At 41.9% G+C, this 113,826-nt stretch overlaps 6 protein-coding genes across 8 annotated transcripts; 3 read left to right on the top strand and 3 right to left on the bottom strand.

Annotated features, from left to right (window-relative positions):
* The first annotated feature begins 5,025 nt into the window (after positions 1 to 5,025).
* Positions 5,026 to 20,326, top strand: LOC133975558 (ras-GEF domain-containing family member 1B-B-like). The gene is made up of 14 exons (XM_062413538.1): positions 5,026 to 5,245; positions 12,283 to 12,873; positions 13,282 to 13,404; positions 13,822 to 13,959; positions 14,471 to 14,686; positions 15,031 to 15,105; positions 16,347 to 16,439; positions 16,628 to 16,730; positions 17,125 to 17,204; positions 17,330 to 17,425; positions 17,524 to 17,619; positions 18,127 to 18,250; positions 18,345 to 18,417; positions 18,541 to 20,326. The coding sequence occupies exons 2-14, from the start codon at positions 12,289 to 12,291 to the stop codon at positions 18,572 to 18,574; spliced, it is 1,836 nt and encodes a 611-aa protein (XP_062269522.1). The 5' UTR covers positions 5,026 to 5,245; positions 12,283 to 12,288; the 3' UTR covers positions 18,575 to 20,326.
* Positions 20,228 to 29,128, bottom strand: LOC133975559 (anthrax toxin receptor 2-like). Its single transcript, XM_062413539.1, has 17 exons — positions 28,825 to 29,128; positions 27,951 to 28,022; positions 27,304 to 27,375; positions 27,108 to 27,189; positions 26,853 to 26,957; positions 26,316 to 26,384; positions 24,700 to 24,780; positions 24,561 to 24,621; positions 24,242 to 24,337; positions 23,444 to 23,513; positions 22,479 to 22,557; positions 22,286 to 22,381; positions 22,066 to 22,116; positions 21,183 to 21,278; positions 20,882 to 21,055; positions 20,665 to 20,745; positions 20,228 to 20,375 (listed from the first exon to the last, which is right to left on the bottom strand). The coding sequence occupies exons 1-17, from the start codon at positions 28,947 to 28,949 to the stop codon at positions 20,337 to 20,339; spliced, it is 1,449 nt and encodes a 482-aa protein (XP_062269523.1). The 5' UTR covers positions 28,950 to 29,128; the 3' UTR covers positions 20,228 to 20,336.
* Positions 29,129 to 31,282: 2,154 nt separating this feature from the next.
* Positions 31,283 to 36,765, top strand: LOC133975560 (progestin and adipoQ receptor family member 3-like). 2 transcript variants are annotated; one of them, XM_062413540.1, is made up of 7 exons: positions 31,283 to 31,538; positions 31,832 to 32,078; positions 32,303 to 32,465; positions 33,214 to 33,369; positions 33,548 to 33,745; positions 33,899 to 33,989; positions 34,641 to 36,765. In XM_062413540.1, exons 1-7 carry the CDS (start codon positions 31,499 to 31,501, stop codon positions 34,781 to 34,783), a joined length of 1,038 nt encoding a protein of 345 aa, XP_062269524.1. In that variant the 5' UTR covers positions 31,283 to 31,498; the 3' UTR covers positions 34,784 to 36,765. The 2 variants fall into 2 exon arrangements, with proteins under 2 accessions (XP_062269524.1, XP_062269525.1); XM_062413541.1 differs by having other exon boundaries at positions 31,283 to 31,448.
* Positions 36,766 to 38,883: 2,118 nt separating this feature from the next.
* slc26a1 (solute carrier family 26 member 1) lies at positions 38,884 to 47,593 on the bottom strand. 2 transcript variants are annotated; one of them, XM_062413444.1, is made up of 8 exons: positions 47,475 to 47,593; positions 42,640 to 43,123; positions 42,346 to 42,549; positions 42,005 to 42,251; positions 41,629 to 41,860; positions 41,336 to 41,519; positions 40,779 to 41,066; positions 38,884 to 40,387 (listed from the first exon to the last, which is right to left on the bottom strand). In XM_062413444.1, the coding sequence occupies exons 1-8, from the start codon at positions 47,537 to 47,539 to the stop codon at positions 39,809 to 39,811; spliced, it is 2,283 nt and encodes a 760-aa protein (XP_062269428.1). In that variant the 5' UTR covers positions 47,540 to 47,593; the 3' UTR covers positions 38,884 to 39,808. The 2 variants fall into 2 exon arrangements, with proteins under 2 accessions (XP_062269428.1, XP_062269429.1); XM_062413445.1 differs by lacking the exon at positions 47,475 to 47,593 and adding an exon at positions 45,179 to 45,481.
* A 5,111-nt stretch (positions 47,594 to 52,704) lies between these two features.
* si:dkey-247m21.3 (5-hydroxytryptamine receptor 4) lies at positions 52,705 to 82,798 on the bottom strand. The gene is made up of 7 exons (XM_062412300.1): positions 82,681 to 82,798; positions 71,363 to 71,444; positions 70,828 to 70,998; positions 70,272 to 70,472; positions 69,982 to 70,135; positions 68,421 to 69,085; positions 52,705 to 53,918 (listed from the first exon to the last, which is right to left on the bottom strand). The coding sequence occupies exons 2-7, from the start codon at positions 71,383 to 71,385 to the stop codon at positions 53,825 to 53,827; spliced, it is 1,308 nt and encodes a 435-aa protein (XP_062268284.1). The 5' UTR covers positions 71,386 to 71,444; positions 82,681 to 82,798; the 3' UTR covers positions 52,705 to 53,824.
* An 862-nt stretch (positions 82,799 to 83,660) lies between these two features.
* Positions 83,661 to 100,104, top strand: LOC133975029 (putative cytochrome P450 120). Its single transcript, XM_062412877.1, has 11 exons — positions 83,661 to 84,071; positions 85,118 to 85,195; positions 85,381 to 85,465; positions 85,694 to 85,729; positions 85,866 to 86,005; positions 86,185 to 86,308; positions 86,591 to 86,735; positions 86,995 to 87,105; positions 89,457 to 89,584; positions 95,560 to 95,647; positions 98,768 to 100,104. The coding sequence occupies exons 1-11, from the start codon at positions 83,882 to 83,884 to the stop codon at positions 98,963 to 98,965; spliced, it is 1,323 nt and encodes a 440-aa protein (XP_062268861.1). The 5' UTR covers positions 83,661 to 83,881; the 3' UTR covers positions 98,966 to 100,104.
* The last annotated feature ends 13,722 nt before the right edge of the window (positions 100,105 to 113,826 follow it).

Raw genomic sequence — 113,826 nt, forward strand, 5'->3', positions numbered from 1 at the left:
TCTGTTTACTTCCTCTTTTAATTTGGGTTACGTAACCAGGGAACAGCGCGGGTCCTCCTCCTCATGAACTGTGCAGGGTTATAGGGGTGAAAACATTTTGAACAGCAAGAATAGAACACAACAAACTACTGATGAATATTTGGGAGGGTTGTGGGGCGGCATAGGGCTGCAGTGGTTTCGCACTGATGCCTCACAGCATGAAGGTTGTATTTGACCATGTGATGTGCTGGTGGCCTGTCCAGAGCATTGAATGTAAATAAAGATGGACGACAATGCTGCTCTCCAAAAGTGAAGCCAAAGTGTCTGGCAGCAGATTGGGCCGCTTCCTCCATGTTAGTGGATTGCACACGGACCAAACCAAAACACTAAAGTACAGTCAAATTATTTGTTTTATCAAAGATGGTCTCAAACATTATTGGAAGTTCTGATTTGCAAACTTTCCCCAGTAAGTTGAATGCGTCAATCAACAGGATGTCTTATGTGGACATTATATTTATGTGGGTGTAGGACAATCATGTGGCCGAACACCTGCATTTACCCTTTTGTTTCCCCCACGTAAAAAGCCAAGAATAAACATGGTCAACAGCAAAGAAGAAGCATTTTCTGTGCTTCAAAGGTTATCATACATCCACAGACGACCTGTCGGCAGGCCTGACTCATAATGGAGCCTCTGATCGTCGCTGTCTGTGTCATTACCCGTCACTGTGGGTGAGAACAATCTCCTTTCTCCCGTCTGAGCGTCGCTAATGGAACCCATCGCTATGGGGTGATGAGGTTTAAAAGGAACACAGATCTCTTATAGGAATCAGAGGAGTGTGAGTGACTGATTGAAACAATGAGCACATTAATGGGGGCCTTGGATCCACGGACAAGTGACAATAAGGGTCCACCAGCGTGTGAGTCATGCAAGTGTCTTTAAAACTGATCCGAGGAGCTTTGTTGGCGCCTGCTGGGAAAACAGGATGACGTGAATCTGCTCAAATCTGTCCAAGCGTCTTTTATTTCTCGTGTCTCTGATGACAGATAGAGACAAATCTGTTTACTGTGCATCATTCAAACTCTGATGACCAGTGAGAGATTTCACTCGAGTCCAGAAACATAAAAGATCGGACAGCTGTTGTTTGGCCGTCGTATTCCCTTGCTGATGAAACTTGTTGTTCCATAGTTTGTGACCTTTGGGGTCTGTTTTCACCAGCGAAGTGAAAAGCACAGATTATTCCCCACATATTGTCTCCAGACGGGGTCGGGGGGGCTTCCAGTGTCTGAGTCAGGCCTCTTACTGGAAGCCCGTGAGTCACCCTTCACTTCTTCCCCCACCCAAATCCTGCCGGTCCTCTCCCCTGATCCCCCTCCCTCCTCATGCACCCCACATATCTACTATCCTAAGGCTTGTTTTCTCACTTCAGGTCTTCCATGCATGTAGAAACAAATCAAAGGGGACTCGTGGTGCATGACGGCGTTTTCGCTCTCATGCAGCTGGATTTATTTTTCTTTCTTTCATTTGCTGAACTCTTTTATTTGACGTTTCTCCAACATACGGGCGCATGCATTCCTCAGAGGAAAGAATGTCACTATAAACGCGTCCCACCCCTTTACCCCAACCCATTATACCCCGTCCCCCTCCCCCCTTTCTGGGGCTCTCCCCCCCCCCCCCCCTCCAGCCCCCTCCTTCCTGCACTGTAATGATCTCACCCAGCTGTCACTGTGTAATCCCACCCACACTCGTACACCACAGCGCCCGGACCTGCTGCTGCTGCTGCTGCTGCTGATGGTGGTGGTGGTGGCTGACATCATTTGTTTAGTCCCTGTCACCATTTCCCTGAAATCCTCAACACAGAGCCTGTCAGAAGCGTCTGGACATCTTGGTTTAATCCCAAACACTGTGCACATTGTAAAATAAAATGTTAAGACTTTATTTATTTTGCTATAGAAGGAAAAAAAAACAGGTTTATATTGTGCCACCTGGAGTGCAAACTCTTCTCAAGCTTCACATGCTTGTTGCTAACTTTGTCTAGTGTTTGGAGTTAAGAAAGTAAGGTCAGAATTTAGCAGGGCTTAGCATTTGGAGATTTTTTGCTATAATAGCTGCCGGCTGTTACCCAAGAAATAATGCGATGAGAGCCGAGAGAGTCAATCAAAACAATGAAGCCGCGTCCCACAAACCAGAACAAAGAGTTGAAAAGATGCTCGTAAAGTTTAAAGGACCTACAGAGCTCTCTGTGTGTCCATCACCACAAGTGAGAACCTTTCACACACAAGTAGTTATATGAACCGTTGTTGATATTGAAAAAGTGTTTATATCCTATAACTGGTGAATCGCAAATTGCACTGAACAACTAATGAACTTCAACTTATCTCATTGCAATTAAAAACCACTGCACAAAACTCTACAATATGTTACAGTTGATATTTATTAAATTTGTACCAACTGCTTATTTCACCTTTCCCCCAATGTTGTCTACATTTAATACATGACTAACAGCTTCAAGTGGGGCACACAAATAAAGGTCAGCCACTTAAACTTATCAGTTCAAGCCTCACATATACAAAAGGACGTGTGTCTCTCGAGTGTATTTTTCCCGACCATCATGCATCAGGACAATGTGGGTGGACCTTTTCATTAAACAATTTGCGGCTGCAGTTTGGTTCCTGCACGATGTTCCCATCTTGTGTCTCCATGATTACATTCTGTCCTGTTAAGATAATTAAGTAATCAAACGACAGTGCATGGCCAGTGCTCTGTTTCGTTACGCTTCGTTTTCGTGCTCCCATGGGATGATTGGAAAGGTGTGATGTGTTTAAGAAAACATGTTCTCTCTCTTCAACAGTTTGTCCTCATGTGAAGATTTCAAGAGACATGAGACGTTATGGCAGACGGAGGGATAACGTGTAACAAGCATCTGAGGAGGGGATTCAAGTTGACAAATGTAACAGTAGAATGAATTCATGAGAACAAAACAATTTACATCCATAAAACAAAGTTATGGGCCACAGTGGGCAGGATGGTTTCTGCATGCTGGACACCAGTTGAGCTAGGATTGAAATGATTTCATCTGCCTGACAAGAAGTCATCCTCAACTCTCTGGATGTCAAGCAGTCAATCGAAAAGCCGTCATCGAGTGCCGCCATGGTCGAGCACCACCGGAAGCAGGGGCATATTATGTATATGCAGATGCATGTGCATGGCGTACTTTGATTCCTGTGCAGTTGACGTCCACGCAGCCGGAAGCTGAGCACTCGGGTGCTTGGTGTAGGAGTCGGGTTATTGAGATGAGAAAACCCTGCAGCCTGAAAGACTCAGAGATCAGCTATTCTCGCCCCAATGCTGATGTGTCACAATGTAAGAGGCGTCAGTGAGCAAAAAAAGGAGCGCCGCCCACAGGCTCAGGGCCCGGCTGTACTGTAAGTGTAACGCTGTGTTTATGTAATTGGATGTTTACGCAATGAAAAGGACAGGACTGGGCTGAGGTGGATGGCAGCAGTGCAGTGGTACTTGAATGGTGGGTATGGCGTACACCCACCTGGATTTAATTACCATATTTAAGGGGAGATTAGACTGTTGGATGGAGATAGGCATATAAATGTAGAGCATATTCTAAATATTTAGAAAAAGAGATTTGGTAAAGAGAAGGTGTGTGTTTATACACAGACAAGGTAAAAAACAAACCAGTCTGTTTTAACCCTGCTGGCGCCTATAACAAGACTGAAACAGATGACCTCACTGTAAATATTCCTATTGTTACATTAAAACCTTTTGATAATCCTCATGTTTTCACTTCAATTTAAGGATAACCTCGTGTTATGGGCAGAGAACCTGTAAAGTCCTTTTAAAGTCCTTTCGGGTATCAAGAAAATCGTTGTAATAAAGATGTTTCTAATTCCTGGAAAAAAGTTTATTGAACAACGTGCAATTAATGCATCTCCTGCAAATAAAGAAAATCTCAGTAAATTACTATTTTGAACAGTGTACACATTAGAGTCTATATCTGTGTTGAAAGATTAACTAAAAATCAGGATCAGTTGCAGATCTAGTTTCCTCATGAATGGCTACAAACAAGTATATTTACCTAGTAAACAGTTTGTATTTAACTTGTTGTGCATTAATCCCTGTAGAATTTATATGAAGATGGAATATGCATCACCATTTCCTCCCACTATAAAGAAATGGAGCCAAAATATCCTGGACAAGTAAGCAGCCATCTTGAGGCGAAGACATCATCTGGAGTCTGCACAATTTGTCGTACACATAGTACTGTCCAAATACTAACATGTTCACCATAACAACTTAAAGGTTCAGTGTGTAGAATTTAGTGACATCTAGTGGTGAAGTTGCACGTTTCAGCTGAATACCCCTCACCTCCCCCTCCCCTTCCGAAGTTTCTTAAAAGATTTTCAGTCAAGTTTAGGGTACTCTAAAAAACATGGTGGCCTCCGAAGAGAGGACCCGCTCCTGATGTAAATATAAAGTATTTAAATATAAAGGGTTCATTCTCGGGTAAAGAAAACAACAATTCATACATTTAACATGAAACACCAATGAATCCCTTTCACCTAAATCTCCCACACTGGACCTGTAATAAAGTGATAATATGTCAGATATGACTTGGGTTTTGTTGTGGAGCTTTTAAACCAACAAAATGCAAATTTCAAGGCAGGTAAGAAAAAAGTGAATTTTAAGAAGTAGGGATGAATGTTTAGTGATCACATATATATAAAAGTGTATAACTTAAATCATTATTCTGGCCTTAAATCGTCAGACACACAGAAACAAGCCTCACCACAAGTGAGGGGCTGCGGTTAAAAAAAAAAAAAAAAAAAAAAAGAAAGAACGAGAAGAAAGGAGAACTCTCACCAGCCAATCAGATCCGTTGACGATTTCGATTTTCCGACTCCTCCGCCGCGATTGGCCGCAGCCCCTCCCCGGAGGCGCCCGCCCCCGCGCCGCGATTGGTGGGTTTTCCCGGCTGTGTGCGAGTCATTTGAATACGTCCCTCGCTTTGTGGCTCGCTCACTTCAAATCGTCTCCAACATGAAGGAGAGGGGACGAACAATGGAGCTGAGCGCAGCGCGAACACACTGACACACACGTCTGCGTGGTTCTCTGATTCCCACTGGGCAGCTTCGTTCTGCAGCGGACACACAACTCCAGCCCCGGACATATCACACCTCTGGAGAAGCAGTTTTTTGTGTGTGTTTGTTTCTTGTTTGTGTTGCATTTTGGATCCTGAGCTGCATCGCATCAGAGGTGAGTTCATCGTGATGTGGATCAGTGCGAGCTGAGATCAGGCTTCATGGTCAGAGAATACGTTTTTACTCGGTAGGAATATGTTATGTAACTCCAGATGTGTAATGAGGTCATAACAATAAACTTTACAGAACTCAAAAAATCATATTTATCTCGTTTAAGATTCTTTATTATCAAGCTTTTGCACATTCAATGTCTCTCTAAATGCTACTTTAAAGTCATTCAATCGCATGAAATCATAATAATAAACTTCGGAGACCTAAAAATGATGTATATTTCTTATAATCTAGGTGTTAAGGTTCTTTATACTCAAGCTTTTGCAAACTTAATCTCCTAAAATCCAATTTTAAAGTCATTCAATCACATTAAGTCATGATAATAAACTGTTGAGGACTCAAAATTATGTTTTTTCCATACAATTTAGGTGTTTAGATTCTTTATAATCAAGCTATTGCACATTTAATCTATTTAAATGGTATTTTAAAGTCATTTAATCACATGAATGAACTGTACAGAACTCAAAATGATGTTTATCTCTTTTCAATTAAGTGCTTAGATTCTTACCGGATAAGCTTTTGAACATTTAACCTATTTAAATGCTATTTTAATGTCATTAAATCACATGGAGGCATTATAATAAACTGTACAGAAGTCAAAATGCTGTTTATTCCATATAATTGAGGTGTTGAGATTCTTCATAATTAAGCTTTTGCGCACTTGATTTGTTTTCATGATCTTTCAAAGTCATGGATCTCAAACGCTCGTGTTCATTCTTTGACAAACCGATGCAAAAAATATCCTCCGTCTGTCCCTCCTGTCTTTTTTATCTTTCCACATGGCAACATTTGTTGTTGTTATTGTTTACCACCCATGTGAGTTATAATTAGTCTGGCTGTCATCCACAAACAAACATGACTCACCAGCACCTGCGATGGGACTGTGGTTTGCACAGCATGGCTTTCTCACAGTCAGCTTTTACTTTTTACTGGGTTCTGAGTCAGTTTGGAGGCTCATAATGTAGACCAGGCATGGTGTGTGTAAGAGAGAGAGAGAGGGTGTGTGTGTGTGTGTGTGTGTGTGTGTGTGTGTGTGTGTGTGTGTGTGTGTGTGTGTTTGTGTGTGCTTGAGAGAGAATAACAGATTGTGTGCGTGTCTGTAGGGGAAAGAAAAAAGAATGAGAGACATTCTGTGTGTACTTCTGCCCAAACAGGCTTTGAGAAAAAAAGGCTTGAATCCTCTCTTTGTTTGTCCACCTTCTCTCTCCTCCTCTCTTTTAAAAATAAACCTGCTTCCTTCAACTTGCTGGAACACACGCCCCAGTTCGCCTCACCAGTCAGGCTGCTTGAATTAAAGTCAAATTAAATGGTTAAACTCATTTAATAATTAACACAAACGCAGTCAGGGATGGCACAAGCAACGATTTGGGACCTGAGCTGCTCTGAGAACATCCAAATCCACTTGTTCTCTGGCTCAAATCGACTGAGTCCAGCTTAATTTTCAGTATGAATTTGAACTGTGTGACATACAGATGTGTGATCTGTGGGTTTATAGATATAAAAATGTGTGTGTGGGCGAAAGAGAGAGGGAGAGAAAAGCCCCTGCACAAGCTTAGGTTTATAATATCCCCACAGCAGAGGAGATAATTTGTCTTTATCCTTTCTGTCACTGGGTTAATACTGTACTAGCCTACCAGATCATAGCAGGGACAGGTGTGTGTGTCTGTGTGTGTCTGTGTGTGTGTGTGTGTCTACTGGTTTTTGTTTCCTCTTCAGGATCTTTTCCGGCATAAACACTGACCTTTTCAGAACCAGTCGACCTCATGGGGACCAAAAACCTGCTCCTAATAAGTCAAAATGTCATTTCAGAGGTTAAGGTTAGGTGTAATGTGTCCGTGTGTGTCTGTGTGTGTGTGTGTGCGCGCGCGCCTATCTGCACTTACAACCCTGCTTTTGTAAAGCCTGCACTCACACTTGAATGCAGTGTGTGTTTGTTTGGGGTGGGGGAGGCCCGGCAGTGGATGTGAATTGTATCCCTCAAATCTCTCCCTTCCATCTGAGTCAGGTGTTTGTCAGTATCCGGCTCTGTTTGCCCGTTTATCAGATTGAGGTGCAGGTGCAGTGGAGGGGGGGGGGGGGGGGGGGTTACGCTGATCATCGGGTCCCCAGGGGCGTCTGGTGTCTGGCCTTATCTGACCCGTACGATTACTGAAGCGCGACCCCGGATCAGTTCACTGGAGCCCTGTGATGTCTCCTCGCACTGCGGTGTGGGCCCGTTTGATCAGGTGACCGCGGCACTGGAAGTCTGGTGATTCCCTGTTGCAGAGAGGATGGGAACTGTGGTGATAGTTTGGGAAGGGGGGAAAACAATTCTCCCAACATTGTGGATTATGGGTGTAACATGGTGGAAGGAGCTTTTCATGCTTGGACAGCCAAGTAGAACAAAATAACATCTGGACTGATGCTCGTTTTTCGGGCTGTTTGTTCATAGATATATAACCAGTATGAACACAACCAGTATGAACACAACTGAAGAAGATATGTCCAATGTGAGATTTGTTGGTTCTGCTTCAAAAATTAAAAGAAAGGAAAAACCAAACATGAGCACATCCTGGCTTAGACATCTGAAATATTCTACATCCTTCTCATGACCCTTGATTTTGTACATAAACATTCTTTATACTGGAATTTGTCTTGCATAGACCATTTGAACAGATCTGGATCGGATTCTCTGGCAGATCCAGGGACAGCATGGAAAAGGGATCAGAAAGGGTTAATGCAGCGGGGAGGCCAGAGTGACATTTCCTCTTAGAAGAGCAGGGGTGGGTCTTCTGGCTTTTCCTCAGCATGGATTTGAATTTGGAACTGCATCAAAAAGCTTTTCTGTGAGTGCTGGGTAATGCAGGTGCATTTGGTTTGCAGCCTGTTTCCAGTTTGCTAATTCAGTCCCAGTTTACGTAGCAGTTCTTTATTTAAAATTTAGGGGTTTGCTCTATTTTCACAATTTTCTTTCCTGTTTCCAGATATTTGAGGGAGAGTCTCATAGTTTTATTCTAAGCAAGACTCCAATGAAAATATTGTTCATGCTTTGGAGGGCCTTGCTATTTAATGAAGAGGAAATGTGATAAAGTGAAGATAGAAGCCAGCGAGCTGTGAGGTTGCTCTCTTTAAAGAGTTCACCTCTGTACGTGTAAGACTGTTTAATTTGGAGCTTCGACAAAACCACGAGTAAGTGATACTCGTACAGCCCGGACTTTAACCTCGTATATTGTCAGGAATTAGTCTCCCACTCGCACGCTTCCTCTCACTGACACTCCTTACCTGCTGGATCTTATTAGTGTCAAAGTGCGTCAGGTATAAAGATAGCACGGACTTGCATTGGCCCTTTAATGACACTGAAATATTTTTACAGGTGCAGGGTTTACACGTGATGAGTTTCTATCTGAACATTGCACCAGTGGCCTCCTCGTTGATTGTGGCACGTATTGGGAGCCTCGTTGGAACTGGTTAAAGTTCATCTGGGCGAAAATCTTCAAACCGAATCAGTCAAACAAGTGCTAAGTGCTTCACAGCTACTTTGCTGCATAATGAAAAGACAACAACACAGAAATATGCTCTAAACTCTCCCCGCTTTAAGTCTTCAAATTTGTTTAGGCGAAACAGAAAAGGAAGCTCAGCCAACAAATCTTCTCCTGTTGCTCTCTAAAGTGTAATGTGGCAGCTGCTGCCCTTGAGCCGTGTGCAGTAACTTCTGCTTGTGTCAATATGTGAGTTTCGACGTATGCATGGCATGCTCCTTTTTTCCAAAGACGTCCGCTGCACTTGTTAAGAAGTAAAAAACAAAAGCAGGGTTAGATTCATGACGCCCGCGCTGACGCTGGAGCTATAATGAGAGCTCATACCTCACAGGAACAAAACGAGAAAGTCTGCTCTTCTGGTTTGACTGATGTGAAAATGATCCCGGCCCTCGGTTCACGCCGAGTCAAGGCGTCACACGGAAAAAAAAGCGAGTGTGTGAAAGCTGCTGTGTGTGTGTCTGATCTGCTGTGATCTGCTCTGATCTCTTCCTGGGGGTCTTTGTGCGGTTGTTAATGCCATGACAGGATAGATAATACCTCCATTGTTGAAGACCTCCCCCCCTCGCTCGCACCCCCCTCCTGTTGTAACTAGCCTCAGAAAGGCCTCGGTGCACCTTTAACAACCACATTGTGCGACTCAGAGAAAGAGTCTAAAGTCGTAGCCTTGAGGGTGAGAAGCTCGGGAACGAGGTTGGTCTTCTGGAAACCTGCAGGGATCCGACATGGGAGCAACTGCAAAACGAATGGATGAACACCAGCACTGCCCCCAATGAATTTATTCTTGTGGGATTGAGAATAATAATAAAAAAAAAAAAAGCCTCTAAAGGAGCCTGCAAATTTGTCATTATGCACTAAAACAAAGGCTGCATTCATTTGCAGTAGGACATTTGAAAACTGTCACCTTTGAAAACCAGACTGTGTCGTCTGTTTGGTGCAGTTTGGACAAAACTCACTGGTTTACACCCCATGATATTTGCCTGCAGCTCCATTAGCCTCAACCTCTTGATGAACCTGGCTGTGACATGTAGGACTAACACAAACACACACACACACACACTTCAGTCTGTGCCTTTGGTTAACACAGGATAACACTATCTGTTGTGTTGCATCGACACGGATGTAGCGTCAAGGGGAAAGTGTGCGTTGTTCCTGTTTTATTGTTTTAAAAAGTTCAAACCCTTGCACACGTGAAACTTTATCCATGTGGAGTTTATTGCGACGTTAAAAAACAAAACCGTACACTTCTCTTCCTCTTCCTCTTCCACATCAAACCTCTCCACGGGGCTCCGATCGGCCAAAGTTTACAAACAAGAGAATGTAAACAATGCGTTCAATATGAAATTATGCTCCCAACGTCATCATTAAGCCGCCCGCAGCGAGTCCAACCTATGATTTTAGAAAGAGTACAATTTCAGTGGTGCGGCTTGGAAGAACCACAGCTATCCTTGAGGGTCAACTTTTCAGGAAGTGCAGTCTGGGGAAAAAACCGAGGCTGGGTTTTGTATTTCCAGACGTGTGTTCCTCTTGTGAAAGGTCACCTCTGACTGCAAACACAGGCAAAACAGAGTCCGCCCAATCTATCGCTGAGTTGATCCTTATGGACTTGACCACCAGAGCTGCGCTTTTGCCAGATTACAAATCGTAAAAACTCTAGGAAGCTAAAGCCACAGTAATCTGTTTCTTTCTTAACCGAGTTAGAGGCAGAGCAGCAGGCGGAGATCACGGAGTTCAGACGACGGGCGGGCACCGGCCTGGCTTACACTGGCACCACGCCATGTGCTGTGGTGTGCAAGGGTGTGCGAGTGTGTGTCGCTCAAACCAACATTTGTTTATGTGTGACGTGTGTGTGCGTGTGTTTGGATTATACCTTCGCGGGGCCAGGCGCCATGGTGGACAAGGGTGTGTGTGTGTGTGTAAGATGTTGGCTCAGGCAGACACTCCTCTGTTGGTGCTGTGACGGACACACAAAAGTCTGCCGGATTCCTGCAGGGTTTCGTTTTCTGGCACAGTGTAACGTGCATGTGCATACGTCGCTGTGTGAGGCATTTGCATGTGCGTGAGTGTGTGTGTGTGTGTGTGTGTGAGGCTAGATTTACACTGGCATGTGGTTGCAAGGCAGACAACAGTAGCAGGATAACGATGGCTCCAGCGTTAAAGCACGCCTTGGTGGGGCTCTGGGATCAGCTTACCAACCTCAGATCCAATTATCTTAACCATTAAGACAAAGAATCATTGGCGTCCTGAGATCATCCATCTGTCGGCCTTGTTGGTTTCCCCCCCCCCACCTTCCTTATTGCCGCCGTTTTCCAACAAGTTCGCTTCAAGAATGTGGCAAAAGATGCAATAAAGCAGAACATGCTGGAAAAACGGAATCCCCCAGTGAATAGCTTTTTTATTTTTTAGGGGGGGGGGGGGGGGGAGAGAAAGTGAATTTCACGGAGGTATATTACAACAGATCGAAGCAGAAACAGTAAACATAGGAGGGGTAACATTATGTGATTAAGTGTGGTTATTTTTCGCAGACATCTCTAAGTCTCTGCTTTGCGTGATGGAGGGCGGAGCCGACTGAGTCACACGCACACACGACTACACTACAAACACAGTAGTAAAACTGTTGAGACGTCTCTACTCTGGACTTTTTTGATCAACAACCGTCGAAGTGCAGCAGAGTGATTTGCAATGTTGACTAAAACACAGTGAGTCAGCAGAAGCTCCTTCCACAGCAGTGAATATTGACGTTTCACTGTTATTGCACTTTAATTAAAGCTCATAGTGATGTCCTGTCATTTATCAGGATTATTTGCTTGTTTTCACCATATTCATCGTGTGGATTTGCATCTTTTTAAGTTTAAATTCATAAATTTGGGTTTTGGACTTTATTGATTGATTATCCACCAAACCATCATCAAATAATTGATCAGAAAGGAATATAAACTATAGTCATCACTTATCTCCTCCAGGAGGGGACCTGATTATACCTCCTCTGAGACCTTGTGAATTTGTTAATTCTTCTTCTCCTCCCTCTTCTTCATCTTCGTCTTCTTAGGCTTTGTTTTCTTCTTACTGGACTTATTCACCTTATTTGTCGTCTTCTTCTTCTCCTCCTTCTCCTCCTTCTCCTCCTTCTCCTCCTTCTCCTTCTCTTGCTGCATATGATCAGTGGTTAATAACTTGTGGGCCGACACCACCTCAACAGCACTTACGAGAGGAATCAGGGGGTTCAAGACTCAGAAATGATGGATAGACGATCGCAAAACAGGAAACAAAAAACAAAAATATGTTCTGCTTTTTATGAAATATAAAAAATACTCATTTTAGGGACACATATCAAAAAAGTGCATAACTACACTTGTTATTTGACTTTTGTACTTTTTGGATAAATAATTATGCCATGATTGCTATATATAGTTTCTCAGAATCATGATACAAAATAACCTCGCCCCCCTTGTGTGTATTTCTCCAGCTCACCATGCCTCCCACGACTCCGTATGCGGGTAAGTTCAGCTCATGTGCGCTGTACAGCAACAACAACAACAACCCGCAGCCTCACAGCCCGTACCGCAACGGCACCGCCTCCAAACCCGCCAAGGAGAACATCTGCAACAGCGCCTACTCGGGCTCAGAAAACCCCTACGACATCCCCCAGCCTCACGGATGCTACCGCAGCTCCTCCGTCACCTCCGTGAAGGCGAAGGAGCATCACTACACCAGTAACTACGCGGTCTCGGAGAACCCGTACTCCCCGCCGCAGCCTCGCAGCCCTCGGCAGCACAGCAGCTCCTGTCCGGGCCGCGCATACCGCCACACCACCACCAGTACCGGCAGTGGCAGCGGCAGTGGCAGCGGAAGTGGCAGTGGCAGTGGCAGTGGTGGCAGCAGCAGCGAGCAGTCCTGTCGTATCAACAAGAATGTCGCGGCAGGGAAAGCCAGACTTCACGGACATGGCATCACCGCTAGCTACGGGGAGATGTGTTATCATGATAACAGTTTGGTGTCAGCATCTCTTGAGGCTCTGATTCAGCATCTGGTTCCCACAGTGGACTACTACCCTGATGTAAGTACCAGTAAATAAACTCTCTGTCCCATGACCTTTTCCTAGAGTTTGTAAACTGATTTGTAATCTGATCGGGCGGCTGTGGCTGAGGGGTAGAGTGGTCGTCCTCCAACCTGAAGGTCGGTGGTTCGATCCCCAGTCTGAACAATCTGCATGCCGAAGTGTCCTTGGGGAAGATGCTGAACCCTGAATGGCCCCCATAGAATAACAAAGTGCTGGGATAGATGCACTGTATGAATGTGTGTGTGATTGGGTGAATGTGAAACTGTAGTGTAAAGCGCTTTGAGTGGTCATCAAGACTAGAAAAGCTCTAGATAAATACAAATCCATTTACCAAATCCATTAAATCAAATATGTCCGCCGTCCTGACCTTTGTGGCCCTGTGTTCTTCTGTCTCCTCCTCATTAGAGATCATATGTGTTCACCTTCCTGCTGAGTTCACGCCTCTTCCTGCATCCGTTCGAGCTCATGACGCGGGTTTGTCACCTGTGTGTGGAGCAGCAGCGGTCCGGAGACGCCCTGCTGGACAAGGTGGGAGGATTACTCACTCGCAATGGTTTATAATTATTTCTCCACATTTCACTCTGTCTCACCCACGTAAACTCACACCCACTGTAACAGTGTCACACTCTCACCCACACAAGCCTTTGTCAGCCCTTCTCTGGGAGGAGGTATTTATCGACCGTTTCATAAGCAGAGCCGGTCCAGAGACGGACAGATGGGACTCAAACTGACACCGGGGAAATAAAAGTGAAAGGAACACATTTAATGGGAACAATAAAGTAAACAAATTGACAAATCAAAGCAGCTATTTTACTCACAGAGACAAACAGTGAGGTCGAGAAGAGTTTGTCCCAAGACAGATTGCGTCCATAAATTCTCTAAACTGATTTAACGTGTTCCTCCTTCACCCTTAACGTTCCGTCTTATGATCCTTTTCTGTTTTAGATCCGTTTCCGTGAGGTGGCGCCCAAGCTGGTGCAGCTGCTGACCGAGTGGACGGAGACGTTTCCGTACGACTTCAGGGACGAGAGGATGATGCGCTGCCTGAAGGACATGACGCACCACGTGGCTCGAGGGGACGAGGTGAGTGTCCTGTGAACACTAAATGTCGTGACGCACATCTTGGGCCATTTGCTCTGATTAAGACGAACACAGATGACTGTAGTGGCCCCTTGTAGTTGCGATGAACCCACCTACGCACAGTGGCCCTTTACCCATCTTGAAAGCCCCTTCAAACACGGCCGACAAATGCGTCCTTCCATTCCTGAGCAACAAAGGATCAAGTGGGCGGATTCATTGTGCGCTGGTGACAAAGCTAACGAGCTAGCTACGCGGGTGGCTGAACTGCAGTCAGTGCAGCCATTCAAACCAGTTAAGAGTGAGAAATCCCCCATAGACCAGACCATCCCATTCAGATTCCTCAGTCTACACAGGCTGCAGCCACTGAATTGAGCCACAGCTTTTGTCTTGTTTACTTTCTATGGCTGCCGAGCGTCTAGGTGTTGGAAACAGGAAATCTGATTGACAGATGACTCAGAAGTGTTCAGTCTCCTTATGCTTCGTGTTGTTAACTCATGTTGTGTCGTGCTTCCAGTACTCCTGGCGAGCGATGCAGCAGATGACCCAGCGGCTGATCAAACGCCTGTCAGCGCTCGGCCAGTACGAGGAGGCCGTGGCTGCGCTCAACGCCGTGGCCCTGGAGCGCCCCGCCTCCCTGAAGAGCAAACAGGCTTCGGGTCAGAAGAGCGACGTGATGAGCGTGTGTGATGACCCCTTCATCCTCGCCCAGCAGCTCACACACATCGAACTGGTGAGAGCCTGGTCCTATCCTAATTATGATACTTTTGTGAATCAAAGAAACAATAAAGTTTCTTAGTTTTGTCTTTTTCCTCCTTGTTAATGTCATAAACTCTCTGTTTTCTCCCTGTTTTTAGATCTTAGTTTTCATTATGTTTTTTCATTTGCTGATGAAATTAGAAAGTTGACATCCTTGAAATAACAATGTTATTTTATACATGAGTAAGGATAAATGTCTTTTAGTGTCCCTTCCTTCCTGATCTCCATCCTCCCTCGTCCTCTCCGTCCTGCTCTTTATCTCGTTTATGACTGTTTCTGTTGTCCTGATTGTTTTCTGCTCCTGTCCTCTGCCTCCAGGACAGACTGAGTTTTATCGGTCCTGAGGAGTTCATCCAGACGTTCGCCATGAAGGATCCTCTAGAGAACCATAAGGTACAATTCAGGCAGAATGCACAGACACCAATTATCGGCTCTATCCGCTTGTTCTTGGAAGCTGCAACTCAGCGATATTTATCTCTTGCACAATCACAACCCTGCGAATAGACTCGACTCTCGTTTTTTTGTTTGCTTTATTCCGTCTAGAATCGTACGCTGCTGACTAATAGGTTTTCTAAACGATTAAAGCTTTCTTTCAAACTATAAAGTTAATTTCATTATGTATTGAAAATTAAATGAACTAATCAGGGTAATAAATTAGCAGATGAAGCTAACCACACAGACACAGCTCGCCACATATAAGCTACATATATAGTTTTTATGTGTAAAGTCGGCTAAGGACCATTGGATTCGTGATCTGTTTCCAATTATCTGCAGTAAAGGGAGGATACAGTCAGTCTTTATTATTTTGATCAAGTGTCTTTCATTTTTTGGCTTGGCTTTGAGCATCGTTTGCGGTCTCTTTCACTTTAACTTAATTTGCCTGAGAAACCACATGAACGATCCCTCTGGCAGATACAATGTGAATTTGTTCAGTGTTTTTGATTCTTTTTTGAAAATGCAGCTTTTGAAAATGCATCAAACGCAGCATGAAAGAGCCATTCTGCGTCCGTCTAAGTGTATCTGAAGGGCACTCTGCCTCCTAAGTGGCCCAGTGAGTCAGCTGAAGGGTTGATTTCAATCAGCAAGCTGAGAATAGGCTTTCAGCCGGAGTTTGTGACCGAGCTCCATCTCCGGCTCTCACCGGTGCTGCGCCGGTTATGTAAGCCCCGGTTTTGTATGAAAGAGCGGTTGAGTCAGCGTAAGGGGTCCTGAAGTGTAGAAGGGAAGTTTGAGTGGAGTGGGCTGCTGTTGTGTAAGCATTTAACAGAGCCATGAATCTTCTGGATTACGTCATAACGGCCAGGTCAAGATTATTTATACAGAGCTCTTATGTTCATTTATGAGGAGAAAAATAGTGCCTCCGGCAAATAGGTCTACCGCAGAGTGTCTCAGAGAAAAGACCCAGAGCCGGATGTAAATTAGATGAAAATAACAACTGACACGTCACAGACGCAGGTCCAGAGGCTGAAGATGCATCCGCAAAGGAAATTACTCAATTGCACCAAACTGTTCACCTCATATTTATATTTTTTAAAACATTGGTTATAAGACTGTTAAGACAATTACAATCCATAATTATGTTTTCATAAAAATCCCAAAACAACCTGATCATGTTTTTCTTTTCTCTTTTCCAGGGTTTCTTTCGGAAGCGTAAAACCAGTAACCTGGAGGCCTACGTCAACTGGTTCAACAGACTGAGTTACCTGGTGGCCACTGAGATCTGTATGGTATGTAGTCATTTTTTTTGTCATTCAAATTAAGATGTAGGTTTGACTTTCTTCAACTATTCTTCCATTTTACCATATCTTCTATCTGTTCGTCAAAGTTTTGTATTTCCCTTTGAACTGAACCTGAAATATAACAACATGTGAGACGACAGCTCTGATTGACTTCCTGTCATGTGCTCTCATCACAGCCAGTGAAGAAGAAACACCGAGCGCGGATCATCGAGTTCTTCATCGACGTGGCTCAGGAGTGTTTCAACATCGGCAACTTCAACTCCCTCATGGCCATCATCAGTGAGTACACAAAAAACAACACATAATTAAAGGCAGACAACGCAACAGAGTTTGAATGACAGGTGGTTTCTGGGAGATGCAGTGTAGAGTTTATCAATTTCACATTAAATTAAGTAAAAAGGTAGAAATCCTGAAGGATCTCACACAGATCCCATGGAACTCAACCAGTTTGTCACAGCTTGTTGTTGAGCAGAGGCCAGTGTTAAACTGCAGCTCCCATCACTTCCTTGTTGAGTAGCCAATAAATCAGAATGAATGACGCCAATAAACACACGGTGCCAGCTGCAGTTTAATCTGGTAGAGATACCGAATGCTTGGAGCAGCTCTGCTCAGTTTCTCAGGTTTGTCTCTATAAATATTTCACTCACTCATCTCATCTCATCTCATCTCTCAGCTGGGATGAACATGAGTCCCATTGCCAGACTGAAGAAAACCTGGGGTAAAGTCAACATGGACAAATTTGAAATCCTGGAGGTGAGTCCAAAAAACCTGCATGTTTACATCTGTGGTTGTAGAGAGGTTTTATAAACCGTCCATATCAGTGCCTGTGTCCAAGTGCTTGTGTTTGCTGAACGTCTCCTCTGTCTGTCCTCATTCAGCATCAGATGGACCCGTCCAGTAACTTCACCAACTACCGCACTGCGCTCCGCGGCGCCACCCAGAGGTCGGAGACGGCTCACAGCAGCCAGGAGAAGGTGAGCGAGCACACAGGCTTGATCCATGAAGTAAAGATGAAACGTACCAAAATGCAAAAAGACAAATCTAAAAACGGGTGTTTTCCTGTTTCCTCCAGATCGTGATTCCTTTCTTCAGTCTGCTCATTAAAGACATCTACTTCCTGAACGAAGGCTGTGCCAGCCGCCTCACCAACGGACACATCAACTTTGAGGTCAGCTCACAGTTTGATTATTTGTTCCTAAATGGTAATTAATTAAATCGGTTGCTGGATCAAATACAGGAAGGAACAAAGCAGTAGTTAAAGCTCATTTAAACCCAGTAATATTTGATTCATTCACAGTAAAATTGTGAAAAGAGGCCTTTACATGTAATGCAAATCGGTTGCTGGATCAAATACAGGAAGGAACAAAGCAGTAGTTAAAGCTCATTTAAACCCAGTAATATTTGATTCATTCACAGTAAAATTGTGAAAAGAGGCCTTTACATGTAATGCAGTGATGCCCCCTGGTGGACCATGAGTCTGGTGTCAATCATTGTTATTTATATATCTTATATATTGATTTTCACAAGTCTCAAAATCTGTATCTTTAATAGATGTTATACATCCTGTGTTTTATCACTTGTAAATCACATTGATTAGTTTGAAAGGCACAATATTAATAAAGTTTGATTGAATGATTGAATATTAATGAAGTCTGTCATTGTCGTGTCTCAACAGAAACTGTGGGAGCTGGCGAAGCAGGTGAGCGAGTTCCTGGTTTGGCGTCAGGTGGTTTGTCCGTTCGACAGAGACCGGCGGATCCTCCAGTACCTCGTCACCACGCCGGTCTTCAGTGAAGACGGTGAGTGTCCAGTCTTCTCCTCGTACATGCATCACTCAGCTGTCTGGCGAAGTCTGACGGTTTAAACTCACTTTGTCTTGTTTCCTTGCTGCAGAGCTGCATCTGGCCTCGTATGAGAGCGAAGGACCGGAGAACCACATGGAGAAGGACAGCCGCAGGTCTCTCAGGTGAGTGTAGACACTTGATCACATCGAAGCCATCACACCCCTTTGAACACAGCTTTAAATTAAAAAACTAAAAAATTAAATGAATCAACATTTAATGCTGGTTATTTGTGTTCTATTTTCCAGATCTTCTCTTTCGCACCGTGAGAACCGGTCCTAGGAGAAGGATCTCATGTTCACTACAGACTGTAAATAACGAGGATTTTATTTTTAAAGCTACATATTCCTCCATGCATCTTACGGACACGACAGTGCAGGACAAATAAATGCAGCCGGGCCCATAATCCTATCGATGAACAGACCATTATCTGGGCTTTGAGATCACAAGGAGCTTAAATGAGTTGTGAACATTTTTTGGGTGTTTCGGAGCCAAAGGACCTCAGTGCTGCGGTTATTATTACAACCATCTGTCCTGTGAAACTATTGATTCCCCAGAAGAGCTCAGATTACTGATGTGGCTCACCCACCGTGCTTCTTCCTCCTCCTCCTCCTCCTCTTCATCCTCATCAGCTCCGTGTGAGGCACTTACAGGACATCAGGTGACTCCTGAGGTCATGAAACAGACTCCGATTTTTTTTTAGTCTTTAGCCGGACTCCATCTTGGAGCCTCACGGGAGTTCTTGAACCACATCAGCTACAACATTAGCACTGCTTCTCTGTGGAAGTGGCTGGAGCTTGGTCGGAAACCACAGAGAGGAGAGAGATTCATCCGGATCATGTGTATTATAAACAACTCGCTGAAAGTGTTGTTGCTGCTTGTTTTCTTGTCGAGTGCTTGATTTTGATGCATATCGAGCACACGACACAGGTTTACAGCTGGTTCTCATGTAACTCAACTATTTCCATCTAATTTGAACACATAATGCAAGACAATACATCAATTTACTATAAATACGTATAAATATAATGAAACCACAAATACAACCAAATATATGGAGCTTGAATGAAGTAAAATAGACATAAGTGCTTCTTTTCTGCATTTATATTATTCGTAAAATAAAAGTTTTCATATTTTCACATAAACACAAATATCCACGAGTCTGTTTAAGGCTCATGTCGGCTAGTTTCTGTCTTTCAGGCTCTAAACTCCAGATTTGCTGTTTTTAATATTTTGTGATGTGGGCACTTTTACTCCATGTCGGTGATGCAAAGTTGTGACGGCAACATCGTGATAATCATGCAACTTAAATCAAATGCACTTCAGTGTGGTCCTGTGTGTTGTATTATAGGATTTGGTGACCCCTGTTTCGAGGCGTCGCTCTTTACAGTATTACGTTGTATTTTGTATAAGAAGGTTTTTCTCTTCACGTATTTTCTCTGAGATGTCACTGTGAGCTTGTTGCTGGTTGGCTGGCTCCATGTGGCTAAGCTATTTTTGTTAATATCACAAGTTCATGTTTGGCGTAGAAGCGTTCTGGGTCTGAAACTGATATTTGTGTGTGTGAGTGTGTGTGTGGGTGTGTGTGTAGCTTGAATACTAGAAGCTCATCCTCCACTTCATCTCATCTGTGATCATGTGTGTGTGTTTTTTAAAAATTGGCCTGTGAGTGAAAGTGATGCTACAGTACAAATATTTTTACGTAAAAAAAAAAAAAGCTCTTTTATGTGTCGTATATTTTATAAAGTGTTTCTCATGTATGCTTTTTTCAATCTTGTTATTTTTTCGTTCATGTATGATCTGTGTCGCCCGGTCAGGGTTCTTGTACTGAAGGCCTTTGTGAAAAAAGAATTCTATTTTTTCTTTCAAATAAACAAAATACCTGAAAAAAAACCAACATGATATTGTTTGAACTGATACACAAACACAAGTAGGTACAGAATATAAGTAAAAGTGTTTATTTACAATATACATCCCAAGCATGTTGGTCATCCTCAAACAAAACTGGAATAAAGTGAAAAGTGTTGATCGTCATGTTTGAACATCAGTGACTCTGAACTCTGGTGAAGTTAATGCAGCGACCCTGCAGACGACAACGAGCAATTCAGTCAAATTCAAACACAATGACCAGACATTTTATTTGTAAATTCAAATGTCTGGTTTTGAGGGGGGGGGTTTAAATCAGAAAATTACACAAAATAACAAGCAAACAAGAGCTGATGCATGTTATGCTTTGATTTATCTGGATTAGTATTAATAAAAAGCATTATCTGTCAATGTCATTTGTCAATTAAGAAAATAGCAGCTTTCTCAGTTAAGCTTTTAATATGAAAGAACATGAATAAGGTAAGTATCTGCAGATATTTGTTTACCTTGTCCTGATGTGTCGGCCTCATGATCGCCACTCTGTCGTACTGTCTTCTCATTAACGCCCGCAGCGCATCAAATCGCCCCTGAAAGTCAAACAAGGTGTTGAGACAATCAAAAACACAATGTAAAGATACAGATATTGAACATTACTTATTTTTTACAGTTGTACAGTGAGATGTAATCCACAGACAGGCTCTTTATAATAAAGACCGGTCTCACCTTGATGGGAGTGTACCACTTGGACTGTGGTGGGGGTCTGAACACTGGTGGGGGTCTTGGCGGGGGTCGGGGTAGGATGGGCTCATCCACATCCTCAGGCATGGTGACCACAGCGTTTTTGGCTTTCTCCAGCCGGGACCCCTCCTCTGTGGACCCCATCTGTCCCCAGCGCACCTACAGGAAGAACATGAGCACAAGGGACAGATGTCATAGATACGTCAGATTATAAAACACAGACTTTATCTCCTAAATAACCAGTTTGGATGTTTTGTATGATTATTGTGTCTGTATTTGTATTTACCTCCATGCGTGTGATTCCTCCAGGACCCCGGCCTCCGTAGTATGAAGCGTCCACTGTGGGCCACTTATGTTTTGGTGAGTAATCGTCTTCCAGCTCCTTAAAAACAATAAAGGTTGGTTCAAGTTGTGACACAATATCAACACTATAATTTTGCACAATTGCCATGACAAACGATTGTAAATGAATGCGCACAAAACAGAAGCCAATTCTTAATGGATGCAATACAGTTAATGGCCACTGGGGATGATATCGCTCATATGAAAACAAAAGTTTGCCATAATTAGGATCCAAGGTGCTAATTTCAATTGTTCTATTTACTTGTAAACAAAATAATCAGATAGAGAAGATTAAACAGAAACATGTTGTGGACCTTCACTTGATCAACATCTGTATCTACCTTTCAGACACAGATGTTGTTGGTTTGATTACATACATCAGCTTTACTTCACAGTGCAAACAAAACGTTTCTGGTTTTATTTTGAAACACCTCTTGCTGTATTTCCTGTCTTTGCTCTTTCTCCCGCCCATGTGATCGTGTGTAACTGTACTAATGTGTTTCACCTGCAGTGTTCAATGAGCCAGCTGCTTCCCTCCAGTATGTAATCCCTGTGTTTCCCCTTGTATTCGTCAATCTGTCTGTTTGCACATGGAGTTTATCCTCCTGTTTCAATTCTGTTTTCTTTAATTCACCTTCATCATTCTAAGCTTTCGTGCCAGAATTGGGTCCTTCTAGTGAAACATTACACTCAAGACTTCTTCCCATCCTTCATGCACCTTGGAGGTCGACCAAGTTGATAGTGAGTCAAAAAACCTCCAGCTCAAAATGCCGTTTAGAAAGTGACGTAAAGGAAAAAGCTTTTTAAACAGTTATTGGTCTACTCACAAAGACAGGAGGAGGAGGAGGGGGGCGATCTGGGGGTGGGTCTCTGATCACCTGTAAGGAAAAGTGGGAATATTACTACGAAAAACAAAATGGGACGCTTAAAGAAAAACTCTTGAAAATGTTTTAAATACTTACTCAAATAACAACCGCACTGAATTGTAAAAGTGTAGGCTTCCACAAGGCCTGAATCTGAGTAATACAGATCTATATGTAAACTCACCACAGTGCAGCAGAGAGGCCAGAACCACCAGATCAATACCAGAGCCAGCAACAGCAGCAGAGCCAACAGCAACCAGAGCACCCAGATCCCATCGGACTGCAGAAAACACACAAGTCATATTACAAATTCATTATTTGATTCTTTGATTCAAACCTAAAACAATGATTTTTAAAAAGTGCTATGTGATACTTACACATGTTGTGGCATAAATGGTGATGGGACTGGAGATGAAAGATTCGCCGTTGTTCAGACTAACAAGCACTTCTATGGATCTGGAATCATCACAGAAATAATCAATACAAATTACTACAAGAGAATCTAACTTCATAACGTTGAGAAAAATCATGTCAAAGAAGTTAATGTTATTCATACTCTTGTCCTATTTCAACCCCCTTCCCTTGTTTTCCAGTAAACTTACAATGTTTGTTTTTAACCAGCGAGGCTCAACTCGGATGATATTTGATTCGGCTCCGTCTCTGAGAAAAGCTCAAACTCTGCGTGAGTGTTTCAGTGCGGAGGGAGTGTGAGAGAGAGTGGGTGAGATATGGTGGAAAGAGAGGACTGATACAGAGAGAGAGAGAGAGAGAGAGAGAGAGAGGGAGCTGTTTGAAGTTGAATCAGCTTTGGCTCACGCTCTAAATGCCACTGAGATATTCTGGTCCGACTCGCTGCAGCTCGTCCAAAACTTGAAGCCGAACAGATTTTCACTGTAAACACTTTTCTCTCTCACAGCAGAAACACTTTTCTAATTTCAACCCCGAGGGCGAGTAGAGAGATGTTGATACTATAGAGTGAAACGTGTTAATGTAAAGGTGCTTTTCTTTTACATTACAAAGAAAGTATTTATTTGATTTGAGTGAGTGTTCTCCTGCTGTCACTACCTCCCTTCTTTTCTCTTCTGGGTGAAGTTGCTGCTGAAATACCAGAGTAATGATGTTATAAAATGATATCATGGTAATAACCTCCCAGGACTGGACTGTTCTTTTCTACTATGCAGTAGTGTAATTTGTTGCCACACTTTTAATCAGACCTAAATCAAATATTAGCCATGGTCTAAGTAACGTGTGTGTGTGTATGTGTGTGTGCGTGTGTGTGTTTGTGTGTGTGTGTGTGTGTGTGTGTGTGTGTGTGTGCGTGTGCGTGTGTGTGTTGACTCACTCTCCAGCCTCGTGCAGAGCAGGAGCTGGACACAGCAGATAGCCGTCTCTAACGACGCTTGGCTTCTGGTCTAAGAAGAAGAATTGGAAAGACACAAAGAAATAATACGATGAATAAAAATAAACAAACTTAATTCAATAGTGAATGAAAAATAAAGACACATCACTTGGTTTTGAGACCAATACGAACACTGACTGGCCGACTGACTTCTGATGGTGATCATAATATTAAACATGTATAACAAAAAAAAACTAAAATAAATAACTTTTACTGTTCTGTGTTAAATGCCATTCATTTGGAATGGATATTCATATTTAATTTGAGAGGAAGTCTTCTTGCATTTTTCCATCATTAGAATATTTTCAATAGTTAAAAGCTAAATATCACATCCAGGTTAAAATACAAATACAAACCAAAGCGACAGAGCAAAAGGAAAAGTTTTCGGACGATTGAGGATAAGATTAAGGAAGATATGAAGCGATACAGTCACATGTTATCTCAACATTTCCTCTTACATTGCCCCCCCCCCCCATTGATCCATTAATAGACCAACCACACGTACACCATGTCCTCCCTCCTCCTGCTCAGCCTCATAATGTCTCCTCTGTTCTCCGACAAGAAGCAGCCACTGTTTGTCCCTGGATGTTGTGACTCTGACTTTCCACTGCACCACAGACATCATCAAAAACACTGCGATACACTTCATAGATGATAGTAGACACAAAGCTGCACAACTAGACAAACCAGTTACTAGCTGTAACGTTGTGATTGGTGTAGATGATCGTGTCGTGTACTCACTGTATGTGTTCTGATTGACGGTGAGGACGCAGAGGACATTGTCCGTCCTCCTGGTTCCACTGAAGCCGCTGCCTCTCAGCACCACGTTGAAAGACTCTAGAAGACATTGAACACATCACGCAACTATGACACTGCACTTACATTTCAACAGAAACAACATGCATCCATAATAATTAGCAACATTAAACTAAATATGAGATTACTGTGAAAACTAAGCCTGCTAGTATACAGCCATCAAGTGTAAAGAATAAATCATTTAAGCGGTTCAATGTCATCAGGCCTCTTTAAACCAGATGAGTTCTCTCTCTTACTAACTCACCGTTCACACAGACACTCGACGGCTCTATCGTGAACACATCTGTGCACGTCTGCTTCAGGATCTGTGTGGAGAAACCGCCAGAGTCAGACGTCTGTATTCACCTCTTATCAAGTACACGTTACGTGAGATGTGACCTCACCGAGTTCACGATGTCTTTGAGGGCGTGAAACCCGGACAAAACTGGGAAGACTTGTTCGGTGCTATCTGCTATTACAGCAAGCTGGAAGAGAAAATTAATAACAAGTGCAATTTACCCATCTTGAAAAGTTGTGAACTTGGGTATGAATAGCGCTGACATGTAATGTACACAACGTCCAGCACAATAAAGAGTGACAGTATTTTGTAGAACTGTTGGATCGTTTACTAATGATGAGGAATAATTCTGAAGTAGCTCCAGAGCACCACCACAGAAGAAGAAGAAAACAGCTGGTTCCAAACAGGCAGGTATAGAATGAGCACTGCTCAAGTTAATCTACTTTCAAGATCCTGCTGCTGGTTTCGGTTCATTGCCTCATTATCATTTCGGTTTGCAGGAGATGAAAGTTCGGGTCAGCAGGCTGCAGCTTTCATCTCCTGCTTTAATGACAGCAGAACAGGAAGCTTGGCCGGCATTATTTAATTAGAGAGTGATGTAATTACTTCCTCCTCAGACCTCAGTGTACGTTCAGACAGGAACGGGGCAGGAGATCACTTGAACCCGTCGACTTCCGAGGACTCTCTGGTCAACAGCTTCAAAGCCATTTACAGTAGATGTGCTTAATATTAAAGCAAAATGCAGTGATGGAGGACAGGGTCGGCACTATTACATTTCTCAGCACATGCAATTAAAGCTTTTCCTTTGCTCTGCAAATGTTATTAAGGAGAATTTATAACTGTAGGGAAGATCAAATATCATAAATTCTGCAATTGTTCTTAATGGTTTTGAGGTAATGAGGTTATGGAAACTATGTTGTATTCATGTTACACAGCAAAGGGCAGTGAAAAACTGTATTCTATTACGAGTGACCAACACAAACAAGGAAAACTGAGCAGACTGTCTTAGTGTCCTTCATTAACGATGTTTCCCTTTGAAGTTATAGCAGAGACAAGCAGAGCCACAGAGGATATGTTGAAATTAAAGACGATCAAAATGAATCATCCGTTACCTTGAAGGAAATTGTGGATTTCAATGGGTATCAGCATTGTTGGAAACATTTTGGATAAATAAATCAATAAAGTATACGACATAGGTCATGACATTTTAATGTAGAATTAGACGTTATATCTTTAGGGGCTGTTAGGCCTTGGGAGCGATTATATATTTATTGTGAGCCACAACACTCGCACACAGAAAACACTTGCATTTGTAGTTTTACATTGACGCACATTTGGTCTCATCCTTCAGTGTTTTCATTCCTTACACAATGCACGCTCCCTTTCAACAACCTGATATCTGCAAAGAAAGAAATGACCAAGTATTCCCTGTTCTTTTGCATAAACCTCATGCAGCGTAGATCATAAACTAGAAATCTCCCCCAGCCGCCTGCTGCTCTGAAGGTCAAGGCGTGTAAATAAATCAGGCCCAAACACAACAGCCCAGTGGAAGTTCTGACCACAACCTCACACACGCTGACACAAACACACACACACAGAAATGAAACTGCAGTGTTTACACAGCCAACAGTATCGGTTACACTGAGATTGTGCTATTTTCTCAGAGAGCTTCATGACAGAAACCAACAAAGTAAAGAGAGAAGAGTCAAAACATTCCCCTACCTGCTTGTGGTCAAAGTCCATGACACCTACACAGTAAACTCTGGCTCCAAACCCTCGGGCTTTGTCGGCCTGGGAAGCATCACACAGGGAGAGAAGTGAGTGAAGTGCAACTGCTGGTTACAAACACTAAAAGTAATTAAATTAGAAGTGATAAATAACAGTCTATTAGCTTATAATAGGCAATTAATGTAAATCAAATTCTATACATTTTAAATTGCAGCCTATACAATTTACAATAAATGGTTTAGAAAGATGCATGTGTTCTGTTTCAGTTGATGCAACATGATACAAAAGTCAACAGGTCCACCCCTGAATCTTTTATGACTGTGTCGTAACTTGGTAAAACAAGTGGTTGGAGAAGTTTGTGCATGTGTCAGTGTGTTTGCTTTATCAACCACTGAGAATCACAGCGTTTGTAAACTGTACTCTCTAAAGTTTTACACAATGCTTGTCACTATGTTGGAGCCAATCCACATCTATCTTCTTCACTTCTGTGTGTGTGTGTGTGTGTGTGTGTTTGCAGAGAAAGAGAGATACCTCCTGTACAGTCAGTTCATAGGGGTAGACCTCCAGCTTGCCATCAGTGAGGATGATGATGATGGTGGACGACGGTGAAGTTTGTGCCTTCATCTGCTCCATCACCTGACGAGGGAACGTTGGCAAAATATAGTAAACTGCAAAAACCGCAGCACCTGACAAAGATCTGAAATCTTCTAAAATCAAATATATGAACTTGTTTGACATCTGTGTAATAAATGTGGTTCCTGTCTCTCTTCTCATGAGCGCACCTACCGCTGTCATGCCCTCGTGCATGTACGTTTCCCCTGCAGGTTTGATTTGGCTCAGCTTCTTCAAACCCTCGTCTATTTCCGACCTTTGCAGCCAGATCACAAAACAGGGTCAGAGCAGTTTGGATAAAAAAATGGAAAAGAGACACGTTACTGTATGATCGGTGATGTGTTTGAAGTTTTAAAATTCAGCCCCTCACCTGTCTCCTGTCAGTGGGAGTATCACAACTGCTTTGGCTGAAAAGACGATGTAGGAAACCCTCATCCTGGGACTGAAACACACACACATATGTAAAACATGTGAATCTTACAGTTAAAAATCCAACTCACAAGGTCAAATATTGTAAATGGATTTGGGTGTGGCAACAAAAAGGATTCTGTTAAGTGCTTCAGCATGTCCATTAGCTTTTGATTGAAGAGGGAAATATAATAGCCCACTAGGGCGTAAACACAAATGGGAAAAGGACCAAATGGAATACGATGATATCACGTGATATATACAATGCACTGAAACATGACATATATACTTTTGAGACAATTAAACCTAAAGATATATCACTTACACACACACACACACATACACACACACACCCTGCACCATTACTGAGAGGGGTGTTGGGGCAGTTGTTGGCCAAAAATACTCATTCCCTACCTACTACCCACTACTACTTTTTGTAATGTAATTCAAAGACCCAATATATATATATATATATATATATATATATATACTCCTCGCTATGTAAATACTCTTTGGTTCATGTGTTTATTATGCCAGGCTTTTTATAGTAAAGAAATAAACCCTGAGGTGGAGAGGAGTGGGGGGGGGGGGGGGGGGGGGCTCACGTACCTGACAAACCTGTTGGTGAGCTGCTCCGCGAATCCATAGATCTCGTCCCAGTGTCCGTGCACGCTGCCCGACCTGCAAACACAGGTGGTGAAAATAAAACACACCTACAAACTCAAGACTTTAAAGTTAATCACCATCAATGTAGAGCGTTTTCTAAAGCCTTCTTTTTTCTGTATGAGATGCACATATTATCAGTGCCGTTCTCACTCAGAAGCAGCCAGACACAAAACAAATATTCATATAAAGAATGAGAGAATAGAGTCAGAATGGCTGCTGGTCAGTTTATTCTGTTGTTATCAGTCATGTTGAACCTGAACAATCAGATAACACTGAAGTAACTCAGGTTTCTTTCTGTTATAGTGTTGTAAAGTCTGTTAAGAGCCTTTTGACAGACATATTGTTATATTGGCATTTATGTTTTCTGATATGAAAACTTTTATTCTACTTTCATTTCACAGAATATGCTGAAAAGCTCTGTATATTTAGTTATATTTGTGGTTTATTTTTATAAAGAGTTATTCATAATACTGTGTATGATGAACTGTAAAATATCAAGCCTTGATTACATTTCTTCCACATTAGGGTTAAATAATGATATCTTATGAATACATTTTCAAAGTTATTTACTGTTTAAATATCTTATCAGCTTATGTTATTGGTATCGGTTATAATATTGCTGTCAGAAATTCTTCACCCTCAAATCTGTATGTTTTGGGGTCCTCTGTTAAAAGCACAACACTCTGAGAGGAACTTCAAAAGTTGCAGTGCAGCCACCGAGGGACGGTGTAAAATAAACACAGCCTTACATGGAGAAGACTGGATCCAACATTCTCTGCACTGAGGAAACAAAGATCTGATTTATTCCACCACTCACCTGTCCAACACAAAATAAATATCAAAGGCTCCATCGCAGGAGGCCTCGTCTTCACCCTGCAGCGACCAGTCCACCAACACACAGACACAAAGTAAGATCCTCCAACATGTCCATGTCACATCCATAATCCATGTGTTTCATATCCACACATAGTTTGTATTGAAAATATAGGAAATGTCCTCAGCTCAGCTCAGAGTCCTTCATCCTCACAGCAGCAGGCAGCAGCTCACATGTCCATGTCACTGTAACAGTGTGGGTGTGTGAGTGTGTGTCTGTGTTTAGTGACAGCAGCAGACTGATGATGGAACAAACTGGGCAGGGCTCACAGCTGCTGCACAAACCTCTGTCAATAAATCTGCAATAACCATAGAGCTATACTTCCTGCAGGGTCCTTCAAAATAAAGAATACAACAAAATATATTAAATATTTATATCCATATAGTGCAATGAGAAATATAGCATATCAGTAAATGTTAAACATTCATTTTGTTGAATTTGTTCAACAAAATGAATGTTTGTTTTGTGGCATTTTGCATAATTTCACATTGCCCTACGTTGTTTTGCTTTGTGCTTTTACTTTGAAGGCAGATGCTCTCCCTGCTGCTTGTGACACATTAGACTTGACGTCTGTAGCAGAGCAGTTGGCAGAAGGATGTGAATAGTGACTGACTGACCTCGGAAAAAATACAAAGAATTTCAGATCATGCAGCTAAAAATATGACCTGTAACTATTCCTGTATTTGTTATAATAGATGTGAGGGCCGCTGCTTTCCTTCAATAACAAGATGAATCCCTGAGGGAGCTTAAGTGCTTTTAAATTCAATTTGCTGAATGAAGTTAGTCTGTCGCTCATCGATCAGTACAGTGCACGTCTGCCTCATGAATCCTCCTCTCATACTGTTGCCTGGAGTCGGTTTTCTCCTCTCAGGACAAACAAGTGCATTATGTATCAGTAAATGTGTTGCAGATGGAAATCAGAGTCAAACACAACGCCCTCGGTACAGTGGTTTTCTCTCTCTGCATGATTGTGATCCTGATGTTAATCCTCCTCCTTTGTCTCAGGAGAAACACACAGTGCGAAATTAATTTATTTAAGATTCTTCAAAACATGTCTGTAAGATCATCAATCTGAGACATGTAAACCCTCCAGGAGTCTCTGTGTGAGTGCTGAGGAGCTGTAACAACACATTTCATTGTGCCGTCTGAAGGAAGAGAAAGCACTGGCTGCCTGTGGATGAGGTCATGACACAAACAATCCAAATAATCACATACCACAGTCAGTGTGTCAGCACATGGCTTCTCTTCTGTTAAATCTTGTGGGATCACACTCGGATACTTCATACATATGTGTCATGTCTCATGTATCACTGATTTAGTTGAGGGTGTAGTTGGACTAGAGGACGAGGATTCTGCTCTCATGTCCCCTTCAAATTATCAAATCAATCTTTCCTTTATTCTGCTGAAGATAAAAAGCTTTTCAGCCCCTGACACCAAGATGAACTGGGCCAGAATCATTCATTAAAAAAGATAACTGTCATAACAATAATCTGTCATAATCGGGAGTCAGATAAATCTGTGAGAGTGAGAAATGATCCCAAAGTTTACAGTAGACTATGTTTGGCTGACCTTTGTGTTTTAAATGATGGTCTGAGTGCATTAAAAGCTTTTAGTTAATGTAAACATTGTATAGCTTGAATTAAGAACAGGCGCAAGGTGATCAATAATATGTTACTGTCAAACAAGGAAACTTTTCACAGTCAAAAACCACTTAAAGTGAAACTTGAAGTTGAGGATTTGATTTAAAATGTTTAAAAATGCTTGTCTGTTTACCAGTAGAAGGACTTGAAGTATTTCATCCAGGCTACAGGAGCAGATGACAATGCCGCTGTCTTCCAGATGTGATACACATGTACGCTCTGATTTAAATACAGTGGGACACGTTTGAACAGTGTGTGACCCGCAGATCCTCCCTCAACATAAAAATGAAATTCATCTGCAAGGCTGTGGTTATTATTTAATACAAACGACCACTGTCAGCAAACCAGTTGCTCTATAATTAAAACCATGGGCGTCGATGTTTACGTTTCAGTTTTGAGTTAGTGTCGTATTATGTCACATTGGTAACAATCACAACTATACCACAATACAGGACACACAAAACATGTAATTTATAGAGAGACGATAGCACAATAATAACACATTCTTCACATTCTTTACACGTCTAATTCTAAATCCTTCTAAAGGTATATGCTAAATTTACAAGAACCCTTGAAATGAGAAAATATCTAATATATATTTAGATTGAACGGAATAATACAATAATAATACGGTAGTGTAATAAATTGTATATAGGGTAGTGTTATAAATATTGCATCAATAATTGTATTGTTTATATTATTATCATGCTTTTAGAAAAGTTTACATTTGACCAGTAGGTGGCGGTAACGTACCATTTTTAATGTCGCCACAGCCAACGCAGGAGAAGAAGACAGGTTTTGCAGCTGTTATGTTGTAAAACCTGTTTTTGACTGGAATGTGGTTTTAACTACATGTTAGCGAACTAACCGGCCGGACATGGACCAGCTGCCCGAACAAGGACGTCGACGGTCGGCCTGCGACTGATGGTGAGCGTCGTGACCCTGTTTCCATCGGTCTGTAGCTGGAAGTCCCACCGATGCCTGTCAGGGCTCGCGAGCAGCGCCAGCTAGCTGCAGGTTAGCATGTTAGCTTTGCTCCACCACCCCTTGAAACACAGTGTTTTCTGAGTCAATGTGTCTGTGGTGGTGTTTTTAGGGGTTTGATCTCACAGCCAGAGAGTTGAGGGTGTTACGTAGTGAGGATGAAGGGCAGGAACACGTGTAGAAACATCTGGATGCTACATCTCACATCTGGATTGTGCTGTAAAAAAAAGCTACTGTCCCATCATGTTAGTGTTAACACTTATAAACGTGCTTCTGCCTCACACCGACCTATTTAACCTTCTGTCCATCTCTCCAAACTCCCTCAGCCTTAGCTTCCCCCACCTCTTGCACCTGGACCAGAGGAGCCGAGAACAAGATGCTGCTGAAGATGCCCCAGAAGCTGCTGAAGTCGGCCAACTACATCGAGCTGGGCAGCTACCAGCACTGGCCCGTGCTGATTCCCCAGAATATTCGACTGTACACCTACGAGCAGGTGCCCCTCTTCCTCAAGGAGAACCCCTTCATCACTGATGGATACCGGGCCCACCTGCCCTCAAAGCTCTGCCTGAGGAGGTGAGGAAGTATTCTACATTTCTATCCAACAGTCCCCTAACAAGACCACTTTTAAATGATCTGGATTTGTGTTTGATCCACAGCAAATTACACATACGCCCTCAGGTGTATCCTGCTGAATATCAGGGACAGGAAAAACCAACGTTTTGTCGTCTTTTTTTTTATGCACAAAGTTATATTTTTGGCTCACGTGTAAATTTGTTGTATCTTCTTGTCCGTTGCAGTATTTTCATGATGTCCAATGAGACGGTGAATATCTGGAGCCACCTGCTCGGCTTCCTCCTCTTCTTCTATCTGGGCGTCAATGACGTCACCTCGACCCTTCCAGCCTCTGGAGCCAAGAGAGAGGACTACGTCATCTACGCCATAGGGCTGTTCTGCTTCCAGGTAATGGTTTTATCTGACTATATTTCTTTCTTATCTGTTGCTTTTGTTATTTTGGTTTTAAGTGTGCTTCAAACTTAAAGAAATTACCTTAATGTACCTCTCCCAGAGACGTTACTCACAAGAAGAATAAACATTATCTCATCTAAATATATGTGTTTAGGATTCTAGTACAGAACCTACCACAGAGCTGTTTGCTCTACGCTCTGATTTACATTACATTCCTGTGGGTTAACTGGTTCATTGAGGTTTTAAATTCCTTGCCACAGGTGCCTTCAGGCCCCCCCCACCTGCTCAGGTGTGTAAACTATTGTACGGGTAGTGGAAAAATGCAGCAATCTCAATGTACACCACAACACTGTGTGTTGACACAGCTACACCACAACACTGTGTGTAGTGGTGTAGCTGTGTCGCGCCTGTATTGTAGGTTGTGTAGCAGCTGATAATGAAAAAGGAAACTTGTTGATATAGTTGTGTAGTCTCTGTTCTCCTCTCACCTTCCTCCTATAATCACATTAACTGTCCACATATACGTACGTTATGCGTATCTGGAATATCCTTATAAATCATTATTTATTGAGGTATGTTCCTGTGTGATATTGGTCAGAACATGACTTTGTTAACTTATAATAAAAAAGCTAAACTTAAATTAAGACTTACTTGATGAAACCAACAATGGCTTCTATACAAGGTGGTTTAAACATGATGGGTTGGATGTTGTATGTAACATTACTGTGTGTTTTCCTCCCAGGTGTGCATGTTGTGCTCAGTGGGTTATCACCTGTTTGCCTGCCACCGATCAGAGAAGACGTCCCGTCGCTGGCTGGCACTTGACTACGCGGGCATCTCCGTTGGCATCTTGGGCTGCTACGTCCCCGGGATCTTCTACGCTTTCTACTGTAACGCTGTAGGTGTGAATACTCAAGGCGACAATTTCTACCTCGGTGATGTAATATTGGCCTTTATAAATGTGTCACAACTATTACAGCTCTTTAAGATAAGGCTGGTAAATGATCTAAACCTGATAGTGCTCTGATGGCTGTGATTTGAATGTAAATATTCTCTTTTTGTTTCCCGTCTGGCAGTTTTGGCGACAGCTCTACCTGCTGACCGTGCTCTCCCTGATCCTCGCCGTGTTCTGCGCCCAGGTCCACCCCCGCTATCTCAGCAACGACTGGCGACACATACGTGTGGCCATCTTCTGCTCCGTGGCTGGCATCAGTGTGATTCCCGCCTGCCACTGGGTCGGGGTCAACGGAGGGTTCACCTGTGAGGTTGTACAGGTGAGGAAATGGGTCATGTTGTTTTTTATTATCGCTATCATTTGACCGGACCGGATGCTGATTTTCCATGCAGTTGATTTCACTGTAGATGATTCACTCCCCTGACCTGAATGTTCAGTCACACAGATCCTGTTTTTGTTGTTGTATGTGCAGCTGTTCCTGCCTCGTGTGATAGTGATGTACCTGATTGCTGGATCTGCGTTCCTGTTCTACGTCACCAAAATCCCTGAACGCTATTTCCCTGGTGAGTCGTTCATTAAACCAAGTGAGAAAAGATCAACTTTGAACTTCATCTAAACTATTGACAGAGCAACGGCCTTCGTTGCTCTGTCAATAGTTTAGATGCAGTTCAAAGTTTAACGTGTAGTTATATAGTTGAGCTGTTAAGAACAAAATCAACAAATGCCCTCTGTGGTTTATTCTCCACCTTGTTGCTCTGTCCTGAACGAATCCCCTCAACGCCACTAGAGGTCTTCGCATCAGAGAAACTGTAGCAGAGAAATCTGAAGGTTTGAGGTCAAAAGAAAGTCAGGGCAGATTTCTCCTCAGCGATTTAAGGCAACATTATCTCAAGTGAACTGTGCCAATACATTCAAAATGTTAAAAAATAATAATACAGAAAGAAGTTCTTCAAGTTTCATCTCGGTCAAAAAACACATACTTCCAGAAACTGTAGTGGATAAGACTCATGATGTGTTAATGAAAGCGTATCTGTTTAACACATTATCGATTCTACAGTTGAATAAGAAGACACAGGACATAATATAAGAACAGATAAAAAACTTTAATAGGATCATTTTATTTTAAACAGTTAATGTGGTGATTTATAACTTGTTTATGAATTTTTTTTTGTAAGATAGCTCTCAACTCAAGGTCCTTTTATCCTCTCCTATAGGCCAGCTGAACTACCTTGGCGCCAGTCACCAGGTGTGGCACATACTGGTTGTGGTGATGTTTTACTGGTGGCACCAGACGGCCGTGCACATGATGCAGTTCAGACACAGTCAGCCCTGCCCGGCCCTCACCAGCAGCAGCTAAGTGAAAACGCATCAGGAAAAGTGTTGTTTTCAAAGATTGTAGGTAAACAACCAATTCAACCAATTCAACTAACAATGTAAATATCAAGAAGCGTCTAACCAGTGAAAGCACAGGTTTGTCAACCACTAAGCAGAGGCCCTGAGACTGGGACAGTACTGGGGCACCATTAGCTTTCACTCCAATCAGCCAACTTTGGCCAGGTGACTTTACTTATCCTAACAAATGTGTAAAATATCAAAATCATCAAACCTTATGACTTGTGAAATCGGCATAAAAGTTGTCGGATTCTGCTGCACCACAAAGTTTCTCCCTAATTATATATATAAATATATATATAGCAACCGCTGGTGTTGCATTGTAGCCATTAGATCAATGCATGATGTGGGAATTTGTATTTATCTCTTGAAACAAACTGAGCTTTGATGTTTTTCTAGACCATCATAATCCACTAGATGGTTTCAACTGTGATTTTTACAATTACGTTTTACAAATCATTAAGGCCTCTGTGAACAATGACTGCTGCCTATGACTTTGGTTTATCTATCATTTCGATTAGATTATGTGAAACGTCTGGATAAAAGGTGGAAAGCACTGAAAATATCATAACTACTGGATATTCAGCATTTGAAGCTTGTGAACAAATAGTTAAAGGGCGGAAGAGAATCACTCTGCCACAACTGACAAGGTTCAGAACTGACAAACTCTTGGAACCTTTTGTCTTTTGAACAAATAAGCCGTCAGTTAAGGACAAAAATAAAACTGAAGTACTCATTTGGACAGAAGGTGGTTTAAAGAAACTGCTCAATTAAAAACATATCACTCTGCGATTAACGTTCTGCTCTGTGAAAGGACCTTTGATTGAGCCCGGGGTTCATGGAAGTCACGTTTTTGCTGACATGTCAGTGAGCAGGCGAACGGCCACATGTCAGCTCGGTTATTGGCACAATCCTGAATCAGCTGTAGTTTTTGTCACACCTGAGGTTCATCTGCCATAAACTCCTCATAAAGACTGAGTGTGAGGAAAATGATCATCTACTTGATGCCTATGTTTAAATAAGGCCTGCGTTAAGTTGTTGAGGTAACGCATTACACTTCCATATTTTTATATTTCATGGAGCCCGACCGATGTGGGTTTTTAGTGGTCAATGCTGACATTCCGATGCGATTTATTGGCTGATAAAGGTTTAAAAAATTTTCAATTATTTTTTAAATGTCACTATCAAACCCTTATGACAGAGGTTTTGATATTTTATAGTTTAACCATAATCTTTATTTTAACTAGTAACAACGATACAAACAAAGGTATTATATGAATTTTACTTTTAGGTGAAAAGTAAACATAAATTCAAATCTTTTCTGCATTGTTTCTTCTACAAAATTAACGTTTTCACACCGACAAACAAATGTTGACACTGATATGTCTGTGAAAGGCTCCTATCGGCGAAACAACAAACCGGTTGGGCTCTAATATTCAATGTCATGTTTTGTATCTGTTTCCATCTAGTTTTTGCCGTGTCTGTGAATCATTTGCCTTATACTGTTTTGAGTATTTTTACTGTATACACGCTCCTACAATCTGTGTTTGATCAAGAACATAATCCAGAACAAAATGATCAGAATCCTCTTTCCTGTTACCCAAGGCCAGTATGTGTTTTATTCCTTCCCAGTGAGATTTAATCCTAAGCGATGAATATCAGGACGACTCCACTTATTGCTGGAAAATGCAGCGAACATGCAGGTGCTGAGAGAAGTGACTTTAATTTGCCTTCTTTATATTTTGTGTGTGTATATTTTATTTTGACGTGGCCGCCTGATGATCACAAGCTGCTCGATCTTTTACGTGAATGAACCTTTTGATTGTTTTATTTTTGCTTGTGTGTGTTGCGGCGCTGACTTAACGAGATGTATGATATTTATTTCAGTGCCTCTTTGAAAATATATTTTTTAAATATTTCACATGAATAAAGAATGCTGGAAAATAATTTACTAGTGAGTTTGTTTTCTGATAACTTGAACCACTCACCTGCATTTAAAGATGGACGACATGACGACGCCCCCAAAATGGAAGCCAAACCATCTTGATCGCCCCCAGGTGGCTTGCTACGTTATACGTCATACATTTTAGTACAACGTCTACTTAACCTGCACAACATGTTTATCAGGTTAATCTAAGATTCCCTGTTTGGCCCTTTGCATATTCGTGTGTGCATATAACCACTGTTGAAGAGATGAGTACACACTCACACATCCAATGAACATTCAGCGTGCTCCACTTCGTCGTCTCTTCTTTCTCTTGTCATGAGTCACTAAACAGAAATCACTCACAAAAGGGTCTATTATCGTTTATTATTATTATATAAATCGATTTCTACTTCTATACTAAAATTTTAACATGGAAAAAAAACGTTTTATATAAATTTTTCTAAATAGTTTTTTTTCTTATCATGGATTCATATGATAAGTCAAACATGAATGTTATACATTTTCCTTGCTCGCCTGCTGCACTAATTCCACAGACAGGAGGGAAAGAACCGTCCCCAGCAGAGAGACAGAGGCACACAGCTGTGAACAGCTGTTTCTACAAGCCTCCTCCTCCTGCTGATGTTAAGTAATTATTGTGGGTACATTGAAAGTTACATGTAAATATACACAGCTTTGTTTATAATTCAGTTATGAAAACTTTCAGTTCAACTAAACGCTGCTGTCAACTTTCACACAGTTCTATATACGATGGTGTGGAACTGCTGTTTGAGTTTGGCTGCTGGTGACAGAACACTGGACTGAAAACAGTAACAGAGGATGTGTAATCATTATGCAGCAATTTCAGGTTAAACGTGCAAAAGTTTAGGTTTAAAAAAAACAAACTTGTATTTTTGCTTTGTGGAACGTTTTCTGTTCAGTCAACTTAAATAATAATTGTTGTAAGTTACATGGTTTTTGAACTCAGCGGCCTCCTGATGACTCAACACATTGAAGGCAAAACCAAATGCTCATCAAAACCTCCTCTTTTCCTCTTCTCTATTGTGGATAATGCTCATGTCAGCTTTATTTAAGTGGGGCAAAACAATTATGATTTAATTTCTATCATTTAGAGTCTCTGCCATCTTATTTGGTTCCTGAAATATGATAATTATGTCAGAAAATGATAAACCATCTCCTCGTGTGATAATGAATGTTCATGTGCTGCATATACTGCAATAGGCTATACTAACTTTTAATAATATTTCATTATTGAACTAATCTCGTCATCCTGTCGTCATGTATACCATGTGCTTACAGATAAATGGCTCTTCTAAATAAGCTGTAAGTCCTTTCTATAGTCTTATTGGTTGTAAGAGCTAACACAGTACTACACAATATAAAAGTACTTTACGTGACTTCATAGCTACATCATGATGTTGTTGTCGGAAACTGTTTTCAGACCATTATCTTATCTTTGAGCTACCGTCGCCAAAAGTTAATCATCTACAGACCCTTCAGTTTAATATTCTCTCTGTGACTTGTAAAAATTCAGAAAAGAACATACCCTGCTTGCACAGCTGTTAGCCATTTATTGTAGTCGTGATTCAAGCGTGACACTATCGCACATGTTAACTTATTTAATCATTGATAATCTGGGTTGAGACAAACATTTCACTCTCAATGTTTACAGTTAATAAGTTAAACGAGGGGCCAGTGAAATAAGCTAAAATACAACCTGCTGCAGTGCTGTAATTTAAAACCACTCAACTTGTATAAAGCCGACAGTCAGGGTTTTAAATTATGAGGATTGTGTCTGTACATAATGTCTGTGATTACATCACAGACCAACACATGTAGTTGTGTGGAGCCTGACGCAGCAGAACAGGGATGCCTGGTGAAGCTGCTCAGGTTCTCTACACTAATCCTCATTCTGGCAAACAGTTGGCCGTCTTTAACGACTTGAGTTTAACTATGTTGTCTGCGTTAACTCAGGCTCCTAACGTGGAAGATGGCAGCATCATATCCAGAATATTTTGGCTTAATTTCTGGTTTGTGGGAGGAAGTGGAGACACGTCGTCCATTTTTATATCCAGTAACTTACCCTTACCCTGAACAAAATGAAGTCAAAGACACAAGTGGTTCATTAAAAATGTTCTCAGTTTAATTCAAGTACTGAACATGAAGGCAGTTTTGTTGAAATTCAAACACTTTGTTTGAATTAATACACAGAAATGTATGACGAGAGAACAACTGTATGAAATTACAAAATGTTAATCTTCAAAAGTTACAAACAAGAATATCCACATCTTGTTACGATGCCACTTGACCTGCTCGTCTTTTGGACGATCAAAGTTAAAAACTAATCCTTTAAATTCAACTGCTTAAATCTCCATTTTATACATCACATTAAAACGGCAGATGAAAAGTGTTGAACAGAGAAAATGTCTCAATCAGCTGCTTCCTTTTGTCAACTCAGCAAAAATCGACATATCATGAAGCACCAGTCGTTCTCCTCCAGCATCTGACACTCGCTCCCAGACGTATATAAATCCCAGATATTTATATAACAGATCATAAAACTGTGAAACAGGGCCAGAGTACAAGTGTGTTGTAAAGAAACACAGTTTGAAAACAAAGCTCCGTCGGTGTCAGACTGGAGATGAAGAATCACATCGTAGCACAAAGAAATGCTTCTTCTCCAAAAGTTGAATTAGTCTTTTAGAAAGTATTGAGGCCCATATTGGGACTTAAAGAGATTAAAGGGCCTCTGCACTCCACCACCAGGGTGACTGATATTGTTCACTGGGTGATGAACCCTTCTCCAGTCGGTGCCAGCTTGATGCTACCGGCCCAGAGGTGACTCTCGATCTGAAGACAAGTTAACATGTTGTTAGCTTGAATCAGAGAAGCTGGATGAAAAGCAAGATTTTATACAAAATAATTCCATACAAAGTCAGACTAAATGAGAAACTCTAACAAAGTCAGTACAAGTTTAAATTCGACACTTTCCACCTCTGAACATTAGACGGTTAATTCAGGAACATGTCCATCACTGCACTGTCATTATGAATCAGCCTCAATGGCACTATTGCCTAGGAGCTTTCCACTGTTTGCATAAAGAACTGCAGTGTGAACTGTATGAAACAGCGAGCTGCTCATGTCTTTGTCATCCTTTCCAAAGAACTGTCCCTTCCTCAGGGTATCAATGACGGAGGTGTTACAGCAGGCGAGCAGCAAGCTCACCCCGATCTCTTTATATTCCTTAACTAGCCCTTTGTACGCGGCCAGCCCTGCTGAGTCTATGAAAGGGACGGCAGAGCAGTCTAAAACTATCGTGTGGAACTCCAGTTCTCTCTGGACGAGTCCAATAACCACATCTCCGTTGGATTTATCCCCGTTTGCTTTGGCCTCCTTCAAGAAAACCTCCTTGGCTTTTCTCTCTGCCTTGCTCCTCCTGGTCACCTCCAGGAAAGGCTCGACTCCGACAGCTTTGTAGAGCGACTTGAGAAAAGAGTCCTTGTTGGCGTAGTACAGAGGAGCTTGGAAGCAGAAGACCTGAACCCCCGCTGGTGGCAGGAGGTCCTTGTACTCGAGCACATCCTCGTAAAGATCAGTGTCGCTGGCCCGGCCCATCAGAGAGACCTGTCAAAGGACATCAGATTAGATTAGAAGAGTTTACGGATATTAGTCTTTCACTGAACTCCACACATTTCCCTCAAAAATGTTCCAGTGGGGCTTTATGTGAGAATAGCAAATGTCAGAGTCAGTTGCTCTGGAAAATGAGAGGACGAATAATGTTCTAACCCTAACCCTGCCCTCCACAATGTTCTGCTGAGATCTTTATGTGTGAAAGGCTTACTCCAGAGAGTTTCCCAGAGTTCATGTCTGAATACAGCTTAAGTAATTGATATCAACAAATCATTTCTGATGTGGTGGAAGTTCTAGTGTGCAAGATCTACAATTCATTCTCAATACTTTCTACTATTTACTGTCATTGGTATTAGTTTTCAAAAACCAGGCTTTAGTTTCTCACCTTTGGTTTCTGGGTCTTATAGATGATGCACATCATGGAGAAGACGACGCCAACCAGGAGGCCCAGCTCCACACTGATCAGAGCGGTGCTCGACATGGCGACCAGCCACACAATCGCATCCCCCCTGCTGGCGCGCCACTTAGCCGGGACGTCCTTGAACTTCCTTAGTGCCCCCCGAAGGCTGACAATGATGATGCAAGCGAGGACACATTTCTGTAGGGCGTAGAAAAAAGGTGCGAAGAAGAGGAGGACAAGAAGGACGACCAGGGCGCTGATCAGGCTTGATACCTGATGAAGGTGCAGAGAAATGGGGAGAGACGAACATAGAGGGAAATGGAGGAGAGAAAGATTTAATGATGAGCACCTTCCACAGTTTAAATACAGTAGGTTTTGCTGCTCTGATTGTTGAGACGGCACAAGTGGCTTCAAAGAAGACCGAACCCGTCCTCTTTGCACAGGAAAGCTAGAACATGCTGTCAACTAAAGGATCTTCAGGAAATTATTACATTTGCAGCTTTAACCACTTGGATATGACCATTTTTCACATCTTCATTCACCTGTGTCTGGCAGCCCGTTGAATCCTTCACCATGGTTTTTGCCAGTGCTGCACTGGTGGTGAAGCAGTGGAAGAAGGAGGGGATGATGTTACAGAAGCTGATGGCCAGCATCTCCTGGTTGGGACGGACCGTGTAGCCGTTTTTCTTTGCGAACATTTCAGACAGCGACACGGTGAAGGCAAAACTAGAAGATAAAACGTTTTTGTTTCCATTTCAGGATTTTTCCAAGAATTTAAAACATCAACATTTAAGACATCATATTGCAACTTGAGTTTTAATCAGTGCTGCAGTACCTAATGACAGCCAGAGGAATGGCATCGAGGGCCACCCGTGGCATCAGAGTAAAGCTGGGCACCTGGGGAGGGACGAACCCTGTGGGGATGTGACCGGAAACGCTGGAGCCATAACGGCTGTTGAGATCACCAAAATGGCTGGCCAGTGTAGCTCCTGCCACGACCACCAGCTCAGTCGGCAGAGGGATCTTTAAACGATCCTTGTAGCGCTCCTGGATCTCTTTAGCTCCCACTAGGAATCAAAATATGTAGTGTTATTCCATATTCAAGAAATGTACAAACTTCCCAGGTTATTTTTGGAAATAGAATCATTAATGAAAGGAGATAAAGTGACTGAGAATCTGGTGGGAAATTTTTAAAATAGAGAGTCAGTTACCCATTACGAAGATACAGATGACACTGGTGATGAGGTCACACAGGTTGGTCTTGTGGATGTTGCTGAGGATGTTGATCCAGGTGACGACGACCGTGCCGTAGCCTTGGTACCGTGGAATCTTGAGACCCAGCAGGTATTTAGCCTGAACGGTCAGAATGGTGAAGGAAGCTCCTGTGGCAAACCCGTCGAGCATGGGGGCCGAAAGGTAGACAGAGACGAAGCCTAGCCGAAACACGGCCATCAGGAGCTGGTGAGGGGATGTAAAGACTAAGAATCTGAAGTGCTTTGAGATGCCTTTAAATACCAGTTTCTTTGACAGTAAAATCGAGATTCAACTTTACCTGGTAGACGCCTGCTATGAATGTGACGGCAGCAGCGATACTGATGGCGTAACACTCCTTCCCGCACTGCAGGCCCATTAACTCCACAGTGTGCACACCCGCCGTGAGGTTAACGCCCATTGAGCCGTTCAACACATCAGGACCCGGAGGTTTGGAATCCTCACTGAGGTCGAAACCTGCCAGGAACACCTCCCGATACACCACCTGCAGACAAACACCAATGATCAACAGATGCTGCTTATTCCCCTTCGACATTTCATTCATCAGGTTTTCACTTAGGTCTGATCCCTTTACCTGTCCGACCATGAGGCTCATGAGGCTGAAAATCCCCACAGAAACATGTCTGGACGTCCCCATGAGGAAGTAGATGATGTTGGCGTAAAATGAGGTGTATAAGCCGTAGATGGGCTCCACCCCTGCCAGCAGGCAGTAGGCGATGGCCTGCGGTACCAAGATGATACCCACAATCAGCCCGGACATGACATCGCCCCAGACATACTCTCTGAGTTTGTACTTAGGCAGCCAGCGCACCACAGGGAAGAACCCGGTCAGGGTGGACCGGACCCTGGGCACGGAGCAGGTCAGGCCCTTCTTCAGGTTGGATTTGAGGAGTGAAACTGCGGAGGGTCGCTGGCGGACCCGCCGCTCCAGGAGAGGTGGCCAGGCCTGTGTGGTTTCTGGGACCTTGGTGACGTCCTCCATGGTCTTTAGCAGGAAGAGGAGGCAGCAAGGAGATGGGAGGGGGAAGAGGAGGTGGACAAAGTTGTCAGCTGTGCTCCTAGAAGGCAAAAAAGACAGAAAAAGGCAATGGAAAGGAATTATTAGTGGAGATGCCTTCAGGCTGTTAACTCCTGTCGGGTCACTTTTATATTTGCTTCTTAACGGTTTTGTTATTCCTCTGAACGGCTAGCTTGCCTTGCTAGCTAGTATGTTCTTTCCATGCTTTCAAGGGTGCTTTTCTGTGCTTTCTACTGCAGAAAATTGGGAACCTTTGAAATTATGAAATGTATATAAAGATGGACGACACAGCAGCTTCCCTAAAGTGAAGGCAATTCAGGGGCTGTTTTAAACATCATCAAAAAACCCACTCTCTCATGGTGAATTCTCTGGGCAATATTCTGCATTCTCACTAAGTGGCTTGCGGCAAATTCTAGAGAACACATCCCTGGGGGTTATCCGGAGTTCAGTGAATATCTGCAAACAGCTCATGTTAGTGGCTGGGACATGACAACTTAAAACAAACTGTATTTTTCACACAGGAACACAGTGTTTTATAAAGGTCTAAGTTCTGTTTTCCACAGATGATGACACCATGAACATGATGAGTTGGTGTTTAAAACCCATAACAGACACTACGTCACTAAATGAAAGCATGTGAGCAACGCCTCCGTGTCACAGCTGTGTCTAACGTGACATAACCACGTTAAATGATATGTTATCATCCTCGACCATCACTACAACACAGACGGGCTGATTTACACTTCCTGTGGCAGCCCTGAAAACTCTCCCTGACTGATGTGTCAGAGGGATAAAGAGAAATTATGTAAACCTCAATCAGATCAGCTGTAAATATGTTTCATCGTCCTTCTGTGTTTTTTATTCACTACAGAAATAAAGACTCCGGCAGTTTCTTTGTTCACTAATCATTCACTGTGCATAGAAACAAGCCCTTAGAAGAAATTAAAACAGAGTCTGTGTTCATGTGGGTGTTATAAATCCCAACCTGACTTTATAACCGATGGAATCCACAGGTGACAAACAATGAGCCTGTGCAGCTTCGAGCCGTAAAGCACAAAATCAAAGAACTTCTGCAAGAGCACAATAACTACATTGTTTTTGTGTTCAACACAAACAGATAGAATTGGCGCGACTACACAAGGTTTTCTCTCAATAGAAGAAGAGAAATTACATCTGATTAACGGACAAACACAACAGGAGTTACACTTAGGACCACTCTGCACCAAAGCCTTTAATTTACACATGTGTCGGGCGTGGACAGCAGTGAATTGATTAAAGCTGCATCTCTGATCTGTTTCAAATCAATGTCCTGCTTTTAATCCTGTGATAGAAAAGCTCCTCACCGTGTCTAACAAACGACCTGAAGTTACAAGGGGCACCTTAATATGTAAATGTTTCTATGGCGTCATCGTAAAAACACATCTTGTGACTGGAAGCTGACTAATCCTGAGCTCCTATAATAACATTTATATCATCATTATTTAGGGTAATTTTTTTTTAAAACAAAAGTGATTTAAAATCTTTCATTTCACAGCAGTAGCTTCTTTTCTTTTTCTTTATCAACTACAATTTTAGTTTATAATATATAAAGTAAAAATGATTCATACATTCATTCATTAAGTTTTCCACATGCTGAATCTGTGAAATCAAACTGAAGTCACTATTCCACATAGGAAAAAAATAAAATAAAGATATAATATAAAAAATCTGTAATATATTCATGTTTTATCAGTGATTCAAAAATATATTTTTTATACGCTTCTGTATTTGAATCATTTGTTTCATTTTAGTGATGCACTTTGTTCTCGGTTGAAACACAAATAATGAAATGTGACAATAAATGTGATAATTATTGATCCAATGATGTGATTTTTTTAAATTTTGATATAATAAATACTGCGATCTGTCCAGCTCCATGTTGTAGACATCTGTTCACCTGCAGCAAATCCCTGTCATCAACACAACAACTTTTAAACTTTCCTTTTGATGAATTTTAAAATTTCCAGTGGCCACAGAAACCAACATCAGCCACAGATCAATCCAAACTGTAACAACACACATTGTCCCAGTGAGTAAAGTGTGATGACGCACTCACCTGCAGAGACACACCACAGAGACAATGCAAAGTCTCTGATGTGTCAAGTTAAAGAAATCAGTTAAAAAAGAAAACGTCCTCTCCCTCTCTGACTCTCTCCCTCCTTCTTTTCCTCTCCCTCTCCCTCTTTCTCTCACGTCCCTCAGACAGCAGCAGATATGAATGGGATCCCTGAAGGATAATTAGTGAGATAAGAGCAGCCCTTCGCTTCTCTCACCCTCACACTGCTTCCTATTGGCTCGCTCACCGGCAGTGGGTGGGACCTGCCTGTGATCATGTTTACAGAGTGGAAATGAGCACAGACTTGAATGTTCAGCATCTTATACTCTTTAAATACTTCCTGTTGACAGAGTGAGCTACAAGGCAAACAGAAGATAAGACTTGTGTCTGTGGTGCAACTAGTGAAGACATTTCTATGTAATCTGTGTGAAGTGCAGGGAAACGACCCAAATCTAGACCCCACATCAGATGGGACCTAGAGGGAGAGTTCATCCAAAAGTGAAAACTCACTCATTATCTACTCACCACTATCCCACAGGGTTTTTTATGTTTGAAAAAGTGGCCACCATTCAATTGTATTTCATTTGGCTGGAATGCTGTTTTACCCCTGAAACTCCTTTATGGACTCCAACACTTAACCCACCACCTCCATCGGCGTAGTGGTGAGGTGATAATGAGGGAACTTTAATTTTGGGGGTGAACTATCACTTTCAAGTGTTTAGTTCTATACCTAATGTGGACATACAAAATATTTGTGACTTGAAAAAGATTAAAACACGTCCAGGTAAAATGTTTGCAGAAAGGTTTCTTATAAGTTTCTAAGAAGGAAATTCCGAAGTCCAACCTAATAATCTCTTAATATAGAGCGATAAGAAACTTTACAGTACTCTCACATGTGTAGAACTTTTCAACGTGTATTTTCACATTTCTACTTTTGTCGTTCAACCACAGTTATTTTGCAACATCAATACACATTTAATCAAAATTTAACTCTTAGATTATGCCTTAGAGTTGACAAAATAAATGTCAATGAGCATAGTTGGGTTTAAAAATATATTGTTATCTAATGTGTAGATACAGTGATCATAGTAAAATAAAGCATATAAAACCATGCTGAATATAACATGATCTTTATAATAAATAGTGTCTGTTTCACGTAGGAAAATGAATTTAACAATGTGAAAATCTGCAGCATGATAGAAACAACCTGTGAATCTCAGTAAATATTATTAATTCTGATAAGAACTCAGTGAGTCTGTGACGTTAACTCAGAGCAAACAAAGGATTTTAGGTGTTGGGGTCGAGTGTGTGTGTGTGTGTGTGTGTGTGTGTGTGTGTGAGTGAATCTTTAACACAAAACCTTCAAAAGTGAACCGACTGCACTGAATCACTATAATCCCCAAGCGACTTCGGAGCTTTTTATTGCCGGAGCTCCTCTGATAGCTTCACTATCAGCTCAGGTGTACGGCTGATCAGACCTCAGAGGAATGTTTGTATAGACCTGATGTTCACTAAGCCCAATTTATTACTCAGCATAAACAGGTAGTCAGGAAACTCAATGTTTATGAACAGTGATGCGTTCACTTACTCCTTTATGACATGATCATGGTATAGTAATTTATAATTTGCCCTCTATTGGTGGCTGCAGTCAGGTACATAGGTACGAACAAATTATAAATAAAGTGCTATCTGTTTATTTTAGTAAAATATATATAGTTTATTATCTTTATGTTCATTTTATTAAAAATGTAAGGCTCAGACAAGATGCATGTGTCGGAAATGTTTTTGTGTAATATAAACATACAAATGAGCTGGTTTTGTATGACAGTCTCACCGAGAGTGTTTGTGTGTGTTTGTGTGTGTGTGTGTGTGTGTGTGTGTGTTTGTATGTGTTTTTGTGTGTGTCCTTGTGTGTATTATTTTAGACTGAATGGTGTTATTGTCGGTGTTGGTGTGAACTTGTGACCGTTAACGTCTTTATCTCCCTCTGATACACTCACTTAAGATTGGATTGTGAGGTGGCGGTGGACGTGACCTCATCAAAGCACTATAAGATCACAGACACCTCCTGCTGATCAAAAACTTATCACGTGACCTTATTGGTTTCTGTCCGGCCTATCACCTTGTTTGATCCCTCGCTCACTCATCCTGCTCCATCTGAGGGAGGGGGGGGGGGGGGGGGGGGGATTACTGCTCTGCCCCTTTAAATCCACCGGCTGCCTCCATCTGTCTGCTCCATAAAACTCCATCCATCAGTTTCCTGGTTTCAAAGCACGTCAGATGGTGGAGAACTCACCCGGAGAGGAGGAGCAGCCTGAACAGGCAACGTCGGCCATCGCTCCCTGACTGGTGCGTCCTCATCCACCTCCAGTGTGTTGCGTTCCTCCTCACCACTGTGCTCCACTGTGCACACTGTCTGCATCTTGCTTCTTCCTGCTTCCTTCTGCAAAGCATGATGGGAGCCGCCCCCCCTCTCCCTCTCGCTCATTCTTTTTTGTATTTGTGCAGATTGGAGCCAAGCGGAGGGGGAGGGGAGAGAGGAGAAGAGATGGATGGAGGGAGGGAGGGAGGGAGGGAGGTGGGGCAATGGCTGTGGATGATGGTTGCTATGGGGATTTTACTCCTGCTAGTGTGTGTGTATGTGTGTGTGTGTGTGTGTGTGTGTGTGTGTGTGTGTGTGTGTGTGTGTGTGTGCGTGTGCGCAGAGATTATGTCTCAGGTCACATTTTCCAAAATCCACTGTCACTCTGCCCCGCTGCTCCCTCTGTGGTTGGTGGAGAACAAAATAGAGCAACGAAAGAAAAGGAAATGTCAGGAAATCTGAAAATGAATAGACTTGAATTTGTCAGTAGACGTCAATATGCTTCAGACATATTAATATACTATTATAGTAATATATTCTAGATGTTAGATGCACAATTTTGTACCTGTCTGCTAACATGTGGGTGTCATCAAAAGATATGTCACGACATTTTGTTCCTGCTGCAGTTCGATTCCATAATTTCATGTTGTTCGTTTGTGTATTTAACCACCAGTCAAACTTCACTACTTAGAAAACGTGTTCCGCAAAACGTATGGATAAAAAGTCAAAAAGAGATCAGTCTGAATCTAAATTAAGATTTAAACATGAGGAGCTCTGATGAGAATTGTCATCCAGCACCTTTTCCCTTTTGAAGTGATTTTAACCTGATTACAGTTCAACCTGGTGCCCATATTAAGATCTGATCAATCTGTTTTTAGCATATTTTAAAGTTTTTCATATGATATATTAAATAGGCCAAGAAAGAAGAAAGAATCAACCCTCATACTTGTTTTTGTTCCTCAGACCTTCGCCAACACAGCTTTGTCTTTTGAAACCCAAAGTTACGTCTCAATAACCTTCACTTTCAACCTCTCTCAGGGATTTCAAGGAGTCTGTCCAAAACACGGTGTCCCCAGGGGCCCGTCTTTGACTTAATAACTCACTTAGTTGACGGTAAATCTCTTTGCCTGTCAAGGAGCGTAAATGTTTAAGGCAGATTACAAAACACACATCCTGCCCAGGTTGTTGTTTTTCGTCACACGGATCCTGAAAGGTGAAGATGTGGTTGAAGAGTTGTTAGTGAGGTTAGGTATGAAGAGATCCTCCTGTTGACTCAAGTGCACAAATCAGTGACAGATCCAGTTTTTCAGAACGTGTCCCACGTCAACTGATCATTAGGTTTTTTGTTAAATTATAATCAGAAGCACAAACATCTTATATAGAGTCTGTGTCATGCAGGTACATTTTAAAAGAATAGAAAAACAGGATTGATCTTGAACACTGACAAATACATTCAAACAAAAAATTAGGTCAGGAAATTCGTGTTTATTTTTATTTATCAGTTCCATTTTATTTGAGCTCTTGTCTTATTTCGCTTGCAGAATTTTTGATTTAAAGTTCAAATGTTAAATATTCTTCATTATCATTTCACTGTTTTTTACTTTGGCATTTTTTCCTCCTTACAAACAGAAACAGTTCCTTTGAAATCCTTTCAGCTGAATGGAACTCAGCCATTAGTCAGTCATTAAGCTTTTATGAGCTATAACTGTGGCTTTAATAATAATTAACATAATATGCCTCATTGACTGTTAATGCAGTGAACCCTTGATATACAGAAAGAGATAGTATAGTATTACAATATTTACAGTCATAGGTCGGACTCTTTGGGTCTTCCACATGTATTTTAAATCCAGTTTTGCTGCAATAATAAAAAAAAGACCAAACTGCTCTTCAGTGACATCTTGTGGCAGAAGTGTTTCATCACCAAGAAGAGAAAACCCGAGGGGAAGACGAGGAGGAGCTGTTCTGTCCAATCTCAAGGTTTTTGCCGAATCCTTTGTCCAGATGGGAAAACGACAACATTGTGTATTTAGGGTTGTCGACTGCTGGGGTTAATGGAGAGAAGGAATCTGTTATATAGAGATGATGGGTGGTCAGTGATGCTCTGGGGGATTGTTGGGCTCCTATTTCCTTTTCCTTGATGTTCTTTATTATTTGTACTTTTTGAGTATTTGTATATTTTTTTTGTGAGTGTGTTTTTTCTTTCATGGAGAATGAGAAAAACATTTGCTCTTTTGAGTCAAAGACTTTGGCGTAGTAATGCACGCATGGACTTTCAAAAGTTCACTCACTTGAACAAACAACATAAAGGTTCAGCTTGTTCTCTATCGATTCTGTTTTTCACAAGAGAAAGAAGTTAGTTGTTGATTTGGTAAATCTACATCTGATCAACCCTTTCAGTTCCAATAAAACTCAAGTTTTTCCATGATCACCATCTAACATGTCCAGACTGATGTTAACGTCAAACCTTCACAAGGAGACAAGTCATAAATCCTCTGGAATCACATTTTTCAATCCTTAACTAAGTTGTTTTTACAACTCATGAGCTGATTACACTGGAATCACGCTGTCAGATGACTGACTGATTTCCAGCAGCCCATAGAAGGATTTTAAAACCACTGGATCTGCGGCTGGTGGAGTTTAAAAATAATTAGATGCTAACTCCAGATGAATCTAAGGCCAAGATGCTTTTAGAAAACCCGCATCCAGCTCTGACACTGAGGCAGAGCTGGTAAGATCTTCATGCTCAGTGTTGGAGCTGGTGAGTTTTCAAAGGGTTCGCATAGTAATGAATTCCTCCTGTGGGATTCCCCCTGATTGGTTAATGGCCCACAGACTCAGGGTCAGTGCCAATCAAACCAGCAAATGAGCTCAAAGTTATTTTTCAGCCAAGGGAGAGATGACGGGGATAATCATGTTTGCTGTCACCAAATTGGCTTCCTGATGAGGGGCTTGGTGTGTAACCGCCACCTGCCACCGGCAACAATAAGAAAGGCTTGATAAAAATGGTGCTTAGGCCCACACAGCGTAATAAATCCAATCACCTAAAATGGCGAGATTGTTTTTTGATTTATTGATTTTTATTATTGTGTCATGCACATTATGTGGCCGACGTAAAACAGGTTATCAAGACATTAATAGCAGCATCAATAACCATCTAAACTATTAAACCTTCCTGAAATTGTATCCAAGATTAGGAAACAAAGGTAGAAACTTATACGCATTGAAATTAAACCTATTCAATATGACATGAAGTCAGCAAGATGGCCACACATTTTATTTTGGGGGATCACTGCTTTCACAGTGTAAATTAATTGACATTTCTCTCTTTAATTTAAAGATGTGTTTATTTATTAATTTACTTGGAATTTGTTCCAAAAGTCTTGTCATATTTTAATTTAATTCTTCTCTCAGTTTCCTCTGAACGGTAGAAACTCAAACTCCAAAAATGTCCACATGATCCAGAAATCAATCCATTTACAGCGTTCTGAGTCAAATGCTCTGTTTATTCATCATCTCCATCACACACAGCAAACACATGACTTTGGTGAATTATTCAAAGTTGTCACATGTTGTAAGAAGACATTCAGTTATCTCTTCATCTCTGAAGCAGGGTATCGAGGCTCCGTCAGAAGAACGTTAGTCGTCTCTTGTTCTCTGAGGCCGAGGTGTCGACAGACGCTGAGATAAAGCTGCAGATCTCGGTGAGGACAGAGTGGGTTGGTTGGTTTCACGCCTTCGATGTTGTGACAGAGAGTGAGACCAACACGGTCGGATGCTCAGCGCTTCTTGGCTCATCTCTCCCAGGATGCATCTCTTCATCTCCTCAGACACATCGATCTGCATCCGCCCACCATGTTTCACCTGTTTCCTATTTCCGTCACCGGAAATTCCCGGCCCACTCACATATATCTGTATAATGTATATAAACCCGCCACTGTCCCCAGCTCCTTATGGGATCATGTGCTTATCTTCCTGTGTGGTTTCCTGTGTGACTGCCACCGGAACACAGAGGATGTCAATCAATCTGCCTGTAAGTCTGTTTTTATTATCAAGTCTGTCATTGCATCTACATTTGGATCCACGCGTCGTCTGTTAGAGATAACTCTGATCTGTAAACTGAGATTTAAATCTATCCTTTAACTCTTTTTGGATAAAAAGTATATTTAATAATGTTAAGTGTCACCATTGCAGTTATTTATTCAGGTGTTGGAGACATAATGAAATATTAAAGCTGAGTGAATTTAGCATTTTCCTCCCACATGGTCTAAATCCACTTTAGTCACATGTCAGTGCAACAGTGAGTTTGATTTGAGCTTTACTGTCCCCTAGTGGGCACAAATCAATGCATATTCATATATTATTACATTATATTTATATGGTTGTGGAAAATTCCTCATTTTAGAATTTGTGTTTTGTTTAAACTAGGAAATGAGCATGCACAGGAATGCAGATGAAGTATGAGGTTTATATTCCTCCAATATAAAGTTATTATGTAATATCAATGGGATATTTTAGGAGGGAACTCTTAAAGTTTGTTGTCAAAGTGAAATAATTGCAAAATAACTTGAGTCTCATTCTCCAAATTCATGTGTGATGTTTTTTTTTATTTCGTAAACCTCAGGTGGTGTCAAAAAATGTTTTTCTTATCAAAAAACTGACTGGGAAGAGTCAGTGTTTAAAGCCGTAAATCGGCATTACTGTCCTATGAAGCACATCAGTCAGTTCATAATGATGAATATGATTCATTGTTATTGATTTGATGCTGTAAAGTCACTGGTGCAGCTGGGAATGGTCCCAAACATTGACTCAGCTTCCTTTGAGTTTTGGAAAAAAGGAAATATAGTTACGTCAGAAAGCTTCATGATGGACAAAAGTATTTTTGATTTTGATCTTTTCATTGGAAGTGTAATAAATAAGAGGAATATAGAACATCGTTGGCCTCATCATCTTAACTTATTTACTCAGATTCACGAGAAATGAGAAAAAAGTAGGGTTAGGGTTAGTTTTTTTTTTATCAATTTCCAGATGTATTTATTTTTGGTATTAACAACACAAATGACAAAATTCTTCACATTAATATCGTATTATCTTCCAATACATTATACTGAAATTGTGACTTAAAAAATGTACAGTAACATTTATCCCCCCCCCCCCCCGAGACCCGATGAAGCTGACCAGTATTTGAATGTTAAAAACTCTAAATAAATAAGTTAAATAAATAGCTTTATTTCAATGCTTAAGAATAAATGTAAAATATGAATTACAATACAGTTTTCTGGGGCTTTAGGCTCGATGCTCTGATTAAATCAAACTGTAAACTCTTCTGTAGAACCTTGTCTTGGTTGTTTCCATTTGCAGTTCAGTTTCCACGTGTCGGACCAACAAGAGCAGGAACCATTCGACCTGCAGGTACCGAGCTCTCACATACAACTTCCTACTGGATCATAGAACTTTACATTTTTTCATGCGCTTCATACAACATCTGCATTTGAAGACGCTGCTCATTTCAGAATTCTTTCAGATTCTGCTCGACTGTACGTTCAGTGCTTTGTAACAAACTCTTAACTTAACAGAGCAAATCTTCACACGTCATCGTTGCTTCCTTCAGGATGAAGATGATGTTCAGACTAGTTTTGTAAAAATGTCCATGTTTGCACAGGAGGACGTGACCAGAGACACAACACACTTTAAAACTTTCAACTCACAGTAAGTGCAACGTTACTTTGTGCCGTGGAAAGTGTTTCATCACAGTTAAACGATTTTATAATAAAGCAACTTTTCCATGTATCTGTTGGATACAAATAGGAATGTTCATTTTTGATGATGCATCCAGCCGCTGGAGTGTTGAAGAGTCCCGGTGAAGACGAGTGTTGCTGGTAAAAATGTATGAATGCCGTAAAAACAGTTGCTGTCATTGGTGTGAACCGGCACCAGTTGCTCTCTGGGTTGAGCTGTGGTAGATTCTCCCGTCTTGTTCGTCGGAGCTCATAATGTTCTGTAGTTCCTGGACCCGTGACTTGAGCTTTACATCCTATGATCCAGATGTTTGATTGAGAACAGATGTGTGTTTCAGTCCATGAACACAAGCTTTCTAGAATCAATACTCCTGCACCAGTGTACTTCACTCGTCTCCTCTGGGGAGTCCGATCTGGAGAGTCCGATCTTCAACACTTGTGCCACTGACCCTTGAATTTCCCCCGGACGACATCACCATACATGCATCACAGCAGAGGATCCTCATCGGCTGATTATAACACAGCTCCTTCATCGTCCACTCGTCCTCATTGTCCCCCAACAGAGTCCTGGGACTCGTGCTCGTTCGCCAGTATCGTCCGCCCGTTGTCACTGTAGCTCCGGTTCGGCAGGAAGGACAATCTGAAAAGAGAGACGCAGAATTCTTTAGTGAGGTCTTAGAGGAGACATGAGAAGTTTAAAGAGACAGCAGCTAAAACCAAGTGTTTCAGACAGAGGCTGAACAGAGGAGCTGCAGCAATAGGAAGTGGTTGTGATATGAGATATGATAATAGATTGATGCAAGGAACATTTTTCAAAGAAAAGGTCATCTGACATGAAGGAGACACATCAGCAGATCATCCTATAGAGTTTTCTGCTCACTATAAATTGGAATGTCACCATGTCAACACGTCTTTTATCATGGAGACATAATTAAGGATACATCCATATACATGTCATATCTATTCAAAGATATCATGATTAAAATAGACTTAATACCACGATTAATCAACTTTAAGAATCACTTGAAAAGGTCAAAGGTCGGAGTTTCTGTGGCAGGATCGGTGGGAATAGAAGGAGAAGAAGGAGGCATGGGAAATGAGACAAGAATGACTGGGAACCACTGTCGACATTCTTCTCAAAGGAGGTAGCAAACTCTTCTGCAAAGAGAGGACGAGGAGGAGGAGGAAGAGGAGGAGGAAGAGGAGGTGGAGGGAGCCAGGAGAAACAAGTGGTCCTGAAGGATAGAAACAAATCAAGTTTAATGTTTCAAAAGGACAATTTGGAATTTGTTTTTACAGCAATAGTTTATTGAAAGAACAAATTTCAAATATGAAAAAGGTAAATATTGAGTGCTTTAGTGAGTTTGTCGTGTATTTTCTCAGATCTGTTTAAGACCAACTACTGAATCCAAGAAGCCAGCTGCAAAAATGTTCTGGTGTAGCTCTCTGGCAGCCATGACAGTTCCTGAGGACCACAGAAACAAACGTACCAGAAATAGTGATATTGACAACCTATACAGCAACAGAACAACCTCATCAAATTTCTACATTAACTGACTTAGACTGAGCAAATAATCACAAACAATTTTTTGCAAACCTATGATTGGATATGTGCTTTTCTGCCCCCTGCAGGAGAAATTAGGGCTAAACCTCTTTTCCTTTCTTCCTTCTCTTTTTATTGGAGACCTTACCTTTTCTAAACTGATTCAAAATGCAAAAAGATTCTAAGAGAAAGTCGCACACTTCTCCTCAATCATGGCAGCTTTTACAAAACCCTTGAAACACAAATTTCTCATCGTTGGCGAAATGGATTTTGAAGTGTAAACACATTTGAAGTCACACGAGTTACATCTTGTGTGTAATGAATCTTTACACCAGTTTGTCTTTGCTTTGTAAATTAACATTCACGCCAGTTTACACTGTGTCATCTGGGCAATGGGGGCAGATAAACACAAATGTCCTGTAACTTCTCCTCTTCTGTTTTGTGTGTTTTCTGTGGAGGGGACTCTGTTTACTGTCCAAACACAGCGCTGCCTGTCTGTCCGTCCAGCCACCCGGCTGTCCGTCACACGGGCGTGCTCTGGGATTCCCAACATCCTCCAGCCGGGGGGGGGGGGGATCTGTGCCAATACAACACCGGCCTGAAAATACTGAGGAGGAAACTCAGGGAAACCGGACTACAAACAAACATGGAATGAATCTGAGGTCGCTGCTTTGGCAAATATGCTTTTGGAGGAAATGTTGTTCTCACCCTGGAAACACTATGTTCCAACGCAGGATGTGCAGAAGCCGCAGAGGTTGAGATTGAAATGGGCTGTTGGGGCTTTGACACAGAGAGACCAGCGTTCTTTATCCCGATTGAAATCGATTAGACGATGAGAGAAGTTCCACAAAGGCCGGAAGCAGGAAAAAAAGTCTCATTCAGTCACATTCCACTTTGTGAAGTCAATGTTGACTTTGTCTCACATTGACTTGATTTCTTACCTCCCTGAAACCAGTATAAAAATCAGAGACAGTCTGGTCTCATATTGGAACCTGACCTACTACACCTGCCACCTGCTCCCATTGGATGATACTGGCTGTCAATCTCACGCCCCCCAATACACACAGTGCTTTATCCGATTTGAATTTAAATTGGACCGTAATTTACTAAATGAACATGCTGTAGTGGAGAAGACTCGTTTTATAAATCAAGTAAGAACTGGGATCATTTTCTCAGACGTCTATAGAAACTGACCGGTGGCGAATACAGGATTCAGTCTCCTCCAGCTCGACCTCACTTTTATATTTACAGTTCATGGTTTCGCTTGAACACTTCTCTGGTGGAGGTCGAAGTTACGTAAACCCAGATGTCTTAATGTCCTGGTTTTCACACGCACAAGTACGCTGGGTTTATTATTAATCTGGTTGTTTAACAGGAACGGTCCACATTAATAAACCAACCAGGCTAAAGATAGTTTCACATCTCTAGTCCCACGATACATGTTACATAGTCGCCCTAATAGATTAAAACAGCTACTGGAAGGAGAGATCCTACGCAAGTATTCTTCTACTCGAGTCTGAAAAAGTAAAACGCCGGCAGCTTGGTCTCGAGTCCACAAAGAATCTTTGCCAAAAACCGCTGGTCCTACTGCATTGAGGAAGATGAGCATTTATTGAGTTTATTTTAATTGAATTGTCATGCACAAATCCCTTAAACAGATCCTCCTCCAACAGGACTTTGTTTTTTCATCTATTGCTCCTCATGAGGCAAAAACAAAACCCCCCGCTTATCCCAGAGATCTGAACCCCAAGGCCGGCACTACGCGAAGACTACATGCGGCGTCTTTGTGGGATCTGGATGAAAATCCCATTAATTCAGTCGTAAGCAGATTCATGCCTATTTAGCATCATTAAATGAATACTTTCATATTTTCGGGGGGGCAGCGGATTGGACGCGTTCTCATCCCGCAGCTTTGAGACGGATCTTCAGCTCGACCGAAAGCACCAACATACCAGCGACAGAGCCGAGATGTTGTTTGTGTTTCTTATCTTTATACAGATCCTTTCACATTCAGTTGAGGTACAGGTCACGTCGCTGGACCTACATATATGGTGCTGTCCAAAAACGAATCAGCAACGTGATATTCTTCGATCTCAAGGCCACGAAAAAAGATGTTTTGATTTTCCATATCATCTGTTAAATGCCAATTCCTCTGCAGCTCTTTAACCACCGGCTTCATCTGTAGCATTCAAAACTTCAGACGTCCCCAACTAGAACATTCCCAGATTTAAAAACAAATATGGGGGGGAAGGGAGAGTTGGGACTTTCCCACACGTTTAAATCAAATCTTATAACATCAGTTTTAAGAACAGGGCTAACCGACTGTCCGTAGATAGTTCAGTGGTTTAACTCCCACCGGAGCTTTCCCTCCCGTGTCTCCTCTACTCTGCTTCGCTGTCTGCTCCTTCACAGAAAGGGGGAAACATTTTTCTGTGCCCACCATTTGTTTTGTGAGGCTATGGCAGATGTCAATTACTATTCATTGAATATTAATTTATGAATGTTTTTCCCTCAAGGCCCACGGAAATCTTGATCCTACAATATCACCGTACATATCTTAATACAGATTATAACCCTAAATAATACGAAAGTACATATTACAAAAGCAACTGTATCTAATGTAATTTTGTTAGTAAAGTGTTTGCATGTTTTCTATCAAGGCACAAAACTACAGGAAATCTGGAAAATAAAATGTGTTAAATCCACTTCCTACAGCACCACCACTTCCAGTAAACTCCCTTCATCCCTCCCAGTTTCCCGTCGAACATTTGCAAACTTAATATGATGTCTAACCACAAGCTTACAGAGAGATGGACACGAGATAGAAGGAGAGGTTTGTGTTCCTTTCATTTCACGCCAATATTTATTCGGGGGCATTAAATAATCAAATTTCATGGTATCTCCTCATTTTTTTGGGAGAAGGCAGATTTTCTCCTCTGGGAAGCAGGATGTGGTGGTGGCGCTAACTTGGACACGGCGATGGTTACATCTACGAATCCCTCGGTTGGTTGGGCTGATCATTTTGACTAATTTTACCTTTAATTACAACGTGTGTGTACTTTACCATAACCAATAAACTACCTTTACATACTTTTTACTCAATTAGATAAATAATCAGGACTATTCTCCAGTCCTAGCACATTCCTCAGTACTCGTGCCCACACGCACGCACACACACACACACACACACACACACACACACACACACACACACACACAGACAGAAAGAGAACAACACTCGGACGGCTCCGGAAATTCATCTGCTAATTGGCACAAAAGTAGGGATTCATTCTGGAAACTGGGGCAGTGAAGCCTCAGTGTTTCCAGTCTGTGACAAATATGTTGGACACATCAACATCAACACTCTATGAATGATAGAGTTCTAAATATGGATTCCTCGATCACACAGTGTTTATAATGGAGAGATGGGAATATTTGTTATTGGTCAGGAGCATCTGACCCGTGCTGAGATAACACAACAAAGACCTAGACGCAGAAACAGGAAGCAGAAGTGTGAGGAAGGAAGTGGAGACACGTTGTTTGTCTTTATGCACGTTGTCAGTCTATGCTCTGCTATAATGATTTGTTTTTTATTTTTGGACGATAGACTGTAGTATAATACAGGCCATGCACTCGGGCAGATTATTAATACACTGCACTCTTTTAGAGACCCACATTTCTTCTCACATTCAGGCCCAACTCATTTCAGAGGCAGACGTTTTCTAAAAAAAACCCTTGTGTCCAAATTAAAGTGTCTCGTCGCTCAGATGGCACAGAACCATCGAGGGGCTCAGCAGAGCATGAACAGACTGAGAGAGACTGAGCATTCATGCATTCATCCATAAAAATACAACCAACAGTTCTAACAGTTAATCTCATTATTAAGATGATAGTTCTGTGATTATTTAGTGAATTTGTGAAGCCTCGTGCAAAAAGCCCATGAAATCGACATTTAAAGAGACAAAGTGACAGAAGATGACAAGGATTCAATCCTCCTCTGACAAGACGCTCGACTGGGAAATGAAAAAACACTTGTAGGTGTCGAAGCTCCACAAAGATGCACTCAGGTGGAAAGAGAGGCCAGAAAAAAATTTGAGCTCTGGCACAAACGCTCCTTTGACAATAAACACAGACGCTGACCGACTGAGCCACAAATGCCACACTGGCGTCCTGTGGCCCCTTTTGAGCTCGAACTGGGTTTCTGGGACACACAATCCTCTGAGCTGCATGTTCGGCTTTCTGGTGTTTGTGTGAGTGAGGAGAGATTCTGAGAAAGAAATCCAACACAATTGAAAAAACGAGCACACTGTTGATAACAAGTCAGCTTCATTAGCCTCGCTCTGTTTTATGTTGACTTTGTAATTCGATCATTCAGGTGAAATCAAGCATTCCTTAATAATTACAGTTTGTTACAAATCCACTCATCAGTCTCTAAAATTAGTCTTTCACTTAAGGATATGTTTAAAATAACACCCATAATGTCTCATGAAATGAAAACAAAAAACAAATGCAATCATACTTTATAAGGCTACACACGTCACTGGGGGGAGATCAGTTGAGTATATTAAATGTTTTCCTTATGCTACATTCCAGAATGAAACCAAGTAGAAATGTGTTTCTGTCCAGACTCCCATCATGCACCAGGCCCAGAAGAACTTCCTCTGTCCAAACAGAGCTCGTTTTTGTTACAGCAGAATGAAAATGATCTCATCTGACAGAGAGTTGGACACATTGAAGTTTAACCAGCTCACTTCCTGCTCTAAGATTGTATGTACACCATGTGTGTGTCATTGTGTGTGTGTGTGTGTGGATATCAAACTTAAAGATATTTAACCTCACATCACTTTTCCTTTTGATGAAATCGTGTCCGCTCATTGAACCGAACTTTACCTTGTGACTACATTTCATTATTAGAGAACATGATTTTGTGAATTAAATACAGCAGCATCACAATTTTTCAACCTTTTCTGATCCATCTATATTTCTTGTTTTTAATAAAATATAAAATAGAGCCTTGTGGACTTTTTTAAACTTTATTAACTGATCACTGGTAACCATCTCCTAAGCTGAATTAATTGTTTTCCACCAGAAAATCCACTTGAAAAACAGATTTAAAATGACAACTGGTTCGATTTAGTCACATCCTCACAGTGAATACTATGAAGACTTCATTTGATGGTCAGGACTCTAAAACCCTACAAATCTGAAGTCATCTCTAAGGTATTAAATGAAAGTTTAGATATGTGTGTGTAGTTAGCTGGGATTCAGCCGTGTGGACCGAGCTCTGCACAGTAGAGAGTGAACACTAACGTAAACCTCAGACAAAATACAACCAGGCTATCTTTCAGTCAAACACATTTAACCACAAGACTTTGTTATTTTGCTAAATAAGTATAAAAAACTAAATATGGAGTTTGTCTAAAGCTCAAAACACAGAAAAAGATAATTCGTGAATTTTTCCCATTCATTTGGTCTTTTTCTTATCGTCTTTCCCAGTTTGCACCAGTGTTCCAGAGGCACGACACTATTTCCTAACCTCAGAATGTATTTAACTTTGTTGAAGGCTGTCAGATGATTAGTAATTCAATAAGGTCTTATCAGTTGAGTACATTATAGTGAACCGGCTGATGACTCATCTGAAAGTCTTCATCATTTCCTCCTACCAGCCTGCTGTTTCTATGGAAATGCAAAAGAAACTGAAGTCAATAACTGAATAAAAAAATTAACTGAACCGTGTGAGAGAATGAGACTTCGCAGAAACACAACATCAAACTTCTCAGAGGAATTTAAAGAACAAAAAGGGAACATAAGTATTATCCTCATACTGAAACAGGGTAATAAGAGGAGTATGACACATGCTGATCAGATCTTTGAAGAGACCCTGTTCAGCATCGTCCTCCATGTCTTCATCACCTCGTGTGTCAGCCATGTCATATCATTTTAAACTGTCAGGTCATCTCAAATATGTTATGCCTATACTTGACTAACAATAGATCTCTGAAAATTCATAAAACTTTATCGTCACGTTAAAGATTTCCATTACCTTAAACTTGAGGAGAAGTGGGGCCAGTGAAAGATGGTTATGGTTTGGGTCTGGCTAGGCAAGCTTTCAGCTACATGCTATGCTAACACGCTCAAAATGCTCAAAACACACTAGCGAAAACATCACAAGGATTATTTTATATTAAATTTCTGCCAGTTAATAACATTCACCTAAATTAACACACCGAACTTTTGACCTCAGGTGACAAACAGACACATTGTGCGGCTCGTCGAACCACTTGGGAAATCAGATTTAACTTTTGGTGGGATATCAGAGGGGAATCTATTTCGACATGTGACCCAATTCCACTCAAAGGTTTTAACTGGACTCGAAAGCAGCGGTTTAGTTACGGAGGTCATCACCTTAAATCTAATTTTCTCACATGTCCTTATATGTGGAGATTCCTAGAAGAACTTCTTCACCGATTTATATAACTGTACATTTTACAAGCTTTCAAACACACACACAGACACACACACACACACCCATGCATGCAGAAACACTGGGCAGTAAAGTCGTATTTAATGCCTGCCGTGCGGGGAGAGGCTACTGAAGCTCTAACTGAGAACACAACCTCTGAACAGTTCCCAAAGAAACGATTTAACCGAATTGAACTGAATTAAATTCTCATCGCTCCTTTGGGGGAAATTTGCTCCGCAGAGGGAATTTAAAGTAAAAACACATGATGATCAGAACAATGGAAATAAATGAAACAAACAAATCCTAAAAACGCCTGAACCCTCATCCCCGAATTTAATATCAGCTCCGCACAATGTACACACGCTCAGCGCCCGCGCTCAGGTCAGATTTAGACTGAGCCGGTCTATCTTCGGTATCAGGCAGGAGAGACCTTGACTTTCCTCTCCTTTGTGCAGACGGAGAAATGTGAAGTATGTGATTCACCCGAAGCTACGGCGAGGTCAGCGGTTAAAGATTGACTAGAGATTTCTGCATTGGCCACTGGAACTCAATTGCACTGTTGTAAAGTTGGACATATGCTCTCCAGTGACATATGGGAGTCCGGTGACACAAGTCACACATACTACATGTACACAAACACACCTCTAACGCACACAAACTGCTAGTGTTACATATACTGGATGGCCGTCATTCTGTTCCCAGCAGGTTTCTGAACCAGGGCTTCGCAAAAATAAAAAAAAGCAGAAACAAAAATGACAAGAATGAGAATATGATAATAAATAAAACTACAGGATAAAATGTGAAAAAATAAGGGTTTATGGATAGCAAGAGATTGAAACTCTAGAGAATTGGCAGCTCATGTAAAAAAGAAATAAACCAAGTTATTGTCAGATTTTTACCCTAGATTTTATACAAAGATGGACGATGTGGCAGCTCCCCGAAAGTGAAGCCAAAGTGTCTCAATCTGCCCCTGGTGGCAGGCTGTAGAATAGGTCATAAACCCCGCCTTCTCCATATTAAGGCTCATTTATTCTGCTTTTACTTAAAATCGCTAAAGGCTCTAAATGAAGTGGGAGCTCGTATCTTGGATATTTGGGCTTCATCTCTGGATAGTGGAAGAGAGGAAGTGGAGATGCGTCGTCAAAGAAAGCAACATTTCCAGTATCTGTTTCTAGACGCGATCACACGATGTGTTGTTCGTGACAAGAACTGGAAAAACAAGGCACAGTAAACCAGTCTTTGGTGATGCTGAGCGGAGCCTGAGCTCGAGGAGCGATGGGAAACTGCGATAGCACAGAGTCCTCGGAAGCCCCATCAGAGGAGGCCTGGCAGGAGATCTGATACAAAAGTTCAATCGAAATGTTTCAGTACAGAAATGAAATTAGAACTTATTTCCCAGCTCCGTCTCTCTGTCGGGTCGACAGTCATCTGAGGTGAAGTCCTGCAGGAGATCAGGCCCACGATCACTTTCTTTTGACGATTCTGTGAGATCAACTCCTGTATGTGCCTTATTTTCCATATTTTTTTAAATCTTTATCCCAGATACATGACAGTCATATTGTCCTATATTAGTCATTTAGCATTTGTTGTGTACAATTTAACATTTTAGCCTCAAGCTCTGAATAGAAATAATAGGATTTCTGAATGAGAAACCATCTTCACAATCCGTTTTTTCTCATTTGGAAAACAATCTCAATTGCCTGTCTATTGTTACCACTGTACTTTAGTTAATCTATTAGCAGGAAAAGGTAGCTCTTTCTTGTCTTTCTTCTTGTATTCCAATTTGCCAGGATATTCACAGTTTGTAACTATAGCACCGAGAAGGATAATGTAGGATAAATGCTGTGTTAGAACTAATCTGGCTCTTGTTTTGAGGCTGAGTTTCAAGTGGGTGAAGTGACACCCAGAAGCTCCTCACTGCCCCAAAATCCTATTTACAGAGAAGACACAAAGCCCTCTCAGAAAATAGACTGCCGCCTTAACTGAATTTCATGGAGCTGATTTGCCCAGGTGGGTCCTTTCCCCGGTTCAATTTGTCACAGAGGAAACAACTTTCCAATCACAGAGAAGCGAGGCCACAGAGAGATGAAGAGACCGAGGGACAGTTTCATTTAGAATCAAAGAAGAGTTCCGGAAACTGAGGAGGAAGTGGCACGACAGCAGCTGATGTCCACGACGAAAAGTGGAACAGGAACCAATCGGTCTGGGTTTTGGATTATTTAAATATCTTGCTTATTATTTAGACATCACAGTCCTCCGTGCTTTATTCTCCTGCTAATTTTTTTTTGCGTTTTTAGCGCTCTATAAAAAAGGGGTAATAAAAATAATCAACATTGATAAAAATCAGGGACGGCCCGTACTTAATTACAATCTCTAGCTTCCCCAAAAATCATGTTGTTCAAGAAAGCAACAAGATGAGTAGCAGAAAATTAAAAGTGATTATAGAAACAAGACGAACCTTTCAACTCTATGTTCAACAAAAAATAATCAAAGAAACGAGAGATGAAGTAAAAAAAGAAATAGAGCGAGGAGATAGGAGCAGCTGGAGGATTTCAGGGTTGAATCAAACAATAATAAATCAAACAGGTCTCATAATAAATCACAACCTGGAGTGTTTACACTTCTCCCGCCTGTCTGTCTAAACCAAGGGTCTGGTCAATAAAACATGTTTCCACCAGTGTTCAGCTTCACATCCACACATTGTGTACAAAGTGTCACTAGTATATCAGAGGGTTGCTTCACTGATTTAGTGTGTTGTATTTCTATAAAACCAATTCTGAGAACTAATAAAAACAAAACAAAACACAAAACTCTGCCCGTAATATTCTGGAGTGACCCTTTAGTGCAGCCCAACAATCAATGTAATTATTATGATTAATATAATTTTCCTCGACATCACTTCCCCACATGGAGCCGAACGTTTTTATCTTATCAGAATCATCCAAACGTTCAGACGGTAATAAAAACAATATTCACACACAGATAACTTTGCTTTGGCATCGCTGCCAGAATCACACAAACAGGCTCAGTGACTGATAACAGCGACCGCTGCTCTGCTGTATTAAAGGAATTCAACCGGACGCGTGATGAAAGTGAAACCAGGACAGATCCCACTGAACCTGATAAACTGCTACAGGAAGACTTTGACATTCAGAGTTATGGCTTGTTATTGGAAAGTTTTTTTTTATAATAGTACTATAGGTTCACCGCTTTTCTAAAGTTCAAAATTGTATTGTTCATTTTTTGCCCGTACAAGGTAGGCTACTCATGTTTGATCCAGAATGTGATTTGTGCACATTAAGCCCACTTAAATTGCACCTTTCACTCTCGCTCAACTCACTCCAGTGCTTTTTATTTTTGAGCTGAACCTCACACGTTCTGCCCACGCTGGTTTGGGTCCTGATGTCTGCTGCTTGGAAAGAAGTGGACGTGACAGAGCTGAGATGATCACAGAGAATGTACAGACGAGCAGAGAGGAGATTAAACTCGTGAGACTCTAAAGTCAAGGTTTCAGATGACTGGGTTAATAATGAAGAGAGAGAGAGAGTTCAATCACTGCCTGAGATTTATTAGAAAGGACGTCTTTATCATGTGCTGGATGTTTACATTCTGTTAATCTATTCACTTTCTGGCTTAGAGTTAGATTCAAAGGATTGATTCTTCTCGTATGTCTTCTTTCTAAATGTTAATCCGCCTCGTACATCAGTCTTCTGGTCTTACCCTCGGGAATAACGTGAAGACATTTATTTTCCAAAATCCCAAACTATTTCTCAATATGGCGATTGAAGGGAGCTGGATCGTATGGCTCTGTTACTTTTGTCCTTTCTTTTCTAGTATCTTTTAAATCTTATCTCCAAGAAGAAAAGTGCTGTATAATTAAATAGAGGTTTATTATAATGATAATTTTAAATTTAAATACTTAGGAATGAAAAAAAATCTGTGAATTCATGACTGTTACTCATGAGTTTCATAAGTTAAGCTTCACTACCAACAGTGAACATGATGTCTTAGTTTTGGTTTTTCCTCAATACCCCACAGTATTCAGTATATAGTGTTTGAGATTGTGTTGACAAAAGTGTTATTCATCTCTGAGGAGTCGGCTGCACACCATTAGATTCATGTGGCTTTCAGACAGAACACGGTAGAACAGAGCATCTCCTGACTGTAACACAAGGACACACGGGACAGTGCCACTGTATTTACTCAACAGCTTGAACCTGTTTGAGATGCTTCAGTTTCTTCCTCCTCCAACAGTGGGCACAACACAAGCTCTTTGTTATGACTCTAATCACAAAAAAGTGTCTACTATCCACTGCGACTGTGTCTGTATGTGTGTGTGTGTGTGTGTGTTGTCAGGACACTGATATTATTATTATGAATCTTTCAATCATCCCATCTCTATAAATAATTTTTTTTGTTTGCAAATTCTACTGGCTACAAATTTGAAGTGGCAAAAAATTGGTTGACTTGAGGAAGAGACATTTTGCTTCCATTATTTACAGTAAAAACATCTGAATGAGATATTAAGGAGGATCTTTCTAAACAAACATTTGGAGAAGCAGCAGTAAACTGCAGATTGTCTGCTGTTATGAATTTAGTTACAGACATAATAAACAAATATTCCTTCTTCAGAGCCAAGTTGTACAAATGGAGAAGACACTTTTTTGTATCTTCCAAAAAAAATACAATAACAACACTTGCACACACACACACATACACACACACACATGCCACCTGCCCACAGACACGGTCTCGACGCAGCCGGAGCTCCCTGACAGAAACAATTGGACAGGATTCCTCCAGTCATTTCAGTTTTCCAGTATCCTGCCAGTCGTAATATGATCGTGTGAATCTGTTTTCTGTCCGACAGATTTCGAGACAGGATATCTGATCGGAGCGAAGACTGTTTGTCTTTCTGTTTCCTACACACACAGACAGGAAGTCCCGGAAAATGCACACAGACTGCAAAACACATCACTGAAACCCCTTCCAGCAGACACACACATGCACAGACCTAACACCACAGAAGTAACACAAGCCGTACACACAGGCGTGAGACAATCACAATTTATCACACCACAGTCTCACTCACATCCCTCAGCCTGTGTATATTCTGTATGAAATAAATTATCAGCTTTGTATCTATCTATGTGTGTGTGTGTGTGCGTGTGTGCGTGTGAGTGTGGGTGTGTGTGTGTGTGTTAAAGTTAAACAGTGCAGACGCAAGCAGGTCACCTCCTCCATCATCCTCCGCACTCGAAGGAGCACAAACACAGGCATCAGCGAAAGCACCATCATTAACCCACTTTAACGGAGAAAAGACTGTTGGACTATTATGGGATATTAGATATTAGAATTCCATTAAAGATGGCAATCTGTAAAAATTTGGAAAAGTTTGATATATTCCACCAGAACTTATTTACTCTTACAACACCTCCGATGACTCGACGCTCAGAATAACAACTTAAGATGATTCATAACTTTGACAGCATCATTGTTTCAATCCAACAGGCTTGTTGTTGTTGTTGTTGTTGTTGTCTGGATCGAAGCACCATGTACTGGATATATAGATGTATCCCTGTCAATCATGACGTCTAACCCCGTTTTTACAGCATCACATCACTAATTAAAACTAAACTGATAGAACCAAGACTAACGTTGGTCTATGTCCCATCTGCTAAGGAGGCGAGGTAGATGCTGCAGCCAGCCACCAGGGGGCAATCAAGAGTGTGTGTGTGTGTCGTCCATCTACCTCGCCTCGAGGAGGCGAGGTAGATGCTGCAGCCAGCCACCAGGGGGCAATCAAGAGTGTGTGTGTGTGTCGTCCATCTTTATATACAGTCTACGTGGTGAACCAACAGACTGACATTGCTTGAGTATCTAGCTTCATCTAGATACACAATGAAAAATACATGCTACCACTGAAACCTATTTCAATATTCATTACTTAACATAACAAAGGCCTTAATAAAATATGATGAAGACTTCAAGTCACTGCTTTTATTCTGAAGGGAAGATGAACTGATAAGGTAAAAACAAGTGTTGCCTCATGTCCTAACCGAGCTGCAGCTGGTCCTTATTACGATGAAGGTTTTTAGTTATAATAAAGTCAAAAAACAATCTAGATATTTTTGAAAAACATGTTGCATGTAAGTCAAACTGCAGGTTACAGCTCTGGTTTTATTTACTTAACAAACCTTACGTCATATTTCACAAGCAGCAGAATCAAAAAGCTGATGTGAATATCGAATTTATTCCTTTAAGAGTCAGAGTCCGGGACAATTTTCATGTTTTCCTGCTCAAATGTTCAATATGCAGAGCACCCCCGCCTATGAATATTATTTCTAGATGAGACACAGCATGTCCACATCCATTATTTACTCTTAAGGGTATGAAACATGGCCTAAATAAAAAATAATTGCTTCATTCATATAAGATGATGGCTGCACCAAGGCGTGATGTTTTCTCTTCCTGTCTGTACTGAATCACCCTGATGTGAGGTCGCTGGAAACAAATCAGCTAAATAGTTTTACTATTTGAAATGTCTTGAAAGAAGAATCTGATCTAAATTAATACATGGAACCAATGAGGAATGTAAACGGTGTGTTTCCCTGTAGTGACACATGCAGCAGCTCTTTTGGTCCAATTTTTATGGTGTCAAACTGGAAACAAAGGAACAGATAAAGGTCAAATCTGTTGTCTAGACAGACAAATAAAATACAAAGAGACAGACCATTGGCACCTAGCTGACCGTGATAGGAAGGCACATGACATCCATCTCTCTTTGTAAGGGGGAGAAAAATAAGCCTTGTTCACGAGCTGAGGCCTTGATTTCTTCTTTGACTGTCTTTTAACAGAAAGGTATATAATGTGGTTTGTTATCAGTGCAACAAAATGTCTTTTCCCCTTATTGTGACAATAACATTACTGATCCGCTCTTAGCAGTAACCCTGCTGTGTCTTCTGTTTCAACCGGCCAACCATGCAAAGTCAAAATATTAAGGTGATCGTGCCAAACCCAAATAAAAACTTGAACCATGACTAGGAAAACACATCTGCCTCACTGGCTTCATTGCATTGGCAGAGCAATGGAGCAAACCTTCACAGAAACCGGTGCAAATATGGTTGTGACTTTACCTCAGTGCCATAGATGTGCCGTTGACCGACGTGGGCGTGCACGGTCTACGGGTTTGTCGGTAGGAGTAGCTTCCCTGCCGTGAGTACCGCTCGTCCCCGCAGCAGAGGATCACCAGGAACGCCCTCCGAAACGCCCGGTTCAGGAAGGCGTACAGGAACGGGTTCAATCCTGAGTTGATGTACCCGAGCCACAGCCAGGCTGTCCACAGCTGCCAGGGCACTGAGTAATGAATGAAGGGGTCCACCACGTTGGTGATGAAGAACGGCGCCCAGCATAGACAGAAACAGCCCATTATAATTGCCAGGGTCTTTGCCGCCTTGGTCTCAACGCGCATGCGGCTGTTCGCTATGGGAGCCTGCTCCAAAGAGGAGGACACTGTTGCTGTCCGAAGACGGCAGTGCTCCGAGGGATCCGAGGAAGTGGAGGGCCTCACGGTGATGACCGAAGCCGTCCCAGTGATGGGGGCCGAGCCGGCGCGCTGCAGCGTCTCGATCTGTCGTGCGTGGCTCATGGCCGTGACGTAGATCCGCTGGTAGGCCAGAACCATGAGGGCCAACGGGACGTAGAAGGCCACCGCAGAGCAGATCAGGGCGTAGGGCTGGTTGACCAGGAACACACAGCTGGTGTCGTTGGAGCCGCCCGTCAAGACCTGCCTCTCCTCAATCTGGACGGAAGAAGAGAGACAGACACAAAAATAGAACAAACACAACATCATTTATGATTTATGGGTATTAAAGCATTCACCAAACTCAGAAATAGGTACGATTTTGAGCATCAGGACTTTTATTCTATTGGTCAGGGCCGTAAAGTTCACAATAATTGAATCACTTCTTGTGGCTTTGCGGCAGCTTCAGTGTGAAGAAGTGTCAGTTTCAAACAATTCCTTTTTGGGGCAAAACTAAAGTGCGGTTGGAATATTTTTAAGACAAACATTACTAATATAAAACAACGAACTGAAACCTATCGCCTTAATGTGCGCACGTAAGTCATTTCAATTCCCTTGCAATTTTCTCTGTGACATATCACTTGAAGGCAGCGATAAAAAAAAGAAGAAAACCTATCATTGTTTGGATGCGGCCTGATCGAAAGAGCTGTGTATTTCATTAAGCGTGGCTGAATAAATTCATCTATCTGCCGCCTGCCTCGGGGAGTCCTGCCGCTCATTTCAGGGCGGCTCTGAAATAACCTCACGCCAAAACATATCCAAACCAGCAGAAAATGCTTGTTGAAGTGCCGTGTGCGCTCGCAGCGAGGGAGCCTCCACGGGGGAATGGGATTGTTTTGTGATCACTGCATTACTGTGTCATTGTTTCGAGGGATTGGAGACGTTATTAGAAACAGAGAATATTAGGTTGGAGAGGTTTCAGCTGCATTTGCCCCCACGGAAAGAACATCTCTCTCTTTAGGGCGTTTCAGGGAGGTATATGAACTCTTCACTGGGAAACTTTGTCAAAACACATTATATGTTTCGTTGATGCAGGATTGTAATGTAATTTTTTTAATAAGAATACATCTGTAAGCTCATTCCCGCCTCTGTGGCGCCTGATCTTAAGGACTTACAATCTCCTCGATGCCGATGGCGTTCCAGCTCTGCATGATGGGTAAGAATGAGATAAATGTGGGGATGAGCCAGCAGAGGCCGAGCATTACTGCCACTCTCACCGGCGTCATCTTGTGTCTATAGACCAGTGGCTGGCAGCAGATAGCGTAATACCTGGAATAATACACACACACAGACATACACACACACTCAGGTTTGCATCTCAGGGTCTGATATGCATCTTTGAAACACAGGGTAATTTATCAAAGCCCATGAAGAAGGTTCAAATCCTTCGTCGTCTCTCACAAACCTGTCCAGTGCAATGCAGCACAGGTGCAGGATGGATGCTGTGGTTAACAAGACGTCCAGGGACGTTCGGACGAGGCAGAAGATCTCTCCGTACCGCCACTCGCCGGTGGTCAACTCAATGGCAGCAAAGGGCATCACAACCAACGCCACAAGCAAGTCGGCGAACGCCAGCGACACGATGAAGTAGTTGGTCTTCTTCCTCCTGAGAGCCAGAGGAGACAAGTTAGAACATATCCATACAAGTCGCTGTTAAAATGATCAGGTCACGGTGTAGAGCGTCATGGCTCACATCTTACAAGCCTCAACTTTAAAGCTGCTGTTTAACTTTTATTCATTAAAAACTGACACTGTAATGTGAGTGCCTTGGCATTTTATTACAAGTTCCCGAAACCCATGTCTGTTCTCATCTCTGTTCTCATCTCTGTTTCCGGGACCAAAAGTCCCAGACACTATTGCAAAGTGACTTGAAACTTAATATCACGCCCGACCAGATCAGCCAGTACAACACGTGTGTGCTTTATAGTCAGACAGTGTTGGTGAAAAGCCAGTGGGCTCACCGTAGATGTCGGTCCTTGCAGAGCGCCACCATGACCAGCAGGTTGCCAAACACCGTCATGATGATAACGATGGAGAGAAAGATGGCGAGCACGATCGTCTCCAATGAGCTCAGGAATTCCTGCTGCTGTTCCTGTTGGTGTTGTCCCGTGTATATTATGTCATCCAACAAACTGCAGTTAGAAAAATATATAAAAACAGCTTAGTCAGTAAGTACATTGAAATTCTCTACTTATTTAGAGTCTTCTCATGCCATATGAAAGGGGCTATTTCTTTACGCCTAGGATTTGGCAAATGAAACTGGTTGGTTAAAGTTACGTTATCATGGTCAGACCAACCTCCTCTTTAAACGATAACTTCACTCAATAATTATTTATCGAAATTAGTAGAAATTACCACTTTAAATAAAACCAGTTCAGTTGTAATGTAGGCTACAATCAAACTCCTATTCTACTGCGCTGTGGAAAATGATACAACTTTTTTTTCCATAAACTCAGACTATTTTTATAAATATATGAGTTTCGATTATTTACTTACTGTTGAGGTGATGCTGTGGCCATCACTGGTCACCTGCATTGAAGTCAGAAGAGGAGAGTCCTCATCACCCCATGCTCTGGCCCTGTAGACACACACACACACACACACACACACACAATAAGTCTTCGCTTTTCTGAAAATAGTATCCAGCTTGCACGTACAAAGTGGTTGGATTTCTTATTGTTTGTCTATCCAACACCAAAAATCGAATATTTGCCCCTGGAATAAGTATCTGGATCACAGCTTGAAAGCGTGTGATATTTATAGGGCAAATGGGCTGCAACAGGCAGCAGCTGCGTCTGCCAGATTCCATCAGTGTGTCAGTTTGTCTTTGTAATGCAATAATAACACCATGCTCTAGTGAGAACCAAAAGAGAATTCTCATTTCTTCTTCCCCTGCAAAAGGAGAGATCACAGATCAGATACCGGCTCCTGAACTGCTCCTCCGGGGCTGGTGGAGATTCTCCCGCTCTAAAGGTCAGACTGTTTGACCCCGCAGCCCATATTTAACCTGGTAAATAAGGTAAACAGATGGATTTTACCAACAACAGCCTGCGGTAGCAAGAGGAGTCGGGCAACAGATGAAGGAGGTTAAAGCCTCAACTCTGGGTCATTGTCCACCTGGACCAAGTTCAGTCAAATCTATAACTTCTGATGAGTATTCAGCTTCTCAGTTTTTTATAAAAAGGTTTGTTGATGGAATATAATTGCAGTTTTTGTCGTGTAGATTTGATTTTGCTCGACCCTGCTGTGTTTTACCTCCACCCCCTTTTATTTTTAGCTTTCAGTAGAATTGCGTGAGTACTTTGTGTGAGTTAGCAGCCATGCTAGCGGCGCTACAAGCCTAAAATCAGAAGTAGCTCCTAGGTTGAATGCTAACGCCAACATGCTAACATTCTGACAGTTAGCATACAGGTGAGTGTTAAGCAGCAGGTATAATTTTTACCCCGCTAGAGTTAGCATGCCAGCATTTGCCATTTAGAACTAAACGCCTAGCACAAGTTAAGCTAACATTTGTACATTCTAGGACATTTGTTAATTTGCACCAAACACTTGCGCTTGCTGATAAAAATATTTTTGTAAGTTAGTGGACCACCAGCCTGACAACCATGGAGCTCACAAAGCTAAACATAGATTTATTACAAAAACATAGAAACCTATTTGCACAAGGAAGAGATAAGTGCACACTGCTCCCCTCTATTTTTAGAATAACCGAGGGGATTAGGAAAAATTCGATCAGTGTCACAGGAAACAAGAGCGACTGGAGTCGAGTCACTTCGGACCGAGGATCTGATTCTGAGGAGCAGCAGAGAGACGTTCATCTCCACATCACTGTCGATGCCTTATCAGCTCTAAGGACCTCTTAACAACGTATTGCTGCATCTCCGCTTTTAACAGCTGTCTGGCCTTATCGCACTCAAGGGTCATTATCATCGTCCACCAGCTATTTACAGTTCCACATGTCTGTGTATCACTTCATCCAGGTACAGGTTTACTTTTGTCCATTGTGTAATTGTCCATCATTCATTGGACTGAATCTTGGCAAGGAGCGGTTTGACTTATCTCAGTTTAGAGTTAATACACTTACATCCCAGGTCCGCGAGACTGGTTTTGATTTGTTTGCTGGTCCCCAGAGCCAAAAAAAAGAGCTGTCAAGCCCTGACAGCTTTTCCAGTTTCTGACCGGCCAAACATAATTCCTTCCACACTGGGTTGTGAAAATATGTTGCACTTTTTTTTAAGAAATGTCCATCGAGCCAAAACCAAAATCAAAACAAGGGAAAGTTCAGGTAGTTTTCTATCAACATGCTCATTTTCTCAAGGGCAGCGGAGAGATGACACAACCCTGATAGAGAACATCAAATCCTCGTTGTACTTGGCTGAGAAGCTCACATACCATCTGTATAGGGCCTGAAAGACTTTATGTTCATTTCTGAGCGCATGTGGACCGTGAACAGATTAAACAATGATAGGGCCTCTGGGCGTAGATGTATTATTTCCCCACCACCACCATCTTTATTTGTTTAGTACCAACATAGATGTCTTATGATTTCTCACCTGCAGCGATTCCCATTGACCAGATCAACCAAGGAATTAGAGACAAAGCCTAAACATTGACATTTGCATGATTATCTTGTGAGGAAACTTACTCTAAACTACAGAATCAGGTGATTTACCAAGAAAGTTATGTGTTTACCCTTGACTGCTGGTTAGGTGGTTTGTTTGTCAATAGGATAACATATAAATTATGGTCCAAAGATTAACCCATTAACTTTTCGCATTCATCCGGACAAAGGCCTGTCAAAAGTTTTTTATGGGGATTTATAAACTCTGTTGAGGGCTATAAAGTTCTCTATAGATTCATTCTGATCCAATTAAGAGACCTAACTCTCAGACACAGGAATTGTACAAATGAGGATAATGGCGCACAATCCCAGTACAGCCCATTTGAAGTTGCTCATGATTTTCACTCTCTGACGTTTATGAAATATCACAGATGTAGTTTTTGTGAAACCTGAGCAGAGAAAGTTGATCAAATCCTCCCTACTTTCATACCTCATGTGATGGGATCTCACCAGCACCTAATCTGAAGCACATTGAGGCCTCGTCCCTCGGAAATCACGGTCTGTGTCCAAAAGGCAGATTCAGTGATTCGTCAATGATTTGGACACAAACAACTGACACATGCATTGGCAAATATATGTTTAGGTCATCAGGCTGCTGAGGGAATCTTTTAGCTGAACAATGGAGCACAGATTGGAATCAGCTTTGCTTTCTCATTACAACACCCGGTTTGAAATAGCACAAAAATGACTGATTACTGCATCTTAGATGGTTCATAGAGGAAATTGCAATCAGCATTATCATCTTTCTCTCTCTCTCTCTCATCCCACACTCACACTCACACACACAAACACACACATGCACACGCATACACACACACACACACACACACATACACACACACACACCCACAATCATCATCACTGGACAACAACACCACCTACTCATTGTTCCGTCAAGAATTAGAAGATATTAGCCTAATGTGTATTTCTAAGGAAGAAAGAGGATGGAAAGAAAGAAATAGAGAGAGGGAGCGAGAAGGGACTGGAGCCTTATCTCTGACAGGTTTCTGTGGTTTCTCTCCTGTGATGTGCGTCAAGGGAGGCGAGTTTTCACAGCTTACCGTGTCCATTTCACATCTGAGAGACAAGGAGCTGATTGAAAAACTCTACGGAGCAGCGGGGAGGGAGATGACAGGTTGCTTCATGGTCTTTGGTCCAATAGTTGTAGAGATATTATGAATACGCATGGATTAACAGATGACCATTTGATAAAGCCACCAATCATAAATTGGGGTTCTGACTAATCAGGCCGGGTTTGGACAAGAACTTTGAAAGTATATTTGGACCTCAGTTGGATTCAGTCCCATTGGCTTGGCTATCTACTTGATTTTATTATTTTTTTTACACTGCAGATGCTTCTTATCAGTGAAAAAACATTGAGCTCAGTTTGAACTTGTTTAGTTTTCTCTCCCCCGACTCGATCAGGTCAGTTTTCACAATCCAGAAATAAGGACTATATATAGCCAGGATTAACAAAGTCTGGCAACAGAGATCAGCTCAAATTCAAGTTAAGTCACATTATTCTATCTGACTGTGCTATATGTATATTTGTACAGTATGTAATATGCTAATAGATAGATAGATAGATAGATAGATAGATAGATAGATAGATAGATAGATAGATAGATAGATAGATAGATAGATAGATAGATAGATAGATAGATTAAGATGGATAGAAAGAAAGATAGATAGATAGATAAATAGATAGATAGATAGATTTAGATACAAAGATACAAAGATACAAAGAAACATAGATACACAGATAGATCGATACGTAGATAGACATGTGTAGGAGGTGTGACTGACTCATCTGATATGATCTGTAATTAGAAGATTCTCTCTCTGATCTAATTGATTTACATCTGAAAATCTACCTCTGCTCTGTTTATGACAATGTTTAAGTTACAAATCTTGTTTGCAGTGATTGAAACAGTGACGGTAGCCTATATTCATTCAATTAATCCCTGTTGTGTTAAACGCAGCAGAATAACGTCGTCAGGTGGGAGGTAAATAGGCCTAGATCGCACATAATCTCACACCTCAGACTGTAAGAGGGCTGAACCGTGAGTGTGTGTCTGTGCTCACATGCATATTTGTTTGTCTGTGTGTGGAGGAGTCATCCCTGATACTGTTGCCAGGGAGACAGAGGAGTATCATGGTTCGCGGTCCATCGTCCTAATTTTAAAAGCTTAAGCGGAGAAGATTGTGGCTCTGAAAGAAAACAACACAAACAGGGACGGACGCTCTCATACTGAAAAGGGTGTGGAGCCTGTGAAGTACACATTACAAGGTGGGATTCAAAGATTTTTTTCATCAAGATCTAATGTTTGAACTCAAGGAAAATCCTGGATCTGTCCCCTGATCTGAATTCACACCAAAATCCCTGGTTATCCCATCTGTAGATTTTGCGTAATCGTGCTTACAAACAAGATAATAAAAGCCTGATATAGCCCAGTTCAAACATCAGCCCCGCGACCTGCACACTTCTACTTCATCTGGTGTTCCCTGCTCGTCCTACTGTATATTGCATGCCTGCGGAGTGTGCAGACGGAGAGAGTGATGGGAACAGCAACATAAGAGCCACAGACAGTCAGGAAAATAAAAAGCCCGGTGTATAGCCGTATTGCATTCTGCTCTACTTTCCGGTAATTGTGAGTGTATAAATTGGTTTCTCTGCCTCTCCAACAGTGAATCTCCTCCTCAGCGGTCTGGCACTTAAGAGAAGACCTGGATCTGTCTTTCCTTTTTCTTTTTTTTCAATCTTTTAGGTCAGTCAGTGTTTTGGGAAAGAATCTTTGCACTTTTATTAAATGTTGGTGGAGGTAGTTGTTTATTCACAACACAAGACCTGCAAACAACACTGAGCGCTTAACTTCTTTCACCAGAATGTGTTTGTACCTAAGAAATGTGTTTTTAAAGAGCCCTAACTGGTCGTTTTTTTGAGGATTACTTTTACTTTCCCTCACAATTAGTTTTTGTGCATTTTCTGAATATTTTGCGTTACCTCACAACACATGTTACTGTGCAATAGTTTCCTGTTCCCATCATGCAACATCATCATGTCCCTATAGGTGCTCAAGAGGGTAGTAATCAGTTGTCCTCGATATAGTAACTGGCTCTGAATGAATCTGTTTGGGGATTTCAGGTCAGTGGTTTCCTGGTTTACTTTAAAAGTACCTGCTTTACTTCCTGTCCTTGTCTGGTTTTCTACTGTGTTTCACTGTTTCAGAATCTTCTGGGGACACATTGGCCTGGAATAGTTTTCCTGCAGTGACACATCCTGATGGACAAAGTCTGCTGAGAATTATTATCTCAAACCAAGAAACATCAAGGCTTCTGCTCCATTTGTCGACTTTGTGTCTTTTCGAGCTGCGTGATGTGCAAACAGGACAGTTCATCTCGTGGATTTTTAATACGCTACTGGTTTGTGCAACAAGCAGCTGAATAACCAGGCTGCATCTGGAGAAATTTCCCCCCCATTTAAAGACCATATTTGGCAGCTGAAATTAATAAAGAGCGTTCCTGGAACGTGCAGTGTGGCTGAAAAACAGGTTCAGTTCTGCCAAGTTCAAAATTATTAGAAGTTAATTATTTTACAAATAACTTCAGGAATACCTTAAACTCTGGCTTTGGATTGAACAAAGTTGATAAGATAACACTGAGACAGGACTGAGAATATTAATATTGATAATATATTGTTTTCCATGATTCACTATAAGAATTGTATTATCATGAAAAGGTTATAAGTATCGGAGAATAACGAATATTCTTAAAAAGCCACAAATGTGCATTTGGATCCAAACCTCAAAAGTGTGTTTAACTCAAACGTGTCACGAATATTCCACAGCCCCTCATTTTCTCTTTATTCTATCTTTCTGTGGAGCCACTGACTTTTCTTTGCACTCACAGAGGTAAATTAAATCCCTCTCTGGCCGGCTGCACCCATGAGGGGAGCAAGATGCAACCCAGTGCAGTGCGGAGCGTGTCTGCTGGATAAAGCTGTGTGGGTGAGGGTAATGGTTTGTGAGCAGGTAATTGAGCGTGCCGGCCTCGTCCCGGTGCCAACTCGGTGGTAAAAGAAGAGAGAGGAGAGCAACACACAAACAGTGATGTGTGGACCAACGCAAAACACAAGCAGGCTGTGGAAATGAAAGCATCCTCCCTTTTCTTGCATTCACGTTCAAAAACTGTTTGACTGTGATACCAGTTAAACCTACGGTATTTCACTTTGGCCATTAGGGGTCTCTCCACCAAAACATGAGCAAAAGACATAGTTTGATGGGTTTTGACTACAAAACGCACAAAAGTTAACAAAATGTATAATGCAGATCTATTTGTTTTATCGAAGTATTTTTCCCCAGATCAATGAAGAGATCTATACGTTTGTTTATAGTTATATTTAATCCCATTCAACTCAAAGTCTTCCTTGTTCCACTAAAAGAAAAGACGATACCACCCTGTCCTGCTTTCTGCTTCTTTCACTCAGTAACTGATAGTCCAAGAATAACTCATCAACAATGATTGAGGATCGTCCAACATGAGCCTGAAATGTTATTCTATAGCTGCATTAAGAGATAAACATACCGACAGATACACCCCCCCCCCCCCCCCCCCCATCCCACCATGGTTAAAGTTTCAAAACTATTTTAAAAGCTGGAGAGAACTCGGGCGAACTGAGCCCTGTCTAGTTTTATTGCCATGTGAGATATGTTTGACAGTCACGCTGCTTAGATACATTTTCGACATTTATATAAGGCTGAGCCCCGAAGGGAAACCCGGCCTGTGGCAAGAGGAAGTTGGAGAATGTGAAACGTGCATCAAACAGCTGGAGAGTGGATGAAAATAAACTATATAAAAAAACAGAGAAGGTATTTCCATACTGAGCAGGAGCTAAACGAAGAGCTCCTCTTTCGATAATGCTCATGGTCTTTAGTCCAATAGTTGTGGAGAGATATTATGAATCCGCATGGATTAACAGATGACCATTTGATAAAGCCACGAATCATAAATTGGGGTTCTGACTAATCAGGCCGGGTTTGGACAAGAACTTTGAAAGTATATTTGGACCTCAGTTGGATTCAGTCCCATTGGCTTGGCTATCTACTTGATTTTATTATTTTTTTTACACTGCAGATGCTTCTTATCAGTGAAAAAACTTTGAGCTCAGTTTGAACTTGTTTAGTTTTCTCTCCACCGACTCGATCAGGTCAGTTTTCACAATCCAGAAATAAAGACTATATATAGCCAGGATTAACAAAGTCTGGCAACAGAGATCAGCTCAAATTCAAGTTAAGTCACATTATTCTATCTGACTGTGCTATATGTATATTTGTACAGTATGTAATATGCTGTACAAATATATGTAATATAATTTTAAAAGCTGGAGAGAACTCGGGCGACCTGAGCCCTGTCTAGTTTTATTGCCATGTGAGATAAGTTTGACAGTCACGCTGCTTAGATACATTTTTGCCATTTATATAAGGCTGAGCCCCGAAGGGAAACCAGGCCTGTGGCAAGAGGAAGTCGGAGAATGTGAAACGTGCATCAAACAGCTGGAGAGTGGATGAAAATAAATTATATAAAAAAACAGAGAAGGTACTTCCATACTGAGCAGGAGCTAAACGAAGAGCTCCTCTTTCGATAACCGAAAAAGACAAAAGTATAGACAAACATGTTGCTTTGGCTGAGGTGACGCTGATAATGAATAAGACCCGGCAAGCCCTGGGAATCAGGCTAACGAGTCGGCTTTGGTTCAGGCGGCATGAAATTAACCTTGAAGGCGGTGGCCCTTTCCTAAATGTCTACGGGGAGTGGCTCAAAAGGGCGGCACAGCAGGCGAGAGCAGGGGAGAGGAGATAACCTTTCCTGGAGAAGGCAGAGAGCCCCGCTGATCCCTTCAAAATAAAAAATAAAACGGCCTCAGGATCAGTGGAGTTCACATGCTGTCTCACAACACCAGTTTGTTTAACCTGCCTGATTCACTTACAGATGCTCATACCTGGGAACCGCCCAGTGCTCTCATGCCACTGGCCGCCGCATGATCCACATGGTTTAAATCTCCCAGACGCGGTCGGGTGTTTTTTTTCTCACAGCATAATCAAAGTGAGATTTAATTTTCATCCAGATTCTAACCTTTTGTGCTATTAAATTTGGTAATTTATTTATTTATTTTGTGTTTTGCCAAGTTTCTGCCAGAGGTTACACATGGGCTGGGAAACAAGCTCAGAGACGCTGAGTGAGGAACGATCTGTTGCTTCATACTTGCAATGCGGATTCGGGCTAATGCTGTGTGTTTAAAGGATTCCCTGGTGCCGATTCGGTTTAATGTGTTCCGTGAATGGGGACATGCCAAAAGAAGTTGGCAAGCTGACGCCGGGTTTGGAAAAGACTTCCTGAGAACAGGAGCCACGACAAGGGAAAGAAATAACGTTTATTTATTACCAGAGAGGGGATTTTGGTTATCTAAACAATAACCAAGGGAGTTGCTTCGACGACACAGCAGCCTCAGATTTGCCCTTGACAATGTCGCATCCCATGTGAGAGCTTAGGCACGCACCAGTCTTTCTGTGTATAAGGCCTCAGTATGCTTCTCCGAGACTTAGTGCTTTAGCAAAGACGGCTGGCACACGATCAGAACAGGAGCGACTGTGGGTTATCACAGGTGTCATGTTGAGCAGCCATTTCATTTTGCTCATATACGTACCAATGAAGAAAAGGGAATATTTCCGGTGACATTTAATATATACACTCAAGCCATATCAGCAGATAATAATGTCATTTCAATGTATAAATATAGGTACAAAGTGGCTTTACACTATATACTATATAAGGCCATGTTTACAAACACATCCTGCACATAACAACCAACTGTAATGATACTTCTTAGGTTTAATAATTATTCCAGCCCAAATGCATCCCCTTTTTTCCTTGTATATACATTTTACAAACTGAATTATACATACTGCTCAATTATTTGATACATTGTCTTTTGTGTCTTTGGTTGTTTCTGTATGTTTCCATCTTTTCTTTAACCTACTTACTCATATGTTGACGTGTTAAAAATAACTCAATGGGCCACTTCTCAGTGACTGAACCGAATGGGCTACTGTGCCAATGATTTACAATTCAACACAAACACAGTGTGATAATAAATCACCTGTGTGTGTAAACGTTTATTGTTTGCACCTCATTAATAAATTGCTGAAGTGAATGGCGGAATCCAGTAGCCAACATCGCTGGGCTCAGTGGTTGAGAAGTGGTGGAATGAACTGAGAGCACTGACCTACCTCCGCTTGCAGACGGCCTGAAGCGCCGCAGATTCTTCCTCAGATAAAATGTTTGTGTTTGTTTTTCTATGCTCAGCTTTGTTGCCCTCGTTTTTTGCTGTTGTTGCTTTTCGTCCATGTGCATCTCCCTGAACATTGTTATTGGCACTGACTGTGTATGCGGTGGAGTTCACTGAGAGACACTAGAGCAATAAACCAATCAGCCAATCATGGGGCAGGAGTGCAATGCAGAAAACACACACAGACACACACACACACACACACACACTGATAACAGTTTGCACATCCATCCTTATTAAGCTGTTTGCATCGACTTCCATTCATTCCTTGTGGACAGCCTGACCAAAACATTACCATGACCAATTCATGCCTCAGCGCCTAAACTTACCCAACCAATCACATCTTAACCCTTAAACTGAACCAGGAGTCCGGTTATGACATTCTGCCTCATTAGGACGGGACTCTGGTCCCCACGAGTTCTACTGGCTATGAAAGGTCAGTGTTTAAAGAGGTAAGAAAAGCTATTGCAGACAAACACACACACACTCACATGGTGTACACAGCACAGTGTGTCAGAGCAGAACATCTTATTCGACCGCACAATGTTTACAGTCAATTCAAAGCTCAACCAACAGATCAGCAGCAGCAGCAGCCGCAGGATACTCTACCCTAAAACCGATTGTATGTGTGCATGTGTGTGATGATGAACTATGAGCGTCATATTTCTGATAACAGATTAGAAACGACAAACTACTTTCTTCAGGTAACAGAAAAAGGAGAAAGTGCAGCAAGTCAGCGATGAAACGTCATCGGTGAGTTCTCTGTTTTCGGGGCACTTGACCTTTGAGTGTGTCCTGACAGCCAACTAAAGTTTTCGGGAGATAGTGACGTGAGCTCCCAATAATCTCTTCGTGGACGTCTCAGCAGGCCAAAACAAAGACAGAGGAATGCTGTGGAGGCAGGGAAGGCAATTTTGGCACAACATCACCTGCTTCCAACATGCATGGAGCAAGGAAAACTTCTGATGAGGTAGAAACTCGAGCCACGCTCGTACAGAGAGCGACTTCTGTACTGTAAGTCCAACACGCTTTGGCTCGAAAGCCCAATGAACAGGGAATACGCAGAAAGATTCTCCTCAACTCTCCTCATAACTGCAATTTTTCACTTTTTGCACACTCCCACTGCTTGTTTACTCATCCGTGCTCTCAGATGGACACGTCTCTGACTCCAGTGACATAAGTCATGTCATAAAACAAGCAATAAAATCCCTGGTGAACCAAAGGAAGTTCAAGGAAAGTTTAAGCTCTTTATCTTAGTATAAGTATTGCTTAATGTGCACTATAATACTGCGGCTTGTGGCTTTACTGCTGATTTTCTTTCACAAATATGACTTTTTCTTCTCTAAAGCAAACATTCATGTCTGCAACATGTACCTGAACATTTCACTGTATTTCTGTTTGTATGATAGTCTCATGAGGCTAATCAGCTCCTGAAGGATAGTGGATAACAATTCATATTGAAGAACTCAAAATACATACTACTAATACGCATATATAGTATACAATACACTGACCATCAAATGTTGTTTAAATTTCCCACATATTAAGAATTAAAAGTGGTTGATTAAAATGAAACTGTGAGACAAATATCATTATTAGGTGAGATAAAAATCATTACACATGCATTGCATTTGATATGCTATGTTTGGTGCCTGCAGCTTGATCATTAACCTAATAAATAATCTACTGATCTTTAGATGACAAGAAATGAGTAATGAATTATAAAGGTCTTCAGTTGTTCTAGTTGTAGTTTTTTAAAGTGTCAAAATTGTTTATTTTATTCCCTCTATACCTGTTTCCTTCTCTCTGTCAAACTTTTATGTAAAGAACAGAATCCAACCTGCTCACCTGTACCGGGCTCCTCGCCTCCTTCCTCCGGTGAGTCTGCGTGTTCCTCATGTTCCGATGAACTGAAGACATGAAATGAGATTTACAAACGAAATAATAGAAAACAGATCCGAGCTGCACGAGCCGCTGATGAGTGACACCGGGCTAGAAGGAGAGAGAGAGAGAGAGAGAGAGAGAGAGAGAGAGCGAGAGAGAGAGAGAGAGAGAGGGGGGGGGGGGGATCGGTGCTGCCATCCTGTGGCTGCATGACGCAATGGGATTAGTTGAGTTGTTGGGTGTAAACAACTAAACAAGTGTAACTCAATCATCAGTCAATACAATGAAAACGTGTGTTCATATTTTCAGAAATATGAACACACACAAATCTGGGATATGATGACCCCTGAGACCTTAAAGGAATAATGCAAAATCTGTAACAAGAAGCTAAATTTGAATAGCTTTCAGGTGTCGTGCCTCGCTAGACAGATTGATAGGTAGATACACACTATTGTCCACATACATCAAAAGTTCATACACAGACAACACCATTGAAAACATACAGAATATAGGATAAACAATACAGTTGTGCAACATACGCAGCAAGTTGTGTTACTATGATTTCTATTAGTCTTTTGGCTGTGAGAACACCAGACAACCAGCAGAGGAGACTGCTTCACAATGTAACACAATTTTGTAGTAACATTTCAAAATATCAATATTTATATATTATTTTCAATATCATTCAACTCTCAATTTTTATTTTATTTTACACTTATTGGTTGTATCACATCTGAGGAAAGCCACAGTTGTGCTCTTCCTCTTTGTATGATGAGTTTCTGTATTTCTTTTATTTGTATTTAAGTTTGTGAGTTGAATACAATAGAAAAGAATTAAACATTTAATTAAAAAATTAAAACAAAAAGTAGTTGAAAGGTAACGATAAATTCCCGACAGGTGAGAACGCATCAGTGTCCAGTGAGCACTTCAGGTAACCTCGGAGAAAACAGTGACAACATTTATAGCGGTGATCATAGGTCGATTCCCCCGAAACCGCTCGGATTAAACGGATCCCCAGTCGGGCCAGATGAGGGTTTAGTCCGGGTCAGGACCAGATGAGGGTTTAGTCCGGGTCTGGACCTGGTTCGGTCTTGGTCAAGTTCGCAGCCGCGGTTGCTCTCGAGTTGTGAGTCAAAAGTGCGAATTTGCGTCATCGGTTCCTAGAATGTCCAAACTACCAGGAAATGCAGGTGTGTCGTTACTGGGCGACAAGTCCCTGGAGTTCTACCGGGACCCGGTGAGCTTCTACCGGCAGCGGATCGACAAGCACCGGGGTCGAGTGTTCCAGGGCCGGCTGCTCAACAGACCCACCGTGTTCATCTGCTCCGTGGCGGGGATGAGAGAGCTGCTGTGCGGTAGGTCGCGCAGGTGCATGTGCGTGTGTTACAATTGTATGTGCGTGTGTGTGTTATAGGTGTCCTAGGTTGACCTAGTCCGGGTCAGGTTAGCACGGATACGCGGGGACAGCTCGAGTTCCCTGGTCTCGACCGGTCTCTGAAGCAGGATCCGCTCCACATGTACTGAACTTCACCCCGGCTCCAGGGGGACGAGTCATGGGAGAGACTCGTGATAAAGAAGAAGGAAACAAACAGCTGTTATTGAGTTTTCATGTAGAATCGTTGTGTTCCTGCAGGTTCCAGAGACACTGGAATGTAAAATTACAGTGTCAAATTCAAGCTTTGTGAAATATCAGTCCTATTAATGCCAGATAAACACATTAAGAGGCTACTGAAGATTTATAGGAAACAATCTTGTTGTAAAAAAGGGCCTTGAATAGGAAATTACATGAATTCATGCATGAAATAACTTAATATCATTTAATCCTATCAAAACTTCACACCAGTCGTTATGATTGCAAATATACCAAGCATCTTAATGCATCATTAACTTTTCCTGGATACAATAAAGTCTGAAATTAGAAAAAGATATCTCATTAAATTGAATATATTTGATTATTTAGGACAATATATCAAAATGTCTGGAAAAAACTAAAATCAAATAAAAAGAGTTGTGCCCCGTTTATCTTTGGTAATTCAGCACTGGTTTGGAGTTGGAGGGAAACATGACATAAAAACGTTGATGAAAGTGTGCGCTTGAATATTCGTATTAAACGGAGGTCACACTAAAAATGTATTCAATAAAATAGTGTCCTCTTTGTCTTGGTTAATAATATCTGATATGATTTGCAGTCAGTGTTTCACATTACATGGAAGTATTTGTATAAAAACTCACTGAAGTCTACTTACATATAGTATTTATGTTTATGGTTTATAAGAACCTACTTTTTCCAACTTTTCTCCTATATTTGTCAATGTTGTTTAATAACTGACATGCACAACCGCAGATGGAGACATGTTTATGTGTGATTGTATATGTAATCAAGTTATTTGGTTTATTTCAGAGAAATCCAACGTGTTCCTGAAGGATCCCACCGACTTGATGACCAACATGTACGGTGACACCCTTGTCACCACTAATGGTAAAGACACACACAAACTCTCACACACACACACACACACACACACAGAAGAGCATCTAATCTACCTCTAAGATGATGTTACAGCATCAAGGCTTCAACAAACAAGACTCCTGAAGAGGTCACTTTGGACTTTGGGTAATTTTCATATTTTATAAAACAGAGAAACTTGCGTTTGTGTGTTTCAGGTGAAGAGGCTTGTCTTCTCCGTCTGTCCCTCACCAGCCTGTTCACAGGAAGCTGTTTGAAATCATCAAGTGATTATATCAGCAGGTAGTGAAACAGGGTTTCAGCATTTAATCACATTATTTGCAGCTTTTTCCAAAGATCAATTGCGTTCGGTGTGTAGGGTGGGGATTTTATCCTGGACTAACTTGTGGATGTTGCTCATGTTGTTGTTATAACATACGTAATAAAGTAAAATCTGCTGCCAGGACACATGTTTTTATAAGTCTCCCTTGTATTTACTTAAAAATAAGACAATTGTGTGTTTTTCTCCAGTGTATGTGTGCGCTGTCTGAAGGACCTCCCTCTCAGGTAACACTGACAATCATGTGTTTACTAGTTTAGAAGCTTTTAATTCATGCCATTTATATTAAAGACTAAATATTATAGGAGAGTAAAAGTAATCTGCACCTGATGCATGTGTGTGTGTGTGTGTGTGTGTGTGTAGCGGGCAGCCAGAGTGTGTGTACTCGGTCTTCAAGCGTCTGGGGACGGAGTTGGTTTTGGGTCTTTTTCTGAACGTAAGAGCGGAGGAGCAGCCGGAGCTGTTCCAAGAAATCATGCAGCTCTGCACCCTGCACTGGCACGGTGAGAGACACTGATACAGCTCCTTGGTACTGTGAGACACACGCTCTCTTTCTTTTGCAGACTCATTCTGTAAGACGGCCTTGTTGTTCTGCAATTCAGCATTGCATGATTTACCAGTTCCCTTTTTTAACGTTTGAGGGTTTTCTTTCTGTCATTGTTTGTTTCCTCTGCACCCACAGGTCTGATCTCGGCCCCGGTCCACATGAAGGTTCCTCTGTGGTCGTCGGGTTTCTCCACCGCTCTGGACGCCAGAGACAAACTGATGGATATCATCAAAGACAAACTGGAGAATGACACAGAGGGGTTAGATTCCGCCACCTGTAGAATCACTTTTTTACAACATTTAAAGTTTGCTGAACATGTAGGAACCTAGAATTGTAGCGACTGACTCGTCCTTTACCTTCTTATTCAACTTGTTTGAATCCAATAGGCAGAACTTAGCTTATTCTCCTGATCTTCTGCAGTTTTCAGACAGATGGCTGCTAAACAAATACAGCGACGTATCCTCTGAAAACCCTGATGTCCCTTCATAGTGTCTGTGCCTTTCTCTTGCCTGAAACTCTCTCTCCCTCTGACCCTCTCTAGTTTTGTCGGCTCTCTCGGCTCTCTGCCTCTGCCCGACTCCTGCGCTGCCTCCCAGCATCTCCTGCTGTTCATCTCAGCTCTGATCCCCAAAGCGTTTGCGTCGCTGCTCACCTCCTTCACTCTGGCACTCAGCGGGAACGAACAGGTACACAAACACAGGCCAAAGTGCACAAAGTGTTGATACAGCTGAATGTCTTGATCTTTAATACATAGAAGTTGTGTGAACAGTAACACACAAACAGGACTTTTTAGCTCTTTTGATTGTAAGAATTGCACTTTAGATCAACCCCATATAAAAAGCCTGTGATAAACCTCTTTAATAACTACGTGCCCTAACTCAATCATTGCCCAGAGCTTCTTGTTTTACTTTAAATCAACAAATAGAAATCTCTTCTGAATTTCAGGAGGAGAAACGTCGGCGTGCGAGAGAGGAACCTGACTACCTGCACAACGTACTACTGGAGGTGCAGAGACTCTGGCCTGCTTTCATAGGCGGACGCAGAATTGCTGATCAGGTCGGACATGAACACTTTCTATTGGTTCTCATAGATCACACCTCTGGTCATGGTGACTGACTTACAAAATCATGGACGGGGGGACAGCGGGGGCACCTTGTTCCGCTGAGCACTGCCGCCACTGTAAATATTAGTAAATCATGAAGTGAGTAGAGGATTTATTTATACTCCAGGATTTTATTTAGTTGTCCTGCTTGTTCCCCTACTCTCCTCTAGATGGCGACAGATTACTTTAAGTTAAGTTACTTTAGTTGAAGGTCTCTTTAACTGTGAGGTCCTCCCTTGTGAGTGTAGTACACTCTGAGACCAACAGGGGGTGGACAGGATCCTTTCAATAATATTGTTATTGCAATCAGTTTGATCTTCTACATTCATTTTGAGTCATTTCTCATGAAGCTTCTTTCAGCTTGTTAGGGTGGATGTCCTGAGACAACCTATTTTATTTAAGAGATATTTGCATTTGCGAACCGTTGGCGACTTTGTTCTAAAATCAAATGCAAAACACTTTTGTTGCACACTCAGTCCTGCTGGCATCAGGGCCACAACATTATTGATCGATGTGTTTCCTGTTTGGCTGCGAGAGGAAGCGCGATATGTGTCATTGCACTGCTTGGTGTTATGCACTTTCCCATCCTGGATTCTCTAACAGATTAGTTTCTCTCTTACTTTGCCTTTGTTGTCAGTGAGTTCTATTCCACTGTGTGTGATCTGCAACATAAGTCTGACTATCATTAACTTCTAACTAACTAACTTAACAGTGCTGCTTTATTTGTTAATAATTGTTTTCTTTGTGGACTGTCAGTCATTGAAATAGTTTCTGCTATTCTGTATTCTGGTTTGACATTAGCACCGTCCACCAGTAATCCTGTCTATTCGCTGGCCGGCTGCATGTTTCCGAGGTTAATAGCGTTCGGCACATCTCGGCCTCCTCCCCCGAACCGGCTGTGTTATCATTGTGACCTCATCCACCAGGCTTATGCAACAGCCCAATCAGAGGCATTGATCCGTCTCCGGGATTGACTCGCTCCGCTCCGCTCCGCCGGAAGGAAGGAAGGAAGGGAGGGAGGTAGAGAGGGAGGGAGCCGGAGGTTGGTGGTGGTGGTGGTGGTGGGGGGGATGATACGTGCTGGTGACGCTGTGAAGCAGAATCATTAGACACTTCTGGGAAACACACCAGTACATTTTGATTCCCTGAGGTGTTTGGATGGGACACGGGTTCATGACGTGCAAGGTCAAAGAAAATGACCTGAACCTTAACAACCCTAGAGAAATACTACTAAGTACAAAAGAAAGAGGTAAGTTCTGGATCGGGACTGATAAGAGTTAATAAGATTTCTCTGCGCAGGTTTTTTGTTTACGAACAGAGAAAGATTATTAGTATTTACAATCAGGTGGAAAAAGTATCAGCTCCATCAAGTGGAACAAAGATATGCAGCAGCTGCAGCAACCTGATTGTGTTGTGAGCAGGTCGGAGGCAGGATGAACGCACGTCTCTCCGGGAGAACTGAGAGAAAGGAGGAGGATTTGTGTAAGATTTTCCACTCCAGCAGAGAGAGAAAAGGAGAGAAAAGGAGAGCGAGGGTGGAGCAAAGTGAAACAGTGATCATGTTCTCTGGGAGTCCATTAGTGCAGCTCCTAATGGATGTAGTGAAAAAGGTGAATTAAAAGGGCAACAATTGGGTAAGTGGGCTTTTTGCCCGAAGGAAACTTGGTTTAAAAGGGAGTTCAAGGAAAACATGAGGGTTAGAAATGTCTCCCGTTCAGTTAGGTTCAAAAGGTTGTTTAAGCGTGTTCTTACAATGCTGGATTTTCAATGTACTCAGTTCACCCTCAGTGCAAGTGGTGCAAAGCCTGTAGATACTTAAATCCACTTTACAATCCCCTTCTGTTTGTATCAGATGTGAATAAGCATTTCTATGATTTATCCCGTTTGATAAATTGAAGTGTGTTTTAATAATTCAAGCGTTGGAAATGTATGAATTATCACAGGGAATCTTGTACTATTCTCCAACTGTAGGATGTTCATTAAACCTCACAGTGCAAACAGCAACGTCAACATGTGAAAGCTTAATAACGTGAGACAATAGAAAAGCTTATATTACTATTATTTTATTAATACAGAGGATATTGAATGTTACAGTAAATGGTGTAAATTAAGTCACAGAAAAAAAAGGTGGTTCTAAGGTAGGGGTCGATATAAATTTTTCTTCCATCAAATAAATGTTTTCCATTTACCTTAAGTATTTGACATTCTGTTCTTTTGATTTCATGCACTATAACTACACAAGGTTAATATTGTGATATCTGTATCTATATACCTTCTCTCTCTCTCTCTCTCTTGTTGTGTACAGGACTCCACCCTCGCAGGGTTCCACGTCCCAAAGGGCCACGGTGCAATCTACATCAGCCACGGTGTCCACCGTGACCCGGAGGTGTTCCAGCAGCCAGACGACTTCCTGCCAGAAAGGTGGAGCGGCAGGTACAGACGCTAAATATTGAGTTGTTTATTGTTCTACACATCGGACGTTGAGGACTTTAAAGTGAAGTTATTGAACTGGAGCAGTCTCATCCAGCTGTGGGTTTAACGGACATAACCATGCGTTTCAATGAAGAGATCGTCCTACTCATGATTTATAGTGGTCGTGAATTATTTGTCTTAAAACACCCTGGGAAATATAGATCTGTTCATCTTTCCTTGAAACATTTTTGAAAATGTTGAAAATGTCCCCGGTTCCTTTATCTGCATCCACACCCAAATGTAATGGATTCATCTCAGGCCCCATCCCTGCACCAAGTTTGGTGGAAATTGGGTCATCCTGCTAATAGATAAACCAATAAAACGGAAGAGGTAATAAGCGATTTATAAACATTTTGGACACAGAATCTGTTTCTACCTGTGATCAGGGTCCTTACATGATAAGCTTGAAATATTGTATGGGGCTCATTTCAAATCGGGAGACACACAGGTTTGATTTTGACATTTATTCTTTCTGTAAATAGCAGACCAGTAATCTGCTCTGTCTGGGGTCTAGACTGCAGAAAGCGCTTTGGTTCTGTGTTGGGAAATCACGCTGAACATACATACGCCTACATCGGTACCCTGGCATCCAATGCAGATAGATTAACAGCGCCTGAGAGCTTGAATCTGACCTGATCGCCCTCACACACACACACACACACACACACACACACACAGGCATCAAGATCCACACATACATGGCGTCTGAATACAACTGTAGATGCACAAAGAGACACAATCTCTGGCTCAACAACATCCTTCACCTGCTGTCTGATCCCTGCCGCAGTGAAACGAAACCTGATCGGCCTCCCTCACTCTGTCAGTCGACTGTTTTCCTTTTCACCCTCTTCATCCATTCACTCGTTTACTCTCATTCATACTCTTTCATTCAGGCGACAGAGGCTGAGGGGGGGGGGGACTGTGAATGTATTTAGTATGTAGGTAGCTGCTGCCATGGAAACCGGTCACCTGACACAGTCTTTAGCAATTCTGTGAGTGTCTGTGTGTGTGTGTGTGGGGGGGGGATTGGGGATGGTGCCCCATGGGATACAGAAAAATGAGTCATAGAAGATCCCATCGTGTTAGTGTTTTTTTCCTTCTTTTTCTTCAGCACATGTGTTTGGCTCGCAGAACAAAAAACAGGAAACTCCCTTTTTTTGATTTGGGGTTTCCCTTTTTACCCATTAAACATAATTTCCATCATGAAACCCCTTTTATGTGCACTTTGCTGATTTGCAAATTGAAAACAGTGGAGATAGATAAATTATGAGTTAATAATATCTGTTTAAACCATTTCCTTTGAGGGATTACCCTCTCTTTCCTGACTTAAAATCAAATGATCTGTCATTATTCTTTTATGAATTTATTTAATTTAGAGCCAATTTTAGAGGTCAAGAAATCTGATTATTTTAAAAGACCATCCCAAAACATCCATATCAACCCAGTTGATTGTGTCTGCATGTGAAGATTTAGCTTCATAGATATTTGCATAAGTAAATTATTGTATCACCATTTTATTTATCCTGCAGCATTAGCACACACAGGGATTATCTTATCGTAAGAAACAAAGATTTTCTTTAGATAAGATATTACAGCCTGAACACACAAGGAACATTGTGTTTTTATTCACTGGCAATAGAACAAAGAAAAAACAAACAAAAGCTACATATTATTATACCATACAAATAATAAATATAACTTACATATGTATAAAATAATATTAATTCAGGATATGTTCTTTTGATGATCTACATTTAGGGAGCATGATACACGTTTTGAAATGGCTGTCTTTTTGGATTCACTGGTGTGGGTAAAGGAAGCAGAGCAGAAAACAAAAAATCTATGAATGAATAGACAGGTAGCTGCTTCCATGGTAACTGGCCACCTCACACCCGCTTTTACCAATGGGGATTCCCCCTGCACTGTGTGTGTGTGTGTGTGTGTGTGTGTGTGTGTGTGTGTGTGTGTGTGTGTGTGTGTGTGTGTGTGTGTGTGTGTGTGTGTGTGTGTGTGTGTGTGTGTGTGTGTGTGTGTGTGTGTGTGTGTGTGTGTGTGTGTGTGTGTGTGTGTGTGTGTGTGTGTGTGTGTGTGGTTGTGTGTGGGTGTCTCTGTGAGAGTGTGTGTGTGTGAACATCGTGCTCTGCAGGATGGGCTGGGGTAAAAGAATGAGTCAGAGGAGAATCTCGAAAATGAGTCATAAAATCAAACAGATATATCAATAGGAAAGTGTGTGTTGTGATATACTTTCATAAAAAAAAACACATCCTGAGCATTAAAGGATAAATCTGGTGATATTACATATTTGTCACCAAATCCTATTCAAGAGTGACAATGAACTGATCCAACCGTTTATTATTGTTTGTGTTGCCGAAGCTTATTCATCTAAGCCACAGAGTGAATCTCCATTTGTGTGGAGAAACGTTAGAGATGAGCCTTTACTGCTGTAAATACTCACTAGGGCTCAAAGGGTGCTGCTAGAAATTTCAATGAATCACAAATAAATACAGAAAACTGCATCTGCTTTAGGAACAAATGACCTAAAGTCTATATATAGATACACAAATTGAGAATACATGTCTGTGACCCTTAAGCTTGAGTAGACGTTCATTTAGCTGCGAGTAATAACAGAGCCGTCTATGCACTTAAAGAAAAGTTGATGAATAAAATGTCCCAAAATATATTAAATTGTCTTAAATTACGAATTGTGTTATGTGCTGCTTGCTTGACTATGAACATGGCTTGAGAATGACTCTATTTACTGAAGCATATTTTCTTATGTTAAGTTAAGTCTCGAGTGGTATTAAGAAGCCTTTAAAATATAACTTGCTTTAAATGTATAGATTCTGCTTAAACCAGTGAGTTTCCATCAAGCTGAGTAAATGAACCTAGTCTGTCTGTCAGTCTCTCTCTCTCTCTCTCTCTCTCTCTCTCTCTCTCTCTCTCTCTCTCTCTCTCTCTCTCTCTCTCTCTCTCTCTCTCTCTCTCTCTGCTGAATCTCCTCTTCCATCCTCCACTTTATCTTCCAGTCTGTTTCTCTTTCCTCCGACCTGATTCTTCCTCTCCATCTGCAGTCTTCCTGGAGACACTTTCTTCCTGTGGGCCTCGATAGTTGCCTGGCTCCTCTCCCTCGCCACCTGGCTGTTTAATCTAACGACTGCGGTCCTGTTACGTAACAAGCCCACCTGCAATAACTACAGTTTAACCACATCGTCTGTTTGCGCACAAACACCGTGCATGTGTGTTTTCTGTGCGATGCTTGTGTATATTGTGTGTCCCAGCACATATTGCCAGCTTGTGTGTGTGTGTGTGAGAGTTTGTGTGTGTGTGTGTGTGTTTTTCCAGTTGGAAGCAAATAGTGAAGATAGCAAGTTAACATCCTGTCGGCCAAACGCCACACAGGCCCTGGCTGTAGATAAATGGCTCCAACAGATAAAAGTCAGAGCTGCTGCAGCAGGTTGTGTAGCTAGTTTTAGATCAATCTGAAAGAAATACTGACTGTTTGCTCAGCTTATGTTTTAATAATGTATTTACTGTAAAAGAGCAGGACTTGTTCTTGGTAATATCAAGTTATATTGTCAAAATTATTGCTCTACGATAAAAACTCAAGAGTAGGAACATTCTTATAATTACAGCATAACACTCTTAAAGTTTGGAATGTGATGCTCAGAACAATCAACGCTAACCAGAGGGACTTTTTGGTTTTTATTTCATATCTTTAATTCAGCTGCCATTGTTTTTGTTTAGTTTTATTAAAACATTTTATGTCAACCAGCTAAATATCAAAGTTATTTCTGTTAGTCTACTGGAGGAGCCTGGGATCAAACCACCAACCTTCCAATTAGAGGACAACCCGGTGTACCTCCTGAGCCACCGCTGCACCACAGTCATTAGTGTCTGTAGAGACCTAACTAACCAGGAAGCCACCTCCAAACAAATCTGAGTTGACAACTAATCTATTTAAAAGCACTTGAGCAGATATTTTGTCGTCTCTCGCTCAAATAAAACAAGAAGTTCCATCATTTTGGATTCTAAACAACTTCTTGCTTCGTTGCCTTCGGGTCAATTTGTTGCTTTTCTTAACTCCACACATTTTCTCGTCTTTGCTCCATTTCTTCTTTTGTGACTGTTGAATGATGGTGGATCTAAAGAGGCCTGGTGCTCGTCTTAAACCATTTAAATGTTAGATAATTAAAACATTTTCAGCCTTTGGACGACCGGAAACATGTCAGTGTGGTATCAGAGAATCTTTCTGACTCCTCTCTGTGAAACCTAATGGGTAATTACATTAAATCCATCAATGTATTCAGAGTTTCATTACACTTATACTACACAACGGAGATTATACAGTTGTGATTCACTTCCTATCCGCTCAGCATATTTGATTTAACCTTATGCTGGACTGCTTCCTGAGTCTCTCTCTCTCTCTCTCTCTCTGTGTCATGGTGTTACAAGACTGCATTATGCACTTCAAGTCTCACTGTTTCAGGATGAGACTAATAGAACATTAAACCATTAGACAGATGCTGCAGAGAACACTGATATTCTCCCTCTCTCGGTGTCTGTAACTCACACACACACACACAATGGACGCAGACTATACACACCGCTAATGCTTCCTGTTTGCCTTTAATCAGAGATCAGGTTTCAGGAAGACAGGATGCATTAGCGGTGGGAGGGGAGAGATGGTCTGTATCAGCAGGCTGTTGACAAATCTGAGCCGACCTGCATCTCCTCATCTTAAATATGTTTTAAGAAGAAAAGAAGCGTCATCCTCTCAAGAGTGATTTTCCTCTTGAACCGCAAAAGAAAAAATTGTAATATAGTTGGTAAAGAGAGGTCGGAGGTCAAACTGGTAACATGGGTACCACGTTTAAGCAGAATTTCACTCTTATTCAAACCTGGGCCCTATGTCTATGACTGTGTGAGTGTAAATGAATGGTGATGGTAATGTTTCCAAACTCTTAGCAAAGACCCAGAATAACAATTTGAGACGTTTACTGGTGAATAAAAGCACTTTTAGTGGAGATTTCGTGGACTGTCGCAGTTGCCCCATAAGTACCATTCATTCAGCCACACACATTAATAAACATAGAGCTCAGGTTGAAAAATACTAAATCCCCTTTTTCAAATTAACCCTGTGGACGTGTGCACAGAGACTTTGAGCCTTGAGGACATAAACCATGCAAGATGCAAGATAATCATAAACGCCTTGCTGATGCAAAAAATAATAATTTAAACGCACTCAAAATGTGTTAAGACCTTAAAGAAATGCACAGAAGTAAACACTACTTTAAACTCAAATATAGTTTTACCGAACTACTTAAAAATAAGACATGAGAGGAGAAATGTACCTCATCTTACTGATCGACTGCATGATGTGAAAGTTTTTATGAGCAACACGTAAATCAGTGAAGACATTACTAAACAAACAAGCCCGATGTTGCTCTGTGTTCCAGACGAGGGACTTTAAAGTAAATTATTGAACAGCCACAGAAGAAGAGTTCTCTTGGTTCTGGTTAAGATTTTCTCTCAATGCCACATTTAACCACATCTCCATTTATTCACATACATTGATGAACAAGGGCCACTGTTCACTGGCCACCCTTCACGTTCCTTCATTGGTTGTGAGGTTGTGTTGAGTGACGTCCACCCTATTGTGTCATCGTCATCTGATCTTCATCTGATGTCACCTCTGATGATCATTCTGTGGATAACAAACGCCTCCTTTGACCGTTTTGTTGAGATGCACTGAGCAGCAGCATGAAGGACTCATTATCCTGCTGAGCCAGCGACTATGAATGGAATCCAGTCCTGTTGAACAATGCTGGCTTGAGTGCTCCGATTCAAAGAAAGAAAAGACAAGCACAAGTGTTTATTCCTGATTTATCTGCATGTATATGCATTTTTTTAAATACCATGTTTTATTGTCTGTGCAGGAACGCAGGTCAGGAGCATTTCCTGTGCTCCTTCGGCAGCGGGGCCAGGAACTGTATTGGATCCAAGCTTGCAGACGTTTTCCTCAAGGTGACTCTGCTCATAACACTGACATTTTAAAGATTAAGCATAACTTTATTATAAATAACTATATACAAAAAAGAAAAACCTAAAATATGGCACTTTAATTGACAAGTAAACAAACTGTAAACATGCATGCACCTCTTTTCTGCATTATTCAGTAGTTTTCGTATCAGCATATATCAGCAAACATAAACTCCATTACCGATATGACTGCGAAACTTCTAAATTAGCTGATGAAATAAGAATTATGGATAACTAACAGACTGTGGTTGTTCTTTGTTTATGATATTTTGAGTCTTATTTCAGAGGTTTGAAGCTTAAATAGCTCAGTGAATAAAATAAGAGAGAAAGAAAAAGCAGAGAAAGAGAGGTGAACCATCCCCCAACTGTTCAGTAAATAGAACACTGCTCATGGGAATGATCAAATGCTTGGCCGCGTGTGTGAGTGTGAGTGTGTGTGAGTGTGAGTGTGTGTGTGTGTGTTTGAAAGAGATATCAGACGAAATAGTCCAGGTACAGTTTGTCCTGTTTAAACCACCTGCTCTTCCCCACGGTGACATTCACCATAGCCACCACGCGTATCTCACGAGACAGGTATACAAACATAAACCCACACAAACACACACACACACACCTACATCCTGATCCTATAGACGACACCGGAACAGGTGTGCTGCAGGTGTTGCAACAGGAAGGAGGGAGATTTATTTCCCATGCAGGGCGATTCTCTCTGGAAACAGTTGTGGGCACTGTACAAGTGTTGACACTGGGGAGTGCAGGGCTATTTCCAACCTGAAAACAACCTCCGTGACCCAGTTTACCCAGTGGACCCTCACAGTTATAACAAGAAGTGTGGGGATGATTTTCAGTAGTTGCAGATGAATCAATTGTAGTAGCTTAAAAGTTCCGTTTTATTATTGAGCTGACTCGGGCCTGATTGAATGGAGCTCAGGTGAAATGTCCCCGGTGGTTTACTGAACCGCTCGCTCCTCATTCTTCAGCTGCACAATCATATCTCATTATTTAAAACTGGAGTACTGATTCGAGACGGCTGCTTGTTTTTTTATTGCTTCGAAAATGGCATGAATGGGATAATGTGGACACGACATTGTTCTCATGCTTCAGCTTCCCAAGTGGACAATGAGTAGTCACGTCCATTTACATACAAACACTTTTGCCATTGTATAGTGTCCACAGCAGTTATAGCAATTCATGCCTATGCTTTAGTCAATTGGGAAATAACCTGATGTTGAGAGTAAGATAAAATAAAACGTGTTTATATGTACATAATTTTATTCTGTCTTATTCTAACAACCAGAAGCTGGTTTGTGAAATAATGTAAATACCTTAGGATTAAAACTCTGTAATACATTAATCACTGAAACACAGCTATAATGGTGTTTGCTATTTAGGCCAAAGTCCAGTTGATGTTGAATGTCAGCTGATGAGCTCTGTGGCGTGTGGCTTTCCAGAGCAACAGGAGATAAATACCAATACTGCAAGTGCACTGTAGTGAATGTATGAGCTCTTTCTGGTAGTTAGAATTTAATTATAGTCAATAAAGTTGTGAAAAGGTCAGGCTAGTCCCCCCGACACACACACACACAAACACACACATAATATTTCATGGAAATCGGTTCAGTAGTTTCTGAGTAATCCTGCCAACGGTCAACAAACCCAGATGAAAACAACCTCCCTGGTGGAGGTAATGAAATCAGGCGTGAACTGCAGCTTGTCTTCTGATCGGGGGCGGTGTGCCTTAATGGTTAGAGTGGTGGTTCTCCAACAAGAAGGTTGCCGGTTCAAACCCCACTCTCTCCCATCTGCATGCCGAAGTGTCCTTGGCAAGACACTGAACCCCTAAATGGCCTCTCATGAATGTTGAGTGTACTAATTGTTAGTCGCTTTGGACAAAAGCGTCAGCTAAATGACATGTAATGATGTCAGGAGTTCCTCGGTAAAAGTCGATCTCTGAAAACCGCAGCACACACGTCAGGAAGTAAAGACACTATCCATCACACTGGTGGGGTTTATTTTACAGTGACGATGTACACGTTGAACCTCATCCCTCACTGTAACCTGCTCTGCTATGCCTAAAACACCAGACTGATTGGTTCTTTAAAGTGTGTCTGATTGGTGCTCAGCAGGCCGACCACTCTCGCATGCCACCACACACACACACACACACACACACACACACACACACACACACCCACACATAGAAGGGTGTGACCAGAGTAAAAAGTAGACCGCAGGGCTCTAGGTCAGAGATGTGACTCATCGCCTCCTCGATTCATCCCTCCCCCCTCTCTCCTTCCTCCCTACCCCCATCCTAATCATCCTTCCTCCATCCTCCCTCCCTGCTTCATCCATCCTGCTCCTCCCCCTCCATCAGGCAAATCTTCATTCATAAAGTGGAGGGAGGTGGGGCGAGTATAGTCAGATCAGAGTATCAGCCAATAAGAGATACTCGTTATGAATTACCAGCAATCCAGATCTGAGTGCAGCCATAGAATGAAAATAGAGGATGGATGATGTTTCTTTCTGTTGTGGGGGGACATAGTTGAACATCTCCTTTTATATTGTTTTGGTGCAAAACTGTCACATATACATAGACAACATGACAGCTCCCCAAAAGTGAAGCCAAAGCATCCTGATTGCCATCTGGTGGCTGACCGCAGTACAGGTTCTGCCTCCTCCATGTTAGTGGTTGGATATATGAGATATATATATGTATGCCACATATATATATATATATATATATATATATATATACGTCTATGTTTGAACTTGAGTCGTGACGTTAATGACTCAAATTTTTGTTCAGTTTCAGCTTGGCTGCTGAAAGGTGCTGCGTTGCGTTGCGATTTCCAAATGTGAAAAAACAACATTCGAGCAGAGTGTTGTGGAGGCTGGAGGTTTGAAAGTTGGAGAGTGATTCAGCGTTGGCGGATGCTCTCGCTCTGCCAAGTGCCTTCTAGTCTCAACAGTTCGTTTTAGCTCTGCAGTAAAAAACTAAAAAAAGTGCAGCCCACACTGCTCTTAAATCTGCAGCGTCCATAAGTGAGTTCAGTTAAAAACATGCAATGTGAATCAGGGCTGTTGTTGTTTTGTGTACCTGTGCAGGAAGCCTGTGTGTACCTGTTAACGCACTACGACTGGCGTTTGGACCCTCCATCTCAGGATCTGGAGTACAAATGGCTGCCTGTGTCTCGCCCCGCCAACCCCCCCACCATGTCTTTCGCCCGACTGGATCAGACCAGATCTGACAACAGTGACACCAGCTCAGGGATGCACAGCACATCTAGTGACGTTACCAGTTGAAAGATTTTTAAAAAAAACAACAACAACAACAACAACATGTAGGCTCGAAAGAAATCTGAGAGGGAAGCCGTCAAACTGAGAGGCTTCCCCCCCCCGCTGCGTATAATACAGTAATCTTCCTGGGGGAAGCCGAGGAGCGTGTTGGTTTCACTCTGCCAGTTCCTCTGCAGCTGTCTGTGATGAATCTGCAGCAGAAAGTCAGTGACTCATTCTTCCTTTGTTAAATATGACAACGCTAGACGCTATATATATTTAATTTTTTTCTTATCCCAGATTTTACAGCATTAAAAAAGATCACGACACACAAATCTCATCGGCTCATTAGATTTAACTGCAGGAACTTGTCTCATACATCAGGCTTCGCTTCAAGGTTGAGCTGATGCCGTGTTTATTAAAATTGTATTCCTTTTTTTTTATACCTGTTTTTAATTCAAATTGATAAATCTCCATACCTGTAGTTTGAATAACGTAGAAATCGTTTTTTTGCCACATTGTAGAGTCAGTGTTTCAACTAAATAAATCAACACACACACACACACGTGCACACACACAAACACACACAGAGGTAAGCCCTCAGATTCCATCACTGACGGCAAACCTGCCTGCCCCCCCTCCTCCTAGCAACCAGCACTGCTTAGCAACAGTTCGTCATACTGACACTGACTTGTCCTCCCCTTAGTATGCAAGTCTGTCTCTCTCTCTCTCTCTCTCTCTCTCTCTCTCTCTCTCTCTCTCTCTCTCTCTCTCTCTCTCTCTCTCTCTCTCTCTCTCTCTCTCTCTCTCTCTGTCTCTCTCTCTCTCACTCAACACGCACACACACACACTCACCTGGTTAGTTTTGAACGTGTTCAGTCGGCAGTGATACACACGCCATCTGAATCACATGTGAACGATGCCAGGAGGCTTGTCAGAGCACGTGCCTGCATTTTAAATAATTTTTCGTGAGGCTTGGAATGATTTTTTAAAGCCCGTTGAATCGTGGACCACAGCAGCCTTATTATCCGCCAGCGACACTGATACCAGTTTTAATGTCTTAATTTATTCATGTGAAAGTGTAGCAATAACAAATTATATTGTTTATGTTTGTATCTGTTTGATAGAAATGCTGTAAGCGTTAAATAAAGGTTTGTAGCCGAGAATTGTTTGAATATGAGTCAAATGTTCCTTTTTAGCTTCTTCTGTTTGTCACTTCAGATTTAAAGTTGAAACGCTCTGTGGTTTTGAATGACGCAGATTAATTATCTCAAGGTGTCTGACTGGTTGTCCAAGTGTTTTAGTGCAAGAGGTCCTGTGATGTAAAACAATGACATGTCCTCTAATTACTTTCAATAAGACAAATCATAGATTGTTGACAGTTCACCCTAATATATATATATATGAAATTCATATTCTCCAGTAAAACCAGATATAATAATATTAAAATGACATAAAATATCAAACGAAAAACAAAGAGTCGTTCTATGTGTTGTTTGCATGTTTCCTCTGTGTGGGTTTTCTCCGGCCTCCTCCCACAGTCCTCAGACATACCGCGTGACGTTAGCTTCATCGTAGACTGTAAATTGTGCGTAGGTGTGAGTGTGAATGATTGTTTGTCTCTATACGTCGATTCACTGGTGCCACATCCAGCCAATGTGAATAAGCCCTGGTGTGTAGCATGTATAAAATGTGAGCTATGCTGTTAATGCAGTCTGCAGCCTGTATAATCAGCTGTAGGTCTGTGTCTCAGAGACGCCTTTGTCCCGCACAGGGCTGCTCAACAAACCCACTGTTCTCTCCGCTGCTGTGGCCGAGGGGGTAGAGCGGTCGTCCTCTGACCACAAGGTTAGTTCGATCCCGGTCTTCCCCATCTGCATGCACACGTGTCCTTGAGCGAGATACTGAACCTCAAATTGACCCTCAGAGAGAAAAAGTGTTGCCCACAGATGCACTGTATGAAAAACTGTACTGTGAAGATTAAAGATCGATAAAAATACCGACCATTTCTCTCTCTCTCTCTCTCACACACACAAACACACACTCTGATACACACTGAACTCTGCTGCAGGCTTCCATATTTCTCTGTTACACTCACATACTCTCTGAGACATAAATCACGTAGAACTTGGCAGAAAATGGGGTTCTGTGAGCCGAGTGCTATGACTCACTGCTCTCCCCACACTTGTCCATTAGCTGAAGCTGCTACTCGCAACGGTTCTCGACAGGCGAGAACAACTTGCTCCGATTCGTCCTCGTGCCCGAGAACAAACAACTCTCGTTTCATTTGTTTCATTGTTTCATCTCATTTTCTCAAATTAAATCGATGAGAGGACATTTAAAGAACCATCCTTATGGTTTCTGTGTTTTAGCTCAATATGTGAAAGTCATACACACTTAAATTTGTGTACAATTCTATAGTATGATAAGGTTTTTATTTATTTTTTTCATCCTTACTACCAGGTTTGAATTTTTGGATTTATCATAGAAAAAGCTGAGAATTTAATTGTTCATGATATTGATAATGAGGTTATTGAGGTTATGTACAATTTTGTCAAGGTCATATTATCATTGGTACTGATATTTACTTTGGTTAGTTCAGCTACTCACAATGAAGACAAGTTGGAAGTTGCTTACATGTGTCCCTTAAATACTGTTTAAGGCCCTTTAGAGATCAATAATCAACGTGTAATATATGTTTGCAAATTTATTCTCTCTTATTGTACTGAAGCGGAATAAAACCATGTGAAGTCATGCATCAATATTCTGTGACTTCAACTGTCATAGGTTAACGATTGGAAACATGCAGAATATGCAGGAACTACTGGATTTCTGTTTGTGCACACGTTGAATATAGAGCACTGATCTGATTTAGACACGTCATCTGCTGCAGGAATCTAACCAGTGACCCGTGACGTCACCTGACGGACAGATCCGCATTTGTCCGTCACTGCCCCAGTGAATTTGCTCTGGTGAATATCAATCTTTTAATTTATCCATTTTCTTCCCTGCTTGTCCGAGCAGCCGGCTAAGCAGGGAGTTCCTGGCATCCCTCTTCCAGCTCCACAGAGGGATCCCGTGGCGTTCCCAGGGCAGATGGGAAATATAATCCCTCCAGTGAGGGATTATACTTGGTCTTCCCCGTGGGTCCCCGGCCATGAAGCCTCCAAAGTGAAGGTGCCTGGCATTTTAATGATTTTCAACAATATGAGGAGCAGAGGTGGTTTTGATAAATCTGTGAAAGGCTCCTATTGGCAGATTCCGTCAGCGAACCCATAAATCGGTCAGAGTGTAGAAGAAAGGGAAACACTCACTCAGGTCATCATGTCAGTCGCCCTCTGACACACACGTGTCTAACAGGAGGCAGGACAATGCATCCAGCTGGCAGAACAAAGCCTGGGGTCAGTTTTAATGAGCAGAGCTAATTACCACATGACTGTCCTGTCCGTCCACTCCCAGTGGACTGTTGTCCTTTAACAGGTTATACAACAGGAAGTACAGGCAGGAACCCCCCCCCCCCCCGACACACACGCAGGGACACACACAGACACACACAGACACACACAGAAACTCGTCACTGTAAACACGAGTGGGTAAGCAAGCACATCTGTATTTAGAGATCACCTTTCAAAAGCAGAAATGTGATTTGAAAGGTGCAAATAAAATCACACAATGATGAGCATGTTTATAAATAACTCAATTAAGAAAGAGCAAAACTTTGAAAAGAATAAAAAATGAGAGAAACAAAGGCCTCTGAGGAAAGTGAAACCTTCAGATGGAATTCAAAACACTCTCACCTCCATGTTAGCAGACGGGACATAAGTGGGATAAACTAAAAACCTATATTTCTGATAAGCTTGGTTTTAAATGGTTATTTGATCTTATTAAATGAGATGGAAAGTCATGATTGACATTTGAGACTGAGAACCAAATTACTTCAAAAAGGAAAGATGGTAGAGAAGAAAGAATATTGTTTAAATCCATTCCTTACTCTTCTGCTTTCCTTGTGAGAGGCCTATTCTAACTCATAGCGTGATAAACTGTTCCTCCTCGCTGCGGTCGGATAATTCCTGTTTCCTTCATATCAGCTGTTTTCATGTCTACAACAGTCGGACCATTCTGCAGTTGAATTCCTCCAGCGATCCCCAGACCTCACAAAACCACACAGACACACATCCACTCAGATAAACACACAATCCGACAATGCAGCAGCACGCGCTCGTGTTGCTTACTACAGTGTTTGTCTGTGCTCAGACAGGCAGGAAGGAAGGAGGCATTAGTCACCGAGGTGCCATCACGCACTGTTTCATTGTCTCATTCATCTTCCCTCTTGCTGCCGCTCAGGTTCACCGGGGGAACCCTCTGCATTAGAGCACGCTGCCGTCGAGCCGAGTACGTGAGGCAGAAAATGGGCCTGAACCTCCTGATGTAACTGTCTCAGACAGAAGTTGGAGAAGTGGTCAGTTCTGGTTGTCGGCTCGGTCGCTCAGCTCCACAGAATGTTTAATGAACCTCCTGGGACTTGTCGGGGAAGTTGACGGATGTGCGGCTGCGGCTCAGAATCTGTAGTCGTTTCCTCGGTTGTCAGCACTGATGGAATCAGTGAGGGAAAGTCCTCATGAGGGAATCTGACTAGAATTTTAAATGAAATACGGTTTGAAAACAAGGACGATTACGACTTACATTCATTTCTGAAATAAGAAGGGTTGAATATTTTCTTTCTACTTCTTTAAGCCATTCATTTGTTAGTGTTTATTTTGTTTAGTGATATATAAGTTGACTAAGAATCTCCAGCCATGCTGCTCTGTGAGTCACACAGTGGAGGAGACCGCCCTGAAGGACACGTCAGTTTACTGCTACTTGCTCTTATTGCAAAATTCTTCCTGGCATAAAGTACAGGGGAATATATTGATCAGTATTCCTTTAAATCCTGAAGTGAAATTATGATTTGTATGGGGGTTTTCCAAGGGGATATTTAATCCCCTAATGGCTCTTCTTTTTTATTTCTGTAATCCTTTTTGGTATGTATGAATTATCTCGCGTTTTCATAGCTGAGCTGTTTGTAATGTTGCTGATCAGCGTCTTTTTACAGAAAGAGAACATGGACATGTGGGTGTTTAGCCTCCAGGGTGAAAAAAACCAGATATCACACCGTTCTCTCGTTCCTTCTGAAAAAGCTGTAAGTATAGACTGATAACTGTAAAATAAATGTACTTGATTCAGAAAACATTACTTCAAACACTCATTTAATAAACAAACCAACAGAAGTGCTTCTTTTATTCCTCTTCAATGCTCGATCGTCACCGAGCTTCTGACACCCGAATAACTCATCGGCTCATTATGCACAGGCTATTTCAGGAGCATCTGTCATCAACGTGTGAGTCTCAATATAACTTTAACATTAAAAATCAAAAGTCGTTCCAGTTATGTTTCAATTGCACACGAGGGGAGATGGAGAGTAAACAGGGGAGTCAGATGAGTGGCTGTGAGAACAGTTGAGTAAACGCCTCCCTCCCTCGATGACATACTCTCACTCTGACTTACAAACACTCTGCACCACTCGTCCTCCTCTTCTGTCCCTCGCACCGTGTCCCGTGTGTTCGATCTCTTCTTCCGTGTGCGGCCATTCGTTTAAAACATCACGGAACAACACTTGAACTTTTTTTAGCCGCTCGGCCAGTGGCTCCATCTCCGGTGACGTCCACTTGGAGAGAGGAAGAGGTGGAAGGGGGAGGATGGATGGATGGAGGGAATGAGAGGAGGGGAGAGGAGGTCAGAGAAGAGGAAGAGGGAAGTTAAATGAAACGTTCAGCCACAGTCAGAATCTAAAGGATGACATTTAACTGTGTTTTCTGGGCTGATCTCATTAAGCAATGAATGGGAACTGCTAATTTCTTTAAGGTTAAACTGTTGCATATCCATAAATTGTTCTATATGAAGAATTTTGAAAATTCGTACAGACTTCCGCAGACACACAGCGAGCAGCTGAACCAGGCCACCATCCAGACCCGCTGCATTCTTCCCCCTGAACGGTGCCGTTTGCTCGGTGTCACAAAGCTCAGTGAACAGTATGTTTATCCTTGGCTGGCTTTCCAACACACTGAGATATAAACACAACAATAGCGGGTCTGTTTCCTTTACAGCTTTAGCCGTGCTCACATAGTTTGAATCAGGAGTTCAGGCCAATTCTCCGAAAGTCCCGCTCCCACTCCTGACCGTTATACACACAGTGATCCGCTCATTCATGCAAACTGATTGGTTCAGGTAACTCAAGAGCCGATTCCAGTTGGTATAGTTTTTGGTTAAAGTCTTGCATCACTTTCGTAGTGTGCTACAATGTCTGCAATCCACATTTTTTCTTTGATTCAAGCCGTTGATTTTTGGGCAATGAACTCAAAATCTTTAGTTTAGCTTTATTTATAAGTTAACAGCTATATTAAAACAGGGTGAAATGTTCTAATTGACGGTGGAGATCGACGGGCGTTCGCGGCTCCAGCCCCGATCGCCACTGCGCTGGCTCTGGTTCCAAATGCACAAAATGGCGGCGCTCGTATTTGGGGTTTTCCGGATAATGGGAGGAAGTGGAGACATATCGTCCATCTTCACGTTCAGTCTATGCTCTCACCCAATGATTAACTGGGATTGTCCACAGCCGCTCTGTGACCTTCATGGGATAAGAGGTGTATGTAGATATTGAATGGAATGATGGATGGCTAGATTGTATTTTACACATGATAAAGATATAGATATATATATATATGTATAAAAAACGTCCACTTATGCTTTTTCAATCATGGATAATGATAATGATAGGACTGAGGCTGATTGCTGTAGGAATCTGTTCGGCAGTGAATCATCACAATGGTTATAGAGTGTTGACTCGCTTCAATGCTTCATCCTTGAATCCTCCACGCTGTGTTTTTTTTCTTTCCTCAGAACTTCTCCCAGTGGGAGTGTAGGAAGGGAATGTTTGTCTTTGCACAATTAGAGAAGATAACAGTCGTTAGAACATCGGGAGTAACGACAAAACTCTCCGAGTCCCGACACCTCGACACGAGAGAGAAGACCGAAATCACATCTCAAGAAAGAGAAGAATGGATTCCGTGCCCGGCTGATGGACTGAGTGGGAGTTGCACTGTCAGTTCCAGCACTCACTCTCTCTCTCTCTCTCTCTCTCTCTTCTCTCTCTCTCTCTCTCTCTCTCTCTCTCTCTCTCTCTCTCTCTCTCTCTCGCTCTCTCTCTCTCTCTCTCCCCCGAGTGTCTTATCCGCCTCCTCCTGGGTTTAAATTGCTTCAGGATCTGAAGATGTTAAAAAAGCTATTAAAAGACTGCCCACTATAGTGTCCTTCCTGAATGTGATAAACAAAATGTACTTGAAGTGCAGAGCAGGATGGGTAATATAACAACTGATACACAGGACCCAGTATATCATCTAATGGTTCCTGGAAACCATTAAAGTGCAATGTTGAGATGAATGTGTGACAGACTGAGGGATGTTATTCATGGGAACTAATTTGAAGAAGGAGGCATTTCCCCCGAAGCGAGCACGAGGCCTATCTCCTATTAGTCGGAAATATTTGAAACGGATAAAAAAATAAAGTCCCTCAAACGATCCGTGGAGAATTTCTGTCTGGTTTCAAAAAATTACATAACATCCTGTATGTAACAGCTCAACTCTCCTGTAAATATTGTCCAAAAGTCGCTCTTTACCGAGGGCGGGTTATTTATAGATGGAGCGTTCAAGCAAAGGGCATCGCTTGCAGCATAAACAGATAATGGGTATCCATGGCAAAGTCAATGTGGATAATGCAGTGCACTTTAAAAAGGTCCAGTAAATGTGACTCAACCCTCACTTCTGGAACAGGATGATATTTCGTGGTCGGGAGTTATTATGGCAGAGAAGAGGACGTCAGTGCTGTTGGATTAAACGGAACAAGGAAGTGATTTTAAGTCGATGTGTCGTCGTGTTAACCTGTGACAGCAACGAGCGGTTTGACCTTTATTTACTGAGCAGGGGTGCCGACACTGGGGGAACACTGGGTCAGGGTCAGGCCCCCAAAACTAACCTTTAAATAAAAAGTAATACTGGAATAATTTACCAAAACACACATAGATTATTGCAGGAATCCTTTTAAAGTATTTGCAAGACACATAAAAGCTTTTTTCTTTTATTTTCCTTGGCATAGGTCAAAAACAATTTCCCTTCCATCACGATAATGTAAAAAATGGTTTGGTTTGTAACGTCACTGTGAGAGCAAACATGAAAAGAATGCTAACTCCAAATAATTAAAATTAACCTGAATAAAATGTCTAACAGATAGATTAGAACATTGATAACCTGTCTGATAAATATGAAACTATAACCACAACACAGCTAGCTTAGCTTAGCATGTGTTGCAAGCATGTGTTGTTGTCAATCTTCTCTCTGGGAAAGAAAGCATAAGATATCTGTCCATCCCCCCCCCCCCCCCCCCAGCACTGTATGTCTATGCTAAAATTGTACAATATGTATTTCTAATATAAATATGTATTAAAAATATGTTGCTTTATCACTGCGGTGAGAAGAAATCCACTCCGTCACAGTCCTTGTTTCAATCTCCTCGCTGAAGCTTGAAGTAAAGTTTTAAAATTGTCTAAACTCAACCAATGTTGCGACACAGTATTTAGTGTGATTCAGCCGAGTTGTGCTGTGGAAGAATGTTATCACACCTCGAGTCTCCACTTTCATTTGGTGCCACGAGCGGACACAGGGGGGGGGGGGGGGGGGGGGGATGTTTCAGTTGTGTTGTGTAACTTTAGCCATGTTGGCTGTCAAAAGTCAATTGACTCATGGCTACACACTCCCGCATGCACACACACACACACACACACACTCGCTCGCTCGGAGAGAGGAAATTCAATCACTTAAATGTGACCATGTCACATTAACAAGGACACTCCACTTCCTGTTGTTTCACCCCCACTCATCTCCCCCCCGTCAGTACCCTGATCACTGCTCAGCTGCCCTTCATGTTGTTTTCTGGGGAAACAGACTGAGCTGATGTCGTCCTGCAGAACGAGTTCAGTCTGGTTTCTCTTTTGCAGTTGCACGCTGTGCACGTACTGTTGTGCGTATCTGTGTGCGTGCACATGGTTTGTCTACACTTGTCGTCACCAGTCGTATGTGCTCGCTCGTTGCCAGAGTAACCACGGTTCCTTGCTCTGTCACCGTTTCCTCAAAGAAAAAAAAACATGACACACAGGAGTGACTGTGTGCATGTGTCTGCGTGTCTGCGTGTGTGCGTGTCTGTGTGTGTGTGTGTCTGTCTCAGCAACAGTCAAATATACCATTTTTGCATCCAGACTCACAGCTTCAGTGTAAAGATGACTAACAAACTGCATCCTGTGTGTGTTTGTGTACAGACGGAGAGGGTTTAAGTGTGTTTCCTGTCTGTAATCCCTCTGTCTGTTCTGCTTTTACCACACACACACAAACAGACACACAGACAGACACACAGACAAAACAAACATTATGCTTTAATCCTGTCTGCATTTGACCTGTCTTCAGAGTCATTCATAAACACTGTGAGGAGCTGAACCACTAATGAAAATCAATAAATAAAATAAAAACTACTAAAACTATGTTGTGTTTTATCTGAATTGATTGTATAACTGTCTGATCTACTTCTAAATCGTGTTAACAGTAACATTTACTATGATTGTTGTTGTCATTATGTTTACACTTTACAGAAATAGCCCATTTCCTTCATTTTTTTTTTAAAGCGTTTCCCTGCATTTGACACAGAACTGGTTTCCTCCCAGTCACAGCAAAGGCAGCTGGTCAACAAAAGTTAGCACAGAAATGAATTTGTTCCAGTGGACTGAGTCAATCTGTGAATATTTCCCACAGTAATGTTCAACTTTGCATTCACAGTGATGCTGTTGACCTATATTGCTTGAACCTGTCTCCACGGTGCTGACCTTTGGGTCCAGAATGAATTTCGGATGTTGCACCACCCACTTAAAACAAGAGAGGAGGTTTGCAGACACTCCGGAGACAGAGGTCAGGGGCGCAAATGTATTTTAAATGGATCTCGAGCTTGTTTTTGTCTTGTTTACGACTAGGTTGGCTAGCAACAAAATGCCACAAGAGGCTAATTTCACGTTAGATATGCAGAAAAGGGGCTTCTATCCAAACTCTGCACTAATTTCCCCGAAATTGGTGGAAGTTCTCTGAAAGCTTCTGAAAGACGTGTGAGAAATTGACAAAGTGGAGCAGTACCATAGGGAATCAGGAGGGGGCAGTGTAGCCAAGAATCTTTTGAAACAGAAGTTTCTCCTTTCATACGTAAATTAGTCTTAAGTGCCCAGAAAATAGATGGAAAGTCAGATGACTTTTGTGACTGAGTGGTGCTAGCATGCTAGCTACAAATAGGCGAATATGTTGTAGTTTGAAATCTAAAACAATCTCCATCCAGATGTGAGATGTAGCTTCATATCAGAAGTCATCTATGTCCGTACTAATAAACTGTAAAAAAACGCAGATCACAGGGCCGTTCAAGGACAAGTTAGCGATTAGTTTGACCACAGCTGTAACTAGTCCTGTGAGGTGCTCTTCATAATCAATCATCCAGAACCATTTTGTTAACAGACAGGCAGACGTAATCTGCTGTGCCAGAGTCTGCTGTGTCTGAATGTTAACTGTAAACTATCTACACTGCTGCTTAGCACTGTTTCATGTCTTCCAAATATGATGAGTGTTTACTTTCACCTTTCTCTGTGGCACCCGCGCTCTCAGTGATGCCCCCGGCACCGGCATGTGGACGTTACCCAGAACACCAAATATCTTTATATATATATGTATTTTAAAAACAAGTATTCTGGGCTTGTGCCCGGGCTCTGAGGCAGTATTTATGACAGGAAGGCACTTTTAGCTTCCTCCAGGCTGAGATCATGAATTCTCTCTTGTTCTCATTAAGTCAAACAATATTTGTATTAGCTGTGTAATTTGAAAAGCTTGAACGTTGTAGACTTAACAGAAGTGTCCGGACACACCCATGTCCCTGGGTTACGGATGAGATATGAATAGATTTGAATATGATCCAACTGGTTCATCCTGTGCTGCTTTGACTACTCAAAACACACAGTGAGATTTGACTGAGGAAGAAGTGTGTTTTCTTTGAGTGTGTGACAGAAAGATAGAAAAAGTTTACTTCAGGTTTTGGGTTAAAGTTAGCACAATATCATGTAGAAGCAATTTTCCATAACAAGCAGAGACGTCCTTTATGTGATGCTCATTTAGTTTAATAATTGTTTAATAAAAAAAATAGAGACCTCTCTCTCTCGTCTGTACACAAACTCTGTTTAAAGTCTAGATGCTGCTGCTACAAAGCCAACTTTAGCATTAACAGCTGTTTACTTATCTTTCGATTTCAGCATCCAATTTCTTTTTCCTTGCTACACCAAAGTTAGGCAACTTCAGTTTGTCTGTGCCAGTCTTTCCTAACTTCTGACGTTAGCGTGTTGTTTAGCCCATCCTGTAGTAGCGCTCTTTTATAACCTCTCGTCTTGTAAACACAGCAGTTAAGTGGCCAGTGACCATCACTACCACCTGCAAGAAACAACATTCACTAACAGAGAAAACCTCAGTATGACACCTTTAAACTACAACTTCAACATTACTTTTAACCCTCTTTTTCTATTATAGATAAGTAGTACTAATAAGTAGTAATACTAATAGTGGGCGTTGTCAGACGGGTTATCAGGGGAGTGTTTACACTCGGCTGAGCAGGAAGGAAGCAACTCAACGACCGAATAAAGAGATGAGTGGAAGTAAACAGGCAGTCAGGCACGTGGGTGCGTGCTGGCAGCTTCAGGATCGGTAGGTGAGCATGTGAGAGCTGGACAAGATGAAGGGCTTCAGTGCATTGACCCTGCATCTGTGTGTGTCTCTGTGTCTGTGTGTGTGTGTTGAAGGTTGAACCGCTGAATCGAGGATAAGCTGCTATTGACCTGTAGCTTTATTACTTATTAACCCAGACAGTCTCAACAAACGGCTCAGTGCAAACATGGCATCAACTCAAAACTCCCAAACTCCACTTTTTAAAATGTTGGCAGAAAAAACAAAGCTGTCATCTGCAGACACAGTTGGAAAAATGTAAAACACAAGAAATAGTTAAAATATTGCCCTGGAAATAAAATTAAAAGTATGAATCCAAACTGGATAACAAAAGCAATAAATCCAGGTTTACATGAATATATCCTAGGAATGTCAAATATGGTTATTGATTGTTTTTATATCACAAAAAGTAAAATACGGATCTTATAAGGACTCATTTCTTCATTGTAAGATATAAAACATGAGAAATGATATATCTGTGACAGCTCTTACCACGTCCTCTCATCCCTCACTCTATTTGTCTCTCTACCCTTTTGTTCAGCTTATTTTTCTCTCCTCTGTGTCCTTACAGCATCCCTGTGTCCTCCTTTTTATCTGCCATATAGTCATTCTTCTGTTTTAACTTTCTGTCTGTCTCTCTCTCCCTCTCTCTCTCTCTCTCTCTCTCTCTCGACGACACACTCACGTAAACACACGACAAACGACACAAACTCATTCATGAAAACGTAGCGGCACTCGGTCGGGGTTTAACCACTGGATTATGGGATTAGAGAGCGGGACAGATTTAGAGTGTGGATACACATGCCTCACAAACACACTCGCACACTCGTCCAACACACTCCTCTGCATGTGTGTTGTTGTTTTAAGATATTTTGCTGTTTTCACCACTTCTACTTGTGGACCACTGCTGCTTACACGCTACAATTACATTGAATATACTGCTCTGTTAAAGGAGTGTAGCTCGACATGTCACACGTGTGCTTTCTTACTGAGGGATTGTTGTTGTTGTTTACACAAGTTGACATTTGAGATAAATAACATGCTATTAGCATGTTGTGTAGTGACTCTAGACCAAAGCCATTGGGAGCAATTGGTGTAAGTGTTTAGCTCAAGGACACGTCACTGCAGCCATGTCCACCACTCCTGTGATTGACACCCTGCTGTCGTGGACTCCACGTCTCTGGACCCGTCTCGTCCTCAGCGGCCACTTCCCTGTTTTGCTTTTTATTTTAATTGCATGTTTTTTCACGTATTGTACAAATGGGTCTGACTCGATCAGGGGGCCTTCTGAAAGTTCATGTGTGCAATATTAATATTTCCTTTTAATTTCATGCCTATATAAAAATAGAGAGAGAGGATTGATTAGGGTGAGAGAGGTCAACAACAGAAGGAGTGGGGGATAGGGCGGGGGCGGGGGGGAATGGAGCGAGGAGGGAGAGATATTTACCATCTAGGACATGAGCGAACCCCTCTCTCTCTTTGACTCTCTCTCTCTCTTTCACGCTCAAGCGCTGTGTTGACGGATGACGACATGCGGGCGAGCGATGTGAGGATGGATGAAAGGATGACAGGGGAAAGCAGAGAGGGGGAAAAGGAGGGAGGGAGGGAGGGATGACATCAGTGCAGAGTCTCTCCCCAGCCAATCCACTCGCAGACCCCCACCCCCCGCCCCCCCTGCCTGCTGCCTCCGCCTCCCCACACCTCTCCCTTGTTGCTACGGCAGCAGCATCATCCCGCCTGTACGAGGCTTTGTTTGGGGTCGGCAGTAATGCAGAGTGGTGTGTGTGTGTGTGTGTGTGTGTGTGTGTGTGTGTGTGTGTGTGTGTGTGTGTGTGTGTGTGTGTGTGTGTGTGTGTGTGTGTGTGTTGTTGAAGGCTATGATCCATCATGAGATATCATCTTTCTTTTTTCTTAGACTCGATCATCACATCCCACCCGCCTGTGCTTCCTCTCATCACTCCATCCTCTTCCTTCCCCTGTCAACCACATCTCATCTCTAGAGGTTTGGCATTTGCTTACACGTCGAGAGATAGAATATACCCTTTCATTTTTTATTTTTTTTTTGCATATGCCAGACAGAAAGCACGACACACAAACACTCAAGTGCACACAAGTTCAAGCCGGCGGGAAACAAGCAGCTTCTGATCCCGATCGTCTGCCTCCAAGTGTCATTTCAACATGGCTGTCAGATCCCACTTGTTCTACATGAGTTATATCTTGGAGGAATCATTAAAAAAGCATTTGAGTTGAGCAGGAAGCCTCACAAACACAGGTCCTCGTGCACATGCATTGTTGTTCTATCCATCACCCATTCATAAATGCATCTGTGAACGATAGAATATAAAAAAATGATGTGTTTTTATGGTCTGTGTATCTGCAGGTCTCTCTCAGCTCCGCCTGTTTCTGCAGCCGCTCTGTTTTGGTTTCACTTCTCTCTATCCTCTCCTTACCATGGAAACCAGATCAACATGCAAATACCTGCGCACGCCCGCTGAGGCTGTGTGCGATAGAAGATGCAAATATCATATCCGCTTGTAGGTTTGCACGCCCACACACACACTCAGATGCACACTGATACCTACACATACATATGCAGATCTATGGACGTGTCAGTAGCAGACACGCCCACCTGCAGTCTAGTAGATCTCTCTCTGCACAAAGATACTGAAATCCTCCATCTCTAAGAAACAATGCATTTTCCCCATCAAGGATTAAAATTAATAGTAATCTTGGTCTTTATCTTTAACGACAAGTAAAATGTATGATTTTGAAGATGTGATATGACCTTAAAGCTGCATGGATTTATTTTTTGGCCAATACAAGACAGAGATACATTTCACTGTCTGATACATTACTATAGTTAAACGTTAGCATTCAATTTTTCAAATCCATTTATTTTATGTCCGTTTTATATGTATTAATTTATTGAATCCCACTGACATTTAGCTAGGCCGCTCCCTGGGTACAAAACCCAACTAACCCCTGGTGGTGGGTTTGAAGATCGCAGCG

This window comes from Platichthys flesus, chromosome 19 (assembly GCF_949316205.1).
Source record: "Platichthys flesus chromosome 19, fPlaFle2.1, whole genome shotgun sequence".
NCBI lineage: Eukaryota > Metazoa > Chordata > Actinopteri > Pleuronectiformes > Pleuronectidae > Platichthys > Platichthys flesus.

Excerpts from the sequence above, each read along its gene's own strand:
- LOC133975558 (XM_062413538.1), top strand. The coding sequence starts at position 12,289 with ATGCCTCCCACGACTCCGTATGCGGGTAAGTTCAGCTCATGTGCGCTG. Across the intron at positions 14,687-15,030 it reads AGCTCACACACATCGAACTG|GACAGACTGAGTTTTATCGG; the intron begins GTGAGAGCCTGG and ends CTCTGCCTCCAG. Across the intron at positions 15,106-16,346 it reads ATCCTCTAGAGAACCATAAG|GGTTTCTTTCGGAAGCGTAA; the intron begins GTACAATTCAGG and ends TCTCTTTTCCAG.
- LOC133975559 (XM_062413539.1), bottom strand. The coding sequence starts at position 28,949 with ATGGATGTGACATGGACATGTTGGAGGATCTTACTTTGTGTCTGTGTG. Across the intron at positions 22,117-22,285 it reads GGCCTCTCTGCTGCACTGTG|GTGATCAGAGACCCACCCCC; the intron begins GTGAGTTTACAT and ends TTTTCCTTACAG. Across the intron at positions 21,279-22,065 it reads CTCCTCCTCCTCCTGTCTTT|GAGCTGGAAGACGATTACTC; the intron begins GTGAGTAGACCA and ends ATTGTTTTTAAG.
- LOC133975560 (XM_062413540.1), top strand. The coding sequence starts at position 31,499 with ATGCCTGTCAGGGCTCGCGAGCAGCGCCAGCTAGCTGCAG. Across the intron at positions 33,746-33,898 it reads TCACCTGTGAGGTTGTACAG|CTGTTCCTGCCTCGTGTGAT; the intron begins GTGAGGAAATGG and ends TTGTATGTGCAG. Across the intron at positions 33,990-34,640 it reads CCCTGAACGCTATTTCCCTG|GCCAGCTGAACTACCTTGGC; the intron begins GTGAGTCGTTCA and ends CCTCTCCTATAG.
- slc26a1 (XM_062413444.1), bottom strand. The coding sequence starts at position 47,539 with ATGAGGACGCACCAGTCAGGGAGCGATGGCCGACGTTGCCTGTTCAGG. Across the intron at positions 41,861-42,004 it reads CATCTGTATCTTCGTAATGG|TGGGAGCTAAAGAGATCCAG; the intron begins GTAACTGACTCT and ends TTTGATTCCTAG. Across the intron at positions 41,067-41,335 it reads CAACGGGCTGCCAGACACAG|GTATCAAGCCTGATCAGCGC; the intron begins GTGAATGAAGAT and ends CACCTTCATCAG.
- si:dkey-247m21.3 (XM_062412300.1), bottom strand. The coding sequence starts at position 71,385 with ATGGCCACAGCATCACCTCAACA. Across the intron at positions 70,473-70,827 it reads TGCAAGGACCGACATCTACG|GAGGAAGAAGACCAACTACT; the intron begins GTGAGCCCACTG and ends TCTGGCTCTCAG. Across the intron at positions 53,919-68,420 it reads GGCACATCTATGGCACTGAG|ATTGTCCTTCCTGCCGAACC; the intron begins GTAAAGTCACAA and ends CTCTCTTTTCAG.
- LOC133975029 (XM_062412877.1), top strand. The coding sequence starts at position 83,882 with ATGTCCAAACTACCAGGAAATGCAGGTGTGTCGTTACTGGGCGACAAG. Across the intron at positions 85,196-85,380 it reads CACCCTTGTCACCACTAATG|GTGAAGAGGCTTGTCTTCTC; the intron begins GTAAAGACACAC and ends TGTGTGTTTCAG. Across the intron at positions 89,585-95,559 it reads CCAGAAAGGTGGAGCGGCAG|GAACGCAGGTCAGGAGCATT; the intron begins GTACAGACGCTA and ends TTGTCTGTGCAG.